The 144179-nt window shown below is 42.0% G+C and overlaps 1 protein-coding gene across 7 annotated transcripts; it reads left to right on the top strand.

The window, feature by feature from the left end:
* The first annotated feature begins 7324 nt into the window (after positions 1–7324).
* Positions 7325–92289, top strand: ANAPC1 (anaphase promoting complex subunit 1). Of its 7 annotated transcripts, none has more exons than XM_070734627.1 (48): positions 7325–7485; positions 8743–8979; positions 10089–10250; positions 11658–11709; positions 11875–11978; positions 12205–12287; positions 12794–12867; positions 13739–13884; positions 16466–16686; positions 19970–20176; positions 21522–21617; positions 22276–22366; positions 22468–22533; positions 23914–24051; positions 24848–24988; positions 26495–26555; positions 26806–26993; positions 29192–29266; positions 32049–32314; positions 33620–33711; positions 35344–35492; positions 36959–37037; positions 37163–37199; positions 38584–38654; positions 39078–39256; positions 40134–40360; positions 50146–50264; positions 51646–51917; positions 53610–53844; positions 55938–56029; positions 56236–56370; positions 58109–58191; positions 59025–59103; positions 63376–63450; positions 64797–64873; positions 67735–67825; positions 69987–70040; positions 78745–78938; positions 80903–80989; positions 82455–82572; positions 83956–84033; positions 84749–84816; positions 85843–85981; positions 87263–87349; positions 88364–88459; positions 88794–88992; positions 90874–91008; positions 91929–92289. In XM_070734627.1, the coding sequence occupies exons 2-48, from the start codon at positions 8767–8769 to the stop codon at positions 92042–92044; spliced, it is 5847 nt and encodes a 1948-aa protein (XP_070590728.1). In that variant the 5' UTR covers positions 7325–7485; positions 8743–8766; the 3' UTR covers positions 92045–92289. The 7 variants fall into 7 exon arrangements, 6 of the variants coding, with proteins under 6 accessions (XP_070590728.1, XP_070590727.1, XP_070590725.1 ...); XM_070734626.1 differs by having other exon boundaries at positions 7328–7485; positions 38581–38654; XR_011557521.1 differs by having other exon boundaries at positions 7402–7485; positions 13736–13884; positions 38581–38654; positions 88880–88992.
* Positions 92290–144179: the final 51890 nt, after the last annotated feature.

The following is a 144179-nucleotide window of genomic DNA, read 5'->3' on the forward strand; positions in this document are numbered from 1 at the left end:
CGTGAACTATTGGCAAAAATTTGACCAAGGTCACTGAACCGGTAGCGATGGCCGACTGGCCAAGTGCCCGGACCAGTCCCCCAGTCACCGTTCACTCATCCTGCCTGCCATGTTTACCATTGCTATGTTCTTTGTGTATGTGCATGCCATTTTCTTGCAAGTCCAATGGGATGCATACGCAAAGAACATGGCAATGGCACAGCAGCAGCTTTTTTCACAATCTCCGGTACTTTTTGGTGGGCTGCGGCCTGCAGCCAGCTGCCCCAGCCACAAAGCAGCTCTCAAAGAGGCAGCGGCTGGGAGGCGTGTTTGCCAGCCACTTTCCAACAATAGCGGCTGGCTGGGAGCTGCTGAAAACTCTGGTCAGTGTGTGTTTTGGACTCTGGACCAACCACAGTGGAAGGTAAGCAGCTCAGACAAAGAGGCAGTGGTGGGGGAGGAAATGGGCCGGGGCTAAAGGAGGGGAAATGTGGATGACTGGTGAAGGGGATGTGGGGGTAGATAGATGGAGATTCCAGAATTTTTCCTACCTTTTCCAGTGGGCATGGCTAGGTGGGGGTCATGTGACTGAGTATGAGTGATATCAAGTTGGCCATGTCCACTCAGTCACATGCCCCGCACCTAGTCACACCCACCAAACTGGCAGCAATTTTTTTTTTGAAACCCACCACTGGTATATAAACTGAAGTACAGCAGTACCTCTACCTACGAACGCCTCTGCTTAAGGATTTTTCTGGTTAAGAAGCAGGTGTTCAAGATTTTTTTGCCTCTACTTAAGAACCATTTTTTACTTAAGAACCCGAGCCCGGAAAAATTTCACAGGAAATTTGAGAGAGGCATGAAGGTCTGTCCAGTCTCCTGCCATTCCCCCTTTAATTCTGGCCATCTCGGGCTTTTCTGTGCTGCCAGAGGAGCCTTTCAGTGGTGCTTAAGGAGGCTTTAGCAGTCCAGAGCGAACAAAACATTTTCCTTTCTCTGGGTGTTTGGATAGTGAATAAACCTCTGGCAGCGTCCAGAGAAGAAACGCTCCCTTCGCTCTGGGCAGCGACTGTCCTCCTCCTCTTCTTCCTCCTCCTCCCACCCAAATCCCGAGCTTTTATTTCTTTCCTAATGGGTTTGCACGTATTATTTGCTTTTACATTGATTCCTATGGGAAAAATTGTTTCTACTTACAAACTTTTCTACTTAAGAACCTGGTCACGGAATGAATTAAGTTCTTAAGTAGAGGTACCACTGTAGTAGTGAAATGTTCTTGTGATCCATCTCTTTAAAGAATTTTGCATCTTTTGAAATTTTCAGAAGATCATTAAGTGCTTTCCAACAACAATACACGGTTTATGGTACATCATTTCTCTTTGAAGTTATTATGTAGCTGCATCTCTGAGAAAAAATGTATGCTTATGATTAACATGACTATTTGATATTGAGTGGTTTTATAATACTAATAGTTGGTAGTTATGTAGTTATGGAAGAACTGAGATCCACCCTCTGTTGGGGACATCTATTCTATTAAATATTCTGTAGCTTAATAAGCTGATTGATCATTCTTAGTATTATGTAGTGGGCTTCAGTAGGCAAGAACTGACCAGAATAGATACAACAGCATTTATTGACTAAAACTGTAATGGAGGAAAAGCAGGCAATGTTTGTATTTTATGCTCTTGGTCCATAAAAACCCGCCCAAATATGAATGTTCAAAGTTCCCCTCCAAAACAGTTGGAGTTAACAGTTAGGGTCATCTAAAGGTTAGTTTCACTTTAGCAGGGCTTAACACAACTATATATATTCAATACATAACACCTAGGATCAGACTGATATGAAAACTTTAATCTATTTGAAAAACAGCAGTACAAACAGCAAATAATTTTGTAACATTTAAAAAAGCCAACACATTTATTATAGCCCATTTACACACAGAGATTGTCCAAAAATAAGTGAAAAATTATCTCCAGTAGCAAATGTATGCACTCGAAGAGAAAAAAACAAATTAGATGGATGTGAAATACAAAAACAATAATAATAGTGCAATGGAGAAAGTAAAAATCTCTTTTGAGTAGCCACGCTTTACCTGAAAAAAATGTAAAGTTCCTTCCACTCATACATGATATCAAATTAATAGTTACTGTCTCATCATTCCTGTAAAGGGTGAAGTATATTCTGTTCTTGGTTAATGAACGAAAAACATCAGGGTGTGAACTTTTGAAACGATTCTTTGTATTTGTGCAAAGTGAATTTATTGGCACATTTAGTTCTGCTCCTCAACAATATAAAAAAGAAAAATGTTTTTAATCAGTTCATTTTTTATACATTATCTGCACAGTTATGCAATAGTTGGTGCTTTGGGACTGAATGAGACTGCTGCTGCACTGTAATAATTGATTTACTCCACAAGTTCTGAATGAGTTGTCTCAGTTGAAGGCGCAATTTGCAGGAAGCATTGCTTAGCATATTAATGTGCTGGATGATCTCCAGGGACTTGTCACTAAGAAGAGGTTTCTTCAACAGATGAGCCTTATTGAACGCTTGCATAACTGTGAAATTTTTATTCATTTGGCTGTAAACAACTTGATCTCATAATTATCTGGGATAATAAGAACTTCCTTTGGTGGGTTTGTTGAAATTTGTGAGGTTTGCTTGTTAGCCATTTCCTGGAACAGTAACTGAATATCAATTTAGTGAATGTGCTATTAAAAATAGAATAATACACTTAAAATAAAATAATATTAAAAATGAATATTATTATTAAAAATAGAATGATACACTTTTTAAATTTTTTTTACAAACTAATAATTAAACATTTAATACATAATTGAAGAACATATTTGATTTTATTACTTAAATGTAGGACTGGCAAAGCTAGAAAAGGACTAAAATGAGGAATCAATTTAGAGTTATTATGTGGGCACAAGTGAACTAAGTCTACTTCGCCCCCCCCACTTGATTGCCATCAACACTTATATAACTAATTAGATGGAACATGGTTTTTCACACCTGATATTAAATGTGTTTGATTTCTAAATTGTATAATTTACAGAATATTTTGAAATACTTAATGGGGAAATTTTACCCCACTGAAATTATTCTTGTCAGTATCTACCTTTGCCAGTCCTACATTTAAGTAATAAAACCAAATATGTTCTTCAATTACGTATTAAATTTTTAATTATTAGTTTGTAAAAATATTTTTTAAAGTGTATCATTCTATTTTTAATAATAATGTTATTAAATAATATTTAATAATATTAAACACAATATTAATATTAAATTGTAAATATTAGAACTAATATTATATATACAATATATATATATAATATATTAGTTTTAATATTTACAATATTGTTTTATGCTCTTTTTTTCCTAGTTTTGCTGTAACTGGTTTCCACAGAAGCCTGGAACATGAAAAAATGGGCAAACCAGAAGTGCGGAAAAATGGACTTCCAGTTTGCCTGTTTTGCTGTTGTTTGCATTCTGGAGGATTCAGGGAAGCTTCCTGAAGCCCCAGAGTGCAAAAAATAGCCTAACAGGAAAATCAGAAGTTCGGAAAATGCACTTCCGGTTTGCCAATTGTGCTGTTTTTTGCACTCTGGGGCTTCAGGAAGCTTCCTTGAACTCTCTGGAGTTCAGAAAATAGCACAACGGGCAAGCCGGAAGTCTGTTTTCTGAACTTCCAGTTTGTCTGTTAGATGGGGGTTTTTGCCCTCCGGGGCTTCTGGGAAGCTTCTCTGATGCCTCCGGAGGGTGAAATCAAAGTTGGGGGAAAGATCAAAGGCAACATGAGAAAGTATTATTTTACTGAAAGAGTAGTAGATCCTTGGAACAAACTTCCAGCAGACGTGGTTGGTAAATCCACAGTAACCGAATTTAAACATGCCTGGGATAAACATATATCCATTGTAAGATAAAATACAGGAAATAGTAAAAGGGCAGACTAGATGGACCATGGGGTCTTTTTCTGCCGTCAGTCTTCTATGTTTCTATGTTTCTATGAAATGGTCTTTGCCAAGGCCAAAAATCAGCTGGCCAGCTTGCGGATGTGCGCTGGAGCTGACATAGGGCAATATTTTGTATGCCTTCTGATATGGCTCTGCATGCCACCTATAGCACGCGTGCCATAGGTTTGCCATCACGGGTATAAACTTAGCATCTGCTGCTATCTCTTAAAATCAAAAACAAATTTTCCTGAAATCATGCTGCCAGTATGTGATTGTGGGAAAATATTCTTATAATATAGTATTCTCCTTGAAGAGAACAAAGTACAATATAATAAACTTGAACCAAAGACTGAGTATTTTCTCTATATAATTTACCGTATATCCTTAAGATTTATAATATGTAGCCGGGGTTGTGACTGAAGCCTGTATAATCATAATAATAAACCCAGATTTTTGAGGGAAATATTTTGTAAACCACTTAGAGAGGGCCGTAAAGCATTGTGAAGCAGTATATAAGTTTAAGTGCTATTGCTATAAAAAGAGCATGGAGAATCCATTTTTGTTGTTCAGTAGTCATATTCCAGGTACTAGGTATATAATTCAAGAAAATATTATCCTCTGAAAAGTTTAGCTTTTGCTGCTTATATATTCTCCCAAAATGTAGTCAGCATATGACACTGTAATAAGATGTTTTAAAGAAACATTGTCCTTATTATATCTCTACCATAACACCGAGTTATAGACTAATTAACACAGTATCTGTTTCAGGCACATTGGTAGAAATAACAATCAGGGTTTTTTTTGTGCTACATACAGAAGACCATGAAGGGCTCAAGTTGCCTAGAAGACCTCCAAGGTCCCTTAAAGCCCAATTATTCTATGTCTTATTTAAAATATCAGGAAGGATACCATCAAGTAAACTCTGTTATATCAAACAACTAACTTTTTTGAGTGTCAATCTGTTGATGAGTTGGATCCTTCTTTAAATAGATAGGAAAAAGATATTGGGATAATAGCAAATAATTTAATGAAGATGTTGACTTGAGTCATGGCAGTTTCGACAAAGGCAAATTTGGTCAATCAGTAGGAAAGGAATTGAGCTAAAATTACTAATATAATAATGCCCATTAAACAAATCTACTTATATCTGCAGTACTGCATATAGCACAGGTCTCCATATTTTAAAGAAAATACAGTATAACAGGAAAAAATATAAAAATATTAAAAATACAGTATATAAAAAAGGCAATTAAAATAATTAAGCTCAAATACTTCCATTTAAATAAGAAAAAAGGCAAGGTATGTAAAGCCATGCATAGGTTTTCTCCATCTTATGAACTAATGCATTTATTATTGCCTAAGCTTTAAGGGCTATATTCTATTTCATTGGACACATTCAGTTTTGTCCATATCTTCTCCAATAGTCAACATCTTCTTAAGTGAGATTAGATTACAGACAATGAGACCAAAGGGAAGCAAGCTAACTGGGAAGTAATCTCCCCCAGCACTTGTCCCATGGAATGATGTTTACCAGAGATTTATAAGACCTCTACTTGACTTTATTTAAGCCCCTGTAATATGATCCTTGCCCTAGTCTGATTGATATCAAGTAGGAGATAATTTCTTCTATTTTTGTTTTAATGTTGTATTCCATGCAGAATTGGAAATGGAGAGTGGGGGAGAAGTACAGACAGCAGTAATTAGCTTTATTAGCAGTTGCCATGTTGACTGGATATTAAAATTGGATTTTTAAAAAAATGATTAATTAAAATGGATCTCTGCTCATTTACCCAGCCAAAAATTCCATTAATATGGATTAGATATCATGTAATTTACTGAACAAAATGGTACTTTCCAGATAGTTAAACTGCATCTTTCATTCACTGCATGGGAGCTATAATCCAAGCAAATCTGGTGATGATAATGATGATGATATATTATCATACATATTAAGGTCTGAGTACCATTTCTTTTAGAAACAGAATATTGCAACAAACTACAGCATCCTTACTACTGCTTTGGTTTCAAAAAAATCCAAGTAACTGACGTGCCTCATTTCAGACCTAATTTTACAGCCTATTACATTTTGATAAGCACTCCCACCATATATTGTTTAAGATTACAAGATGGTCTAATTTATTTTAAAAACATTCAAACACAAAAGAACAAACAAAAGAACATTTTTTTTGCAAAAACAAACAAAGAAGCACCTTAGTGTAGATGTAGAACAATATAAGTGCTGACTAAATTCCCAAGCTTCGCTTTCTGGAAGTTGAAATTCACACAACTTCAAGATGCTAAGGATGAAAAACACGGCCTTAAGATCGTTCAGTTTATTCTGACTGAACGATCATTTATCACTGACATCATTATCACTGATGTTACCTAGTTTGGATTATTATTTATTTATTTATTTTTTATTTTGTCCAATACACAATGAGGGTTTTAGTGGGTACACACACACACACACACATATATACACATAGTAAAATACATGATGAAGGTTATAGAGGAGATACTCATAGTAAAATATATCTATGAAAGAATAGAAAAGAAGATATAGCAACAGAACATATCAATGAAAGAATAGAAGAAGAGATATAGGAATAGAAGAAAGGTATAGGAGATATAGGAGAGCAATAGGACAGGGGATGGTAGGCACTCTAGTTGACTTGTACTCGCCCCTTACTGACCTCTTAGGAATCTGGATAGGTCAACGATAGATAATCTAAGGGTAAAGTGTTGGGGGTTTGGGGATGACACTATGGAGTCCGGTAATGAGGGCAGGGAATTTCATGTCAACCTTGAGCTACAAATATTCTCTTTTATTTTTCTTTATTTTTTTATTTTGCATTTATTTATTTTTCAAAACGTGTACACAAACAAAAGCAAATAAGTATAGGTAAATCTGGACAATAGGACAGCATGCACAATGGTGTGCTTCTGCACATCCCTTACAGACCTCTTAGGAATGGGGTGAGGTCGACTGTAGACAGTCTAAGGTTAAAAGTTTTTGGGGTTTAGAATCAGTTTATTCTATTATCTCAGGCCAATATTTCAACAGTTTGCATGGATCAGCATTTACATATCAAATGACAGGCGGAACGCTGTCTCTGAGTTCACTGAGCGGAGATTGGACTGTGCTATAACCAACCACATCGGCCTTGCTCACAGCCAGCAAACAATTGCCATAGAAACACTGAGGGTGCAGCATCATCAGCCTTCTTATCACCATGGTAACGACTGAAAGACTCCGTTCCTTCGCTCGCTTCTCCGCACCCAGCGCCCTCTTCCCAATCAGACGAAACGGAGGAGAGGCGCTTGCTCGGCGTTCTCTTTCGCCAACCCGAGAAATTCATCAATTCCCCCCGTAGTCCCCGCCCCTCGTTCCTCGCGGAGGGTGATGGGAATTCTAAGATGGCCGCGCCCGCTTGAGAACCTGGAAGCTGGGGGGACTTGCTGCTACAACTGCAATCGCTATTTGAGGGGAGACACGGGGAGAAGCCGCTGCAGCTTAGGCCCGCAGCCGATCGCCCTTTCCTGTGTCACTCAGGTCCGTGAGTCCCTCTGCCTCCCATTTATCACACTTAGTTCCCGCCTTCTTTTAGCTTTCCAATCCATCAAGGGCTGGCTTGCACGTTGCGTGCCCAGGGACTTATTCCTCCGAGTGTGTCTAACTCTTTCATCATCGTCATCGTCATCATCATCATCTTTTCCCGAACGTTATCACTCTGCTAAACAAATAATTCCCTCAACACTGTCAAACTATTTACTAAGTCTGCGCTACTGTTACTATTAGTTTTCCCCCATCATTCCTATCACTCATTTCCTCCCACTTATGACTGTGTGCCTGTAACTTGTTGCTTGTATCCTTAAGATTTTTTTATTAATATTGATTGTTTCCTCATTGCTTATTTGACCCCTATGACAATCATTGTGTTGTATCTTATCATTCTTGACAAATGTATCTTTTTCCTTTATGTACACTGAGAGTATATGCATCAAAGACAAATTCCTTGTGTGTGCAATCACACTTGGCCAATAAAGAATAATATTCTATTCTATTCTATTCTGTAGTTATGACAAATGTGTGGTCTCAGAGTAATCACTGACATAGAAAGCAGTTTTAGTTATTTTCCTTCTTTTAGAGTTGGCATTTTCAGGCTTTCTTTTCAACATTTTCAAAGAATGTACCAAAGAGGGGGGAAAGTAAAGTGACAGTATTTTTTATTTGAAATTACAAATGAGTAATCCTAAGTAGAAACTATATCAACCACAGTTGTTGTATTGAAAGGGAGTGAGGAAGAATCTCACTCTTGCAAAAAGGTGCAACAATTTTGCATTATTCTATAATTGGTGCACATTCATTTGGCAGATCCTTCTGAGTGTGGTATATCATTTATGATTATAAGACAACTTTATATCTTATAATATCAATTGTTTTATTATATCTCTGAAGGATTGTCCCACACATATAATAAGGGATGTGTTATTGCAAATAATTTGTCGAATGAAAGGCCTATAGCATCTTTGGAATTCAGCAAGCCATTTCAAATGCTTGTGCTAAATCACTAGAGATAGCAATCTGCATCAATTATTAGGTAGAGTTTTTATAAGAATATTTTGGTTGATGATTTGCAGTGCAATGAAAGATGGTTAAGAGATTTTAATTTAGCTCCTTCTTTAGTTAAGAATTTATGATTTCCAGGAATATTGATATCAACAAGGCTAACAAAATCAGAATCGCACAGTATTGTGCATGCTTTGAAGGATTTTGTGTAATCTGGTTTCTGTTTTGGACTTGCTTTAGAAATAATGTTGATATTTGGAACTCATGTCGAACATCTATGAAGAGAGGTTAACAATGATTGCAGCAGGGGATTTGCAGGAGTTTGTCCCTTTTGGCCGTGACCACTGCAAACATCATCCTAATGCGCTGAACCTGCAACTACGGCAGCTGCAACCAGCCTCAGAACTGTGGTCATCAGATGGAGCAGCTGGTTTGGTGGGGTCACTTCAGGAAGTTACCATCCATGAGAAACACAAGGTAAAAATGCTTTTGAAAATGTTTGTTTGTTTGTTTGTTTGTTTGTATGCCGCAAAGTGGTACTTAGTATAGAATGAGAAAGTGATAAGGCAGTAAAGTGGATAGGGTAGGGGAAATATGTTAAACACGTTTCTGGATTTTTAAAAATAAATAGATAAACATTGAATTGACACAACATTTAAAAAGTGAATAAAAGCATTGAGCACACAAATAGGGCATACATTTGTAGAGCTTAGAACTTAATCAACAGATAAACAAAAGCATTAAAGATTGATTCTCTATTTTGATAATGTTTACTATTGCTTCTCTTTTGTTCTTCCTCTTCTTCCAAAGCAAAATTTAGAGCTAGGTCAGGACATTCATGTATAAATTAAAGAAGGCGGTTGTCCCTTTTTTTTAGGACTAGAATACTACACAGTATAACAATGTTAAAATATTATGTACAATAATGATTTTTTAAAGACTTCATTGAGACTGTTATGCAGTTTGGATAATAATGATTAAGACATCAAACTAGAAACCAGGAGACTGAGTTCTAGTCTTGTTTAGCATGAAAGCCAGTTGATAATTTTGGGCTAGTTACTTTCTCTCAGCCTAACCCACCTCAGCCTAACCCACCTTGTTGTGGTGAGTAAAACAGGAGGAGGAAGGATTATGTTCACTGCCTTGATTTGTTTATAAAAAAAATAATAAATGCAGGATTAAAATAAATCAAATAAATGTTTTGTATTTTGTCTATTCTGTTTTTGATCATAACAATAGTTCTGTTCTGAAAGAAATATTTCGTTCTGTTTCACCCATCAAATGTATTTTATCTATAAGCATACTGTATCAGTATCAAAAATTGCTGAGAAATTCAGGAAAACAGGATGATACTTAAAACATATATTGCTTTTATCACTGATGCTAGAAAATATCTAAAGTTTTGTGGTTAGCTTTTAAAAATAATTTTTGCATTGGCTTTTTTAGAAAGCTAAATCCACTAATCTTCAACAACCACCAGAATACATTATGCAGTGTATCATCAATTTTTCTCCAAAACCACACTTATGATTTAAATGGGCATTACTGCACAATAATGATGACATTTGTTTCCCCCCCCCTTTTAGGAAAGTTGGAAGTTAAGGAAGGGCATCAGTGAGGTGGGGGAAGAAGTAGAGTATGATGAAGAACTGTATATGGCTGGCAATATGGTCATTTGGAGCAGAGGAAGTAAAAACAAATCATCAGCAGTTTATAAAGCATTTACTGTTGACAGCTCTGTTCTGCAGGTACGAAAAGTGGTACAGTATAGAGTTTGTTTAGCTACATTGCCAAGGAAAATTAAGGTCATGATTGCCTTTTTGCTTTCTGTTCAGGAGTTACATTCAAGATTTGTTTCAATTTTGTTTTGAAAATAGTGACCAGAGAATGGAGAAAAAGCTAAATTAGCACAACTAAATGTTCATGTGATCTATAATTTCATTTCCTGATTTTTATATATACACTGTACTTCAACTTAAAAAACATCTGTGCAGAAGAATGTGGCATATGAGAACAAGGTTGCATGACTGGGGAAAAAAATGGAGGTTTTTTCCCAAGGGTGGGTTCCAGATTGCCCAAAACATTTTGGGCAATCTGGTCCAAAACAGGAGGAACCAAACTCTGATCCCCCCCCCCCCTCAGCAGATTGCACCCTGCTTAAAAAAATTCCCCTGAAATGGTTATTGTCCTACTAATAATGAAAGCATTCTTCTACTTGGAAAAAAAATATTGAGCTACAAATGATTTTCTGGAGGAAAATAGTGAAAAAGAAGAGGATTTATCATTTCCTCATAAAATCAAAGTCCTGACCTAATTTCAACGTTCCACATCTTTGCTTTAAAAAAAAAATCAGGCAAGACAGCCAACCTTCGTTTAACATCCACTTGTTCAACCATTCAAAGATAGGAGTTCTTACAATGAGTCCTCACAGATGTGGCTTTCACAGAATCCTTATGATCATGTGATTGCACTTCAGGTGCTTAGCCACTGGCTCGCAGTTATCATGTTTGAGATCACTGTTTGCAAACTTCACTGCTGGCTTCTAACAAGCAGAGTCAAAAGGGAAACTGGCAGGAGGCCTCCAATGGCAATTACATAATTCAGCATGCTGCAAACACACAGGAGTCACCTAACAATAGCAACTTGTAGGTCAGCGTGATCATGTAACATTGCACTTGCAACCAAGTTGCTTAGTGATTGCTTAATTTCCAGTCCCAATTACTATTGTTAAGTGAGGACTTCCTGTAACCTGCACATTTGGCCTTAATCTTCAGGACAGAACGTTGGCATTCCAAACTTAATCAGTGAAATCATAAGAAAAGCATGCAGCTTCAGAACAGCCCCTACTTTCCTTCATCTCTAGAGTAGGAGTGATGTAACTATGTTACTTGGAGGATTAACAATGTTTTGGTGGGGTGAGAGGTTTTTTCTTATTTGGGATTTTTTTCCCCATTTTTTTTTTGCCTTCTAATATCTCACTATTATGTATGTATGTTGCCATTTTAATGGAGCTATATTGAACCAGAATTTGAAAATAAAATTGATAATACCATAATTGTTTATACTTAGTTTTGAATATATAGGATTGTTTTCAGATCATAGAAGAAAACCAAGTATATTATTTATTTTGCTGATTTTTAAAAATTTTATTTTAGGCATTGTGGTGTGACTTCTCAATACCCCAGGAAAAATCTGAAAGAAATAAAGGTAAAAGTAATCTTTTAGACAATTTGATTTAAGATCTGGAATTGGAAAAGCATTGTCCACGTTGATATGAAGCTTCTCCGGAAATCAGTGCAGAAAATGCAGCCTTTTTGTGACAAAAATAGGTGAATGGAAGATAATTTGAATCTCACTTGTCTCCCAATTTAGATAGCTGTCAGTTAGTAGAAAAATGTATCTGCATATTACAGAGTTCTTGCATAAATATCCACAGTACTGAAGGAAAGGATTACACTGCTTCTTTACCCTTTCAGGTAAGCTATATCGAAGTATTATTTCACCTCTTTTCTGACCATAAAAGTGGCTGTAATAGAATCTGAATTTTTTAAAATGCTTTTTATAATTGAATATTGTTAAAGGCCAATTTTTCAGCAAAATTGAATTATGGATAAATCATTAAAACATGAAATTTCTGTTAGTTGGATTAAATTGGATATTTTCCCACTATAATGAAATATATTTTAATATAACTTTTTATAGGTAGCGAATGTCTGGCCCACAAAATATGGCTTGTTATTTGAACGTAGTAGTTCATCGCATGAAGTGTCTCTAAATCCAAACAGGTAAAGTAATATGATCATTACTTAGATCAGAGTTCCTGAACCTTTTTGGTTTTGCAGGCTAGTGGTGGTGGTGGTGGTGTGATTCTGCATACACTCATCTCCAATTGTGTGAACAGCATTAGTGTGTGACTAATTAATCACATCTTCCAAGATTGTTGTTACAGTGATAAATTGTGAAGACCCTCCCAAATAGGTTATATGCACTGCCAGAACAAAAGACAAATATAAAGACAAAATATCATAATTGCCATATTCCCAATTTTCAAGCTATTGTTCAGAATAATGGATGGGAATTATGCAAATATGCATGTGTGTGCATAGCATAATATTTCTTTCTACTTTAACATATACTTATTAGAATGTTTCTGATCAAATCACAGTTCATTGCTAATATGCAAATTGTCACATTGGAACTTATGATAATTTTGGATGTGGCCTTCAATTTGAAGTTGTTATCAGAACATTTGTGGCAGTATTTAGAATTTGTGTTCTTTTTTTTTTTTTAGAGAACCTTTGCCTACTATGTTCAGCATGCTCCACCCATTAGATGAAATAACACCAATGGTTTGTAAGTCTGGAGGTAAAGAGTCCTTTGGGAGTTGGGCGGAATATAAGTCCAAACAAATTAACAAACAAATAAAATAATGTAATGCACAAAAAGAAAGATAATTTTAGATCAGCTGTAATCAGAGACACTAAGCTTTGTCGATTACTCTGCATTTGATAGCTGAGATATTGGGATACCTACTTTACAAATACAAGTTCAGATATACATATTTGATATGTATATTCAAGATTCAATTTATCTTGAAATTAAACATCCTGAACAGTAAGCTTGAATTGTTTAGGTATCCCCAATCTGGTGCCTTTTAGATATTTTAGATAGCAAACTCCCATCAATCCAGTCACCATATTGTACCCAGTGGATTAGGATGATTAGAAATAGAGTGCAACACATCTGAAAGACATTAAATTGGACAAGGATTATCAAAAAATAGCTCAGCAGCTGGCTAACCTTGTTAGAAGCTAAGGAGGACTAGACTTGGTTAATACTTGGATAGGAGGCGTTTGGGAAATATTGGGCTGTAAACTAACCTGGAAAGTTGAAAAAATATTGAAAAAGACAGCGCCAGACCACTTCTGTATTTTTGCCAAAGGCATGTTCACGAAGTCACTCAGTCTAGCTAGACTTGGCGGAGGGTAATCTTCACTTTTTATTTAAAAAAATGTTGACATTTATCCCATTTTTTTCCATAGTGGAATTTAGTTACAAAAGAAAAAGGGACATAACAGACATATCAAGGAGAAAGGTCACAGGAGCATAAGTTGAAAGTGGATTTATTTTATTTATAACTGAAACTATTTAAAAATGTGGCAGAGGTATACAGATAATTGTTTTTAAAGCATGTCTTTTGACAAGTAATCGATTTGATCCTCTCTCCACTTAGCAGCCTTGTTTACCTCTCCCCGAATACAATATGTTGCTGATTATTCCATGAGAATTGTTTTCGTCAATGCTGAGCCCTCCATTCTCATGACGTACGATGCCTCTCAGTGCTTGCATTCCGTTTGGGCCCTTCGAAGAGTAAAACCAGAGGTAAAAATATTAAGGGTGAATTGAACATGGTATCATAGAAAACAAGGATGATAATTGATGGCTTGCCTATTCTGTGAATGGTGGTTGTTCTATGTAGCTTACACTGCACTGCAATTTATATTTTGGACAGAGGTCAACAATTCAGTGGCCTCCTAAATCTAAGGTTTTTAGATTATAACACCCATAATTAGTGACTATTGGCTGGATTAATGGAAATCAGAAAATCTGAAAGGCCACTTTAAAAAAAACATGTCTTGAAATGTTAAGTTATGTTGTACATACTCCTGGTAAGGTGGAGGATGATGAAGAAATTGAGGACTCTGATACAGATAGTGTTTATGAATTAGTGGTGGACCCGGGGTTACAGGTAATAGAACAGGTGGGAGGCCAGCCACAGGATGGGGCTACGAGTACAGGATCTAGTGAGGAAGAATCAGACGTTCGATGGGTAAATCCTAAATTCAGAAGGGTCCAAAAACGTAAAGAACAGGTGTTGGGAAGAAGATATTAAGGGGAGGAATGGGTTAAATACTGTAGTGATGTATTTGTTACATCAGGGGGTCAATAGGAAAGAAGGGTGGAGTTTCAACGTTACAAAAGAGAAATATGGATGGTTTTCCTTCCGCTCCCAAGTAAGCAAAAGTATTCTGTGCTGATTAACAGTCACTTCTGCTATTTTAGTATCATGCGGGGAGGACATAAATCTTGCTAACTGGAGAAGGTTAGAAGGAATGCGAGAAATGCAATTAAGAAAGATAAAGGGCTGAGAGAAATGTGCTAGCATGAAATGTATTTGGATACGCAAGGGAAGAGAATAAAAGACGGGCTACAAGATGGGTCCAAAGACGGGCTACAAGAATGGTGGAAGGTCTTAAGCATCAAAACGTATCAGGAAAGACTTAATGAACTCAATTTGCATAGTCTGAAGGACAGAAGGAAAAGGGGGGACATGATCGAACCATTTAAATATGTCAAAGGGTTAAATAAGGTTCAGGAGGGAAGTATTTTTAATAGGAAAGTGAACACAAGAACAAGGGGACACAATCTGAAGTTAATTGGGGGAAAGATCAAAAGCAACATGAGAAAATATAATTTTACTGAAAGAGTACCGTGTTTCCCCGATAGTAAGACCCCCCCGATTGTAAGACATATGGGGGCTTTCAGGGGGGTTGGCTAATATAAGCCATACCCCGAAAGTAAGACATATGTCTTACTTTCGAGGAAACACGGGGGTATTGCGGGGGGGGGGAGCCCGATGACCAGCGCCGTCCTTCGCCTCGCATTTCCGGGTTGGCGAGCCTGGATTGTTTTTCCTGCGAGCGAGAATTCTCCATCTTCCGCTGAAGGGGTTGTGGCGTTTCGGACCAGCGCCATCCTTCGCTTTGCCAAGCCGGGGAAGAGGCGGTGGCGGCGAGGCGAAGGACGGCGCTCCCCTCCGCTCGGCTCGCTTCAGACCAGCGCCGTCCTTCGCCTTGCCGCGGCGCCACCGCCTCTTCCCCGGCTTGGCAAAGCGAAGGACGGCGCTGGTCCCCGCTAAGCCTTCTGCGCCTGACTCGGCGAGGCGAGAGGGAAGAAGGAGAAGCGCAAGTGGATGCGGAGCGCCCGGGAGGCATTTATCTGCCCGGGAGGCATTTATCCGTCCTTCGCTTTGACGGCGCTGGTCTGCCCGCTCGGCTCGCTTCGGACCAGCGCCGTCAAAGCGAAGGACGGATAAATGCCTCCCGGGCGGATAAATGCCTCCCGGGCGGATAAATGCCTCCCGGGCGCTCTGCATCCACTTGCGCTTCTCCTTCTTCCCTCTCGCCTCGCCGAATCAGGCGCAGAAGGCTTAGCGGGGACCAGCGCCGTCCTTTGCTTTGCCAAGCCGGGGAAGAGGCGGTGGCGCCGCGGCAAGGCAAAGGACGGCGCTTCTCCTTCTTCCCTCTCGCCTCGCCCAGTCAGGCGCAGAAGGCTTAGCGGGGCTCCCCGGGCAAAGGCGATGCTCGCACCTGGCTCCGCGCCTTCCCGGCGCCCGTAGTTCCCTTCACTTCCTTTGCCTCACGTCTTCCCGCCCCCCCAATCGTCCGGCCCGTAAAGCGGTACGGGGCTGGGGGTGGGTGGACGCCTAACGCCGCCCGCCCAGAGGAGAAGAGGCCTCGCCCGGACCAAAGCCCGAAGACGAGCCGGCCCTGGTGCCCAGGACAATATAAGACATACCCCCAAAGTAAGACACAGTGGGGCTTTTGGGGGTAAAAAGATAGTAAGACACTGCCTTACTATCGGGGAAACACGGTAGTAGATGCTTGGAACAAACTTCCAGTAGACGTGGTTGGTAAATCCACAGTAACTGAATTTAAACATGCCTGGGATAAACATATATCCATCCTAAGATAAAAATACAGGAAATAGTATAAGGGAAGACTAGATGGATCATGAGGTCTTTTTCTGCCGTCAGTCTTCTATGTTTCTACAATGGAGTTCCTTTGTTTATGAAATGCTGCATTTAGTAAGAGTTATTTGTAATCGCTAAAGTTCTACCAGAAACCAGAACAAGTTATACATACGATTATTTGACTCACACAAACACATTTCTTATTTATAGGAGCAGAATGCAGTCTTGAAGGTCTCCGAGCAGGCATGGACCCCACAGCATGCAGCTGCCAGCAGTTCCTTCACTGCCCATCTTAAGAATCTATCTAAGGGTGACTCGCCTATGGCTTCTCCCTTCCAGAACTATTCCTCTATTTGTAGCCAAAGCAGGTCGGCATCATCGCCCAGCATCCATTCTCGTTCACCTTCCATTTCCAACATGGCAGCTTTGAGGTAGGGTACTTACTTTTCCCTCTCCTTGTACTTTCTCTTGTTTTAGGATTATGATTCTAGCAGGGATCAGGCATGCTGCTGAGATCTACATTATGACTATATTGTATTGTCATATTTATGACAATCTGTATAGTCTGGAGGACAGAAGTAAAAGTGGGAACATGATCAAAACATTTAAATATGTTAAAGGGTTAAATAAGGTTCAGGAGGGAAGTGTTTTTAATAGGAAAGTGAACACAAGAACAAGGGGACACAATCTGAAGTTAGTTGGGGGAAAGATCAAAAGCAACGTGAGAAAATATTATTTTACTGAAAGAGTGGTAGATCCTTGGAACAAACTTCCAGCAGATGTGGTTCGTAAATCCACAGTAACTGAATTTAAACATGCCTGGGATAAACATATATCAATTGTAAGATAAAATACAGGAAATAGTATAAGGGCAGACTAGATGGACCATGAGGTCTTTTTCTGCTGTCAGTCTTCTATGTTTCTATGTTTCTATTGTAAACAATGTAACTAAGTGAGATTTCAAATTTTTTAGGTTTTATGAGTTCCTGTTGTAGACCTAAGTGTACTGGAGTTCTTAATTTCCCCTTCTCAGTTTTTGAGTAACCCTTAATAATTTCAGTGTCACAGTTATAGGAGGGTCGCCCAGAAAGTAATGCACCACATTTTTTTTCTTCAACAATTATTTATTGAACACAATGAAACTTACACACAAGAAAGAATGATGTTTCTTCTACACTTCCTATTTTTCCACGTAATCTCCATCCTGTTATATGGCCTTCCTCCGGCGAGACCCAAAGGCGTGTATGCCTTGTTGGTACCACTCCTTGTCCTGGTCACCAAGCCATTTTTTCACTGTAATAGCATCACCCTCTGTGCCCAGCGGCTGGCTGTACTTCTGTCGATTGCAGATTCTCCATAAACTGTACACAAACCTTTCTGACTGTTCCCAATAGTTTCTTTCTCCGCAGTGAGAAATTCAATGATGACATGCTGCTTGTAACGTACATCACTTACGCACGCCATTTCAAAACACTGCTGCAGCTATGCTATCTGTCTGAAGAAACACAAAATTTACACACACACTACTGACAATTCAAATAATATATATCTAAAGTTTTGCATTCGTACCATTATTGTAGGCTGAGGGAAAAAATGGGGTGCATTTCTTTCTGGGCAACCCTTGTATATAGTATTTTATTTCATGAACAAAGGCAAATATGCATGTCCCAGGATAATGTTGTAGGATCAATCTGAATTGGTCACTTGGACCAGAGATTTAGTCCTGTCACATTCTGGTGAGAGAGAGAAGAGTGAGGATGGGCTCCAACATGAGTCCAAAAGCTTGGAAGACTAAACCTCTAGTTTCATCACCATCTAATCAGAGCTGAAGAAGTTTCTTGGATGAGAAGCAAAACGTCTTCAAAGAAAAAAACTGAAAGTTCAGTTGCCTTTTGAAAAAAAAGCACCTTTGGGACAACTTTGGTCCCATGACTGACTCACATTGGATCCCAGTATTTTATTTCATTTAATTTATTGGTATATATCAGTGATGGCGAACCTTTTAGACACCGATTGCCCAAACTGCGTGCATGGGCACACCCAAACTGAAAGGTTTGTGCATGCGTGTGAACACAAACATATGTCAACATGCATGTGTGCATATGCAAACATGCCCATGTGCACGCACAAACATGCACGTGGACACATGGGTGGACATGCACACATGCGCAGCAGAGACCAGCGGGGCATCCCGACACGGGTAGTGCAGCAAAAGGTAAGTTTTTTTCTTTTGTGAGCTTCTGTTTCGTCGTTTGCAGGGAAACAGAAGCTCAAAAAAGAAACGGCATAGAGATCTGACCTGGGGCCATGGTGCGTGTGCCAGCACAAAGGGTTCTGCGTGCCACCTTTGGCATCCCTATCATAGGTTCGCCATCACAGGAATATATGAATCCTTGTTCTGCAGTAGCAGCTAACATGAGATGTACTGGCTACCAATTTGATTGGCTTCAGAATTGGACTGGAGCAATTTAGTAAAGTCATGGGGATTTGGCAGTGTTCCTGCCTCTCCACTGGTTGAGAGACTAATTGGTTGGCCAGTGTGAGAACAGGCTACTAGATTAGAAACATAAAAGATTGACGGCAGAAAAAGACCTCATGGTCCATCTAGTCTGCCCTTATATTCTTTCCTGTATTTTATCTTAGGATGGATATATGTTTATCCCAGGCATGTTTAAATTCAGTTACTGTGGATTTACCAACCACATCTGCTGGATGTTTGTTCCAAGCATCTACTAATCTTTCAGTAAAATAATATTTTCTCATGTTACTTCTAATCTTTCCCCCAACTAACCTCAGATTGTGCCCCCTTGTTCTTGTGTTCACTTTCCTATTAAAAATACTTCTCTCCTGAACCTTATTTAACCCTTTAACATATTTAAATGTTTTGATCATGTCCCTCCTTTCCCCTTTATCCTCTAGACCAGTGTTTTTCAACCAGTGTGCCGCGAGACATGGTCAGGTGTGCCGCGAAGCTCAGAGAGAAAGAAAGCAAGAGAGAGAGAGAAAGAAAGAGAGAAAGAAAGAAAGAGAGAAAGAAAGCAAGACAGAGAGAAAAAGAAAGCGAGAGAAAAAGAAAGCAAGAGAGAAAGAAAGCAAGAGAGAGAAAAAGAAAGCAAGAGAGAGAGAAAACAAGAGAAAGCAAGAGAGAGAGAGAGAGAAGGAGGGAAGGAGAGAGAGAAAGACATAGAGGGAGGTAGGGAGGGAGAGAGAAAGCAAAAGAGAGAGGAAGGAAGGAAGAGAAAGAAATAGGGATGGAGAGAGAGAGAGAGAGAAAGAGGAAGGAAGGGAGAGAAAGAGGGAGGGAGAAAGAAATAGAGTGAAGGGGAGGAAGAGAGAGAGAGAATTTTTTTGTCCAAACATTTTTAGTGCCCCCCCCCAGCTCAATGTGCCCCAGGGTTTCCTAAATGTAAAAAATGTGCCATGGCTCAAAAAAGGTTGAAAATCACTGCTCTAGACTATACAGATTGAGTTCATTAGGTCTTTCCTGATAAGTTTTATGTTTAAAACCTTCCACCATTTTTGTAGCTCGTCTTTGAACTTAGGTGGGCCAGGGTTCCAATCCAGCTGGGCATTGTTTATGTTCTTACTATTTCTTTATTTGTAGTGCTTGAAATCCTAAAATGTAAGAATTTGGGCCTGTAGTGGGAAAGGAATTTAGTTGCTGTATATGTATTCTCATAGAAAAAATAAAACATATTTCTCTTGTCTTTTCAGCCGATCTCATTCTCCAGCCTTAGGGGTACATTCTTTCTCAGGGGTACAGAGATTCAACTTTTCCAGTCATGTTCAGTCACCTAAGAGGCACAGTGCCTACCATTCGCCAAACAGTGCTACTGAGTCATTTCTTGCCCCAGAAACTGAACTCATTGTTCCAGAGCTTTGCATAGAACATCTATGGACAGAAGCCTTCACTACCCTGAGGTTTGGAAAAAATCTATTCCATCTAAAATAAGTCTTTATTGAATCCTGACTTCCTCAAACCAAATGATTTAACTTTCAGAGTAGAAAACTTTATGTGGCCATATTTTTGCATGTAATTATAAGCCGGGCATTTGGAGGAACAACAACTTGAAATACTCTTGCAACCATGAATACATTAAACCACTATCTTTGTTTTCTTTGGCTAATGATATTTTCTTGTAAAAATCACAGCACAATATTGAATTGATATGAATGTACATTCGCATTGTGATTTAATCAGCCAGGATCATAAGTGTTTGGAAACTTCAGATCGTGCAGAATGCAGCTGTGAGAGCAATCATGGGCTTTCTCAAATATGCCCATGTCACACCAACACTCCGTAGTCTGCATTGGTTGCCGATCAGTTTCCGGTCACAATTCAAAGTGTTGGCTATGACCTATAAAGCCCTTCATGGCACCAGACCAGATTACCTCAGGGACCGCCTTCTGCTGCACGAATCCCAGCGACCAGTTAGGTCCCACAGAGTTGGTCTTCTCCGGGTCCCGTCAACCAAACAATGCCGTTTGGCGAGACCCAGGGGAAGAGCCTTCTCTGTGGCAGCCCCGGCCCTCTGGAACCAACTCCCCCCAGAGATTAGAATTGCCCCCTCCCTCCTTGCCTTTCGTAAGCTGCTTAAAACCCACCTCTGCCACCAGGCATGGGGGACTTAAGATACACTTTCCCCCTAGGCCTTTAAAATTTTATGCATGGTATGTCTGTATGTATGACTGGTTTTTATATAATGGGTTTTAACTGTTTTTAGTATTGGATTATACTGTTTTGTTACTGTTGTTAGCCGCCCCGAGTCTGCGGAGAGGGGTGGCATACAAATCCAATAAATAATAATAATAAAAAAATAATTATTGTGAAATAGACTACAGTTATTGCACTGAAAGAGTAAAGAGCATTAACAGTGTTTTTCCCTCATAGCTTAGAGAGTGTTATAAAGCACTATGAAGCAATATATAAATCTAAGTGCTATTGCTAATTTGTAATTATCTGGGTAAATCTGCTCAGAAGTTTCATTTTTGGAGCTAAAGTGAATACCATGTGCTCTACCATTCAGTTATGCTAAACTATGTTTAACAACTTATAACCTATGTTTAAATCATATTTCTAAGAACCTTTGATAGTCATTAACTAAATCAATAGTAAGGCTACCCATTCTGTCTGATTGAATTCTGATTTCCTTCTGAGTTTATATATAGAAATATATATTTAGTATTTAGAATAATAGGGCAAATACTTACGTTTCTTACTTGAAGAAGTCTATATTTATTATTATTTGCTTATAAATGTTAATAGGGAGAAGAAATGTCAAGCCTCCAAAGTATTTATTACAACTGATTTTTGTGGACAAAAGTTTTTGTGCTATTTAGTGGAATCCCAGCTCCAATTGCGGCAAGTGTGATTTGATATTTATTATTTTTATTTATTGTATACATTTCTAGATACAGCTTAGTTTTCCAATTGGATAATAAAATATTATTTGAATTTTTTCACATTTAATGTATTAACTGGCTCATGGTTGACTCATCTTTTTATCCTTCTAGTTTGGTAAAATGAGGACCCAGATTGTTGGGGGCAATAAATTAACTCTGTAAACTGCTTAGACAATGTTGTAAAGCACTATGAAGCAAAATATAAATCTAAGTGCTATTGCTAATTTGTAATTATTTGGGTGAATCTTGCTCAGAAGTTTCATTTTTGGAGCTAAAGTCAATACCACGTGCTCTACCATTCAGTTATGCCAAACTATACTTAACAATTAATGGCTTATAACCTATGTATAAATCACATTTCTGATGTTCTTAATCATTACCTAATAACAAACCATAACCTGCCAGTTCAACCATTTCCTCCAAATCAAAGGAAAGATTTTGTGGTTGTCAAGGTTAAAGGCACTCTATCTTAATCTAATGCTCTAGTCTAGGTCAAATATTAATGCATATTGTATTTCACTGATAGATTTTTATTTGGTTTCTAAAAGAATTTCTCGTATTATATTACAGTTATTTTTATGTAAGATTGTTCTGTTCCCTCCAACTCCCATTTTTAGGTGTGTAAAGTTTCAGCAGAGTAATGACAAATCACAGTTGATCTTTGGTGCCATTACCAACATCCAGGCAAAGGATGTAGCTCCAGTTGATGTAAGTATGAGTATGTGAATCACATGTAACTTGTATTAATTGACAGCATTTATCCACATAATTGCAGATTAATGTATTCTCTTTAATTGGTGGATTCACAGAACGTTGGTGCAATGCTGGTTCTGGAAGGCAATGGGAACTTAGTGCTGTATACCGGAGTGGTTCGAGTAAGTACAGTATTTCCCTTATTAACAGCTGATGTATGTTTTATCTATAGTTTCTTTTGTAACATTTCTCTCCTTTTTTCCCATCTTACGCAAGTCCTTTCTATTCTGTTTATGTGTCCTCTCTTTTCTTTAGTATTTCCCCTATGTGCAATAGCACCTCTGTTTTTCTTTCCATTTCCCTTTCATTGTATTGTGCTGATTTCTTCAGAGGTATTGCTATTATACTCAGTTGCCTCTATTTCAAAGGGATGTAGGATCAGGCATGTGATAGTCATGTTTGTTTCTTCCTCTTTCCTACTCCCACTTGTTTTTGAAAACAAGAATATAAAAAACGAAAGCCGCAATCAACAATACAAAAGGAAGCGCCTTTTAAATTTTTCCACTCTGGGAGAGCTTTTTTTCTCCTTTTATAGTAAAAATCATATCGCTCAGGAAAAATAATGCAAAAAGGGCAATTCCCAATAGAAAATGATCCAGGAGAAAGAAAGAAATTAAAATAAGGGAAATTCATTGAATCATAAGGGAAGGCAACATTTACCTGAAGGAACCAGATTGTATTTTATTTATTTATTTATTCAATTTTTATGCTGCCCTTCTTCTTAGATTCAGGGCGGTTTACAACATGTTAGCAATAGCACTTTTTAGCAGAGCCAGCATATTGCCCCCACAATCCGGGTCCTCATTTTACCCACCTTGGAAGGATGGAAGGCTGAGTCAACCTTGAGCCGGTGATGAGATTTGAACTGCTGACCTATAGATCTACAGTCAGCTTCAGTGGCCTGCAATACAGCACTCTACCTGCTGCGCCATCCCGGCTCTTTTCTATGTTGTACTTTAGAGAATATCTGTTTTTTTCAACTCAATGATGAAAAGAATAAACAAGTTTTATAAGATTTTGAAACATTATAAACATACACTCTTGCATAGGCTCAGTATGAGAGAAGACAGATTTGGGGCATTATTTATTTATTTTGGTATGTCTTGGGTGTGTAAACGTTTCCAGTTGTTTGAATAGGCACTAATAGGTTAAGTGGTAGTTAAGTTAAAATCTAAGGTGGCTGTGTATTGTCAGGATTCGTTCAGACTTGAACTAGAATATCTGCAGATAGAGATTGAAGAACACAGCTGGATTAAATACTTTTATTGTAGGCATTAGAAAAATCTTTTAAAAATACAAAATTATACTTTTATTCAGTTTATCACAATAGTTGTTAAGTATAGATTTTGCTTGAACATTCTAGATCAGTGTTCTTCAGATCTGACAAATTTAAGAGGTTGGACTGTTCTAAAATAATTGCTTAGGCTTAATGTCTTAAGCATAGTTTACTTTTAAAAACTGCCTATATTGAAACAACTGTCTGCTTTGTTTCCTATTAAAAGGTAGGGAAAGTATTTATACCTGGTTTACCAGTTCCATCAATGACAATGTCAAATCAAATGCCTCGTCCAAGCACTCCTCTGGATAGTATCAGCACTCCATCTAAGCCTTTGAATAAACTCCTTGGTCCCTTAGATGAGGTAAGGAATAATGGTATTTCTTTAGCTGGAAGGCTTGCATTGCATATTTTTCCACATCTCTGTATATTAATATTAAAGAAGCAATTCATAAATTTTGCATTACTGAGTGGTCTTTTTTCCCCTTAGGATAGCTTTGTACAGGCAGTTACTCAGACTTTTTTTGGAGATAGATGCCAAATCACCTCTTCCAATTTATCAGTACCCAGGATTGTAATTCATGTATACAATATTTTTTGTCAGACTTGGCAACTTTAAGATGTGTAGACTTCAAATACCAGAATTCCCTAGACAGACAGAGAAACACTAGTTTATACTCAGGTTGCACATAGTCTTCTAATACGAAGTCCAAAAATGGTAAATCTAGGCCTGATTACAGGTTAAGAAAACTACATGGAAGCTATCAGAAGCCAAACTCAATTACGGCTTTAGGAAATGTGTTGGTAGACTGCTGTTCCAATTGCTACTTGCCACTGAAGTTCAGCATGTTCACTGTAATAATAATAATAATAATAATAATAATAATAATAATAATAATAATAACAACAATAACAATAATAACAACAACAACAACAATAATAATAATTATTATTTATTAGATTTGTATGCCGCCCCTCTCCGAGAACTCAGGGCGGTTGTATGTTATGTATGTAGCTGTATGTTAGTCATGTTTGATTCAAATAGCAGTCAATGAGAGTTGCTAATTTAAGAGAGGGTTGAACAACATCATCTCAGTTTTTTTCCAGCTATAAATTTTGTAATAGTTTTTATAACTGAAAAATATTTTCTCCTTTTATAGCAAGGCGTGTTGTCTCCTGTTCCAGAGTTGAGGGATTCCTCCAAACTTCTAGACTCCTCTTATATTGATGATTGTACTTTTCAGCAACTTTCAACTTTTATTCATTCTGTAAGAGATCCTGTTCAGAACAGAGTGACTCTGGTAAATTTAACTCTTTAAATTGAATGATTTTCTCAAATATCACTTATATTTGAAGCTCTAAAAGATGATTTGAAGGATTTACCCAAACTTGTTGGTGGCTTGGGTATAAATATGAACCCAATGTTTCTGTGTAAACTGTCCTATATCTGGAGGAAATTGGACATGCTTGGAGAACTGGAAACTTATCTGAATAGAATTGTTGTCTAGCAGGTTTGAGCCTAAAACTGCTTTAGAAGTAGAATATAATGGACAATGTTGCTTGGTGGGGTCTAGGGGAAGAGCCTTCTCTGTGGGTGCCCTGGCCCTCTGGACTCAGCTCCCTCTGGAGATTCGCACTGCCCCCACCCTCCTTGCCTTCCGTAAGAGTCTTAAGACTCACCTATGTTGCCAGGCTTTGGGGCAATTAGGTCCCCCTGGTCAACGAAATGAGAAATATGTTGTATGATTGAACTGGCATGATTGTTTTTAAATATTGGATTTTTCGATTGTAATTTTAAATTTCATTAGATTTGCTGCTGTACTGTATTGTTTATTCATTCATTCATTCATTCATTCATTTGATTTTTATGCCGCCCTTCTCCTTAGACTCAGGGCGGCTTACAACATGTTAGCAATAGCACTTTTTAACAGAGCTAGGCTATTGCCCCCACAATCCGGGTCCTCATTTTACCCACCTCGGAAGGATGGAAGGCTGAGTCAACCTTGAGCTGGTGATGAGATTTGAACCGCTGACCTTCAGATCTACAGTCAGCTTCAGTGGCCTGCAGTACAGCACTCTACCTGCTGCGCCACACCGGCTCTCTATTTTTATATGCTGTGAGCCGCCCCGAGTCCTTGGAGGAAGGCGGCATACAAATATAATAAACAAACAAACAAACAAATAAATAATATAAACATGGCATATATCTACTATGATTTATTTATTTGTTTATTCAATTTTTATGCTGCCCTTCTCCTTAGACTCAGGGCAGCTTACAACATGTTAGCAATATCACTTTTTAACAGAGTCAGCATATTGCCCCCACAATCTGGATCTGATTATCTGAAATAAAAAGATCAGAACATTTTAAAGTATTGGTCCAGGGAAACCTGTCTTGTTTCCTTGTCATGCTAGTATTTAGGTACTTGGGCAAGTTTCTTTTACTGTATTCAAATTCATTTTACAACATGGTACAATGTAGTGAGTGATTTACTGCTATACGATTGATTGATTTTTAATCCCACCAATTACAAAACAATCCTACATTTAATATCTGTATCATTAAATTATTTTATAAAGAGATGCCTCCTTATGCTTAGTTTGCTTGGCATATTAACTGTCTTGAGCAATTAAAATGGATGATAACAATGAATCCTTTCTAACTAAAACTCACACATGGCTGCAGACAAAGCTTTCTATTTGTCTTTGGGATTCCTTAAATCTGCCATATCTTATATAATAATATATATTGCAGAGGGTGAATGTACTTCATGTGGTATAATGTAATCTATCTATCTATCTTCTAGGAATTTAATAATGGCTCAATGGTTAGAATCAGCATTCCTGAAATTGCAACTTCAGAATTAGGTATGATGTTAATTTCAAACTCTTTTTTTAATTAATAACTGTGGTGTAATTGAGCAATTTAAAAACCAGCCTTCATTAGAACGGCTGTAGAATCTGAGAACTTAACCATTCATAATAATACAATAATTGTATTGGCCTCAAATATGCCAAATGAAGCATAGAACAAGTTCTTTGGTTTACAAACCCTGGATTCTGGATTACCGACTTACTAACATTTTTTTGTGTGTTCTTTCTGGCTTACCTTGAATAGTCAGGACATGTTTACAAGGCGTTAAGTGTATCCTGCCCAAAGAGATTGCTATCCAAATACTTGTCAGATGGTATAATGCCTACAATGCACCTGGAGGGCCAAGCTACTATTCAGAGTGGACCTTATTTGTGACCTGTCTCTTGAACATGATGGGTTATAACACAGAGAGAGTGGCATGGACACGCAATGTAAGTAAACCCGCAATCTTATAAATGACAGCGGCTGCTTTGAAACTGTGAATTTACCTTTACTGTAGGGACTTAAAGGCCAAATTACCATTTATCTAGAATGCTTTAGTAGTGGAATCTTATCAATATTGAGCTGATTTCAAAGTTTCTTTCTAATTCTTCCATTCTGTGATTCTTGACTTCGAGTCACCTGCTAATATTGCTCAGAAAATTCGTTCTCCCAAAGTGCTTATTATTTTCAGATACCCTGAGTAAAATAGTATATGCCTTGTTAATATTAAAATTAGAGCCAAGGTGGCGCAGTAGGTAGAGTGCAGTACTGCAGGCCACTAAAGCTGACTGTAGATCTGCAGGTCAGCGGTTCAAATCTCATCATTGGCTCAAGGTTGACTCAGCCTTCCATCCTTCCGAGGTGGATAAAATGAGGACCCGGATTGTGGGGGCAATATGCTGGCTCTGTTAAAAAGTGCTATTGCTAACATGTTGTAAGCCGCCCCGAGTCTAAGGAGAAGGGTGGCATTAAAAAATATATAATAAATTAAAAAAATTGAATAAGTAAAAGAGACTATTGAAATAATGTTGCACTCTTTTTCTCTTTTCATCTTTTCCCCATGTTTTACTTTCTAGTCCTATATTTTGCAGAAATATTCTAGTGCTTTTTATTTGACTGAATACACAGTACAGTGATACCTCGTCTTACGAACCCCTCATCATAAGAACTTTTCGAGATACGAACTCGGGGTTTAAGATTTTTTTGCCTCTTCTTCCAAACTATTTTCATCTTACGAACCCGCCGCCGCCGTTGGGATGCCTCGCCTCCGGACTTCCTTTGCTAGCTGAAGCGCCTGTTTTCATGCTGGTGGGATTCCCCGGAGGCTTCCATCACTGGGAAACCCCACCTCCGGATTTTGCAATGCTGCAGGGAAATCTTAGCAGGGGAATCCCACCAGCATGATAACGGGCGCTTCGGCTGGCAACGGAAGTCCGGAGGTGGGGTTTCCCAGCGAAGGAAGCCTCAGCGAAATCACAGCATTTGTGATGCTGCGATTTCGCTGAGGCTTCCCTCGCTGGGAAATCCCACCTCTGGATGTCCATTGCCAGCGAAGCGCCCATTTTTGCGATGCTGGGATTCCCCTGCAGCATCGCAAAAATACAGAAGTCCGGAGGTGGGGGTTCCCATGGAGAGGAGCCTCAGGGGAATCCCACCAGCACGAAAACGGGGGCTTTGGCTGGCAAAAGGGGTGAATTTTGGCCTTGCACACATTAATCGCTTTTCCATTGATTCCTATGGGAAACATTGTTTCATCTTACGAACTATTCACCCTACAAACCTCGTCCTGGAACCAATTAAGTTCGTAAGACAAGGTATCACTGTACTATTAAAAGAAATCTTAGGTGCGTATGAATTTTTGTTAAAGGAACATTTGTTCATAATGAGTTTTTGTGCATGAATAAAAGTAATTGATATATAGAGTTACTATTCATTATTTTGAATTTAATGTAAGTGTAACATTGAAATATGAATTCTCTAGGTTTACAATTTACAAATATTTTTCTTGTGAGTGAAACATAGGGAGATATTTTTATAAACAACACCAGCAACATTCTACAACTTGATTTGGGCTTGCTGTTTTTGTCAGAAGTCAGATCTCTGCAATCTCCCAGTGACTATCCTTTAAATGCATTAGCATGTTAGTCTTAGTGGAAATTCTTCTCTGCCCTAACCATTCACACTAAATTTGTGTTACTATATCAAAAATTGATACATGAAAACAATCCATAAACTTTCCTTTTTATATGAATAATTGTATGTCCATTTTTGCTGCATACTTTGTGGTCTATGTTCTCTGAAGGCAATATTCTTTGGAGGCAATTCACCAACCAGTTAAGATAGTTACATCTGATTGCTTCTCCTTAGCCCATTGCGTCCAGTTTTTTAAAATTTCAAAGTTGGTGGAGAGTGTTTAATTTTCAAACAGTTGAAGCATCAGTAGATGTATTGAATCCTTACATCCATAATTTATGTACTAGGAGATAGAGTAATATATTCATTCCTTGAAATTACTTGTAGTAAAAAATATGTTAAAGGAATAATGGCAATTTGTATGTGGAACATTTGAATTTCAACACAAATGACTCTGAGTATTCCTGTGATATCCTGAATTTCTGTATGATTATTTCTTTTCTGTTCACTTCAGTTTGACTTTGAAGGATCTCTTTCGCCAGTCATTGCTCCCAAAAAAGCTCGGCCTTCAGAGACAGGATCAGATGAAGTAAGAGAAAGATTATTTAATTAATCATTCCAGACAGGTTAGATATGTCTGAATTCATATTATTCAAGGCTTTTTTTTAATGGATCATATACATATACAGCAGAAAGAGAGTTGGTTTTGTCTGAAGGTTATTATAATTTGTTGATTTATGATTTAATGAGCAGCAACTTTATAATCTTCAGAAAGGTTCCATCTTTTAACTGGAGAAAATTGACATCATTTGTGAATAGAGATGGGCAAAGCAATTATTTTTAGTTATATTGATCTTGAGATTAGTTTGGTTGAAGGTGCCAGGTTAGAAACACAGAGAATGAATTCTGGTCCTGCTTTTGCCATAAAGCCACCTGGATTACTAATGTAGTCACTCTGAGCACTAGGAAGAAGGTGATGACAAAACACTTCCAAAATTCTTGCTGAAAAACTGCACAGGCTGCCAGGCAATTGCCAGGAATCAGGACTGAGTTGAAGGCATACATATGCTTGTACAACACCCGCCCACCCCCAAACATATATACTTTATGGCTGTGATGGCAAACATATGGCAGGCATACCACAGGTAGCGCATGGAGCCATATTTGCTGGCACCCTACCCAGTGTTCCCTCTAATTTTTTTGGGGGGTGGGCGGAAAAGTATAGTGTCTGAGCGGCAGTCCCTTCGGGACTGGGCGGCACAGAAATAATAAACAAACAAACAAACAAACAAATAAAAAACCCACCCTGTTTTGCTTCAGAGAATTTCAAAATAAAATACTGTACTGTGTGTCTATAACAGTGAGCTCATAATAGGGCAACTCTATCAATATCAAAATGCCACTTAAATAGTTGAGCTAGTTTCAAACTAGATTTTGATTTTCTTTCTCTCTTCCTTACTCCCATTCTTTTTCTTTCTCTTTTCCTTGCTCTCTTTTTTCTATCTGTTTCTCTCTCTTCCTCTCTTCCTCTCTCTCTCCTTCCCTCTCACTCTTTCCCTCTCGGCTTCTGGGCAGGTTTGGAAAACTCTGAGTTGATGATGATTTTTAAGTGAGCAATTGCTCACTGCTCAGCTTAGAGGGAACTATGACCCTAGCTTGATTCCAGCACGCACGTTTGCACTGGTCATCTGATTTTCAGTTCAGGTGAAGGCTCTGGGAGGGCGTTTTCAGCTTTTGGAGGGCAGGTCGGGCGGTAGGAAAAGCAAGGATGCTTGGCTGCATAGCTAGAGGTATAACAAGCAGGAAGAGGGATATTGTGATTCCGCTATATAGAGCGCTGGTGAGACCACATTTGGAATACTGTGTTCAGTTCTGGAGACCTCACCTACAAAAAGATATTGACAAAATTGAACGGGTCCAAAGACGGGCTGCGAGAATGGTGGAAGGTCTTAAGCATAAAACGTATCAGGAAAGACTTAATGAACTCAATCTGTATAGTCTGGAGGACAGAAGGAAAAGAGGGACATGATCGAAACATATAAATATGTTAAAGGGTTAAATAAGGTTCAGGAGGGAAGTGTTTTTAATAGGAAAGTGAACACAAGAACAAGGGGACACAATCTGAAGTTAGTTGGGGGAAAGATCAAAAGCAACGTGAGAAAATATTATTTCACTGAAAGAGTAGTAGATCCTTGGAACAAACTTCCAGCAGACGTGTTTGGTAAATCCACAGTAACTGAATTTAAACATGCCTGGGATAAACATAGATCCATTGTAAGATAAAATATAGGAAATAGTATAAGGGCAGACTTGATGGACCATGAGGTCTTTTTCTGCCGTCAGTCTTCTATGTTTCTATGTTTCTATATTATTCAAATTTATTTATATATTATCTTGCCTTATTGAAACCAATAAAAACATTAAAACAGTATATAATTACATTAAATTAGTTTAAAATTAACAAGATGGGCTGCAAGGGAGCAAGATGCACATGGGGGCAGGTGGGATTTTAATTTAGTCTGTTAACCACTTCTGGAATGATCCCAAGCCAGTTGTTGGCAGAGCCAGATCTTTGGATGTTTTTGGAAGGTCAAAAGGATGGCTGTAGATATTTTTTTTGGGGGGGGGGCATGTTTTAAAGGGCAGGAGCCTTGGCACAAAAGTGACAAGATCAAATGTTAAAATATTCAAATAATAAATATTTCGGTTTCCGGTCACAATTCAAAGTGTTGGTAATGACCTTTAAAGCCCTACATGGCATTGGGCCAGAATACATCCGGAACCGCCTTCTACCGCACAAATCTCAGCGGCCGATAAGGTCCCACAGAGTTGGCCTTCTCCAGGTCCCATCGACCAAACAATGTCGTTTGGCGAGCCCCAGGGGAAGAGCCTTCTCTGTGGTGGCCCCGGCCCTCTGGAATCAACTCCCCCCAGAGATTAGAACGGCCCCCACCCTCCTTGCCTTTCGCAAATTACTCAAGACCCACCTTTGTCGCCATGCATGGGAGAGTTAGGATATTCCTTCCCCTAGGCTATTGCAAGTTACGTTTGTGTGTATGTTTGGTTTTTTATAATAAGGGTTTTTAGTTGTTTTATTAAATTGGATTGTTACATGTTGTTTTTTTTATCATTGTTGTTAGCCGCCCTCAGTCTGCGGAGAGGGGCGGCATACAAATCCAATAAATAATAATATTAACTAAATATATTTAAGTTGCCTCAATTTTTTTGGATTCAAGCATATGATATTAATATGCACATTTTAAATATTACCTTTGTCATTTACTGACCTCAGTTGTTATTGTGTCAAAATGCTAAAAAACCTAACAATCCAGTATGAAGCACACAATTACTGGTTGTTTTTGTTTTACCAGGACTGGGAATATTTACTAAATTCAGACTACCATAAAAATATTGAGTCTCACCCTTTGGCTAAAGCTCTGCGGCTGGATCCATTGGAACCCAAATTCCCTAAGGATAATCCTTCACACAACCACTGCTTGGATTCCACCACTCTTCTCTTCTCCCATATCCCAGCAATTTTCTGTGTGCTGCATTTAATCTACGAGGAACTCAAGCTGAACTGCTTGATGAGTGAAGGAATTCGTTCTCTTGTTGTTCTTCTGGTACAACTGGCAAGGTGCGAACGTCTTGAAAGAAATTTAGTCTAGTTGTGTTCTTTGGTAGCAATTAAGTCAACTTTGAACCAAACTTGTAATACTGTATTTTTCGGTGTATAAGATGCACTACCCCACCCAAGTGTCTGGAAATGACTATGTATCTTATAGAGTGAATGTTGCTGAATCCCTGCCCACTCTCCAACCCCCACCCTTTATCTTCTGCCTCCCAGCAATCTGCCTCCTTACAGCAAACAGCTTAGTCAGCTTCAACACAGCCTGATTTAGCATGAGCAGCAGATTGGTAGTTGGAACCGCCTCCCGGAATACCCCCTATCAGATGTTCCAGACTGCAGGGATCGCTGCTGTTGCCACCCTTCGCCACCACCACCTAACACTGCCTCTGCGTGCCCGATATTTGGTCTCCTTGTGCCCTATTTTCCACTGATTCCAGTCGGGGAAAGGTGGCGGCTGTGATGCCCGCTGCCTGGAACAGGATGTGTAGAGGCAGAAAATGGGGTGCCTGGAAGTTGAAAATGGGGCACGTGGAGGCCAAAAATGGGGCTTGCAGAAATGGCGGTGATTGGTGATGATGGCAGTGATCCCTCAGCCTGGAAGGCCAATCCAACTGCCAGTCAGCTGTTTGTGCTAAATCAGGCTGTGCTGAAGCTGACCAGACTGTTTGCTGCAAGTAGGTAAACTGCTGGGAGACAGAGGTAGATTCCCCCCCCCCTTGTTTTCCTCCCCAAAAGCTGGATGCGTCTTATAATCTGGAGCGCCTTATGGTCTGAGAAATATGACAACTTACTCAGAATTTTATCTGCTACATTTCAGTCAGCAGAGTGAATACAAGAGTATCAAAGAGAAAGGAGATAAGGCTTCTTTTCCCGAGTTCATTTTTGTTTGCCTCTTCATTGTTGAGAACCTCAACCAAGGTCTTTGCCAAATGCTTCCTCCAGTGAGACGATTTCCCTCCACAAAAGAAAAAGCCATGTCAGCAATGTCTGATGCCTTCATTATAGTCTCTCTGGCATCAAGAGAATATTTTTTGTTTAGCCCCAAATAAAGAAAAAAACAGTTTAGAACAACAGAACATTGTTTTGTAGTTTTTTGCTGCTGCATATTGCTTTTATTACTGTTGTAATCACTACTTTTGTTTTGATCTACATAATGCTGACATTTTTATTATAGACCACAGTTTATATGTTACACGTTTTTAACGAATAGGCCCCCTAACAAGGGATGATAATTTAAAAATATAATAAATAAATACGTGTCTTATATTTTTTTGTATTTATCATTCCACTTTGATATTATTATCCTTTTAGGGATTTAAAACTGGAAGCGTATCTTGATTATTATTACAGAGACTATCCCATGCTTGTCAAGGATTCTAAGCAAACTTTCATATTTGATCCCAGTAAGTATCAAAAAAATAATTAAGATTTCTTGACATAAAATAGTGAGTATTATTAATAATTTTAGTAAAAGTATTTGAGCTCCCTATGTTTATCACAGAAACATTAAAATAATAAATTCTCTGCTGATATGAGCTTTCTTCCTGACTTTTGTGGGAAATCTTGTAACATTGATTTAGTTAACTGTGAAGTTGAACCAGAAATATATGATGTTTTATGGTTATTATAAATAATTCTTATATTTCTTCTAAGCTCATACATGCACAGAAAGTTTTTCTTCTGCTTAAAAACAGCTGCTGCTGCTGCTCGAGGTTTATTACATATACCTGATTTTTTAGAAATAAAGAGAATCTTAGAGGAGGTTTTTTGGGGGTTGCCTCATGAGTAAATGTGGGAGAAAGCTCAGTATATTTAACATCTGTCAGTAAAATAAGCCATCTTACCACAGATGATATGAATATTGTTCTAATTTAAGAATGTACCCATACTGTGTATGATAGGTGACACCCAAGAAAAACAAACAGATTGCAATGATGATAATAATAATAATAATAATAATAATAATAATAATAATAACAACAACAACAGCAACAGCAACAACAACAACAACAACAATAATAATTTAATAACAACAACAACAATTTAATAATAATAATAATAATAATAATAATAATAATAACAACAACAACAACAACAGCAAGCAAAACTACTGTGGAACTTCCGACTTCAGACTGACCAAATTCTGAAGCATAACACACCAGACATTGTGATTGTAGAGAAAAAGAAAGTATGGATCATCGACATCGCAATCCCAGGAGACAGCAGAATTGAGGAGAAGCAGCTAGAGAAATTAGTGAAATACGAAGATCTAAAAATCAAGCTGCAACGACTCTGGCATAAGCCCGTGAAGGTGGTCCCAGTGGTACTTGGCACGCTGGGCGCAATACCAAAGGATCTCAGCGGACATTTGAAAACCATTGGAATTGACAAAATCTCCATCTGTCAATTGCAAAAGGCCGCTTTACTGGGATCGGCAAACATAATTCGCCGCTACATCACGCAGTCCTAGGTGCTTGGGAAGTGTCCGACTGGTGATGAAATACGAAATCCAGCATAGTGATCTCGTTACTACTCGTCAGTGCTGTGTTGTACTGACACCATCATCATCATCATCATCATCATCATCATAATAATAATAATAATAATAATAATAATAATAATAATAGCAGCAGCAGCAGCAGCAGCAGGGGAAATAAGTACACCTGCCATCAAGGAAATTAGCATTGTTTATGTTCAGAAATAATGACTTTTTTCATTCAAGAAAGACTTGAGTATCACCAATGTCAATTGATAGCAGTGCTTTTCAAAGTTTCAAAGCATCTTTAAATTGTGTGACTTCAACTTCCAGAATAGAGTCTGGAACATTTCAACTCCCACAATGGCTGGGGAATTCTGGGACTTGAAGTCCTGACATCTTAAATTTGTCTGCTTTGAAAAATGCTGGGTTTATATAAAGAAAGTCTAATGCCCAGAAAAAGTAGGTATCATTCTCTATTTTTACAGGCAGTTAGGCAGCTTTCATACAATCTTTAAAATGGTATGCATATGAATGACTCTTGTTCTGTATGATTAAGCCCAAACAGGATTTATGCATCATCCTCCCTTTTTTTCGGCTGAGCCACCAAGCATCTTTCAGTGGGTGTCTTCTTACTTGAAGGGAGAAAGTATGCCGCCCTATCCTTACTTGCCTGGAATCTGTGAAAGGAGCAAGCTGGTAGTGTTGGTATGTATTAAATTAACAATCTAGATTTGATTCATTGAATATGAATTCAAATGCTTAAGAAATGAAGAAAACGTTTTTAGCTGTAAGCCACCTAGAAATTTCTGGATATGAGAAAAAGACAGATTGAAGGGAGGGAGGAAGACTAGCTGAATTCACAGATAATTGATTTGTTAGGAATGAATTACTCAACAATCCGTTGCTGTTATGCTGTAGTTCTGCTTCAAATAATGGAGAAAATATATTTGTGTAAACTACTCAGGTATGTCTGACTACAGCTACTCAACATGTGGTTCCTTAACAAAAAAACAAAAAATGTTGTAATTATATTTATTTGAAATAAGATTTTGAACCTTATATCAGGTGTGTTGAAGGCAAAATTCTGGAAGTACAGTAATACCTCGTCTTACGAACCTAATTGGTTCCGGAAGGAGGTTCGTAAGGCGAAAAGTTCATAGCACGAAACAATGTTTCCCATAGGAAACAATGTAAAAGCGATTAATGCATGCAAGGGGGGAAAAAATCTCAAAATGGCGCTCCGCTGGGCACCGCCGCCCGGCTATCACCTTTTAAAACAGCCGGGGGGCTTCTCGTCATTCTCCCAAGCCCGAACTTTTGACGAACTTTTCGGGTTCGGGAGGCCGCCGAGAAACCCAAACCCGAAAAGTTTGGCAAAGGTTTGGGTTCGGGTTTGGGAGAACGCCGAGAAGCCCCCTGGCTGTTTCAAAAGGTGTGCCAACGGAGTGCCATTTTGCGATCTGCGGTGGGTTTCATAAGTCGAAAAAAGTTTGTAAGAAGAGGCAAAAAATTTCCGAACCCCGGGTTCGTATCTCGAAATGTTCGTATCACGGGGGGTTCGTATCACGAGGTACCACTGTATAATTTGGGTATTTGCATGGATATCCTTCAGGGGTGGGTTCCACTTACCTTTACCACTGGTTCACATCGCAATGTTTTGCGCATGAGAGATCGCTCTGCTCATGCACACACATGCATCCTCTTGTGTAATTCATTTATTTTACATACAGATTTCAAATAATATTCTTGGTAATATCAGTGAAAAGATCTGAAAGTACATAATTAGACTCTGTCTTGGCAATTTTAAGACTTGTGGACTTCAACTCCCAGAATTCTCCAGCCAGCTATGCTGGTTGGAGAATACTGGGAGTTAAAGTCCACAAGTCTTAAAGTTGCCAAGTTTGAGAACCCCTGGTCTAACGCCTTAAACAATTACTGCTTATAAATAATATTGGTTTTAATAGGTTAACAGTCTGAATCTAAAGAATGCTGCTTCGTACCTTCATGTAAATTTGCCACTGAACCTGGCTTATTTGGCCTTGAATATGGAAACACATCCTCATATATATTCTCCAGTAAAGATCTCCAGATTATCATCTTTTCCTGCTAAGATGAATTTCCTGACTCTTATATAAGCAGACTCTAATGCAGCATTACTTTCTCCCAACCAGAGCGTTGTCCTGTATATACTTGGTGATGAAAGTGCTGTTTCAAATGAAGCCTCCAACTATTTGACCAGGATAACATCAGGTAATACAATTTTAGAGCTATGCAGATTCAGAAATGGATGTTTTTGCCTATTGCTTGTTGCAATGCCCCTGCTTTAAAAATACAGGAATGCTCACATTTCCATTGCTTCTCCTTTTCTCTTTTAGGACAGCGAAAGCAACAGATGGAACAGGAAGAATCTAGGTATGTTATTTGGTGGAGGAGAGAGCTTTGCCATTTGGAAACTGTTCTCAGGTGTGAGCTCTCATAAATTATTATTATTATTATTATTATTATTATTATTATTATTATTATTATTTATTAGATTTGTATGCCGCCCCTCTCCAAAGACTCGGAGCGGCTCACAACAACAAAACAGTACAAATCCAATGATTAAAACAATTTAAAAACCCTTAATATAAAAAACAATCATACATCTCATACAAACCATACATAAAACGGAAACGTCGCAGGGGAATCAATTTTTCCATGCCTGACGACAGAGGTGGGTTTTAAGGAGTTTGCAAAAGGCAAGGAGGGTGGGGGCAATCCTAATCTCCGGGGGGAGTTGATTCCAGAGGGTTGGGGCCGCCACATTGTTTCATCGACAGGACCCGGAGAAAGCCGACTCTGTGGGACTAACCGGTCTCTGGGATTTGTGCGGAGAAGGCGGTCCTGGAAAATAACATTAGAATGTCACTCTAAGGATATTTAAGGGGCTCTCTTGTGTTTTTGTACCCTCTCCAGTTTTCTTCCTTCGCCATTTGAGTATACTGTACTTCTTTTCCCTGCAAGGTTGCAAAATGAAGGAGTTAGCGTGAACAGAGACTGAGACTCATGTATACTGTTAGGAAAGAGGGATCTTACCCATGTTCTTCTAGCAATAGCATTTAGACTTTACAGTATTTTACAGCCCTCTCAGAGTCAGCATAGAGGGGAAATAATGTCTGAAGGATCCTATCCAACACTAGGTGTCCAGGCACTTCAGCAAGTGGTGCAATGGATTTTCTATTAGTAGTCCACGGGATTTAAAATTATGAATGTAGTGATCCCTGAGGTCCCAAAGGTTGGGGAGCCCTGCTCTAGATTGGCTTGCAGGACTCCATTCCTGGGGGAGGGGGGGATGTTCCCTCTTTTTTAGACAATATTTAATTAAAAGTATTGGGACTCAAGGTTTCTGGAAAGTGTGTATTTTGAATGGTTGCAGTTACATCCCTTCTTATCAGCTAACTATTACATAACACTAGCAAGGCTAGAAGAAATTTGGCTTTTGTTCTGTTCAGCAGCCCAGATTTCATAGTTGTAAATGTCTATGGAAATTCATAGTTGTAAATGCTTGGAAATTTTTGTAAACATTTTCTCTTCAAGCATCCTGACTTGCCTTTCTCTTATTTCCCATTTGTAAATTTCTGGGTACTTTGTTTATTCCAGAAATGTTGTTTTCTGACTCCCATAATACCTTGCAATCATACAGTAGAAATAGGGAAGTGAGGCCTTTTGAAGGGGCAACATGTTGGGAGAGGATGCATCAGATATATCCTTGGGTGTCAAAAGGATCAGTATATTCTATTTATTTCCTTGTTAGCAGATGCAGTGTGAAGAACAGTCCATCTACTTCCAGTCTTGCAGAAAAACTAGTTGTCTGGATGGCAAATGTAGGTAAGGAGATCTTCTATTTTTTGTTTATTTTGTTTTTTCAGAGGGTAAGGAATGTGTACATCAAATCAAAGACATTTGAATATGTTTGGCATGCAGTGTTAGACTTCCTAAATATATTGGAAGACTGGAAATTTCATTTTTTAAGTGGCTAATACTGTATATGAAATTAGAAATAGGCAGTAAATTTAGTGAACCAGCAGCAATTTGAATGCTGGACTGCTGCTTGTAAAATATCCTATCATTGTCATAGGCCAAAACAGATTTTATGGTTTAGTTACTGCAATTTGGTACAGATGGTCTTTGCAGTTCTGTTCTTTGGAAAATTTTCTCTCTTTGTTCCTGGGGCTTTGAATGGGCTCATAGAATATTCTGTAAATCTGGACTTCTGGAATGTGAACTGATTCTCATTCTCTCTCGAAAAAGGTTTCACTTTAAGAGACCTGGAGTCCTTGCCTTTTGGAGTTGCTCTTCCTATTAGAGATGCAGTCTATCACTGTCGACAGCAGCCTGCCTCTGATTGGCCAGAATCAGTCTGTCTTCTGATCGGTCGTCAAGATCTTTCCAAACAGGCTCGTGAGGGAAACCTTCCAAAAAGCAAAGCAGTAAGTAATTGAATTTCAAAACAAAACAAAACTGAGAAAATCATTTTCAAGTATTGCTTTCTATAATTTGATGTAGTTAGATATAGGTTAGTGGGTTTTTGGTCATTTAAATAAAGGTTGCATTTTCCTGCAAAAAAGATCAAACAAATATTTGAATGTACATCCTTGTGATCAAAGATTGAGTCAAAATGCACCTCTGTAGAGAGTAAGATGACCTTGACAGAGAAATTCAGGAGCTATTGCCTAGGCAAAAAGGGCTGTAAGTTGAGAACAACCAGATAATATTAGGAAGCAACAGACAGATGTCTCCCTAATTCACTAAACAATGAGGAGGTACATCACGATCAGATTTGCAAGTTTCTGTTATAATAGCTCATCTCAGTAAAAGTAGATGTGAGATTTATTTATTTATTCATTCATTCATTCATTCATTCATTCATTCATTCATTCATTCATTCTCTTTCTTTCTTACTTACTTACTTACTTACTTACTTACTTACTTACTTACTTACTTACTTACTTACTTACTTACTTACTTACTTACTTACTCAATTTTTATGCTGCCCTTCTCCTTAGACTCAGGGCGGCTTTCAACATGTTAGCAATAGCACTTTTTAACAGAGCTAGGCTATTGCCCCCACAATCCGGGTCCTCATTTTACCCACCTCGGAAGGATGGAAGGCTGAGTCAACCTTGAGCCGATGATGAGATTTGAACTGCTGACCTACAGATCTACAGTCAGCTTCAGTGGCCTGCAGTACAGCACTCTACCTGCTGCACCACCCCGGCTCATGTAGAATTGCTCAAGCTTTCTTGTAGAATTGATTTCTTGGTCAGGTCCCTCTAGTGGGGATGACACTATCTTCCTTTTCCACAGTCTGACCCTCAAATGTTGTCATCTGATATGCCTGCCACTGTGGAGTCAGAGGAGGAAGATGATGGAATGAATGATATGAACCAGGAAGTGATGTCACTGATATGGAGCGAAGACCTGAGAGTGCAGGAGATGCGCAGGCTTCTACAAAGTGCCCATCCAGTTCGTGTCAATGTAGTTCAGATGCCAGAAGTCAGTGACCATGAATATATTGAAGAAAAAGAAAACCGGTATATATATATATATTTTTTGCCTCTTAAATTTTCTATGCTTTATACAAACTACAAAGAATTTAATTCATTCCATGACCAGGTTCTTAAGTAGAAAAGTTTGTAAGAAGAAACAAATTTTCCCATAGGAATCAATGTAAAAGCAAATAATGTGTGCAATTGGGGAAACCACAGGGAGGGTGGGGGCCCTGTTTCCTCCCAGGAGATTCCTAGAGAAGTCCCACTGAGGCTTCTCCCACCTTTTCGGCCCTGTTTCCTCCCAGGAGATTCCTAGAGAAGTCCCACTGAGGCTTCTCCCACCTTTTCGGCCCTGTTTCCTCCCAGGAGATTCCTAGAGAGGCCCCACAGAGGCTTCTCCTGCCTTTTCCAGCCCTGTTTCCTCCCAGGAGATTCCTAGAGAGGCCCCACAGAGGCTTTTCCTCGCCTTTTCTGGCCCCGTTTCCTCCCAGGAGATTCCTACAGAGGCCCCACAGAGGCTCCTCCCCACCTTTTCTGGTCCTGTTTCTTCCCAGGAGATTCCTAGAGAGGCCCCACAGAGGCTTTTCCTCGCCTTTTCTGGCCCCGTTTCCTCCCAGGAGATTCCTATAGAGGCCCGACGGAGGCTTCTCCCGCCTTTTCTGGCCCTGTTTCCTCCCAGGAGATTCCTAGAGAGGCCCCACAGATGCTTTTCCTTGCCTTTTCTGGCCCCGTTTTCTCCCAGGAGATTCCTAGAGAGGCCCCACAGAGGCTTCTCCCCACCTTTTCTGGTTACAGTTTCGGAGGCTCAGGTTTGTAACTGGAAAATGGTTCTTGAGAAGAGGCAAAACAATCTTGAACACCCGGTTCTTATCTAGAAAAGTTTGTAAGTAGAGGCGTTTGTAGATAGAGGTACCACTGTACTTCGTTGCATTACAGAACATAATTGTGTACTGGAAAGTACTGGTTCTTACACTGTGCATAGGATAAATCTTTATTCCAAGGAGATTTGGTCTACTAGATCAAACTGCCGGAGTTTTTCTGAGCAAAGAAACACAGTCACAACACCTCTTAAGGTCTGAAGATAAAGAGTAGACTGAAATGACGTTAGCAGTGTTCACACAGCACAATGAATCCCAAATTAACCTATTTAGACATAGCATGTTGTGCGAATCTTGAACAATGTAACAGAGTATAATATAAACATCATGCTAAATATAGTAGATTAAAACTCTGCTAGCTTTGTTGTCATTTGATGTTTTAAAAATATTTGACAAAGTAAAAAAAAACCTCTTAAAAATTGGTTTTTAAAAATGGGATTTTGAAATAAGCCTCTCTTCATAATTAATTAATGGCAATCACTACTAAAAGCAGCCGTTGGTATCAATGAATAGAATCTGGAATACTGTATTTTCAAATATGTAGAGGTAACCAACAAAAATGCCACTGAGTTTTTAGCAAATATATGGAGAGTTATTCAAGGCCTTCATGTAAAAGTTAAACATGAAATGAGTATTTTCAGCCTATATGTTTATTTTTCCATGAATCTTAGTAGTGATTCTCTTCAGTTACAATTTGAATTGAATGAATAACCTGATTTTGGTTATGCTTGATGGAGTCAGAACATCTGGTGGGCATCCAATTCACAGTGTACACAGACCATGCTCCATTTGCAGGAGAGATGAGAAAGGAGGTGATTCACTCAGCTGTCCTTGTGGGACAGTTAAAACTTGAGGGGAAATGGTTACAGAGAAGCAATCTAAGCATTATTTAAAGATTTTGAATGATAGCTGTTACAGGAAGCTTACAGAATTGTATTGAGCTGCTAAGATAGCATGAGAAGCCACTGTCTGCTATGAGGAAAGAGCACTGATCTTGCAGAAAAGACCCATGGAATGGACACCTTTTGTTAGAGCCAGACTTTTGTGTAGTATTAGAGGACAATTTATGTCAATCTTCATCTTACTCAGGGAGAAATTTGCCTTTAGTTTACTTGTTACAATTTGTGCAGTAGACTTTAGCCTTGCACATTTATTTGTCACTCGATTGCAACACTGATTGCTGAATTTCATTTTATTATTTATTTTATTTTATTTTTTCAGTCACTCATATTATGTTGAATTCTTGGTGGCTCTTTTTTATTAGGATGTTTTCACTGCGAAGTGCTCGTATAACCTTAAGCACCATTTTTGAGGAAATTAAATCATTCTGTAAGGAAAATCTCTGAGCACGAAAATGGCTATTTGCAAAATGTTGAGACTAGAATATATATGACGGTCTTGGTATATTCGGGTTTCTTCCTGTGTAGGATTTAGAAATTTATTGCGACCTTTCGACGAGGTCCCACCAGTGTTCTCCACTGCAGCTGGAAGGAGAGTCCAGCATGGGTTATTAACCAATCCCATTGGTAGAGACTGAGTGAAAAATTTACATAAATTATTAGGCACCGCCCCCACACTGCTCCCATGAGCCCAGTTTTAAAAACTCAGTCACAGTGTAGAGACGTACTGAGTTTTGCTCTAGGAGCAATGAGTAAATAAAATCTGTCTTTTACATGTTTAATGTTTTTTCTTTTGTCTCCTTACAGGAAACGAAGACAAGGAGGACAGATGGGGTTGCTACCCTCCGCGGGCAGCAATCCCCAACGCTCTCCTCAGGGGTCGCTTCCCTCCGAGGGAACTTCCCCGAAAAGGAGCACCCAGCCTGGGGTCCCTGGCCTCCGTGGCCAGACCAGGGCTGTGAGCCAAAGGTGGGGGGGTCCGCCCCCCCCACTGGGAGGCTCAGGAGCGCTCGAGGAAAGACTCCGGGAGGACGGAGCAGCGCTCATCAGCTGTTCGGCGGCCGAGGAGACCGCCGCCGCGGCGAGCCGCCGCTAGAGACGCCGAAGCGTCTGACGGGCTGGGAAGCCCCCCCCCCGCCGTTGCCGATGCACAGAGGCAGCCGAAAAGCCGAGGACGCGGCTGCGGCTCGGCGGGGACGCGGCGAAGAGCGGCCAGATGCCCGGGGCGGCCATGTGAAGCCGCGAGCGGCATGGGCAGCGCCATATTGGGGCCGCTTGGAGCGCGATTCCCCTATTGGCGCCAACCGGATGGACTTCCGGCAGCTGTTTGGCGCGAAGAGGCCAGGGACCTCAAGGCGCAGGCGCAGAGCCTCTGAGAGGCGAGACGCCATTTTTAAAGCAGCATTTGGTGACGAAGCTATTTATTCTGGCTACCGAGGAGTCTTTGGATCACAAAGGAGCTAAATTGACCATGGAGGACCAGCCTAGCGGCGAGAAGACTACATCCCCGGCCAGGCCTAAGGACAAGCCTAAGGGGAAGGCTAAAGATAAGTCCAAGTCCTCCCATTCCCCTGCTTCAGCCTCTTCTCTCAAGGAGGCTGAAAAACGCATCAAGGCCCTTGAGCAAAAGTTGGAAGCGGCCTTGCATAGCTCCCCAGCAGCGGTCCCTCTGACTCAGAGGCAGGCCTTCACACCAGACCCAATGACTCCCTTGTCACCACTTGGCCTATCTGGGGCTAGACAGGAAGACTGGTCCCCAGACCAACCATTTACTACTATGCCACCTGTACCCCCTTCTCCAGCCCCTTCATGGACCAGGCCTGGGTCATCAGGACATCCCAGGAGAGATCCACAGGGGCCATCAGCCACGTTCACGCCCACAGCGGCAGGGCTGAGGACACAGGCGGGCACTTGGCAAGACATACCACCAGATTTGCAGGATTTAATTGCAAATGTATACACGCAGGGCATAGCGACTGGAGCCCACCAGTATGCCCCAGTACCAACACAAGCACCAAGAAATGTGTGGTCAGCACCGCCCCCCTCGGGCTTGGGGTCCCTTTCAGAAGAACCACTATTGGGGGAGGACAGTGAGAAAGAATATGACTTTTCTGAGGATGAGGCCCCCCCAGAGCAACCAACCCCTGCAGGCTTGTTTAAGCCAAATCTGTTTCGAACACTGCTATTTAAGGCCAAGCAGGTAATGAACTTACCTGGGGCGGCCAAAGCAGCTGAAGAGGCAGGCAAGACCTCAGCTACTCTCCTCAGGGAGCCCCAACCCGAGTCGGACCATTTCCCAGCTTCGCATATCTTCGTGGAAGGGGTCAAGAAGCCTTGGCAGTACCCGGCAGCGGCCCAGGGACCGTCCAATTTAGAACGCAAATTTTATACCTTCGATGAGGAGGTTGAAAAATTGCTCGAGTACCCCCCAATCGATGAACCGGTTGTAACCTTGGTTTCCAGCGCCCTGGTTCCCTCGGAGACAGGAGAAAACCTGAAACCAGAGGAGAGGAAGGCGGAGACACTGCTGCGGAAGATCCACCAGATGGCTAGCTGGGGATTCAGGGCAGCAGCAGCGGCATCCTTCCTGAATAGGGCATCCCTGCTGTGGCTCCAGGAGATGCAATCTCGATTGGGCCCGGACGAGGGCAGACTTCGCCAGGATCTGAGTAAGTTGCAGGCGGCAGCTGAATTCTCCGCGGACGCCACCTTGCACGCAGCCAAGTTTTCCAGCAGGGGGATGGCCACGGCCCTGTCGGCCCGTCGCCTGCTGTGGTTGAGGAACTGGCCAGCGGACCTGAAGTCCAAGTGGCGGTTGGCATCGGCACCATTCCAGGGTGCGACACTCTTTGGCGATATCTTGAACAAGGTCCTCGTGGAGGACAAAGACAAGAGGAAAGTTCTTCCCAGGTCGGGCAGAAGGCAGGATCGGAGGTCCACCCCTTATGCGAGGCGGCAACAGCCGCGATGGGATAACTCTGCCAACACGACACAGCAGCAAAGACCCTTCAACCAGGGTCAATTCACGCAGCACACCTACAGAAGCGACCGGGGGTCGTTTCAGGACCGGCCCAGGGGATACCAACAATCCCGGCGGCCCTTTCGGGGGGGCAACCACCGAGGTTTCCGCCGATCCAAATGACTTGCCCAGCCAGCTGCCGATCGGGGGGAAACTACAGCACTTCAGTACCTCCTGGCGCAGCACGTCCTCCGATCAGTGGGTCACCGCCACAGTGTCGGGAGGTCTACGGCTGGAGTTCGTTGGGCGACCCCCCAACCGAGTTATACACTGTCCAACGCTCCGAGATCCTCGGAAGAGACTACAACTGCAAGAGGAAATTTCACATTTGCTGGAGATCCAGGCCATAGAACCGGTACCGCCCCAGGAGAGGGGCAGAGGCTTCTATTCAAGGATCTTCATCGTGCCCAAGACCTCAGGAGGCTGCAGGTTAATCCTCAACCTCAAACAACTAAACATTTACATCAAATACCGGAGATTTCATATGCACTCCCTACAGACCATCCTAGCCTCAATCAGGTCGCGCGACCTTCTGACGTCTATCGACTTGAAAGAGGCGTACCTTCATGTACCCATACACCCGGAGCACCGGAAATACCTGCGCTTCTGCTCCGAGGGAGTGCACTTCCAGTACAGAGCTATGCCATTTGGCCTTTCCTCCGCCCCACGAACCTTTACCAAGCTTCTGGATGCTCTGACGGCCCACCTGCGAGGGCACGCCATAAGGTTGATGGCATACCTGGACGACATCATTATATTGTCCAGGTCCCAAGTGCAGGCGAGGCGGGATCTGGTTCAGACCATACAAACACTGGAAGACCATGGCTTCACCATAAACATGGACAAGAGCCAACTGACACCCAGAACCAGGCTACAACATCTGGGGGCCATTATAGACACCCAAACCAATACGGTGTCACTCTCCCCAGAGAGGCTAGAGAACATCCAGCGTCTCATCGCCAGCCTCAGCCAACACAGAAGGGTGCCTCTATCGTTACTTTCAAAGGTTCTGGGAACCCTGGTGTCGGCCATCGGAATCGTTCCGTGGGCCAGACACCATATCCGGACCTTGCAGTGGTTCTTACTGCCAGCTCAGAGGACAAAGGTCAGCCACTCCCATCGGCAGGTCAACTTACCTCGGGAGGTCAAGGAGTCCCTAAAATGGTGGAAGTCCCAGGCAATTCGCAAGGGATCACCATTCCTCATGCAGGACAAGGTCATCCTTACCACAGACGCAAGTCTTTATGGTTGGGGAGCGCACATAGGACATCACATGGCGCAGGGCATCTGGACACCTACAGACTTAAGCCCCATAAACATCAACTTCCTCGAGCTCAGGGCAGTCCACTTAGCCCTTCGGACCTTCCTACCGTTCGTTCTGAACAGGCATGTCTTGATTTTAACAGACAACGTGGCGACCAGAGCCCACCTGAACCACCAAGGGGGTACGAGGTCGCAACGCCTTATGGAGGAGTCCAACGAGCTGTTCAACTGGGCCGAGGCACATCTAGCCTCTCTGTCTGCGGAACACATCGCTGGGGATATCAACACGCAGGCGGACTGGCTCAGCAGGACCACCTTGGATCCATCAGAATGGAGGTTGGATCCAGGAATCTTCCAACAGATGTCTCACAGGTTCGGGGAACCCTCGGTGGACCTGTTCGCTACTCGGCAGAACGCTCAGACACCGAGGTTTTACTCGCGCTTTCCGGAACCGGGAGCGGAAGGGGTCAACGCCTTACTGACACCTTGGCCGACCGGCCTGCTTTACGCATTCCCTCCAGTGAACCTGATTCCAAGGGTGGTGGAGAAGATTCTGAGGGAGCGGGCGGAGGTGCTGATGATAGCACCGCATTGGCCACGTCGTCCGTGGTTCGCCGACTTGACTGCTATGTCCAGGTCACCACCATGGAGGATTCCGGATCACGTCATCTCCCTCAGCCAGGGGTCCCTGCAACATCCGGATCCCCAATGGCTACAACTAACCGTATGGCACTTGAGCGGCACAGACTGAGACATCTAGAGTTGTCGGAGAAGGTCATTGACACAATACAGGCCGCAAGGCGCCCTTCAACCTCTCGGATTTACCAAGCGTCGTGGGCGGCCTTCTGCAGGTTCTGCGACAGAGCAGGCAGGAATCCCAGAGATGCTTCCGTAATTACGGTATTGGAATTCCTCCAGTCAGGGATAGATCGGGGATTAGCCCCCAACACCCTGAGGAGACAGGTAGCGGCACTTGCTACCATGGTCCAGACATCAGAAGCTCGATCTCTAGCCTACCATCCACTAGTTAGAGACTTCATTCGGGGTGCTACAAACAGACACGCACCTCCGGTTAGGAGGTTTCCATCTTGGGACCTCACACTAGTGCTACAAGCGCTCACGAAACCACCTTTTGAGCCATTAAGGACGGTTTCCCTACGGATCCTTTCCATAAAAACGGCCTTTCTAGTGGCAATCACGTCGGCACGCAGGGTCTCTGAGCTTTCAGCCCTTTCTGTGAGGCCGGATTTGTGTATATTCCATCCCGACAGGGTGGTACTCCGTCTGGATCCCACCTTTATTCCAAAGGTGAATACACAGTTTCATAGAAAGCAGGAGTTGATCCTGCCGGACTTTTGCACACATGGAAATCACCCTTCCGAACTACGTTGGCATAAGGTGGATGTCAGAAGAGCCTTAAAAATATATATTAGGCGAACTGAACCGTTCAGGAAATCAGAGAAACTGTTTGTCTCTTTCTCTCAACATCACATGGGACTTGGAATCTCAGCCAAATCCATTAGTCGTTGGCTAAAAGATTGCATCACGGAGGCCTATAGAGCGGGTGGACACACCGTTCCAGCAGGACTAACGGCCCACTCGACCAGGAGCGCAGCTGCATCGGCAGCCTGGTCCACGCAGGCTTCTATCGATGACATCTGTAGAGCAGCTACCTGGGCAGCACCATCTACGTTTATTAAACATTATAAGTTGGATTCGTTTGCTTCAGCGGAGGCTGCATTCGGCAGGCGTGTTCTACAGAGAGTTTGTGCATCTCCAACGTCCCTTTCAAGACCTTCTCCCTCCCATGGACCTTAAAACTTTGGCATATCCCATGCTGGACTCTCCTTCCAGCTGCAGTGGAGAAGACCCGTTGTACCTACCTGAACGGTCTTCTCGATGCACTGGAAGGAGAGTCCAAACCCACCCGGCATGTTGAGTTCAAGGGTCGCCGGAGATGGGAGTTATAGTTATGTTTTGGCAATAAAATTTGGTTATCCTCTTACATAGTTTTTTCGTTTTTAAAACTGGGCTCATGGGAGCAGTGTGGGGGCGGTGCCTAATAATTTATGTAAATTTTTCACTCAGTCTCTACCAATGGGATTGGTTAATAACCCATGCTGGACTCTCCTTCCAGTGCATCGAGAAGACCGTTCAGGTAGGTACAACGGGTCTTCCCTCTAATTTTTTGGGGGGGTGGGCGGAAAAGTATAGTGTCTGAGTGGCAGTCCCTTCGGGACTGGGCGGCACAAAAATAATAAACAAACAAACAAACAAATAAAAAACCCACCCTATTTTGCCTCAGAGAATTTCAAAATAAAATACTGTACTGTGTGTCTATAACAGTGAGCTCATAATAGGGCAACTCTATCAATATCAAAATGCCACTTAAATAGTTGAGCTAGTTTCAAACTAGATTTTGATTTTCTTTCTCTCTTCCTTACTCCCATTCTTTTTCTTTTTCTTTTCCTCCCTCTCTTTTTTCTATCTGTTTCTCTCTCTTCCTCTCTTCCTCTCTCTCTCCTTCCCTCTCACTCTTTCCCTCTCGGCTTCTGGGCAGGTTTGGAAAACTCTGAGTTGATGATGATTTTTAAGTGAGCGATTGCTCACTGCTCAGCTTAGAGGGAACTATGGGTCCCACTCGTCATCTTCAAGCTGGTGCTTCTGTCCTTGTTCTAGGGCGAACACAGCGAGACCAGAGCTGCCTTCCTTCCACATCCAGCCACCAGTATTTATAGAAGGAAGGCAGCTCAGGTTTCGCTGTGTTCGCCCTAGAACAAGGACAGAAGCACCAGCCTGAAGAGGACGAGTGGGACCTCGGCCCCTTTCAATAAATCTGACACATGAAACTCTGAGAATGTAACTCACAGAGTTCCACAAAGAGGCTTACGTGAGCATCTGTGAGAAGTATCTTAGCTATGCATATTCATGCATCAGCAACACTTAGATTTGAAGTCTTTCTCTTAAGTGACTGATGCAATTGTAAAGCAATCTATTATAGCATGCTTCTTATTGTTTTACAGTTGCACTATACTCTCTTTTTATTCATTCATCTTTATTGAATTTAATTTAAGAAATATATATGCTGCTCCTCCCAAAGCCGCTCACAATAAATAGTCATTTTATAATGGAAGAACTTTGGTCCATATATATGTGTAACATATTTATTGAGAGTCAGTTTGGTGTAAACGATTAAGGTACCTGGATGAAAACTGTGATTAGCCACAATCCTGCATGAAGCCATCTGAGTGACTTTGGGCCAGTTACTCTCTCACACCCAAGGAGGCAAAACCACTTCTGAAATTCCCTTGCCAAGAAAACTGCAGGGACTCATCAAAGATGTTTATTTATTTTTATTTATTCAATTTTTTTATGCCGCTCTTCTCCTTAGACTCAGGGTGGCTTACAACATGTTAGCAATAGCACTTTTTTAACAGAGCCAGCCTATTGCCCCCACAAATTGGGGTCCTCATTTTACCCACCTTGGAAGGATGGAAGGCTGAGTCAACCTTGAGCTGGTGATGAGATTTGAACCACTAACCTGCAGATTTAGCAGTCAGCTTTAGTGGCCTGCAGTACTGCACTCTACCCACTGTGCCACCTCGTCTCTTTATAAGTTGCTAGGAGTTGCTATAAGTTGCTAGGAGTCAACACTAACTTGAGAGCACAACTCTCCCCCCCCCCCCGCTGTCCCATATTTATTAATATCAGCAGTTGGCCTTCTGTTTGTTTAAAATATTGTTGCTTACACCCTCTTTTCTGTTACAGGCTTTTGCAGTTGTGTCAAAGAACTATGGCTCTCCCTTTGGGAAGGGGGATGTTTACTTTGTTTTCTTATCACCCAGTTCCAACGGAGCCATTGCCTATTCCCAAACTGAACCTGACAGGTATATTCTGTTGAGTGATGCATGCCTTGATGTGTATTTCAGTGATGACATGAAATTACTTATGCTAAAATTATGTTTTATCAACAGTATTTTATCATCCTAGCTGGGGAATGATGATAATTGTAGTGTGATCCCTAAAATTGGCATTTTCCTATTAAAGGACACTCCAAATTCCAGCCAAAATAGCTTTACCTATTTCGCCGTGCCAATCTGCCTCCGCCTCCAGCCCTGTATTTAGTGCAGCCGTTGGCTATCGCAAATTTGTCCATCCCAAGTCTTCAATGTTTTGTGGAAAGGGGTATTTAGGAACCAGGATCTTTAGATGTTAAACTGATGAATGCACTGTGAGGGAGAGAACCAGCCAAGACAGCTATTGCAGCCACCACATCAATTGCTACAATTTTGTTTATGCATTCATTTATTTTTGGGACCCGAGAGGTGTTACAGAATTGGGAAGAATCATATTGTGTAGAATTGGGAGGTTCTCCCGTGTATATTATGCTGTCTCTTCCTGAACTGTTGACTGTATGACTGTAACTTGTTGCTTATATCCTAAGATTTTTATTAATTTTGCTTCTTCATTGCTTATTTGACCCCTATGACAATCATTAAGTGTTGTACCACATGATTCTTGACAAATGTATATTTTATTTTATGTATGCTGAGAGCATATGCACCAAGACAAATTCCTTGTGTGTCCAATCACACTTGGCCAATAAAATTCTATTCTATTCTAAAAAAACTGTGCTTGTGTAGGATAGGGGGCAAAACTCTGTATCCAAACCTGTTCTGCTGTTCAGAGTTAATCTAACATTCCTTCATTCTCCTATCTTGCACTTGTCCTTTTTTCAAACAGTCCCAAATAATTTCCCTTTGTATTAAATAATCTTTGGATTATTTTCTTTGCTTTGGAGTGCATTTTTTGAAGCACCAAAGCGCCTTGTGTTCAACAGAATTTCTCAAAGAATTTCTAAAGCACTTTGTCAGCGCTTTGGAAGCTGTATTGCAGTGGTTCTCAACCTTTTTAATGTTGCAACCCCTTAATACAGTTCCTCATGTTGTGGTGACTCCCAACCATAAGTCTAGTGCCAATTCTCCCAATAGAGCTTTGAGCTGATTGGCAGGAAAGTCAAAGGGACACCCCCACTGTAAATGCCTGATTGGTTGGATTGTAAGAATATGTTCCAAGGCACCAGAAATTTGTCTTTTCCCATGGTCTTAGGCGACCCCTGTGGAATGGTCATTTGACTCCCAAAGGGGTCCCGACCCCCAGGTTGAAAACCTCTGCTGTATTGCATTAAAAAAAAAAACAGAATGAGAAAACTTGTCTGTATTGTTGTTTTACACTTCATTTTTAATTTTAAAAAATCCTCCTATGTAGGCCGGGCTCCCCCTAGAAATACCACAGTGGATCTCAACAGTGGGAACATTGATGTGCCTCCTAATATGGCTTGCTGGGCAAACTTTCACAATGGTGTGGCTGCTGGGTTGAAGATCGCCCCGGCTTCCCAAATAGACTCTGCGTGGATTGTCTACAACAAGCCCAAAAACGCTGAACTTGCCAATGAATATGCGGGCTTTCTCATGGCTCTTGGTTTGAATGGCCATCTCACAAAGCTTGCAACTCTCAATATCCATGACTACTTAACAAAGGTGAGGCCATAATTCAAAAGTTAGAGGTAGATAATGTTTTCTTTGGGCCAATGTTTATGTTCTCTTCTTTATATTGGGAGAGATAGGATTATCACACTGAAAGCCGCTTCACAAACTGAACAGGCCCACTGATTTAACTGAGTAGTGAATTTCCTAACCATTTAATTCATTGTAGTGACTGGCATGGCATGGATGTTACATTAGTCATACAATTTTAATTATATTATTAGTTGTAATGCAGAATCTGTTCTGTAGATAGCTGTCTTGTATTGACGGTAACATATTGATAGTTCATGATGCAAGTTTTACAAATACAGTAGTACCTCGTGATACGAACCCTTCGTCATATGAACTTTTCGAGATACGAACCTGGGGTTTGGAAAATTTTTGCCTTTTCTTAACGAACTTTTTTCGCCTTATGAGCCCGCCGCCCATATGCTGAACCCAGAAGTGCGGCAGAAGTTCGGCAAAAGTTCGGGTTCGGCGTTCGGGTTCGGGAGGCTGCTGAGAAGTGCCGCCAATCGGCTGTCACCTTTGCAGAAGAGCTGCGGAGCTGTCGGCCGGTTGGGAGGCTCAAACGGAGGTGGGGAATCCCAATAGGGAATTCCATGGGCGGAGCTTTGATGTCACGGAGACGTCCTTCCTGGCCGGCGGAGAAGCACCCCGGTGTTTCGGAAGGTGACAGCCGGGCGGCGGTGCTTCTTGGCGGCCTCCCTAACCCGAACCTGAACTTTTGCCGAACTTCCGGGTTTGGCATTTGGGAGAACGCTGAGAAGCGCCCGGCTGTTTCAAAAGGTGACAGCGGGGTGCCGTTTTTGCATTTTTTTTTTTTTTGCTTGCATGCATTAATTGATTTTACATTGTTTCCTATGGGAAACATTGTTTCTTCTTACAAATGTTTTGCTTTACAAACCTCCTTCTGGAACCAATTAAGTTTGTAAGACTGTATACTGAATATTAACGTGTTTTATGAATTTTTACAGAATTTTCTGTGCTGCAATTTTGATAGCAATTTTTACACTTAGGGCAATGTCTTCATAAGCTACTATTAATATATAATTAATATATTAATATAAATTGTAGTGCAATTTAAAAACCATGTCACTAACCCATAAAATAAGGTCTTGGTTGTTCCCAATGGTGGCTTGTAATAGTACTTCTCTTTAGGCAAGATATGGTATCTGATTTCTTTGAATCTCCTCCTTTCCACTGTTATCTTTCCCCATCAGAAATCTTTCCAGCAAAAAATAACTGTAATTGTTTCAGTGGAAAGGTGGAGATTATTTCACCGTATATGAACATGTTTCCCATGAGCCAGAAAGCTCTCATTGCTCCAAAGGATATATAAATTTTTAAAAGTTAATAACAATAATCTTGCAATGAGTTTTAATTTTAAGCGTAGTATGCACAGTATGTGTGCTTTTGTAGTATAGATAAACCTCATTTAGCAACCACAATTGGGACGGGGAAGTTGGTTGCTAAATGAGTGAAACCATGACTATGCTTTTGATCTTATTTCAGCCTTGTGCTATTGACATGCAAAAGCTATAAACACAAATGGTTTTTATTTTTACTTCACCAATGTAACTGCGAATGATCAGTAAACAAGGCAGATAGTAAATGAGGAGTGCCTGTATTGCCTTGGATTCATTCATGCTTCTGATCAAGATGGTTTTTTCTCCCTAATGGCAGGGCCATGAGATGATGAGCATTGGGCTGTTGCTAGGCGTTTCTGCTGCCAAGTTGGGCACAATGGATATGTCTATCACCCGGCTACTAAGTATCCATATACCGGCTCTTTTGCCTCCGACTTCCACCGAGCTGGATGTTCCTCATAATGTGCAAGTGGCGGCTGTGATAGGAATAGGCTTGGTGTACCAAGGGACGGCTCATAGGCACACTGCTGAAGTTCTGTTGTCAGAAATAGGTAAGGAGGAAGCTGGTTGGGATTAGGTCTGTATTCTACACAAGGCAACTATGGTCTGAATGATTTACATACTGTTGTCTTGCAAAGCAAAGGTGACCAATTACGCTAAGACGAGGGAAACTCTTAAAGCAGCTGAGATGAATGCTTACCTTAAATATCAACCAATCAAATATATGTAGCTGTCCATCTCATGAGAAGTAACTCTGAATGATGTGCAACGATGTAATAAAACATACATAAAGACAAGCTTTAAAAGTACAAAAATTCAACATTAAAAATAGAAGTTAATTAAAAGTGTGCAAACCCTAGGCAGTGAAAGAATGAATATACACTGCTCAAAAAAATAAAGGGAACACTTAAAAAACAGAATATAACTTCAAGTAAATCAAACTTATGTGAAATCAAACTGTCCACTTAGGAAGCAACACTGATTGACAGTCAATGCAAATGGAATAGTTGTACAAATGAAGTATTCAATGAGAATATTTCATTCATTCAGATCTAGGGTGTGTTATTTGAGTGCTCCCTTTATTTTTTTGAGCAGTATATTATCCACCTCCATAATGGATAATAATAAATAATAATAATAATAATAATGGAGCCAAGCGTATCTCAGGTTCCCTAAGATATTACGTCCTACCCCCCAAAATTAGCCCTAATTAAGACCCTACCCGTCCCGGGGTGCAATGGGTAGGGTGAGGTAAAAATTAAGTTAGGGTGGGGATGGACGTGGAGTTGCCCTACTTACCAAGCTTCACACATCCCAACACATGCCTCGTCTTCTGCGGTCGCTTCTTCTGGGGCTGCTTGCCATAGCTCACATGCATTGCCCCCGGCCTCCGTTTTGCTGTCAGAGCTTTCTGGAAAGCCCTCTGCAGCCAATAACAGAGCTCTTTTATCGGCTGCGGAGGGCTTTCTGGAAGTTTCTGATGGTGAAATGGATGCTGGGGATTATGCGCACATCAAACCGGACCTTGTTTCTTGGTTGCAGAGGGCTTTCTGGAAGGCCTGGTGATAAAATGGAAGCCAGGGTGTGTGTGCTGCACAGGTCAATCTGAAGCTTTATTTCTCAGCTGCAGAGGGATTTCTAGAAGGCAAAATGACAAAATGGAGATCAGGGATTAGGCGTGCAAGCGACGGCAAGCGGCCACAGATGTGAGCCAGCAGTTGGCTGCTGGGTGGGGCTGTTGGTACCACCATGGCAAGGTGAGGTTGGATAGTTCTGGTTATCTTAAAAAATGAGTTGAAATGTGAAAAAATGGTCTGAACATCTGAGGACCATCAGGTGTGTCTAAACTTTTTAGTAGTAAAAAATAGTTTAGATATGTTGTGGTTGGCTTCAGGCCAGCTCCTGTGGTTGCTGATTTTGACGCAGAGGAGTGAGAGTTTGCAGAAGACCAGTCTGGCTGGAGGACGAATCAGACAGTGAGCCAGAATTAGAGGCAGGGAGGGAAATGGGCAGGAAGGGACTGGATAGACAGAGAGGGGAATGGAGTCAGTCAGATCTCCAGCCAGAGGTTCATCTGAATCAGAAGGGGAAGAGTTAATGAACAATCCTATTCTGAATGTTTGGGTGCGGAGAATGCTGGGAAGACTACGCAAACACAGCTACGCAAATGCAGAAACAAATTATAGGTCACAGGTGATAAGACTTAATGACGCTGCTGGAACCTTGAAAAAGGGGAGGATTGGAGTGATTTGTGTGGGAGTCTATCGTTCAGCGTTGAAGAACATTTGATTAATTGTGGTTTGGTGTTTGCTGTGGATTTCTTGACATTTTGCCATTCAATTTGTGAGTTATTTCTGACAGACGTAAGCCTAAAAGGCTCCTGCACTGACTGGAGTAATTAACTCTGACCTATTGAACTCTTAAACTAACAATTGCTCTGAAATTCTATGGTTTGCAGTTTTCTGAATATAAAGAACAATCCTTGTTTGATTTTTACAAGTTTGCGTGTGTGTGTTTGATTAATTACTTTGTTCCTGAGTGGCTTGAGGCCAGGCAGAACAAGATATATTGAATAAAAATGGTATGTTACCTTGCTCATTTTAAAAGTTGATTAATAGTTGAATTTATGTATATACTTATTTAGGGCGTCCCCCAGGCCCTGAAATGGAATATTGCACCGATCGAGAGTCCTATTCACTGGCTGCTGGCTTAGCTTTGGGCATGGTTTGTCTTGGGGTAAGTGTGATCCCCCCCCCCCCCCCCAAATTTTTGTGTCATGTCAAATTATTTGCTGTGTTTTACTTCACAACCTGCAACTGTCAATTGGCTGAACAAGTTGCATGTTTCAGTTTCCCTTCAAAAACAAGACTTGAATTGAATCATATTTTCTCTTGAGTACAGAATGTAAATGAAATGCTTAGCATTGATGGTTTCTTCTTCAGCACGGCAGCAATTTGATAGGCATGTCAGACCTGAATGTGCCGGAGCAGCTCTATCAATATATGGTTGGTGGCCACCGGCGTTTTCAAGCTGGAATGCACCGTGAAAAACACAAATCTCCAAGTTATCAAATTAAGGTAATGTTTTATTTTTCCAACATTGTGCAGAAAATCAATCTATTTACCTAAGTCAGTGATGGTGAACCTATGGCATGAGTGCCACTGGCAACACGAGGAGCAATATCTGCTGGCACGCAAGCCATTACCGTATATCAGCTCAGATGTGCATGTGCGTGCCGGCCAGGTGATTTTTGGCTCGCCCAGAGACTCTGGAGGGCATTTTCGGCTTCCGGAGAGTCTCCAGTGGGATGCCCTCATCACCAAGAGGCTCAACTACTGTAACGCTCTCTACATGGGGCTACCTTTGAAAAGTGTTCGGAAACTTCAGATTATGCAGAATGCAGCTGCGAGAGCAATCATGGGCTTCCCTAAATATGCCCATGTCACACCAACACTCTGCATTGGTTGCCGATCAGTTTCCGGTCACAATTCAAAGTGTTGGTTATGACCTATAAAGCCCTTCATGGCACCGGACCAGATTATCTCAGGGACCGCCTTCTGCCGCACGAATCCCAGCGGCCAGTTAAGTCCCACAGAGTGGGTCTTCTCCGGGTCCAGTCAACTAAACAATGCCACTTGGCGGGACCCAGGGGAAGAGCCTTCTCTGTGGCGGCCCCGGCCCTCTGGAACCAACTCCCCCCAGAGATTAGAATTGCCCCCACCCTCCTTGCCTTTCGTAAGCTACTTAAAACCCACCTCTGCCGCCAGGCATGGGGGAATTAAGACTTCTCCCCCTAGGCCATTACAACTGTATACATGGTATGTTTGTATGTATATTTGGTTTTTATATATTAAGGGGTTTTAATTTGCTTTTAGTATTGGATTTTATTGTATATTGTTCATGATTGTTGTTAGCCGCCCCGAGTTTTTGGAGAAGGGCGGCATATAAATCCAATAAAACTTGAAACTTGAATTTTTGCCTCTGGAGACTGGGGAGGGCAAAAAATGGGCCTACTAGACCCACCAGAGTTTGGGGAATGGGCTGTTTTAGGCCTTCAGAGGGCCCCCAGGGAGCAGGGGAGGCTATTTTCGCTGTCTCCAGGCATTGAATTATGGATGTGGGCACTCGTGCATGAACACACATTTTTGGCACCCTAGGAAAAAAATCACCTGGCACCAGCACTACAGAGATGCAGTATGGGCAACAGATTTTTGTGTGTGTGTGTGCATTTCTGCTATTTGCCCCATTCACCTTTTTCTTAGTTAGAACCCTTATTTATTTGCCCCTGTCACACAAACAGCTTCATAGGATCATCCACATTACCACTTGTAAAGCTCATGTGTTCTATTTAATATGGAACTTTCTCAAGTATCTTCCTTGCTTTTTAAGCCTTGGTTGATTCTATCTGTAATTGACTGTGAGGATAATCTCAAAGAATGGGAAAGGCTTGCAACCCCAGCAACCGCCAGATAAGAGAAATATGAGGCAAAGCAAGAATAAAGTTTGAAAAAGTGTTTCTCCTTCCCTAATTCTCTTTAGGATAAAAGCCGAGTGCCTTTTACAATTGCAAGATTCTATTACTGTAATCCTATAAACTTGTTGCACGTTTAATTTTCAATGCAGTATTTCATCGCATACCATTTTTTTTCAAACACCTTCCTAATTAAAATGTATAGTTTTGATTTGAGAACTGCTTCGTAGACTTCATGGAGAAGTATAAAATATGGTTCCCATATTGAATTAGGAAGTGTAAATTAGCTCATAGCAAGTATCCATCACTATAGGATTTAAACTGTATGTATGTTTTACTAACAGGAAGGAGATACTATAAATGTGGATGTAACTTGCCCAGGTGCAACTTTGGCATTAGCCATGATCTATCTCAAGACCAACAACAGGTATGAGGCTAGGAGATATGGTTAGATACAATGTCTGGCACACTTAAGATCAGGGGATTGTCTCGCGTTTAGACTACAGCAAGCTATAATAGTACAAACTTTTGTACCTTAGGAAAAAAATAGTCATGTTACTCTTCCCAAGCAATCTATTTGTCCCTACCCTAGTTACCTTTAAATATGAATGGTTAACTGCATTGGTTAGATTCAGTTTCACAGCTGTGCTTCAGAGCATACTATTGCTCAAGCACCTTCTGGAACTTTTTAAAGCAGCAATCTTTTTGGGGGTTGTGTGGCAGCTGCAGATCAGGGGTCTCCAACCTTGGCCACATTAAGACTGGTGGACTTCAACTACCAGAATTCCTCAGCCAGCTTTAAAGTGATGAAGATTGGAGGCCCCGCTGTAGATGATGAAAGAGTGAAGTGCAGAATTTCCTTAAAACATTGCTTCATAGAGCATTTCCACTGTTTGTTATATACTGGTATCAAAATAACATTTTAAACTACTTACATTTTTGTTAAAGTAGTAATTTAAACTAGGTATGTTTAAGGGTAGTTCCACCTTCAGAATCTTCAGATATGTTGGAGACTTTAGCATTCAATACATATAAGAAAAATATGGAATTTGGACTGAACAAGAAGCGATGATCCCTTTGTATTTTTTTGAATGTGTAAGGACTATAATAGCTGGGCAGTGGATCTGGGAGGTTAAAAGAAAAATACATAGTATAGCAATAGCAAATTCAGCCATTTAAGATGTGTTCAAGCATTTTCCGATGCTTTATTAGGCAAGCTATTTTAATTTATAATTCTGCTTTTATCTTATATTTTGTTAGATCGATTGCTGATTGGCTTTGTGCTCCAGACACAATGTATTTGTTGGACTTTGTAAAACCAGAATTCCTTTTACTGAGGGTATGTTTGCCTTTATTCTATTGGAAAGGATGCAGCTCAAAATAAAATGATAGTGTGCACTGTTATATTAAATCTGTTTAAGTATACAGTGATCCCTCGAGTTTCACGATCTCGATCTTCGCGAAACGCTATATCGCGATTTTTCCACCCGATGACGTCACTCTCTTCCTTCCTTTCTCATCTTTCTTTCTCTCTCTCTTTCTCTATCTTGCTTCTTCCTCTCTCACACTCTCTTCCTCCCTCTCTCATCTCTTTCTTTCCTTCTCTCTCTTTCTCTATCTCTCCCCCTCTTGCTGGCGGGCGGCGGGCGAGCGGGGGCATCAGCGAGGAGCCGGGGTTTCCCCTTTGCGTGGGCGGCTGGGAAACCCCGATCTTCATCTGCTCGCTGCTGCTGCGCCGAGCAGATCAGCTGCTGGGCGGCCGAAGGAACCTTCCCTGGGTCTTCCCCCTCTTGCTGGCGGGCGGGCGAGCGGCGGGCATCAGCGAGGAGCCGGGGTTTCCCCTTTCCGTGGGCGGCCGGGAAGACCCAGGGAAGGTTCCTTCGGCCGCCCAGCAGCTGATCTGCTTGGTAGCGCAGCAGCAGCGAGGAGCCGAATCGGGGTTTCCCCGCACGCAAAGGGGAAACCCCGATTCGGCTCCTCGCTGCTGCTGCGCTACCGAGCAGATCAGCTGCTGGGCGGCCGAAGGAACCTTCCCTGGGTCTTCCCGGCCGCCCACGGAAAGGGGAAACCCCGGCTCCTCGCTGATGCCCGCCGCTCGCCCGCCCGCCAGCAAGAGGGGGAAGACCCAGGGAAGGATCCTTCGGCCGCCCAGCAGCTGATCTGCTCGGTAGCGCAGCAGCAGCGAGGAGCCGAATCGTGTTTCCCCTTTGCGTGGGCGGCGGGGAACGCAAACTCCACCATCTACGCATGCGCGGCCATAGAAAAAAAGGGCGCGCATGCGCAGATGGTGTTTTTACTTCCGCAACCCTACATCGCGAAAAATCGATTATCGCGAGGGGTCTTGGAACGGAACCGATAATAGAGGGATCACTGTACTACAGATTATCTTTGCCAGGTAGTTCAATCACTCATTCCAATGTTCCACTTTGCACTTTTTATTGATTGTGCACTGAGCTAGCTTTTAAAAGCACAAAGAGATCCATCCTGCCACAGTTCAGCTCGTTTTGCATTTTGCATGCAAGACTTACTATGGCTTACCGAGATAATAGGCAGCAAAGCACCACATGTCTGCGATATTTATATTCATATTCCATGTGATTCAGTAGAGTTTGTAACATTTAAGAAATCATCCTTTTAAATTTTTCAGCAGCATACATTTAAATCAGATAGGATTGCACGGCTTAGTTGAATCTAATAAAGCCGTTGCCTAAAAAATAAAGCATCGGGTATATTGTATTCCAAAATGCAAAATGTATTTCTGGGACCTAATCTGCTTGGCAAAATCATGATGGATTCATCTGTGTTATTACAAACAGCATTAGACTGGGACTGGCACATTCTATTCCCATTGTTCTTTCTGGGAGGTTTATGCTCATATTTAAGATATATTTAAATTAAACTTAAGAAGGGTTCATTGCTGGTTTTAAAATTTTATGCTAGCAATGACAGAAATGTATTTTAAAACATTTTTAACCATAAACATAAGCAATCTTCCCCACAATGATGTTGGCAATTTTATCTTAGTTATGTGCTTTCAAATATTTCTAGATAATTCATGACAGTTTGATATTACCAGACAGTGAGAAAAGAAGTATAGAAATTGGTTTATTCTTCTAAAGCAGAGGTCCCCAACCTTTTTTGCACCAGGGACCGGCTTTAAGCTAGACCAGTTTTCCATGGCCCGGTGGGGGGGGGGGAGCTAGCTGTCAGCGGCGCCGTAAAAGGGGCGATCAAGAGAGGAATGGGTGAATGAATGGACGGAGGGTGGGAAGGAAGGAAGGAAAGAGGGAAGGGACAGGAACAGAAGAAGGGTGCAAAGGAAGCAAGGAAAGGTGTGAAAGGGGAGAGTAAGAGAGGAAGGAGTGAAAGAAGGGAATGAGGGAGGAAAGAAGGGAGGAAGGAAAAGGAAAGCAAGAAATGGAGGGAGGAAAGGAAGGAAGGAAAGAAAGAAGGGGGGAAGGGACAGGAACAGAGGAAGGAAGCAAGGAAACTTATGAAAGGGGAGAGTAAGGGAAGAAGGGAGGAAGGAGAAAGAAAAGAAGAAATAGAGGAAGGGAAGGTAAAAGAGAGAAAGAAAAAGAGCAAGAAAGAAAGCAAGAAAGAGAAAGAAAGAAAGAAAGAAAGAAAGGCAACTTCAAAGAAAGGCTCACTGATCATCTCTCACTCTCTCTCTCTTTCTATCCCTCTTTCTTTCTTTCTCTTCCTTTCTCTCTCTCCTCTTCCTTTATCTCCTCTCTCTCTCTCTCCCTCTCTCTTTCTCTCCCCCCTCTCTCCCCTTTCCCTCTCTCTCTCTCTCTCTCCCTCTCTTGCTATCTCTCCCCCCTTTCCCTCTCTCTTTCTCTCTCTCCCTCTCTTTCTCTCCCTCTCCCCTCCCCCTCTCTCTTTCTCCCTCTCCCTCTCTTTCTCTCTCTCTCCCCCTCTTTCTCTCTCTTCTTCTCACTTTCTCTCTCTTGTTTTCTTTCTGTCTCTTTTGCTTTCTCTCTCACTCTTTCTTGTTTTCTTTCTCACGCTCTTTCTCTCTCTTGTTCTCTCTCTTGCTATCTCTTTCTCCCCCCCTTTCTCTCACTCTCTCTTTCTCACTTTCTCTCTATCTTGCTGTCTGTTGCTATGACTCACTCTTGTTCTCCGTTCTTCTCAGCGGTGACGCGCGCACGCCCTGCCCGCCTCACCTTTGCGAGAGCACTTTCGCCCCAGGCTCTCAGCAAGGGGGTTTGCAGGAGAGGTGGGGCCGGCGAAGGTGATATTCAATGTCGGGGGCGCACAGGCGGTTGCACGCGCTCCCTATCTCCCTGCTAGCCCACTCGGAATATTCAAAATAAGAAAAGCCTTCGCCGGCAAAGGTTTTTCTTATTTTGAATACTCCGAGTGGGCTAGCAGGGAGATAGGGAGCGCGTGCAACCGCCCGTGCGCCCCCGACATTGAAGACCTCCGCTGAGAAAAGCCTTTGCCGGCATTTCCTCTCGGCGTCAAGGAGGCGCAGCGGCGGGCGGAGAGAGGGAAGGGGGGGCAGCGGCGTCCCTCCTGGCCTTGGCGGGCCGCCCGACCCTCCCCACCTCCTTCAAACGCGGCGGGCGGCGGGGGGAGAGCGAGGAGCCGGTTCCGGCGGGCGCGGGGCTTGGCTGGCTGGCGGGGGGAGCGCCGCTGGTGGTGCGGAAAGGCCGAGGGGGCCCTGGCGCCGCGGACCGGCTGAAAACCCCCAATGGCCCGGTGCCGGTCCTTGGACCGGCGGTTGGGGACCTCTGTTCTAAAGGATTAAATTTAGAGAGACGTATCTTGTATCATTTTTGTCTAAAAAAAAACCCTAGTTATGATTTGGTGGAAATAGAATAACATTTGCTAATGAACAATGATCAATCCATAAAATTCAGAAGAAATCTAGCAACATCTTTTCAAACTAGTGTATGAAATGTCATAAGCTTTTTTGAACTGAGATATATTTCATAAAAATCTATGCCTTTCAATTAAATATTTGAGCCTGTAAAGATGTTACCAGATGACTCCTAATTTGGGCCTACTGTAGATTAAAATGACTCTCCTATAATTTAGAAAATGAAGCACTAAAATAGTGTATATTAAAAGTGGTCACAATTATACAGGAGTATTTTTTGTTTATAAATATAAAATAGGCATTCCCTTGCTGTTCAATGAATTGATTCTATTTTGATTTATTCAACTACATTGACCACCAGGAGACAGATATCATGTGACCGGTTTTGTTCTGCTTGGTTTTAGTTTCCAGTAAAGAGTTGAAGTCCAAAAAATAACATGTGGCTTCTTATGTCTTATAAGTCACAAATAGGACAAAAACTGGTCATGTAATGCCTGTCTCCTGGTGATCAATGTAATGAAGACAGCAAATAGGATATACATTGTGAAAAATTAGAAATATTTCTCCCTGTTTCAAGGGGTATGTATATGTGAATCTGAAAAGAACGTAACACTTTGTACATGTAACATCTGTATTTGTTCTGAGAGTTCAAAGATAAGTGGATTGTATATATCATTCTAATGTATTTAATTTTTTTCTGATTTCTTAAATCACTGCAGTTTCTGATTTTATTATCATAAGTTAATTTTTAACCCTCTTGACTGTTATTTTTCTTGCTTGAAGACACTTGCTCGATGCTTGATCTTGTGGGATGATATAATGCCCAATTCAAAGTGGATTGATAGCAATGTGCCACAAGTAAGTTGCTGCTTTTCAATATGCTTTTTAACCAGTGATATTTGGATTTTCTGTTTTACAAGAATGCTTTGTTCATTAGTGTCCTTGGAGTGTGATTATCTGCTTCTGAACCTCAACTTATTACAGATGAATTTGTTTATTTAGCATGTGGCATTACAAATGAATAGGAAGGTAGGAATACTCCATGGCATTTAGTTAGTTTGTGTGAAAAGATATTTGGCTTCTTTATCATATACTAAAGTGCATTTTAGAGCAGCCCAGGTGGCTGTGCCTTGCAGAACATTTAGAGTAATAGTGTGGTGAAATGATTAAAATGTGTGATGGGCATTTGGGAGACCCAGCTTCAAGTTAACCAGGGAAGGTCACTTTAATAGCAATTGCATTTAGACTTATATACTGCTTCACAGTGCTTTATACCCGTAAGTGGATTACACAGTCAGTCTATTGCCCCCAACAATCTGGGTCCTCATTTTATCCACCTCGGAAGGATGGCAGGCTCAGTCAACCTTGACCCTGGTGAGATTCGATCTGCCAAATTGCTGTCAGCTGATGACCAGCAGAAGTAGCCTGCAGTACTGCACTCTAACCACTATGCCACTACAGCTCTTAAGTCAATCTCTCCTGGCCAAATCTACCCAAGGTTTTTATGAATAAAATGAGAGGATGGAGAGTTTTATATGTTGCCTTGGGGTACTGAACAAATGACTGGATATAAAGCTAGCAAGTGGACAAACCTATTTGGGCAATCATTGTACAATTTCCATTAATCTCCGAAGAAAGACCAGAATTTCTTTCAGCATAGACTGAAAGTCACATTTCTTATATGGAGTCAGTTAGGCAGGATTGTACCCTACTGTGATTGGGGCTATATAATGTAGATTTGCAAGATGCTGAGAATCTCACTTTGATAAACAGATCATAAATGGAAGAAAATGTGAGTGAAGTCCAACTTCTGGGAATCTGAAAACCCTGCCCATCTCTCCCCCCCGCCCTTAATAATTTAGTTGAAAATAACAAGTTCCCCACTAGGTTGCTTGCATTATCCAGAACCTTTTCTAAATGGAACTCCAGGTGGCAGCAATGAGAGAATGATTTTTAGGTTCAGAGAACATTTCTTGCAGAAGATGTTCTGTGGTAGGACAAGAAAAAGTGAATATGTGAAAATTGCTTCCACCCTTGCCCTTGACAGTCTGGTAACTCTCCAGTATATTGCATTGCATTATGTACCATCTCCGCCTGCATAGAAGGCTGGTTGATTGTGTACTTTTTAATAAAAGATTAATTTAAGACTGTGGATGCTTTTTAAAATTGAGAATCACCATTTGCAGTTACTACTTTCCATGTAGATTGTTAGAGAGAACAGTGTCTCCCTCCATGCAACTGAGGTGCCGTCATCGGAAGATCTTAATTTGGAGACCTTGGCGTAAGTAATTGTACTTATTCTTGCAGAATTCTTTAAGCAGGTGAAATAAAGGACAACTCTCAGGCTTATAGTATTAAGATCTATATGCCACTTCATAGTGCATCACAGCACTCTCTAAGCAGTTTACAGAGTCAGTCTAATTTCCCCAAAATCTGCGTCCTAATTTTACTGACCTTAGAAGGATGGAAGGCTGAGTCAACCTTGAGCTGGGTAAGAATGAACTGCCAGCAGTGAGCAGAGTCAGCCTGCCATACTGCATTCTAACCATTGCACAGCTCTATACACATTCATTTCTACGTAAAAATGGCTAAAAAGTGACTGTGAATGCCAGAAACTTGAAAATACAGGTCCTGTGTTTGAAATCAGACTAGTGATTAAATGGAGGGCAGCACTTATTATACTGCAAATACAATTTATTTATTTATTTATTTATTTATTGGATTTGTATGCCACCCCTCTCCGGAGACTCAGGGTGGCTAACAGCAACAATAAAGCAGTGTACAATAGTAGTCTGATGTTAGAAACAATTAAAAACCCATTAATATAAAAAACCATACATACATACCATGCATAGAATTGTAAAGGCCTAGGGGGAAGAGGATCTCAATTCTCCCATGCCAGACGGCAGAGTTGGGTTTTAAGCAGCTTACGAAAGGCAAGGAGGGTGGGGGCAATTCTAATCTTTGGGGGGAGTTGGTTCCAGAGGGCCGGGGCCGCCACAGAGAAGGCTCTTCCCCTGGGTCCCGCCAAGTGACATTCTTTAGTTGACGGGACTCGGAGAAGATCCACTCTGTGGGACCTAACTGGTCGCTGGGATTCGTGCAGTAGAAGGCAGTCCCTGAGATAATCTGGTCCGGTGCCATGAAGGGCTTTATAGGTCATAACCAACACTTTGAATTGTGACCGGAAACTGATCGGCAACCAATGCAGACTGCGGAGTGTTGGTGTAACATGGGCATATTTGGGAAAGCCCATGATTGCTCTCGCAGCTGCATTCTGCATGATCTGAAGTTTCCGAACATTTTTCAAAGGTAGCCCCATGTAGAGAGCGTTACAGTAGTCGAGTTTCGAGGTGATGAGGGCATGAGTGACTGAGCAGTGACTCCCGGTCCAAGTAGGGTCGCAACTGGTGCACAAGGCGAACCTGGGCAAACACCCCCCTCGCCACAGCTGAAAGATGTTTCTCTAATGTGAGGAAGTAACCTTGAAGATCATTATATACAGGTATTTCTTGAATTTCTGGAAGAGAATAATACATGGAATTAGTATTTTCACCCTACCTTTTGTCTTCCCATCCATTGATGTTACTATATAAACTACCAGTGCATATCCCAAAGAATTCTCTGGTTGTGGCAACATAGAGACTCTGGGCCTTTTTTTTGCTTGGGTGCCAAAAGGGTGCGCCCACATGTGTGTGCATGCCCATAATGCAATGCCCTCCCCTCGCCATGTGTGCGCAACCCCTCCACATTGCCTCTCTCCCCATGCACACAAGTCTCAATGAAGCCTCCCGACTTCCAATAGGCCCATTGGGCTGTTTTTCATCCTCCCCAGGCTTCAGGAAAGCCTCTGGAGTCTGTGGATGGTGAAAAATGGGTCAAGTGGGGCTACTGGAAGTTCAGAAAGGAACTGCTGGTAGGCCCATTGGGTACGTTTTTTGCCATCCACAAGCTCCAGAGGCTTTCCTGAAGCCTGGGGAGAATGAAAATGGCCTCCCTCCGCCCTCCGGAAGGCCAAAAATCAACTGGCCAGCATGCACATGTGTAATGGAGTTGACATAGGGTAATGCCTCGATAAGGCCTCAGATAAGGCTCTGCGTGCCACCATCACTGCTCTAGGATGATTCCTCTTGACTCCACCCTCAGGCTTTGCCACTCCTTCTCCTATATTGTAGTCATTGTTTTTCAAATATTAAACTATGATACTTTTCAAATGTTATTGCTGAGTAGAGAAAAGTGCTGATTTCTAGTGTCATCTCATAATACAGCTGGGAGGATCTCCCAGTTCAAATAGGTGGTTTGTGCAGTATATTTGGTAGTTTAGTTGAGGGCTTACGTGAATCCCAAAATGGCTTGTTTCACATTTTTCATTGGATGAAACAAACCTTTTCGTAAGAAATCTAGTAGATTGCATGTCATTTAATAGATTGCATACCACTTAATTTGAAGATGAGAGTAGATTGGTACTTTGGGACCTGATGGGATTTTTAAAATCCAAACCTCTTAAAACAGAGGTGGCTGCTGTCAATTCATCAATATTTCAATGAATCTGTTTGCACGTGTCTTTTAAAACAGGTCAGATTCATGTCTTTGGAAACAGCAGTTTGTGTATGACTCAGCTACTTTCTGAGAAAACAGAACTGTAGCAAGTAGTTAATGAGAAGGAGGTATAGAGAAAGTGAACACATCTCTTAATTGATTCTTTAAACTACTAGGAAATAATTTTCCCACCTCTTTCTTTAGGGCCTGTTTCTAAATTTGCATTAGAGGAAATTAATGTAGTTGGAATGAACTCTATGAAAAGGAACGAGGTGACTCTCAATATTTCATTTCCTTGTTTTCTTCCTGGACCAGTCTTCATTCCATTTTTTCCTTTGGAAGACTAGGATCAACTATATAAAAAGGTCATTATGGAAGGTCTTACCTGAGTTACTAGTCACTGTATCTTGTACAAGCAAAGCTATTTCAAGGCAATTCCTCAGAGACTCAATTCATTTCTTTCGTATTCTCCTCCAGGATTTAAGTGAATGCTGTTTGCCATTGCTGCTTCCCCACTTTTTTTAATAATTGAGGAAATGCAGTGCACTATGATTAATCCTTCACACTATTTCAAAAACTTTTATATTAACTGTTTCTTTCTAGGCAGGCTCACGTCTATATCATTGCTGGTTCCTGTTTGTCCCTGGGTTTTCGATTTGCTGGTTCAGAAAATCTAGCTGCATTTAACTGTTTGGTAAGTAGATTGGCGGCTAATTAGTATTTGATGTGATCTATGCAGCTGGGACATTTTGCAAGTCCAGAGAGCATTGACGCGTCAGACTTCATGAATACAAGGATACCTGGGGAAATCCAATGTCAGCATGCACAAATGTTGATAGTAGAACAAGGCAGCTCTCCTTTAGCTCATGGCTGAATTAATGGTGGAGGTCTGGGATAAATGCTCACTGATTCTTTTAGCTTACTTGAAACAATATTTTAAAAAGTCACAGCAAATAAATCTAAACTCTTTCCAAGAAAAGTTTGAAGGTTTTCTTAAGGAAATATATCTAGTATTAATTTGCTTGATTTTTCAGCAACTTTTGAGCTCTGAGTTTTGCTAGTTAACTTAGATAAGAAAAATATCTGTTTTTTCTTAATATGTAGTGCTGTTCCATAGCAGAGGTCTTCAAACTTGGCAACTTTAAGACTTGTGGACTTCTCAAGCATAGCTGGCTGGAGAATTCTGGGAGCTGAAGTCCACAAGTTTTAAAGTTGCCAAATTTGAAGACCTCTGTTCTATAATAATACAATTGCCTTCTTTTAAACCTTTCTCTCTGACTCTCCACAGAGTCTTTCCGCAAGGCTTACTTTTCCCCAAATTCTTGTTGCTGTCTAGGGATAGTAAAAATTCCTCCAGAACATCTGGATAACACTGAGTTGGGGAAGATGAAATCAGTCATCTCCTCTCTCCCAAACATTTTATTAACTTAAATACAAAATTCAAAAGTAAATGAATGAGCAATGAGGAGGGAAGGGAAGTGGGGAAGAGAAGTGAGGAAAGGTAGGAAAAAGAAAAAGCATTGATTTCCGACACACGGTAAAATAAGGCATCAAATCACATCTTTTCCTTTTTCCATAATAATATGAGCCAGTCATTTCTATAAAGATCTATCAATCTAATCTATAAAACCTGAAGTCAAAGTTATGTTCTTTTCCACATCAAGCGTGAAACACAGAAGCGGTTTCCTGGTGGAAACAAATTCACTTATATTCTTTTTTTTCAGTGTTCCCTTGACTTTCGTGGGTCCGACATTTGCGAAAGTCTATACCACGGTTTTTCAAAAAAATATTATTAAAAAAATACTCCGTGGTTTTTTTGCACACCAAGGGTTTTCCAGGGCCGCCCGATGTACTATACTGTGCGTTTTAACTCTCCTCCTCCCACTCCAGCCATCCTGCTTCTTTAAATAAAAGCTCCGCTTCCGCCCCAGCCTCCCGATCCCTCCTCTTTAATTCTCGGAATGTTGGTACGCTCAACTTGAAGCCTTACTGCTGCCCGCCACAGCAAGCGCAGCAAACCCCCCAGCTTGCCGCCCCATTGCCCCTGTGGGTTCTGGGAGTAAGTACAATCAGGAATGGAGAAGGGAGGGGGAGGAAGGAAGGGAGCATCTCTACTTCGGGGGAATTTGACTTTTGCGGGCGGTCTTGGAATGTATCCCCTGCCAAAGTCAAGGGAACACTGTAGTCAGTTTTGCCATTTCGGCCAACTCCATCAATTTTTGCAGCCCTTCTTCCGTGGCAGGTATCAAAGGGTTTTTCCATTTTTGCACATAAAATAGTCTTGCTGTTGTCAATATGCATAATAATAAAGTTCAATTTTTTTTCTCCAGATCTTTTTACATTACCCCCAAAAGGAAAAACTTTGGTTTCATTTCTCTCTCCGTTTTCAGGATTTGGGGTATTAATGATACTCCAAAATATTTTTTTTATTACATGTCCATCATAGATGATAAAAAGTCCCTTCTTTATTCTTACACTTCAACATACCTTTATACATCTTAGAAAGCTTATCTGATATTAAGAACCAGCAATACATCATCAAATTACCATATATTTCAGACTATAAGACGTTCTTGAATATTAGACTCACCATGATTTCTAAGAGGTAAACAAGAAAAAAAAAGTTTTTCCCCTCTCTGGACCCCAGGAGCATTCTGCAGGCCTCCTAAATCTTCTGTGCATCCCATTTTTGCAAAAAAACCGGACAGTTTCCTTATGACGGAAATTTCCTTATGAGTAGCATTGTAGCAGAAGGTCTAGTTTGCGTGATTGGAATCTCTGCGTTCTCTTTCCATTCGATGCTTGTTTTTTTCATTGCCACTATATATTTCTTCATCTTGAATTTCTTTTTCTAGTTTGCATTTGCAAAAGACTTCATGAAGTGTTTATCGTCAGCTACAGCTTCCATTGTAAGTTTCTTTACATTCATTACGGTGTTAGTAAAAGTGAAGTTTTATACTAGTTTTGCTTGTTAAATCAGTTGCGGTTTATTAGATCATCAAACTAGCTCACTGAAAATTCTGTGCTGCCTTATTTTTCAATGTCCATGCACACATATCTAAAATAATAGTAATAATAAACTCCACCAGTTGCTTCAGTTATATGAATGTAACAGACCACATTTTTGGAAGTATAAGATGCACCTAGATTTTGGGGAAGAAAACCAGAAAAAAATATCTGCCTCTGCCTCCCAGCAAACAGCACAGATGATATGCACTGTTTGCTGTGTATTTCTGTGCATGTGTGCCTGACCCATAGAAATAGTAAAGAATTGTAACCACACTAACAACTCCCAATTATTTAAATAGATCTACTCCAAGAGGGTGAAAACCTGGGTGCATCTTACACACCGAATGTAGTCCCACACAGCCACTCCCGCCGTTTGATTTCTGCCTCCCAGTAATTTGTCTCACCCATGATCGGAGCTCCGGGCTGCACTTTTGGCCTGCAAGTTGTGGCCAGGAGGAGGAGGAGGTGTAGCAACCACTGTGTAAGGCAAGAGTGGTGGGCGGTAGAGTTGGGAGCCAGGCTGAGTGGGGCAAGCCAGCTTGCGGTCCCCAAGAGGCGCAGGCCGCACAGGTTTGGCTGAACCCACTCGTACCCAGACCAGAGCATTGGTCCAAGGGTGGCAGATCAGCAGCAGCTATAGCTGACTGCCCGTAGCACGAGGCTGGCAGGAGGAGGAGGAGCCGCCACTGCCTCTGCAAAGGCAGGGCACTCATGCTGGGAAAGGTTGATCCAAAATGGGGTGTGGGGGTGTATGCGCAGCGGACGTGTGCATGCTCGGTGTGGGATTCATGCACGGTATGGGTGCATACATATGTGAGTGTGTAAGTGTGCGCATGCACAGGGGGTGCACATTGTATTATGGGTGCTAGCACATGGGAGTGGTAGTGTGCGCATGTATGCCCTTTTGGCACACAGCAACAAAAAGGTTTGCCATCACTGCCATACCATATTGCTTCCTGCCTGCAGCCTGAATCAGCTGATGGTCTGTTGTTTGTGCTAATCAAGCTGTGCGCTGTTTTCTACAAGGAGGCAAATTACTGGGAGGCAGAAACCAAAGGGTAGGAGTGGCTGCACAGGATTACATTCCGTGTATAAGACGCACCCAAGTTTTCACCCTCTTTTAGGTGGGGAAAAGTGTGTTTTATACTCTAAAGCATACGGTATTCTTTCTGGAAAGTATCAGATTTTTTTTTAAGTAGATAAGGTGTAAGCCATATACTTAAAAAAGAAAGAATTTTATGTCTTAGCATTATTAATAACATTGTCCCTCCATTTTAGTAGGAACCTTTGGAGGTCCTATCAAATTATTAGGAAAGCCTCATTATGCAGGATAATCATAATAAATAAATATTGAGGTCTATTAGACATGTAGTGGAACCATATGCTATATAAAGTAACTCTGGAGTGGGGCGGGGGGGGGAGAAGAGGCAGGATAAATAAAAATAATGCATTTAGGATGGGTGCATTATTATTAGCAACTAGAATGATTAAAGGCCTGGAGACTAAAACATGAAGAACGGTTACAGGAACTGGATATAGTTAACCTAGGGCAGTGTTTCCCAACCTTGGCAACTTGAAAATATCTGGACTTCAACTCCCAAAATTCCCCAGCCAGCATTCACTGGCTGGGGAATTCTGGGAGTTGAAGTCCAAATATCTTCAAGTTGCCAAGGTTGGGAAACACTGGCCTAGGGACAAGAAGGACTAGGTGTGACATAGCAGTATTCCAGTATTTGAGGGGCTGCCACAAAGAAGAGGGGGTCAACTTATTTTCCAAAGCACCAGAAGGCAGGGCAGGAAACAATAGATGGAAACTAATCAAAGGGAGATATAACCTGGAATTAAGGAGAAATTTTCTAACAGTGATGACAATTAACCAGTGGAACAGCTACCCTTCAGAAGTTGTGGGTTCTTCATCACTGGAGGTTTTTAAGAAGAGACTGGACAGCATTTGAGATTTTTCAGGCTAGTAGGAATTCATACTCCTCTCAAAAAGTAATATCCACTCTCTTTTTCCCAAGGCTTTTTAATTTTAGCAACTTTATTTACAATAAATAACTACTAATATTGCTAGTCTTAAATAATTGGCAACACAAATCGCTTGATCATTACTGTTCTGTCTGGGTTCCCCCAGACCTCAACACCAACTGGAAAAAACAGCCAGACACTCTGGTAAAAGCCAAAAGTAGTTTCTAACTGGAAAAAATAAGCACAGAGGAAAACCTGTTCTTCCCAACAGACAGGATATAATACGGTACAGCAGGGTCCTGATGTCCAGACAATACAGCAAGCTTCTTGCTGGCACCCCCCCCCAAGGTTTCAATAGTCAAAGGCACAAACCAGGATTCCAAGACGCCAAAGTTCACAGTCAGGTCCCACGACTCTCAAAGATAAAACTCCACAAGCCAGGAAGGGTGGGTCTGCCTTTTAGCCTTTCCCAAGAGCACCACACCCAAACCCAGCTGCTGCCACTTTAATGCTGAAAGTATTTAGCCAATTGACTCCGTCTCTGAGTAGCTCTTCGTTGTCGCAGATCAATTATGGCTTGTGCACTTTCCTCTAAGGAATCCAGGCTGCTTGCTGGGGAGAGCTCCCCCTGGTGGGACTCTGGCTGTCCTCCCTCTTCTTCAGCCTGGGATTCCTCCTCGTCTGTCTGCACCTCCTGTTCCTCAGCCTCTCCCTCTGAGCTGGAAACCGACAGAAGGTCAGCCGTTCCCGGAGGGGCCTCAGACGGAACCACAACACCATCCCCCCGCGGAAGGCCCCTCCCCACCTGCCAGCGGAGAGGACGCGGTCTCTGAGGGAACTGGGCGTGAAAATCCCGAATAAGGTCGGGAGCGTCCAACAACGCCGCTTCCACCCAGGAGCAATCATCAGGGTCCCCCTCCACCCATTGCACCTTGTACTGGAAGCAACCGTCCACCCAACGGGAATCCACAATGTCATGTACCATAGCTTCAGGGAGGTGGTCACGAACACACGGGGCAGGAAACACGGGAACATTGGGACGGAGCGGACAATCGGGAGGAACAGGGACTAACAGTGAACGGTGAAACACAGGGTGAACCCGCAAGTTGGCCGGCAGGGTGAGCCGATAGGCTACCGGATTGATCACCCGCTCAACGGGAAAAGGACCCAGGAACCGGGGATCTAATTTGTGTCGGGGTAATTCAGAGGCTACGTATTTCGTGGACAGCCACACCTGATCCCCCACCACCAAGGGGGGCACATCCCGTCTGGAGCGATCAGCCACCCTCTTGTAGTCCTCCTTGGCTTTATTCAGGTACCTCTTCACCATTTCGTGGACCGCCTGCAGCTCCGAGAGAAAGTCCTCAGCAGCAGGCACCGGGGAATCTAGGAGGGTCAAGGGAAAGAAGCGAGGGTGGAAACCATAATTTGCGAAAAAGGGCGTGAGCCGGGTCGATGAGTGGCGGGAGTTGTTAAAAGCGAACTCCGCTACAGGGAGGAACCGGGACCAATCAGTCTGGCGATCCGCCACGACACACCTCAGGTATTGCTCCAGTATCCCTATAACTTTTTCTGTGCCTCCATCGGTCTGGGGGTGCTGCGTCGATGCGAGGCACACGGACACATTCAGGGCCGACATCAATTCCCGCTAAAACCGGGCTGTGAATTGTGTTCCCCTATCAGAGACCACTCGATCCGGGAGCCCATGTAACCTAAACACGTGGCTGATAAACATTTGAGCCGTGAGTTGGGCAGTGGGCACCCTAGTGCAAGGTACAAAATGGACCATCTTGGTGAGCATGTCCATCACCACCATGACTACCGTGAAGCGAGCAGAGGAAGGCAAATGAGTTACAAAGTCAATGGACACGGCACCCCAGGGTCTCTCAGGCGTGGGCAAAGGTTGCAGTAATCCCGGTGGGGCTCCAGTCACCCCCTTGGCCGTACGACACCGGACACAGGTGGCCACATAGGAACGCACATCATCTTGGATGCGTGGCCACCAGAATGTCCGAGAGACCAGCTCCAATGTTTTGAACAGGCCAAAATGCCCCGCCACTGGACAGTCATGACACTGGGTCATAATCAACCCTCTCACTGGCCCGGCGGGAACATACAGCTGCCCCCGGTACCGAAGCAGACCGTCTTGAAACGTCCAGGGGGAATTGGGTGTTAACTCCCGCACTCTCTGCGCTACAAACCCATCCTCCCGCTGCGCCTCCCGTAAACGGCGACGCAAGTCCACTGGGTCCTGAGTGGCAGCCAAAGCTGCAGGGGGTAAAACTGTCTGCAGAGGAGCTGGCTCCTTCGGGTGCGTGTACTCGGGCTTGCGCGACAAGGCATCTGCTCGAGGGTTCTGGGCACTGGGAGTGTACCTGATGCGGAAATTGAACCGCGCGAAAAAGAAGGACCAGCGGATCTGTCTCTGGTTTAACTTCCGAGCCGTCTGCAAATACTCGAGGTTCCGGTGATCCGTCCGTACCTCGATTTGATGACGGGCCCCCTCCAGGTAATGCCGCCAATGCTCAAAGGCAGCCTTCACTGCTAAGAGTTCCTTCTCCCAAATAGTATAATTCCTTTCCGAGGGAGACAATTTCCGGGAGAAGTAGGCACACGGAAACAACATGTCACCGGGACGATGGGCTTGGAGGAGCACTGCACCAACCGCTACATCTGAAGCGTCTGTTTCTAACACAAACGGCCGAGCGGGATCAGGATGGCGCAGAAGCGGTTCCGCCATGAACGCCGCTTTCAGGGCATCAAAAGCCCGCTGTTCCGCCTCCCCCCAACCAAACGGGACTTGTTTTTGTAACAACCGAGTCAAGGGCGTGGTTAACGTGGCATACCCCGGAACAAAAGCCCGATAGTAGTTCGCAAACCCCAAAAGACGTTGTACGTCTTTCACCCGTCGTGGAGGTTGCCAAGACTGAAGTGCGGCCACTTTGCCCGGGTCCATGGAAATGCCACCTGGAGACAAAATGTGCCCAAGGAATTCGACGGTAGTCTGGAAGAATTGGCACTTCTCCAGCTTGGCATACAAATGCTGCTCCCGCAACCGGAGCAGGACCCGGCGCAAATGGTTCAAATGCAAGGCATGGTTCGGGGAATACACTAAAATGTCATCAAGGTAAATCACCACAAAATGGTCCAACATGTCCCGGAACACGTCGTTCATCAGATGTTGAAACACGGCCGGGGCGTTGGTGAGGCCAAATGGCATCACTGTATATTCAAAGTGGCCGTAACGCGTGCCAAACGCTGTCTTCCATTCATCCCCGGCCCGCATCCGGACCAAATTGTACGCACTGCGCAAATCGATTTTGGTGAATACCGTTGCCGTCCGCAACCGGTCCATGAGTTCAGGGATCAAGGGCAAGGGGTACCTATTCCGCACCGTGATGGCGTTAAGGCGGCGATAGTCACAGCAGAGGCGAAGATCGCCCGTTTTTTTTTTCACGAACAAAACAGGGGCAGACAAAGGGGACTTGGATGGCCGAATAAATCCCTTGGCCAAATTCTTCTCCACAAACTCCTTGAGGGCCACAAGCTCCGGCTCGGACATGGAGTACAAACGACCAGCCGGGAGCTTGGCGTCAGGGAGCAGGTCGATGGCACAGTCATACGTCCGATGCGGTGGTAGCCGATCCGCCTCCTTCTCGTTGAACACATCGGCGAATTCCTCGAGGCAACGGGGTAATTGGATCGCGGGAACTACTGGGCCGTGGGCTGCGCACACATGTCGGTGATGGTCCACGCACTGCAAACTGGAGAATGTGACCAGGTTCTGGGACCACACCACATGCGGGTCATGTGCACGCAGCCATGACAACCCCAACACGAGGGGAAAATGAAGCCCCTTGGTAACATAAAACTGTAAGGCCTCCTCATGAGTTCCGATGCACATCCGCACCGGCAGGGTCTGGAAACGGATGGGACCAGCCAGCAAAACCCGCCCATCGATAGTCTCCACAGTTAATGGCGGGGTAACAGGACAAAGGGGCAAGGAATGACGTTGGGCAAAGGCTTCGTCCAAGAAGTTCGTCGTCGCCCCCGAATCCACGAGGGCCAACGCGGGATAAGTCCGAGTCCGTTGCGCGATATGCAGAGTCACCGCAAGCGTCAGGTGTCGAAACGGTCCGAATTCGGGAGTCGTGGAGTCAGAAGAAAGTGGGATCCCCGCCCGACCTAGTATTGCCACCAAGCCGGGCCCCCCTCGTTTCCCGATCGTTCCGGCGACGGAGGACATCCAGACGAAGGCCCCGCCATCGGAGAGTTCAGGGCAGGGACGGGGACACAAGGGGTTGTCTCCTGTAACTGCACAGGGGACGCCATGGGAAGCACGGGAGAACTGTAGGGTACGGGAACGACGGCAGCCACCGTGCTCCGCCTCTTGTGGGGACAAACGACAGCAAAATGTCCCGGGCCCCCGCAATAGAAGCACAACCCAGCTGCCCGCCGACGCCCTCGTTCCTCCGGGGTCTGTCGGGGTCGGGCGTAACTCACGTCCATCGGCTCCCCGGCAGCAACACGATCCATCAGGCGTGGAGGCAGCGCTGGTGAAAAACGTCGGGGCGCAGGGACCGGAGCCGGGGTGCTTACGGTCGACAACCCCCGCCGCGGAACAGGTGTCGGCGGGACGCCTGACGCACGGGGGTTGGACCGTCCCGCTCGACGGACTTCCCTGGCCAACAGCCTGGCCTCTATTGCCAAGCAATGCCGCTCCAAAGCGTCCAACGTGCCGGGCATCACCTCATGCACCAGTTCGTCCAACATCGTGTCTGATAGTCCATCCTGAAAGGCCTCGATCAGGGCAGCCTCATTCCACTGGACTTGCCCGGCCAGAGACCGAAAGTCAGCCATATAATCCGCCAGGGGGCGCGAACCCTGGCGTAATTGCTTCAGCGCCCGCGTGGCCGTCTGCTCCTGCACCGGGTCCGCAAATTGGTGACGCAGCAGGTCACAGAAAGCGTTGTAGTTCTGGAGTAGGGGGTCATCCCGGGCCAGGTAAGGTGCCACCCACGACGCTGCAGGGCCAGCCAACAAACTACACAGAAACGCCACCTTGTGGTCATCCCCTGGGAAGTGCATCATCTGAGCGTTGATAAAAAGCTGCACCTGGCTCTGGAATGCAGAAAACAGCCGCCGGTCCCCCCAGAACTTTTCCGGCATCGCCACAAAACATTTCCTTCTGGGCAAAGGTGCTGGAGGAGGTACCACAGGTGCCGCCTGGGGTGGGGCCGCCTGGGACAAAACCTCCACTTGGCGTTGTAATAACAGGACTGTCTGGGTCAACTGAGCAATGTCCCCTCGCAACTCTGCAAAGACAGCCTGCATGTCAGCTGCAGAAACATCCATGGTGGCAGGCAAAAACAGGAAGCCAACAAGCAAAAGATGTCCAACAAGGAACCAGCAGCAGAGAGCAAGAAAAAAAACAACCAAACCACCCCTCCAAAATGAGCACCAGGTGTCTGGTGGTTGGTGGAGTTTTATACTGTTCTGTCTGGGTTCCCCCAGACCTCAACACCAACTGGAAAAAACAGCCAGACACTCTGGTAAAAGCCAAAAGTAGTTTATAACTGGAAAAAATAAGCACAGAGGAAAACCTGTTCTTCCCAACAGACAGGATATAATACGGTACAGCAGGGTCCTGATGTCCAGACAATACAGCAAGCTTCTTGCTGGCACCCCCCCCCCCAAGGTTTCAATAGTCAAAGGCACAAACCAGGATTCCAAGACGCCAAAGTTCACAGTCAGGTCCCACGACTCTCAAAGATAAAACTCCACAAGCCAGGAAGGGTGGGTCTGCCTTTTAGCCTTTCCCAAGAGCACCACACCCAAACCCAGCTGCTGCCACTTTAATGCTGAAAGTATTTAGCCAATTGACTCCGTCTCTGAGTAGCTCTTCGTTGTCGCAGATCAATTATGGCTTGTGCACTTTCCTCTAAGGAATCCAGGCTGCTTGCTGGGGAGAGCTCCCCCTGGTGGGACTCTGGCTGTCCTCCCTCTTCTTCAGCCTGGGATTCCTCCTCGTCTGTCTGCACCTCCTGTTCCTCAGCCTCTCCCTCTGAACTGGAAACCGACAGAAGGTCAGCCGTTCCCGGAGGGGCCTCAGACGGAACCACAACAATTACTAGGGACAATTTCTCCTTTAGCTGCTCTGTTTAGATTGCGATGGACATTTTTTGTTGGCTGGGAGCTGGTGTTTTTATTATTATCTGTCAGGGGATGTAATTATATGGCTGTAATAAAGTAACATTACTGGGGGATGGAGGCAGATTTTCAGCTTATTTCTTTCAGTGTTTAGATAATGGGGAAGAAGTTTAACATTTAATACAAAGCTAGATTTGTGCCTAGAAAATAAAAAAATCTGATGGTTAAAATCATTATTTTCCTACTGAATAATGATGGAGTGATCCTGGGTACCAGGTTTTAGTGCCTATGTACAGGATGTGGGTTGCTTATAATCGGTATAAATGATTTTTTTTCAAAGTAAGTGGTGCGGAAGTTGGTGTGCTTTATATAGTCTGTCATTTGCTAAAATTAGTTTCTCTAAAGATTGCAATCTTGCCAGCTTAGAAGCATGTTTAGAATGTGCAAAAGTAGGTATAAAAAAACAATCTCTTCCATATTTCCTAGGCTGGACACTATAACCTAGAGACTTGTCTGAGTGTGGTGTTGCTTTCTCTTGCAATGGTGATGGCAGGATCTGGGAACCTGAAGGTTCTTCAACTCTGTCGTTTTCTACACAAGAAGACCGGTGGAGAAATGAACTATGGATTCCATATGGCACACCATATGGCTCTGGGACTCCTCTTTCTGGGAGGAGGAAGGTAATCTGTGATTTGAAAAAGAATCTTCTGCTCCTTAATCTTTTATATTTCCATGCATATAAACATCCAGAACAAAACCCCTGAAGAATCTAAAATCCCTTTGCAATTAACCTTGGTATACAGATAGGCTGCAAAGAAGGATATAGATCTTTGTGTCCACTGTATTGCTTTGTTATATGAAGGTAGGATAATCATAGCATTGCGAGAACACCAGTCTTTAGATTGGTGTTTTGTTCAAGAAGGAACAAAAATATGGAAACATTGAAAGGGATCTTATAAGACCATTTTCAGTAATGGCACTTTCTCCAGTGGTCTTTCACTGCTTTTTCACTTAATAAGACTATGTATACATTTTATCTGATATTTATGTGTTCTACTTTCTCACCTTTATGGTGTAATTCTTGGTAATTTTTAAAAACCACATCCCCTTGTATTGGTTTTATTGTTTATCATCATGCTGCATAATCCAAAGTACAGATACAAGAATTTTTTACATTAATATTATGTAAAAAATAAATAAAAGTAGAATAAAGAGCAGGATTGAGTAACATTACAGTGACCCAGAAGCTTTGGTTTGATGATCTAAGTCTTTCCTTGTGTCTTGCTGTAGTAATTTCAAATTCTTTCAAAAGCTAATTTCCTACAAGAAAAATAAACTATGCAGAATATGTTTCTGTAAATATGTTTAATTAAAGAATAGAATGGAATGGAATTCTTTATTGGACAAGTGTGATTGGACACACAAGGATTTTGTCTTTGGTGCATATGCTCAGTGTATATAAAAAGACAAGATACATTAGTCAAGAATCATGATAATGATAGTCATAGGATACAAAGAAGCGATCAAGTCATAATAGGAAACAATATCAATATAAATTGTAAGCAAATAAGTTACAGTCATGCAGTCATAAGTGGGAGGAGATGAGTGATAGGAACAATGAGAAGACTAATAGCAATAGTAATGCAGCCTTAGTGAATAATTTGTCAGTGTTGATGTAATTATTTGTTTAGCAGAATTATGGCGTTTGGGGGAAAAACTGTTATTGTGTCTGGTTGTTTTGGTGTACGGTGCTCTATAGTATTTTTTTGAGGGTGAGGAGTTGAAACAATTTATGTCCAGGATGCGAGGCACTATAAATATTTTCACAGCCCTCTTTTTGACTCGTGCGGTATACAGGTCCTCAATGGAAGGCAGGTTGGTAGTAATTGGTGGGTTATTTTTTTTTGCAGCTCTAATTATCCTCTGAAATCTGTCTTGTTGGGTTGCAGAACCAAACCAGACAGTTATAGAGGTGCAGATGACAGACTCAATAATTCTTCTGTAAAACTGTGTTAGCAGCTCCTTGGCCAGTTTAAGCTTCCTGAATTGGCACAGAAAGAATATTCTTTGTTGTGCTTTTTTGATGACGTTTTTGATGTTAAGTGACCAATTTAGGACTTGAGATATGATAGAACATAGAAATTTGAAGGTCTCTACTGTAGATATTGTGTTGTCTAGTGTTGTAAGAAGTTATAGTACCACCATTTCTATGGTTTTTAGTGTATTCAGTTCCAGATTGTTTCGTTTGCACCATGAGGCTAGTTGTGAGTCAGTCATGAAGAAAAACATATTTGGTTAATAAAAGTTGACAATGACTTGATGGCATCTAATAAATTTTAAAAAGAAAGCCAATCAGGATTGAGCTATTCTTCCATCTGTCCATGTAAAGAAAGCATATTTTGCAAATTTTGAATGAAATCCCTGTCATCTCCATTTAAAAGCTGTTGGCTAATAGGGCTAACAAAACCTTTTTCTATGATGCCTATTAAGTTAATTTGGCAAGATGTCCGAGTAGTCTTGTAGTCCTTTGTAGCCTTTCATTGGCGTAGAACTGATATTATGGTCATTATAAGTTGGGATCATATTTTGGCTTGACAAGGAAATGCCTTGTACTGACTCATGGGAAAATATTGTTTCTTTGCAGATATTCACTTAGCACTTCAAATTCATCAATTGCTGCTCTTCTTTGTGCACTCTACCCTCATTTTCCGGTTCACAGTACTGATAACAGGTAAAGGGAACTATTTTGGAAGTACATTTAAAATCTAATGCTAGAAATAATTTGGCCTGATACATTTGGCAAACTGGGTTTCAACCTGTAATGTCTAGGGCATACAAATTTAATAAAAATAAAGCAATCTTGAAATTTTTATGTAGTAATTGCAGAGATCTAGAGAAAGCCTAACATTTTGATCTCTCTGCTAGGTCTTCAATTATTTAAATGTATTGGCTGCCCAATTCCATATTTACTTAATATTGTTTAATAAATGGAATAATTTTCACTAGGTGTAAAGAAGACTTGGGGCAGATTGTGGAAGGAAGAGGAAATATGAAAAAGCTGTAAAACATCATGGAATTAGAAACATTTTATTTTTTCCATATGTACCATGCAAAGAGAGACAGAATCTAATCTGATAACATTAAAGTTCTACTATCGGAATAATCACATTGAACTTCTGTGTGCCAAACTGGCCAATGATATTCACCAACTCTAAAATTCAATTAATTCTGTGGCTGGGTATTTACAGCCTCTGCAGCCTATAAATACTAATAAACTAAAACTACAAGCTTTATAGGTTTATAACAATGAATCTTTCTAAGTAAATGAATGAATGAAGCATATATTTTATTTCAGTTAAATGAAACTGAAGGTCTAATATCTATCAGTCTCCATACTAGCACAATTGTCCTCTGGCTAAGGAACAAATGTGTTATTGTCCCCACCCCCTATCTCCCAGTCTATCTCGTAGGAAAAAGAAATGTTACAACTCAGAAATCTTTGTGGTGTGCATTTTTGCCTTCACCCATATAATTCTACCAATTCTAATTTCAGATGTTTTAATTCGAAATTTATCTTTGATAACTTCTCAAGGCTCTCCAGAGCATACTTCTTTTCTCAATAACTATGGAATTTGGATCACTTTGAAAAAAAGTGTTTCACAGACCACATCTCTCCAAAAAGTAGGATGGAAAGGATATTTACTGTATTTTTCAGAGTAGAAGATGCCCCGGAGTATAAGATGCACATTAGTTTTTGGAGAAGAAAATAGGGAGAAAATAATCTGCTTACTACGTAATTCATCTGGCTAGTCTTTAGTCTAGTTAGCTTGAACATATTAGTTTGCTGGTTTTGAGTGCATGTGCTTGCTTTTTATTCCCTGGTTGGGGATAAAAAACAATTTTTAAAACACTTCACTTCTCCCTTCATAGAGAGAAACAATGAAAAAAGCAGGCAAAGGAAAGATCACTTAGTTAGCAAAGCACAAAAGATCATGTTAGCACCTTGTTAGGGCTGAAAAAAACCTTAGTAAAAGCTACATTCTGAGTATAAGACGCACCCAACTTTTCAGTCTCTTGGGGGAAGAAAAGGATGCGCCTTATACTATCAAAAATACGATAAATGGATTTTTGTCTATTCATGAAGGATGAATGGATACAGAAAGAAACACAGCTTAGATTATTTCTCCTCTGCACAGGTATCATCTTCAAGCCTTGAGGCATCTCTATGTCCTGGCAGCTGAACCCAGACTCCTTGTTCCTGTGGATGTAGATACAGATATTCCTTGCTATGCATTGCTGGAGGTTACCTACAAGGCATGTACATTTTGTCACACATAGAAAAAAAAAAGGTGTTATTGTCTGAAATGCAGGAGATAACTCTTCCACAGTTGTTGACCTCTGGTTAGGGCAGATGAAATTACTGCATAGCGCTGCCTGACTTGGAGAAAGCCATGCTATCTAGCTATTCTTTGAAAGAATGTCAGGGTTGGTAACTCAACAATTAGTATTTTGAGTGAGGAAATCAAAACGTTTTCAAAATGAAAAAGGATGTTTCAATAAATAATCCAAGGCATGTAATATCTTTGTAAAACATTACAAAGTTATTACGCATCTTGTTAATATAATGTAAAACATTAGACTATCAAAATTGTTATGTAGCTGGTACAATTTAAACCACTATTCATCACTAAAAGTTAATCCCAGGGATCACCCTGCCTCTTGGAACATTTGGTGGGTTCCAATTGTATTAGCTTAAAGCAGACTGCTTCATCTTTTTACGCTGGGAATAAACTTTGATATAATTTTCAGATCTCAGGGAACTCCTGCATTAAGAATATCTCCAATTCACAGTACGTTTATGTGATCATTAAGTCGTGGATGTAATCATCCAATAATAATTGTCAAAGTGCAAAGTTTTAAAAATGGGGATGTTTTTTCCTATCAAAATCTCTCATAGAACTACTTCTGACCTCTTGTGGAGCTCCAGGGTCCTGCAGATCCTGTTAAGAAAGGTTGGCTTAAAGAAACAGCCCTACATAATTTGGCACACCCTTAAGATAAACACATGAAATGAAGGATACGATTCTGAAGAACAGAGGATATCTGCAGGATCAGCGCATTACTGTATTTTGTAGTAGGGCGGCTCACAACAACATAAACAGTGTACAAATCCAATTTTTAAAAATACAATTTAAAACCCTTATAATAAAATAATCACACAATCCAATCAAACCATACACCAACCTTGACAATTGGTGTGTGTGTTAATTTCCCCATGCCTAGCTGCAGGGATGAGTTTTTAATGACTTATGAAAGACGAGGAGGGTGGGACAGTCCTAATCTCTGGGGGGGGGGGATTGGTTCCAGAGGGCCGGGGCCACCACAGAGAAGGCTCTTTGTAGTAGGGAGGATTAAAACACTGTCCCTGGAAGTTTATATGGCAGAAATATCCCATGATAGGAAATCTTTAAAAAGTAGATTTTTCCATGTACTGTAATCCGTCTGCTTTCTTGAAACCAGATTGCTTCATCCCATGCGATTTAGCAAATATCTTTCATGCCTGTAATGAGAAAAGTGGTATTTTGAATTTAAGATGGGCGCTCTACAGGTTCCATCTAAGGCAGCTTATGTAGTTTGTGAATGTTTCCTGCTTCTACATTTCATAACTCTTGCATAAAACGGTTTTGTATTTCAAAGGGAACTCAGTGGTATGAAGAAACAACTGAGGAACTTATGGCACCCACCCTTCTCCCTGAACTTCATTTACTGAAGCAGGTAATAATAATAATAATAATAATAATAATAATAATAATAATAATAATAATAATAATTTATTCGATTTGTATACCGCCCCTCTACGAAGACTCGGGGCGGCTCACAACAACATAAACAGTGTACAAATCCAATTTTTAAAAATACAATTTAAAACCCTTATAATAAAATAATCACACAATCCAATCAAACCATGCACCAACCTTGACAATTGGGGTGTGTGTTAATTTCCCCATGCCTGGCAGCAGAGATGAGTTTTTAATGATTTATGAAAGGTGAAGGAGGGTGGGGCAGTCCTAATTTCTGGGGGGAGTTGATTCCAGAGGGCTGGGGCCACCACAGAGAAGGCTCTTCCCCTGGGTCCCGCCAGACGACATTGTTTAGTCAACGGGACCTGGAGAAGGCCAACTCTGTGGGACCTAATTGGCCGCTGGGATTCGTGCAGCAGAAGGCGGTCTGGGGGGTATTCTGGTAGGTAGACAAGACAATTCTGTTTTGCAAAGTGACTGACATGTAGCTCTTAAGCTGCCACACTTGCAGATAGCATTTCTGAGAATGCATGTTTAAGAAGATGATACTTTCTTCAAGGGCAATACATCATTTGCCAGGAGGAGGGATTCTTTAGAAAGTATGGGGACTTCCTATGAAATGAGGAACTTGAAGGGTTTTTTTTTGTAATCTTATCAATATCTACAATTTCAATTTGTTATGCTTCCAGATCAGAGTCAAAGGTCCCCGATATTGGGAATTGCTGATTGATTTAAGCAAAGGGGTGCATCAATTAAAGTAAGTGTTATGGTGAACATTCTGAATAATTTATTTATTTATTAGATTTCTAGGCTGCCCTATTCCTCGGACTCAGGGTGGCTCACAACAAAATAATACATAACATGTAGAAACCTAACATTTAAAAACATACTAAAACCCTAATTTCTTTAAAAAAAACCAATCACTCAATTCAGGCAATCAAACTTGAATTCATTCATCGGCTGGGGCTAGATGTTAGTTTTAGCAGCTCCAAGCCTGTCGCCAAAGATGGCTCTTTAGACTCTTGCATAAGGCAGGGATGATGGGGGCAGTGTGAATCTCTGGAGGGAATTAGTTCCAAAGGGCCGGAGCCACCACAGAGAAAGCTCTTCCCCTAGGCTCCATCAGGTGACATTGTCTGGCTGACGGGACCTGGAGAAGATCCATTCTGAGATCTAATCAGCTGTTGGGATACATGAGGCAGCTGCACACTGTCTTGCAATTTTATTGGCTTTGGAGAAATGTTGGAACCCAAATATAAACAGCTGTTTGTCTATGGAGATTCTCAGTCATCCAGTTCAACCATCTAGTTCAGTTGCCTCTTGAAAAAGCACTTTTGAGACAAACAGCTGTTTGCTTTTTAAGTGTGCTACAGATAGTATTCAACATCGTCATTCTCTCAATGACTTATTATTGGTCCTTAAAGTTACTGCTGTTGTGGCACCATCACAGTCACATGATCAGAGTTCAGGCACTTAGTAATGTGTGTGAGTTTAGGACCATAGGGGTACTTTAATTCTCTCCAGCCACTATTTCCTCCTTTCTATGCCGTTAGCCTTCCATGTCCCGTGTCTGCCCCCTGTTGTCCTAGCCGATTTTTACTATGTACTTAGTATATTGAAGTATTTAGCATTATATTGAAGTATACTTAGTATACAGAAATATTTGTGCTGTACCATCCATTCTTAAATTACACCAGCAACCATTCAGAGCGTATCTTCTTGCACTGTTTGTACAAAAATAATAAAATAGTTTAATTCAGTATTTCCCTCTTTCTCCCACCAGATCAATTCTTTCAAAGGACGGTGTTCTCTATGTAAAACTGAGAGCTGGGCAGCTTTCCTACAAAGAAGACCCCAAGGGCTGGCGAAGCTTACTAGCACAGACTGTAATGCACAGAAAAACAGATGCCTATGCAGTAAAGGTAGCTCTTTCCCCCCTTTGAAATTACCATGCTATGAGCTACCATCTAATCTACCAGCAATGATGCTAGATAACACATTTTCCATTTTGAAATATATATATATATTTAATTAAAATATGTTCATTAGAAAACTGAATTGGGTAATGGAAAATGAATTCAGAGATAATGGTAGAAAGAAAGGCAGGTGCCAGAAGATTAATAGTCCCTGCAAAGTACAGGGATGCCTCGTTTTATTAAGCTTCACTTTATTGGTCTTTGCAGATATTGGTATTTGCAGACTTCTTTTACAAGACCCTGTAAGCCTGCTGAAGGCTTAGATAATTATTAGCATTTTTAGTAATTAAGGTATGTGCATTTCTTTAGACATAATGCTATTGCACACCTAACAGACCACAATACTTTTACATGCACTGGGAAACCTGAAAATTGTGTAACTTGCTTTATTGTAGTATACTGGAACCAAATCTGCAATATCTCAGAGGAATGGCCTGGCATCCAAACAGAAATTTCTGCATCATATCCCTTTTTTATTATGTAACCTTATTTTTTATATTTCTCTAGAATCAGTTTAAACTAATAACTGTTTTGACTAATGTACAGTCACAGCAAGAATTAGAGTGCCTGGTTTTGGTTAGGCAGGCATAGGCTACCATGGTTAGGGCCCCCTTTTGACACGGCGCCAGGCCATCTTAATCAAGCTGATGTTTTGGGGTTGCCCGCCTGCCCATATAGGGTTTAATAATCAGCGCCTTGAATTGCACCTGCATAACAGAAATGGAATGCTGGATGGGGTGGGGGAGACAGATCTATCTCTGATAGTGAAACATTGGAACTGCCACCCAAAAAAACCCCTAAGCCCACTTCTTGAAAAGTTAGACTCTAAGCAGTGTCTCGTGATTTCATGTGACAGGAAGAATCATTTTGAATATACCATGTCCAACATAGTACTATTTAGAGCTTTATATGTAATAACTACTATTCTGAATTGGGCTTGGAAGTTTATAGATTATTAATGCAATGGCTTAAGAAAAAATGCTAGGTTGACAAAGTGCATCTGCAGTGAGATCAGTGTATTCTATACTGACTGCACCACCACACAGAGTGTACTCCATTGGTTTAAACAGGTGGAGATGAAGGTATGAGTATTTTTCAAGATGTTCTTCTTACCAAGAAACCGATGGTGCAGGGTGGTGGTGTGTAAGATGTAATTTCTCATAAAGAATAAGAGTTTGCAACCAAAAAAGGGAAATCTTCTAATTTCAGGTATCATTTTATTTTTAGCCAGAAGCTATTTCTGCTTTCACATCTGATCCAGCGCTGCTTTCATTTGCTGACTATTTTTGCAAGCCAGCTGCAACTATGGGGCAAGTACGTTGTCAGGTGTAAACCTAGCTGGGAAAATGGGGGAAGGTGTGTAAGGGAATTGATTATATTGGTCAAAAATTCTGAAGGATTTCCCAGGTATATTGAACCACAATTCCCATAACTGGCAGCCAGCTGAACCACTGCTGTGTAAACACAGAAAAGTTCCATTTATTATCAGAGCCATGTCTGGATTCTTGAACAGTGGAATTCACTTCCCTAATTATTTAGGTTAAAGTTCATTTCCACAACCCCGCACCCACAAATGCATCACATGTACCAATCCGGGGAAGGGCATGCTGGCTTCTTCCTTGTTCAGTCTATCTAGGGCCCTGCACAAAGAATGTGCCATGGTGCCAATCTCTCTCTCTCTCACTCCTCCAATATCACTATCGCTGTTACTGTCACGTGGCCTGACACCTGGTTAAAGACATAATTGCGAACACTTATGTTGCCATCACCGAAGCTCTGAAAATGCCAAGGGAATTGGTTTCTCCTAAAATACACTGCTCAAAAAAAATAAAGGGAACACTTTAAAAACAGAATATAACTTCTGTGAAATCAAACTGTCCACTTAGGAAGCAGCACTGATTGACAGTCAATTTCACATGCTGTTGTGCAAATGGAATAGTTGTGTAAATGAAATATTCAATATTTCATTCATTCAGATCTAGGATGTGTTATTTGAGTGTTCCCTTTATTTTCTTGAGCAGTATATTTCCCAACTATGATGAAATAGTTAATATCTATACACACACTGCATTTTAAATTAATGAATAAAGGATTCATTATTTTGCATTTAATTTTAGCTTTCTGGTATTGGGATCCAAGAAGAATATGTGATTCAAGTCTATAGATGGAAAAAAATTGAACTGAATGCTGCATTCTAATCTAGATAGTGTAGAACAGAAAATACTTTTCTGTTGTGCAGAAACTTGGAATTGGACAAATTAGAAGAAAAGCACAAATGTTTAACAAAGTAGATGGCATGCTTTGTAAAATATATTTTTCTTGCTTCAGAAACAGGAAGTTTTTGACCTCTTTTCATCCATTCTGTATGAGTGTGTTACTCAGGAGAATCCAGAGATGTTGCCAACTTACATAGCAATTGATCAGGTATTTTTTCCTCTAATCAACATGTGTTCTTATTCATTCATACATACACACACCTTCTAGTTTAAAGAAAACAAACATTAAGTACATTTGCAATCTACATTTATTTTGAACTCTTGAATTATGCTTTAAAAAACGACTTTTAATTATTCTCAGTCACATTTTATTTTTATGCCTTCTACAATTCAACAAGTTTCCATTATTATCTGTAACAAATACATATCTGAGAAAAATCACATTCAGTGAAACACTATCATCTTGTGATAATTATCTTACACGTAACTCTTTTGCCCCTAATGTATTAATTTAATTCCATCTTCATTTCCTTTCGTGCTAGGCTGTGAGAAGATTAGAAAAAAAGGAAATGTCTGAAACATTTGATTTGTGGCAGATAAAATTGGTTCTAGAGTTTTTTAATTCCAGAAGTCATCAGGAAAGAATAAGGAAAAATCCACGTGCAGGACTTTTCATGAATTCAGAATTTTTACCTGTGATGAAGTGTTCTATAGATAATACCTTGGATCAGTGGCTGCAAGGTAAAACTTTCCTTATTTAAGGCTACGCTAAGTTCTTTAAATTGAAAATGGTTTCTATCCTAGAAATCTGACTTTAATCCTAGAAATGAAGAAAAGTAACATGGTGATTAGAAACCCAGTTCTCTGTTGGTGCATAGTGAGGATGGAGGCATAGGCATACAAGGGAAGTGTCAGTATGTACAAGGCAGTTTATTTATTATTATTTATTTATTTATTATTTAGATTTGTATGCCGCCCCTCTCCGCAGACTCGGGGCGGCTCACAGCAGGATACAACAATTCATGACAAATCTAAATATAATTTAAAATATTTTTTAAAAAACCCATATTTCTAAACAAACATACACACAAACATACCATGCATAAATTGTACATGCCCGGGGGAGGTGATTCAGTTCCCCCATGCCTGACGACAAAGGTGGGTTTTAAGGAGTTTACGAAAGGCAGGGAGAGTAGGGGCAGTTCTAATCTCTGGGGGGAGTTGATTCCAGAGAGTTGGGGCCACCACAGAGAAGGCTCTTCCCCTGGGGCCCGCCAACCGACATTGTTTAGTTGACGGGACCCGGAGAAGGCCCACTCTGTGGGACCTAATCGGTCGCTGGGATTCGTGCGGCAGAAGGCGGTCTCGGAGATATTCTGGTCCAGTGCCATGAAGGGCTTTAAAGGTCATAACCAACACTTTGAATTGTAACCGGAAATTGATCGGCAACCAATGCAGACTGCGGAGTGTTGGTGAAACATGGGCATACCTAGGTAAGCCCATGACTGCTCTCGCAGCTGCATTCTGCACGATCTGAAGTTTCTGAACACTTTTCAAAGGTAGCCCCATGTAGAGAGCATTACAGTACTCGAACCTCGAGGTGATGAGGGCATGAGTGACTGTGAGCAATGAGTCCCGGTGCAGATAGGGCCGCAACTGGTGCACCAGGCGAACCTGGGCAAAGGCCCCCCTCGCCACAGCTGAAAGATGGTTCTCTAATGTGAGCTGTGGATCGAGGAGGACGCCCAAGTTGCACACCCTCTCCGAGGGGGTCAATAATTCCCCCCCCAGGGTGATGGACGGACAGATGGAATTGTCCTTGGGAGGCAAAACCCACAGCCACTCCGTTTTATCTGGGTTGAGTTTGAGTCTGTTGACACCCATCCAGGCCCCAACAGCCTCCATACACCGGCACATCACTTCCACTGCTTCATTGACTGGACATGGGGTGGAGATGTAAAGCTGGGTATCATCAGCATACTGATGATACCTCACCCCATGCCCTTGGATGATCTCACCCAGCGGTTTCATGTAGATATTGAATAGCAGGGGGGAGAGGACCGATCCCTGAGGCTCCCCACAAGGGAGAGACCTCGGAGTCGACCTCTGACCCCCCACTAACACTGACTGCGACCGACCGGAGAGGTAGGAGTAGAACCACTGGAGAAGAGTGCCTCCCACCCCCAACCCCTCCAGCCAGTGCAGAAGGATACCATGGTCGATGGTATCGAAAGCCGCTGAGAGGTCAAGAAGCACCAGGACAGAATATAAACCCCTGTCCCTGGCCCGCCAGAGATCATCCATCAACGCGACCAAAGCAGTTTCCGTGCTGTAACCGATCCTGAAACCCGACTGCTGGGTTGAGATTAGCTGAAGGAAAAAACACACTTTGGAAAAAATTAAGAGGTGCTTCTCTATTAATGATGTGGAATCCATAATGAATACATTTTCATTGGTAATTGAGAGAAGAAAGAGGAAATGGGTAACGTGATAGTGAAAGGTATAAAATGTCACAGAGGAAGAGAGCTGGTTTGGTAGAATTTTGAACAGAACTCTACTTTCCAAGATTTGGTGCAGATCCCATTCATATCCCCTAAAATATCTCCCTTGTGTTTATTTCAGCTGGTGCTGATATTTGTTTACATTCCTATTTAAGTGGACAACCTATTGATGAAACTCAATTAAGTATGTTGGCGTGTTTTCTTGTATATCATTCAGTCCCAATTCCAGGACAGCTGTTAGCTGGAGGTTTGGAAGGTAAATTTACCATTTTGGTCCTTGTAAAAATATTTCAACACAAAGGAAACTCACATTTTATATTTGGAACATATTCCAAATCTACTGATTTGTATTGATTTAGACTATGACTCCTTTTAGCTGAATGGTTGTCTCAGCTTTCAGAGCAAATGCCTTAGCATTTCTGGTAAATATCAGGAACTGAAGCACTTATTAGGAAAAGCCAATAAAATTTAGTTCATTGAGTTGCAATACATCATTAAATCACTATTGTAGAATTTCATTGCATTCTGAAGCATACGTCACCTCTTGCAAGAGAGAGAATGAATTTATGATAGAGTAGATAAAGACTAGACCATTTAATATTGTTGGATGAATAAAACCCAATAGGCTAGAGAAGGCATAAAGCCTCGTTTTTAAAGCATGGTGATTTGTACACTAAATGTATTAAGTCATAGTAAGATCTATGAACCCTGTCAAAACGTGCCTATTGAGTGTCTTGTGTTTTAAATAATAGAAAAATCAAAACTGTTGTACATCACCAAAGAGCTAGACAGGTAGTCCCCAACTTATGACCACAACCGAGTCTAAATTTTTGATTGCTAAGCGAGACAGCGGTGAAGTGAGTTTTGCATCATTTTATGACCTTTTCTGCACAGTCGTTAAAGTAACCCAGTTGTTAAGTGAAGCTGGCTTAGTCAGTGACTTTGTCAGAAAGTTGCAAAAAGGACACTGCAACCCTGATAAATATGAGACAGTTGCCATGTGTCTGAATTTGAAAAATATGAAAAACAGTCATCACTTTTTTCCAGTGCCGTTATAACTTTGGTCACTAAACTATTGTAAGTTGGGGACTACCTGTTTTTGTTTCTAATACATAGCCTTTTTGCATGTTATCTGCTTACAGCTGGAAACTTGTTTTCTCTCAAAATATTTTCTAGGTTGTACACGTTTTTCAGAGCTTCTCTTGAAATTCAAACTACTGAAGATGCCAGTTCGGGCCCTGCTGAGGCTTGCACCTCTTTTGCTGGGAAATCCAGAGGCCATGACTTTGTGAAAGGAATTTACACAAGACTGACTTAGCTGAGTCACCAAACACAGTTCCAATGTGGTACTTGACCTGGAATGAAAGATACATAGCAAAGATACAGCTTTGCTTTCAAGTTCACAAATTTTTCCATTCCCCTTTTATGTTTTCAGAGCGATCAAGAGAGGTTTATATATTGTTGGATGGCTGACATGCCAGTACAAATGAATACATCTACTTTTGTAAATAAAATTTGTTTGCCAAAAAAAAAAAAAGGTCTCGATGATACAGTTGAAAAATAGACCATCTGGATGTAAAATATTAGATCCATGCAGTGCAGCTTTTTTGCCCAATGGCATTTAATCATGCCTAATTTTAAAAAAACGTAACAAATAAAAGGGATGGTTAATAGTTTTGAATTATGGGAACTGGTAGGGAAGATAAGTAAATACCACCCTAGAATGGATACATTGCATGCAAACATACCATATTTTTCAGAGTATAAGATGCACCTTAGTTTTTGGGGAGGAAAATAGGGAAAAGAATCTGCTTACCAGGTATTCATCTGGCTAGTGTCCTTAATCTGATCAGCTTCAGCACATTATTTTCTCCCCTGGTTAAGGGCTTAAAAAACCCTTTATTCTGAGAGAGTAACAATGAAAAAGCTTGCAAGCCAGTAAGAGCTGGGAACATTGTTAGCACCTGGTTAGGGTTGGAGCAAGTAAAGCAAGGAAAAGAAACCCCACTACCAAGACAGGGTTTGGAAAACATTCCTCACAATGAAAGAGCTTGGGAATATTAATAGTACCTGGTTAGGACTGGAAAGAAACATCTGGAGTAAGTAAAACAATGAAAAAACAACCCTACAAAGACAGGGTTTGTAAAACATTCTTTGCAGAGAGTAACAAAGAAAGAGCTTGCAAGCTGTAAAAGTTGGGAAAATTGTTAGCACCTGGTTAGGAATAGAAAGAAATTTCTTTGGAGCAAGTTAGAGCAGAGAGAAACAATGAAAGAGCCTGCAAGGTAAGAGCTGGGAAGATTGTTAGCAGTTAGTTAGGGCTGGGGGGGGGGCTACATTCAGAGTATAAGATACACCCTAATTATCAGCCTCTTTTAGGGAGGAAAAGGTGCATCTTATAATCTGAAAAATATGGTATGCTGTCTTTGGGTGGTTATTAATAGAGATCTGTGGCCATGATCAGAGCTAATGTACAGTATGTGGTTGTTGAGTTAATGACCATGCAAAACTGAGCTAGATCTATCCAGCTGTATGGATTCCAGCTTCCAGCATCTTTAGGAATATCCATGTTGGTTGGGGAAATCCAGGATCTTAATTTGCAATGGGAACAGCTGGTCTATTAATATTGTCCATTTTTAATTGGTACAAGTTCTCAAGATGCATTCTTGAACAGCTGTTAAATATGGCAACTGGAAGGTTTCAGAAACCAGATTGAAGACTTCATGTCTATATTTTGCAATGGCCTTTGCCACATGTACTAATGGGATATGAAACCACAAATTGCTTTTAAAGCAATAATTAAACCTAGAGGTATGGGCAGTCTTTGAACTTTTTTTAAGACCTCCAGAAAATAGGCGTTGATTGCTTACCTGAACGCCTCTTCTCGTACGGTGAGTGGGTACAGCAGTCACATGGGTTGCTCCTGTCCAATCCGTTGGAACTGAGCCTAGTATTAAAAAAGACTGCTGGATCCGCCCCTTCCCCAGAATTCGCGAATCCGTAGACTAGGCTCAGTAGTGAAGCTCTTTAATGTTCAACTCTCATGTGTTATAAGAAATTAGAATAGAAGGTAAAGAAGACCACACAAAGGGAGGGAAGTGACTGCTGTACCCACTCACCGTACGAGAAGAGGCGTTCAGGTAAGCAATCAACGCCTATTCTCCGTACTGAAGGAGTGGGTCCAGCAGTCACATGGGACATACCCAAGAGATAGGTCCCTAGGGTGGGAGTACATTGCTATCGTGAGAGATAACGGATTGGAGTACTCTTCTTCCGAAGGCAGCGTCTGCTGATGCGTACGAATCAATCTTGTAGTGTTTTATAAAGGAATTTGGCGAGGCCCAAGTGGCTGCTTTGCAGACTTCTTCCAACGGAGCCTGAGTCGCCCAAGCGGCAGATGTGGCAGCACTTCTGGTGGAATGCGCTGTAATATTCCTTGGAATGGAGAGGGAAGCTGTCTCGTAGGCCTTTGAGATGGCCCCTCTGATCCAACGACCTATTACTGTGGAAGACACTCTGGATCCCAAGGATCTGGGATGGTAGGCTATGAAGAGTGCTTCAGATCTCCGGATGGATCTTGTGCGTTGGATATAAATCTTTAGCGCTCTAGTGAGATCTAGAGTGTGCCATCTAATCGCCAGGGGATGCTCTCGTTGGAGACAGAAAGAAGGTAAAACGATATCCTGAGATCTGTGGAACATGGAACTGACCTTGGGTAGAAAGGTGGGGTCCAGCCGCAGAACCACCTTATCCTGATGAAACTGACAGAGGTCCTGTCTGATAGAAAGGGCTGCCAACTCAGATATGCGTCGGGCGGAAGTAATCGCCACCAGGAATGCTACCTTGAAGGATAGGTACCTGAGGGACGCAGAGTTCAGGGGTTCGTAAGGTGCTTGAGTAAGAGAGTGGAGAACCCGTGGCAAGTCCCAGGTTGGATATCTGTGGATTTTAGAAGGCCTGAGATTGGCCACTCCTCTTAGAAATTCTTGGATTTCTGGAAGGGAGCGTAGGGGCTGCCTGCGAGGCCCCGCCAAGACGGAAGAGATAGCGGCCAGATGGCGGCGGATGGTGCTGGTAGAGAGACCTTGGTGAAAACCTTTCATAAGGAAGGCGATTATCCTGTGTATGGGAAGACACAGGGGGGATAAGCCCTCCTGCGAGCACCACTGATGAAATTTGGACCAAGTATGGTCGTAGATCCGATTGGTAGACCCCCTTCTAGACTTCAGAATGATTTCCACTGTGTCTGGGTCATACCCTCGCAGGTCTAAGTCCCTCCGGATAACAGCCAGGCGGTGAGGTGGAACCACTCTGGATCCGGATGGAAGGAGGCCCCCTGCCGCAACATATCCTCCGAAGCGGGGAGTCGCCAGGGGTCCTGGACGGACAGTTGTTGAAGGTCCGCGAACCAGGGCCTGCGAGGCCAGTGAGGGGCAATCAGGATTACACATGCTTTCTCCAGGAGGATTTTGTTGATCACGTCTGGCAGAATTGGAATTGGAGGGAAGGCATACAGTAGGCCTGGAGGCCAAGGACTCCTGAGGGCATTGACTGCCTCCGCTCCCGGAGACGGGAACCTGGAGATGAAGCGGGGAAGCTGGGTATTGTCTCTGGTCGCGAATAGATCCAACACTGGATGGCCGAACCTGAGGCAGATTTGGTGGAACAGTGACTGATGGAGATTCCACTCGCCTGGATCTATGGTGGCTCGTGAGAGCCAGTCCGCTTGGACGTTGAGGCTCCCCGAGATGTGATCGGCTAGAAGCGATTGGAGATTTTTCTCTGCCCAAAGACCCAACTTCAGGGCCTCCCTCATGAGGGCCTTGGATCTTGTGCCTCCCTGTCTGCAAATATGGCTTTTGGTGGCTATATTGTCGGTGAGAATCAGCACATGTTGGTTGGATATGTGAGGTTGGAATTGCTTTAGAGCTAGAGACACGGCTCTTAATTCTAGCCAATTGATGGGCTTGGAAGCCTCCTCCGGTGACCATGTGCCCTGAGCTAAAAGACCTTGGGCGTGGGCTCCCCAGCCCGAGAGGCTGGCATCTGTGGTGACTACAAACTGGTCGGGACACCGGAAGGGGGATCCCTTGTCTAGGGCTGGAGAAGTCCACCACTTGAGGGATCTGCGAACCGTCGGTGGGATGGTGATGCGTCGGTTCGAGTTGCTGTGGCCTGATCTCTGAAATGGTAATAGTAGCCATTGAAGTTCCCTGGCGTGAAGGCGGGCCCAGGGAAACAATACCAATACATGACACCATCTTACCCAAAAGGGAGGATAGGGTGACAATGGAGGCCGATTGCTGGGGCAGGATGCGAGCAATGAGATCCAAAATGCTGCGTTTTCTCTCATTGGAGAGAAAAACCTGGGATATTTCGGAATTAATGATAGTCCCCAGATGCAGAATGGAAGTGGATGGATCAAGATGACTCTTGTTAAGGTTTATGGAAAAACCATGGTTCTGTAGAACCGACATGGTAGAGGAGAGGTCTGCAGCTACACCAGCTCTGGAATTACCATGAATTAAAATGTCATCTAAATAACATAAAATATGAATGGGAGAGGCCCGGATATGAGCCGCCAAGGATCCCAAGAGTTTAGTGAAAACCCTGGGAGCTGAGGAGAGCCCAAAAGGCATAGCCCTATACTGAAAATGCCTGCCTTGAAAGGCAAAGCGCAGAAATCTCCTATGGACCTTGGCAATGGGGATATGGAGGTAGGCCTCAGTGAGATCTAGAGACACCATAAAGTCTCCTCGATGAAGAGCTGATAAAATGGAAGATAGGGAGTGCATTTTGAATTTTCTATATTTAATGAAGCGGTTTAATTTCTTTAGGTCCAAGATGGCTCTCCAGCCTCCAGAAGTCTTAGGGACCATGAAGAGGATGGAATAGAAGCCTAAACCTCTCTGGAGAGAGGGGACCGGTTGAATAGCTCTAATAGTCAACAAATGAGAAATAGCCTCCTCCATTCGCAAACGAGATGGAGAGGAACTGGGAGAGGGACAAGAAATAAAACGGTTAGGGGGAGAAGAAATAAACTCTAACCTTAGGCCCCTTTCCACTGTGTCAATGACCCAGGGGTCCTTACAAGAGCGGTGCCAGGCGGAAGAGAACCAGGCTAGGCGACCGCCTATAGGCAGGTGAGAAAACTTACCATCTGGTTCTTTTGGAAGTTCTGGTAGTAGAGGATCCTCTCTGATAGCGGGACCCTCTGCCCCTGGTGGTTCTAGCTTGGGATCGAAAGCGAGGGGAATACTGACCTGGGCTCTTGTGAAATGCGAAGCTTTGATCCTGCTGACGCCCGGTGCGCCGAAAGGACTGCGGTTTCGGGGCCTTCTTGGTGGTAGGTCCCAAGACCTTTTTCTTGTCTGCGTTTTCCGTAAGGAGAGGGTCCAGAAGATCTCCGAAGAGGAGGTTACGTTTCAGTGGACCCATAGCTAACTGCCATTTCTGTCTTACCCCCGCCTGCCAAGGGCGGAGCCATAGAAGCCTTCTGGCCGTTGTGGAGACTGCTACTGATCTGGCTGCAAATCTGGAAGATTGGAGAGTAGCATCTGCTATATATTGGGCAGCTGCGAAAATTTTGTTGAAATCCTGTTGGCCCCGTAAGTCATCTGGAGGCAGGTGTAGTTGGAGCTGACGAAGCCATAAGAGCATAGCTCTGGAAAAGAAGGATGCCGCTGCAGCACTCTTAATGGCCCATGAGTCTGCAAGGAGACTTCTTTTGAGCATTTGTTCAAGTCGTTTGTCCTCTGGCCGGAGGACCTCCTCTGCCTCGCCAGGCATGGCAGCCGTTGAGTGGAGCGTCTTCACTGGTTCATCTGGCCTGGGACATGTTAGGAGTTCCTCATAGGAGGGGGAGAGCTTGTAGAGCTTCTTGTCCTTGGGAGTGGGAGTGAAGCCTATGGTTGGGTGGTCCCACTGTTTAAGCAAGGCATCCTTAAACAACTTGGGCATAGGAATTACCTCATTGTCTTCCTGTTCCTCCATGAAGTAAGGAAGATTTTCCTCTGGGGGGTCTGTGGAAGGAGTAGCTTGCTTCTCTTGCCCGGCTAGCCCCGTGGATACTCTAGCTTTTAGCAGGAGAGATTTGAAAAGCTGCGAAGGGAAAATAGCAGCTGGGGCTGGAATCTTAATCTGAGATTCCTCATCCTCCGACAGACGCTGAAAGGGGTCATCATCCTCTTCTGCATCCACGTCCTCATCCTCTTCCTGAGAGGAGTCAGAGACCTCCATGGCTGGGGCTCTGTAGGAAGGAGAAGAACTCACGGGACGGGAGGAGCGAGGGGGAGGATGAGACAGAGGAGGTACATTTAAAGATGAGAGTCTAGCATCAATAGTGTTAGTCAGAATAGTCAAGATAGACTGAAACTCCGGTGGCAAGGAAGAAATATCAGCCGGAAAAGCCTGAGGATCCCTGAGGCCCTGAACAGGTTCTGGCTGGGGGAAATCCTCGGTAATATCTGGCTCCTCTGGACCTAAACCCCATAGGTTAGGTTGGGGTGGATTTAGGTTTGGCTCATCCAGGGATAGCACAGGTACCCCAGAGGGAGGCAGGTTAGAGGCCTCCGGGGGGGTAGGGTTGATATGCACTTGGGCCTGCACCTTAAAACGTTTGGCTGATTTATCATGTATTTTTTGTAGGGCTAGGTCCCTTCTCTTCTCAGCCCTAGTGGGCTTGGCTAAAGACTGAGAGCCTGAGGAAGAGGAGGAAGAGGCCTGGGGAAGCTCAGAAGGATTACCAGTAGGCCTAACCTCTTTGGAACCTTTGGTAGTGCCTCTCTTGGGAAGGGAAGCCATAGTCTGAGCAATTACAGAAGACAAGGCTTGAGCCAAAAAATAGGGGAGAGAAGAATTATTTTGTGGAATTCCCAAGAGGATAGGTGACCCTGCTCCTAGGCCCAGGAGCAGCTGCGCCTTAAGAGGCAATCCTGGGCGATACCAAGAGTTCTTGTCCTTAAGTGCAGCGTGGCAGGCCTCACTAACTTAACTTTAAGAAAAACCAAGGCACACTGGTTGGAGGCCACTTCCGTGGAGAATAGGCCCGAGAGAACTCAAAGCGACGACTCCAGGGTCAGGCGGCGGGCTGTAGGCACTAATGGCCGACCCCTTAGGGCAGAACCGAAAGTGCAACTTACTGGGCGTCAGAGCCTTGGCGCCAAAATAACTGCTCCGTTATTTGCAATAGGAGCGACTAAGCCCGGGAGACAAAACAAGTCCCACACCGCGGGAGGTAAATAGCCCTTAATTAGTTGAAAAAAAATAAAGCTTGCTCACGGCAGGACCTCCAAGGCCGGAATTAACAAACCGGCCGCGGCTACAGCACGAAGGGAAAAAACCGCAAATGGCTGAGCCGCTAACTTCTCCCCCAACTCAAAGCCCTGTAGGGCTGAGAAAAAAACTGCCGGCAAGCTGAGTAATGGAAAAATCTTACTTGCTATTGAAGAGAGATCGAAGGGAAGGTGTTTTATCGAGAGGAACGAGCATTCACACACATCCGAGGATGCGAACTGAGCGAATTCTGGGGAAGGGGCGGATCCAGCAGTCTTTTTTAATACTAGGCTCAGTTCCAACGGATTGGACAGGAGCAACCCATGTGACTGCTGGACCCACTCCTTCAGTACGGAGAAGCAACCACAATTGCACAACATCAGCTAAATTGAAGCAGGAACTACAATGTTTTCCCGAAAATAAAAGCCTGTCTTATATTTTTTTCAACCCTGAAATAAGTGCTTGGCCTTATTTTAGGGGAGGTCTTATTATTTTGGGTAGAGCAATCTGGAGGTTCTCTTGCTGTCTTACTTGATTTCCAGCTCCGTATCCCTAACCTTAACCAAAGGAAATAGTATTCTGGGGAGAGGGCTTATTTTTGGGAAAACACGGTATATAAAACCTGAATTGTGCTGCATAACTCTACATTCCAATACTTCATGCCCTGTATTGCCACGGCAGCCAACACATAACATTGATTGATGTATATGGATAGTCTACAACTTGTGGCCACAATTGGGGCCAGAATTTCTGTTGCTAAGCAAGATGGTTGTTAAGTGAATATCATCCCATGTTAGAACTCTTTTTACCAAGGTTGTTAAGTGATATCATTAAGTGAATCAGGCATCCTCCTCTTTAAGCCAGTTGGGAAAATCACAAATGGCGATTACATGACTTGGGACTCTGCAACTGTCATAAATACAGGCCAGTTGCTAAGTGACTGAATTTAAATCATGCAATAGCTGTGAGGAATGTAGGTATCGGTTGTAAGTCACATTTTTCAGTGTCACTGTAATTTCAAATGCTTGTTAAATACAGTGGAACCTCTACCTAAGAACGCCTCTACTTACGAACTTTTCTAGATAAGAACTGGGTGTTGAAGATTTTTTTGCCTCTTCTCAAGAACCATTTTCCACTTACAAACCGGAGTCTCCGAAACTGTAACCAGAAAAGGCGGGGAGAAGCCTCTGTGGGGCCTCTCTAGGAATCTCTTGGGAGGAAACAGGGCCTCCACCCTCCTTGTGGTTTCCCCAATTGCACACATTATTTGCTTTTACATTGATCCCTATGGGAAAAATTGCTGCTTCTTACAAACTTTTCCACTTAAGAACCTGGTCATGGAATGAATTAAGTTCGTAAGTAAAGGTACCACTGTAGTTGTATGTTGTGGACCACCTATAAAAAGCCAACCTTATGGTGGTCACTCTTGCATGTAATTCCAAAGAGTCAAAAACCTTTGTTAGTGCAGAAATAAACACAAAATCGCTTTTCCCAAATGACCGGAGTTGCAAAAATAGCCCTTGACTTGCAGCCATTTATTTAGTGATAGTTACAATAGCTCTGAAATGTAACATTTTTAACACTTCTACCACTGCAGCATCCTCATGATCACAGGATCAAAATTTGGATGCTTGGCAACTGGCATGTATTTGATGGTTGCAGTATCTCGGGGGCATGTGCAGTACTGGGTTGCTAGCAAGTACGGGCCACACGGCGTACCGGTAGTGAAAATAGAGCTGTGTATGCAGCTTTGTGTCACTGGTGCGTGCCGCTTACCCCAGGAAGATTTTGTTTCTGTGCATTTTCAGGAAGAAAATCTTGCGAGAGGACATGTGCATGCGTGAGATTTTGGCAATTTTTTGCTTCTACATATGTGCAGAAGCAAAAAATTGCTGAAATCTCTCGCACTCATGCGTCCTCAAAAGATTTTGCTTTCTGCACACGTGCAAAGCAAAATCTTGCTGGGGCACATACATGTGCACACCGGTAACATGGAAGCTGCACGTGCAACATACCGGTAGCAGTAAGTAGCAACCCCTGCCTGGTCATGTGAACACATTTTGTGACTTTATTTGCACCTTATTGGACTTTAATTACTCTAAATGAATAAATAGCACTAACGTTAACTGAAATTAATAGAAGCTCTTATTGCATGCCTAAAGAATGAGTTTGGTGAACATTTCTAATTTTTTTACAAGCGAAATAGTACACAAATCGATAGCACATTATACACATTTATTTATTCAGGCCTCATTCATTTACTTAATCATAGTTTCCAAATAAATCAGTGTTTCTTACATTTCTAGATTTATGTATTAGTTACTAGACCTGATTTCAGTCAACCAACAATCATAAAGACTCATTAAATGATTCAGATCAACTTACCCCACAAGTTTGTGGGAAAATTGAGAAATAGAATATTAAGATCCCAGCCTTGAGCTACTTTTTTTAAAAAATGACCTGTAAATCTAGCAAATAAACTACGGTAATAATAATTTTCCAGGTTTAAACAAGATAATGTTAAAACATAATTTACAAATCACTTACTAGTGATTTGCTAGTAAGTCACTAGTTGCTAGTTTCAGAATGCATTAAGCTACAAGCCATATTGAGGCTTTGCATGCTATTTTAATTCAGCTAATGAGTCTGTGATATTTACCTACGGAAGCATGTATAACATTCATCCCACCCATTCCAATATTATGCTTTATACATCAAAAGTTTGTAACCAACCTCAATATCAATATTTGTGAAAACTGGGAAAATGGGGAAGGAAACCTGTAAAATACCCACAAAGGGGTTTGTACGCATAGTCTTAAAATACATGAAACTAATTTCTTTCATTTTTAGAGAGATAGTAATAAAAAAAAGATAGCACCAATCTGCTATCATAGTTAAGATGGTGATCTAAGTTTTAAGCCTTCCTTTTAGGCATGAAAGACAGCTGCGTTACTAGTCCAGTCACTTTTTGCCCAACTCCACAAGGTTGTTATGGGGAAAACAGCAGCAAGAATATTGTGCTGATTTGAGTTGACCAAATAAATTCATTCAAAGGTAGGATTAAAAATAATAGCCAACCAACAATGATAATAAAGGGGCTAAATCTGACTGCACAAGACCAAGCTGGAAGAACAAATGCATGCAAAACCAGAGTTAAGAAAACAGCAACAGGATAGCTGCTGCTGCAAAAAAGATCCCACACAGTGACAACAAACAAATGTCACCACACAATTATGTTGCACAGATGCATCTGTAGGAAATAATCACTTGCCTACAAACAAGAATTGGTAGGGCCACAAAACAGACGAAAAAGAATAGAAAATGGAGAGGTTAAAGCAGTGTTTCCCATCCTTGGCAACTTGAGGATATCTGGACTTCAACTCCCAGAATTCCCCAGCCAGCATTCGCTGGCTGGGGAATTCTGGGAATTGAAGTCCAAATATCTTCGAGTTGCCAAGGTTGGGAAACACTGGGTTAAAGCGCTCTGAGATTTTACAATTCAAACAGACAAAAACATCTGCCACACAACACTCAAGACTTCAACTACAGAGTTAACAGAGTTAAAAATCCGGTTAATGGAAGCAGAAGAGAAGAGAAAGAACAGGAGAAAACCACAAAATGCAAACACCTGCAAGCAGAAGTAGAACGACTGGTGTAAAAAAAGCAAAAGTAGTAACACTAATAGTAACACGAACACCACAGGCATTGAAAAATCACTTGCAACCACTCAATTGCAAAAGGCAGCTTTCTTGCAACCGCTTTCTTCCTACCACCATAGCTTCGATATTATCCTCGGAGAAGGGCGGCATACAAGTCTAATAAATAACAACAACAACAACAACAACAACATTTGCCTATTTCGGGTCTTTGGAGGGAAAAGCCTCGCCGTATGAACGAACAATCCCAAATCCGGTGTAAACATCTGGCTAACTGAGCGTAATAAGCATGAAATAAATTCGTGTTCATACTATATAAAAATACGCACCTACGGTTCCCTAAAAGCAGCCACTTCCAACTCTCCCCAAGCAACCTTCGTTCCCGCGTGAAATCTGCTCGTGTGTAAAAAGTGCTCGGGACCGGCGTGCAAATGGCTTTTTTCTTTTGCAAAAGAGAAACGCTTCCGAAAATAAACGGCGGGGAAACCGCAATCTCTGACTCCGCTTTAAATTCGCTTTCAAGCAAACGGGACCGGCGCAAAGAGCTGCGCGCAGCCCCCAGAGAAAAAGCTTCCTGTTCACCAAATGCAGAAGCGGCTGTCGTCAGATTTGAAAGCAGCCGGTAAGGCGGCCCGGACCAATGATTGGGGCGGGGAAGGCTGACTTTCATTTCTGGCGCCCGTTACAAACGCGGCGGCTGCGCTTTCTCCTCACACGTGGAAGGAGGCGCCCCTTGGGCTGCTCTCCCTCGGCCGCTTTTGGTTTTCCGAGCTACGCCGAAGGTGAACCGGGAGACGGCTAAAACGTGCGGAGGACCCGGGGGGATCAGGCTCCCTTAGTCTCCATTCGGTAAGACGGGGTTCCTTTACTTTAAAATCATGAGGTGGTTTGACTGCATTAATGCGATTTTAAATTGTGTTTTTATACTATTTTGTTGTAAGCCGCCCACAGTCCTTCGGGAGTGAGTGGCATACTAACTGACTAACTAACTAACTAACTAACTAACTAACTAACTAACTAACTAACTAACTAACTAACTAACTAACTAACTAACTAACTAACCTAGCTACCTATTTTGGGGTCTGTCTCTTTAGTCATGAGTTTTGCTCTGGTCTGCCCACTGATGCTATTATTGCGGGGAGATGATGATGATGATGATGATGATATAATAATAATAATAATAATAATAATAATAATAATAATAATAATAATAATAATAATATACGGAGAGGGGCAGCATAAAAATCTAATTAATAATAATAATAATAATAATAACAACAACAACAACAGAGTTGGAAGGGACCTTGGAGGTCTTCTAGTCCAACCCCCTGCTTAGGCAGGAAACCCTACACTACTTCAGACAGATGGTTATCCAACATCTGCTTAAAAACTTCCAGTGTTGGAGCATTCACAACTTCTGGAAGCAAGCTGTTCCACTGATTAATTGTTCTAAGTGTCAGGAAATTTCTCCTTAGTTCTAAGTTACTTCTCTCCTTGTTTAGTTTCCATCCATTGCTTCTTGTTCTACCCTCAGGTGCTTTGGAGAATAGGTTGACTCCTTCTTTGTGGCAACTCCTGTGATATTGGAATACTACTATCATGTCCCGCCTGGTCCTTCTTTTCATTAAACTAGCCATGCCCATGCAACTGTTCTTCATATGTTTTAGCCTCCACTCTCCTAATCATTTTTGTTGCGCTTCTCTGTACTTTTTCTAGAGTCTCAGTAAAATATTGAACATGGGCATTCGTAATACACTAATGTAAATATCGACTGAGAGTTTGTAGAAAGTGCAGTTGCTTCCTTGAAAAACCACCTTTGGTCCAACTGGAAGTTGGATGCAGAGTGGAAGCATCCTCAGCCTTAACCCCCAGACTGCAAATACTGTACTTGTTTGCAATTGTAAAAAGTTTGGAAGATCAGACTGTGGTGATGCCCATTTTTATGACCTAGCTAAGAATGAAAGATGCCAGTACATTAACTCTGGGTTAATAACTTTATGGGAGGTTGTAATTTTGGGATGCCTCTAGTTATATAGAGAAATAATGTTCTTAATCATACTACAGTTGTGTTTTTCATTGTAGTGGGGTTGGTATTAATCACTAGTTTGTGGGATTATGAAATGAAATTCTTAACTTGTTTGGCAGGTGAGAGAAAGTGGAAAGATCCTATTGGGAGAAAGCTGAACTTTCTACCCTGAATTGATTTGGCCCTGGAGAATTCAACTCCACAAAGCAGAGTGGAATTTACTTTTCAGAGAAGCTATTGGTAAAGGCTCAATAACAAGTGTCAAACTTTTTCAGTGATCTGATTTCAGAAAAATCCAAGAATGAACAAATGAAATCTTAGAGTTTTCATTGTGTTTACCGAATCCGATTTTGAAATTTTCACTATTTAATAGCAACAATCTGTCCCTGCCTTAAAATGCATTAGAAAAATTAAATTGAATCAAAATGAAGAATTTAAAATAAAGATGTGCTGGGGGAGGGGAGATGTTAAGTAGGTTTGTGGAAGAGTTGTTCAGTTTATTTGCTCAAAATAAATTATGTGCTCAGAATTGATAGGGTTTTTTTTCACCAGTTCCAATTCACAGAAGTAGTAAAAAAAACCAAGGGTAAATTCCTCAAACTACCCTTGAATGAATCTGAAGGAGAACCACACCTTCATTTTCAAAGAAGAATAAGATTTAAATTTTCTTAGATTCTAGATAATCCCCTTACTACTAGCAGTAGAGCAAATCACAGTATTGTTGCTTTTAAGCCTAGTCAAATTCAAATGGAGCTTCAGAACAAGAAAGGAAATTATCCTTTGCAAATTAGGAAATCAATCCATCTTAAATCGAATGCATGATATCTATGTGTGTATATATATATATATACACTCAGGACTCAGCTGGGAAGCGGCGCTGGGGTTTCCCCGCCGCCCACGCAAACTCCTCGCTGCTGCCGTGCCCGCCGCTTGTCCGCCCGCCGCTTGTCCGCCGCCTGCCTGCCCGCGCGCCCGCCCTTCGCCCGCCCACGCCGTTCGCTCGCGCCGCTTCCCAGCTGAGTCCTGAAGCGAACTTCCGCGTTTGGCTTCAGGACTCAGCTGGGAAGCGGCGCTGGGGTTTCCCCGCCGCCCACGCAAACTCCTTGCTGATGCCCGCCGCTCGCCCTCCCGCCAGCAAGAGGGGGAAGACCCAGGGAAGCCGCCCAGCAGCTAATCTGCCCGGCGCCATCTACGCATGCGTGGCCATAGAAAAAAGGGCGCGCATGCGCAGATGGTGTTTTTACTTCCGGGTTGAAAAATCGCGATATAGCGTTTCGCAATGATCGAGATCGCGAAACTCGGGGGACCACTGTAGTAGTGCAGTTTTTAAATGATGCTGACATAACCATACCTTAATTTATGACCCCCCCCCCCGTGGTTAAGTGAATCACTGGTTGTTATGCGAGACATCATGTGACTACAACTTGCAACCTCCTCCTGGCTTCCCCATTGATGTTGCTTGTTGGAAGTCAACTGGAAAAGTCACAACAAAAGTGATCATGTGACTAAGCTGCTGCAATTGTCTTTAAGTATGAACTGGTTACCAAGCATCCGGATTGTCGATCACATGACTGCAGGGGTGCTGCGGAAGTCATAAATCTGAGGACTGGTCATAAGTCAGTTCTCCCAGCGCCGTTGTATGAATGGTCGCCAGGTTACAAAAGTTTGTAAGGCGAGGACTACTTGTGTCATAGATTTCCACTTTCTGTTCCAAAGAGAAATTAGTATTTTAGTTGTAGGTACAGAAAAGAGCAACCAAAATGATCAGGGGACTAGAAACCAAGACTCACGAAGAGAGACTGCGGAAACTGGGCATGGATAGCCTAGAGAAAAGGAGGGCCAGAGCGGGCATGATAGCAGTCTACAGGTATACGAGGGGTTGCCACAGAGAGAAGGGATCACTTTATTCTCCAGGGCACCGGAGGGCCGGACGAGGAACAACAGCTGGAAGCTGACCAAGGAGAGATTCAACCTGAAAACAAGGAAGAACTTCCTGACAGTCAGAATGGAACAACCTACCAGCGGACGTTGTGAACTCCAATGCTCTGGACATTTTTAAGAGGAAATTGGACTGCCATTTGGCTGGGATGCTATAGGGTTCCTGCTTAGGCAGGGGGTTGGACTTGATGACCCACATGGTCCCTTCCAACTCTAACAATAAATAGATAGATAGATAGATAGATAGATAGATAGATAGATAGATAGATAGACAAACAAACAAACAAACTTTAGTTGTATAAATGTAGCACAGGTGGTTAATTTAACAGGTTAAGCATTTATGTGAAGACAGCCAACAAATTGTGTCTTAGACTTAGACAAAGGCATGTTATCTTACTATGTTAGCTAGACATAAAACTTCTTCAGGGAATCCCCAGTAATTCTTATACTACTCTGTGCCATCACTCATGCTTAGCGTCTGAAAGGAAGATGCTGAGCATGATGTGGGGCAAGAGAATTGTGCCTCAGCTTTAGGGCTAGTTCCATTTGTATGCAAATATCAGTATTTTTGGTGAGATATAATAGTAGTAGTTTGCTTGATCTTTTCCATGATTAGTTGGTGCCACTGTTTGATTTACCATCTTACACATTTACATACAATATTGTGGGGTGATTTTTTTTCTTTTATCAGTTAATTAAAGTCAGTTGATGCTGACTTACAGTCCCAATAGGGTAGTTGCAGCCATTCTGAACGATGTAATATTATGGACTAAAAATAGTATTCATCTTTGTTTTCTTCTTGGAACGAAGAGTTGAAACTGGAAACCAAAATTACTGCATCCCTACGCATCATTTCTTCATGCTGCTCCACAGGTTGTGAAACCTGAGCAAGTAGGCTAAGGCATATGAGACACAATATTGAACGAGGCAATCTTGACATAATCTCCCTCCTTCATCATATCATGAGTTATCTGCAATTTATGTCAGAATTAGAAACCGAGAACATGAGTGTACTTGTTGGCCTGTAAATATGCTTTGAAACCTATGCCAGTTTCTAGCCAGGAGGGTTGGGAATAATGGGAGTTGTAATCTAAGATTTAAAGGAACTAATTTAGATTCTAAAAATATCTGTGCTGATGGGGAGGTTGCTGAAGATTTGACCTTCTGGTGACCTCCAGGCCTACATCTGTGACTCGAGAGAGGCAATGATTACATCTTCCAAAGCTCACCTAATCAAAGAAGGGAATTGGTGTCCTTATAAGGTAAAAGTAAAATTTGAACACTCCCCTATTTAGCTCAAAACCTCTATTTCCTCTATCTTACCTTCCTCTTTTCAGTCTGTGCTTAAATTAGGACTCTTAGATCTAGGTGGCAGAAATTCAGTAGTCACCAGATGGCAGCAAGCAAAGTTCTTTTTTTATCTCTTCACTGTCCTCTAGTGGTCATCCAGAGTTTTACAGCTCAAGGCCTTATTTGCAGGCAGGAACGCTATCTTTGGGGCCAATCAAGGTGTAGAAAAAGTACTATGTTCACAATTGACAATTTCATCATGTATTTATTTCTCTTCTAACCCAACTTACTGCTACAGTCCTTTGAGAAGCTTTTGCTGGTGTAAGTCTCTTTTCTTAGTGATGGAAAGTTTTGCCTGAATCCATTAAGCAACTTTACCAGGATTTTTTTCTCCCCAGTTTTCTGGTATAATACATTCCCTCTTCCAAATCCTAGTTGTTTTTGCATATATGGGGTTATAGTTTAATATTGTTAGCTTTTCTAATGGTGCAGTCTGAATTAGATATAGAAGAGAAGAGATAAAAGTTAGATTAAGAAGGAATCTGTGTCAACCAAGGCCATTAGCTAAGGATCACAAAAATAATTGATCTGTATTATCAAGGTGAGAAATTTGATGATAAATGTAAGGGTTTTTTTAATGTCTAATTTTCCAGAGATGATGGACAACCCTCAGCTTTTATGCAGTTCCTCAAAGTACAACTGGACAGGTAAGGTCAATATTTACCCCAGTTTGCTTCTCCCCCCTTTATGTTAATTGAAGGGAATTTAAGGAGCAAAATTAATGCCATAAGCTTTCAAGAGTGAAAATTCCATCTCTTAAATAAAAAAAATCCTAATACTTTTAAAAGTGTTTTTTGACTATACTGTATTTTAAGTCAGAGTTCCCCAACGTTTCCAGCTTTGCGGTCTGATGGGGGGAAAGGGGGATGGTTTTGTGCGAGCAGCTGCCAAGCGTGTGTACTCACGGCTTCATTTGTGCGAGAAGATTGTGCACATGCCTGTTGCTCACCTAAATGAAGTGCACGCATGCACTTGTGGAATTGAGAATGTGCGTGTGCTTCCTTGCTGGCCGTTTCCATGTCCCGGTTGTAAACCTCTCACGGCCCACAGATTGCGGACCCTCATTTTAAAAATCAAAAGGAGCCTGTATAAATTTTGCAGTCTAAAATCTCACAATCACCAAGAATGCATTTTTATTTTTCTGGCTATGCCTGGGATAATCAGGACACAACAACCAGACTCTCTCTGGCTCTTGTCTGGCAAATCAGAGTGTGAACCCAGCTGAAAACCTGTTGCCCACACCTGTATATAGAGTTATGCTGAATATGTTTGGGGCAAAGAACCCCAATTATACCTACCAACTGATGGGGACCAAGCTTTCTGAGACAACCCAAGAAAGGGATCTTGGAGTTTTGGTGGACAGCTCAATGAAGATGTCAACCCAGTGCGCAGCAGCAGTAAAAAAAGCAAATTCCATGCTTGCCATGATTAGGAAGGGAATCGAAAATAAGTCGGTAAGTGTTGTTTTGCCTCTACAAATCGATGGCGAGACCACACTTGGAGGTACAGTTCTGGTCACTGCACCTCAAGAAGGATATAATGGAACTGGAAAAGATGCAAAAAAAGGGCAACAAGTATGATCATAGAAATGGAGCACCTCCCTTATGAAACCAGGTTGCAATGCCTTGGTCTCTTCAGCCTTGAAAGACACAGTTTAAGGAGTGACTTGATCGAAGTGTATAAAATCATGCATGGGATAGAAAAGGTGGATAAAGAAAAAATATTTTCTTTATCACACAATACTAGGACAAGGGGGCACTCCCTAAAGCTCATAGGTAAGAAAGCGAGGACAAATAAAGGGAAATATTTCTTCACCCAGAGAGTCGTTGGTTTATGGAATTCACTTCCAGAAGAGGTCATGATAGCTGTCAGCCTTGATAGCTTCAAGGCAGGATTAGACAGATTGATGGATGCCAAATGTATTGGTGGTTATTGAAATGGATGTCCATGTGCCGCCTCTATGTTGGTTGAGGCAGGCAGGATTCCCTTGGGTCCCATTTGTTGGGGGTCAAAGGAAAGGGAGGGTTTTGCCTTCTCTTTCTGCTCAAGATCCCCATGTACAATTGGTGGGCCACTGTGTGACACAGAATGCTGGACTCAATGGGCTTTGGCTTGATTCAGCATGGCTCTTCTTATGTTCTCATGTTGCTAGTTTTATAAACAGAAAATAATTTCTAAATAAAATATGGTGACATTTTAGAGGGCAATTTTATACAGAGGTATGGCTATGATACACACACACACACACACAATTTTAGTTTTTCTTTAACATAAGTGCTTAATGAAGAGTGTACTGTATTGTCTGGATCAATTTACTTTATACACCATACTAATAACTATTCAGGTATACATGGTAATGCTCTTTCAACTTCTAACATTTATGTCTACATAGTAATTGCAGTATATTATAGCAGTATACATACCATGTTTCCCTGAAAATAAGACCCTGTCTTTTTTTTTTTTTTTAATCATAAAATAAGTGCTTGACCTTATTGCAGTGTACTCAAAAGCCTATCAGGGGATGTCTTATTTTTGGGGAAACAGGGTAGTAATATTTCCTTCATTTTTAATTTCTGCCTCTCAAAAGGGCAAGAGATGGGTAGATACAGAATACTTTTTAATATAGGATTTGCTTTATTAAGAGCTATGATATTTTTTTATTGTGCCAAAGTTGCAAAACACTCCTATAACCATTTTTTCTTGTGGAATCTCCCAGATGTATTTTGCTTTCACCTGTGCCACCAGCTGTACTTGCTCATCCCAAAAACAAACAGAATCTGACCTACGCAAGCTGTTTATTTCAACAGTGCAAAGCCCACCAGGCTTTAAGCATCAACATGCTTAATATCAATATCAGGCTTTGCTTGTTAATTAAAATACATCTTCATTAATTTAGATTGCTTATTCAAAGAATCCAAATCAGAGCTGGTTCTTATATCTCCCAGTTTTTACCAGAAGCACCAGACTTATATTCCTCCATGTTTTCTTTCTTCAGCTCATCACTAAAGATGATAAGGCTAACAATAATTGAATGAATTAAATAGTGGGTTACTGTGCAATATATTTTGGAGGAAGAATCACCGTCACCCCCATTTTAAAAATTCTTGTGCCAGTATCTTCTCTTTAGCTATGAGAGCAAATCAATGTTGGGTGGGCTGGAGCAGAATTCTTAATCATATTATCCAGGACAAACAATAAACAGAAGAATCAGCAATTATGAGACTCTTCATTGTAACCAGCTCCTTCATCCCTCAACAAAAGTCTGCGGAGAGGGGCGGCATACAAATCAAATCAAATCAATCAATCAATCCTACAGGATATACAGTGGTACCTCTATTTACGAATTTCATTTGTTCCATGACAAGGTTCTTAAGTAGAAAAGTTTGCAAGAAGAAGCAATTTGTCCCTTAGGAATCAATGTAAAAGCAAATAATGTGTGCGATTGGGGAAACCACAGGGAGGGTGGAGACCCTGTTTCCTCCCAGGAGATTCCTAGAGAGGCCCCACAGAGGCTTCTCCCTGCCTTTTCCGGTTACAGTTTTGGAGGCTCGGGTTTGTAAGTGGAAAATGGTTCTTGAGAAGAGGCAAAAAAAATCTTGAACACCCGGTTCTTATCTAGAAAAGTTCGTAAGTAGAGGCGTTTGTAGCTAGAAGTACCACTGTACTTTATTTCTTCGTGATGTATCAAGAAGCATGCAACGTACGCCTGAACTGTGTGTTTGTGCGGGAAGTTTCTCTATACATACTGTATGTTAGGGAGGAAATGGATTTTCCTTTTTAATTATTTTATTTATTATTTTATTTTATTTTATTCGATTTTTATGTCGGCCTTCTCCTTAGACTGAGGGCGGCTTTCAACATGTTAGCAATAGCACTTTTTAACAGAGCCAGCATATTGCCCCCACAATCCGGGTCCTCATTTTACCCACCTCGGAAGGATGGAAGGCTGAGTCAACCTTGAGCGGGTGATGAGATTTGAACCGCTGACCTTCAGATCTACAGTCAGCTTCAGTGGCCTGCAGTACAGCACTCTACCTGCTGCGCCACCCCAGCTCTTATGGCAATCTTCTAGAAGCAACCTTCCTTATGGCAACCTTCTACCTTCCATATGTGTGGGATCCTATAATACTCAGTCTCTGGGACATAATATTGGGTGAGCCTTCTTTAGGATGTCACTTGATCCTATCTTATTTTGTTTTTGCACTTGAATTTACCTTTGGGGGGAATTTTGCATATGTTTTGAATGAACAACAGGTTGCCTTTCACCAGGTAAATAAAGTTTAGAATGAGAAAATCTTTCCTAAATTACTTTATAGTCCCCTGAAATTCTTTCAGGTCCTGAAATTCCCTGAGCTTTTGCCTGAGAGACAAAAATCCACTTAATTTTAATATTTATTTATTTATTTATTGGATTTGTATGCTGCCCCTCTCCGTGGACTCAGGGTGGCTAACAACAGTGACAAAAAACAGAATGTAAAAATCCAATACTACAACAGCTAAAAACCCTTGTTATAAAACCAATCATCATACATACAAACATACCATGCATAAATTGTAGAAGCCTAGGGGGAAAGATTATCTTAATTCCCCCATGCCTAACGGCAGAGGTGGGTTTTGAGGAGCTTACGAAAGGCAAGGAGGGTGGGGGCTATTCTGATCTCTGGGGGGAGTTCCAGAGGGTCAGGGCCGCCACAGAGAAGGCTATTCCCCTGGGCCCCGCCAACCGACATTGTTTAATTGACGGGATCTGGAGAAGGCCCACTCTGTGGGACCTAACTGGTCGCTGGGATTCGTGCGGCAGAAGGCGGTCCCTGAGATAATCTGGCCCGGTGCCATGAAGGGCTTTATAGGTCATAACCAACACTTTGAATTGTGACCGGAAACTGATCGGCAATCAATGCAGACTGCGGAGTGTTGGTGTGACATGGGCATACCTAGGGAAGCCCATGATAGCTCTCGCAGCTGCATTCTGCACGATCTGAAGTTTCCGAACACTTTTCAAAGGTAGCCCCATGTAGAGAGCGTTACAGTAGTCGAGCCTCGAGGTGATGAGGGCATGAGTGACTGTTATGGAGTGCTCATAGTAGAGCAGCAAAATCTCATCAAGTAAAGCCAATTTGTTAAGTCATTTGCACAATTTCCTGAACTAAGAATTTCTGTGCTGTATTTACTGTACAGAACAGAACTCTATTTAACAGTAATAAGCCAGGATTCTGGTTTGATCCCCATTTTATGCAGGCAGATAAAACTAATCAGATTGTGCTGCCTTTCATAAAGTTTTGGCATTTTGTCCTTGAACAAATCAGGATCAGAAGCTTGTAGCAAGAGTTTAGAAACCATTAATCCTAATGTGATTAATATGGAAAAAATTGTAAGATACAAGGATATTTTGAATGATAAAAGGGAACTTAAAGGGAACTTAAACAAGAACTGATTAATCAAGGGATCAATTTAGCATGGTGGCCATACGTGCAAATACAAGCAAGATATGAGAAAGACACAAGCAATGTACAGTTTCTATAAAGAACCAACCAAATTAGATACTACCAGGACAGATGAAAAATTAATTTAAAAAATTTATAGCTACTTACTGAGTTAAAATGGAAGAAGAGCTAGTGAAAGAAACAATGATAAGATGGGCTAAAAACTTTGGTTATCCAATAGAACTAGATAAATGGCAGAAATTGTGGGATAGAAACTAAATTAACAATGTCAACGGCCTATAAGGAAAATCTATACAAAAAGTTTTATAAATCAGCTAAATGTTGAAAGTGTAATTCAGATACCAGGTTTATATTACCATATGGTATGGACATGCCCAAAGGCAAACAAATATTGGACTAAAATACATACAGTAATACCTCATGATACGAACTTAATTGGTGCAAGGAGGAGGTTCGTAAGACGAAAGGTTCGTAAGACGAAAAATTGTTTCCCATAGGAAACAATGTAAAGTCAATTAATCCGTGCAACCAAAACCCCCCCCGCAAAAAAACGGCTTTCGGCGACTGCTGGGAAGCCGTGCGGCTGTTTTAAAAGGTGACAGCCGGCCTGGGGGGCTTCCCAGCACCCCCCCGAACCGGGGTTCGGGGGGTTGCTGGGAAGCCCCCCAGGCCTGCTGCGACCTTTTAAAACAGCCATGCGGCTTCCCAGCTGTCTCCTGAAACCGAACGCCAAAGCCAAACTTCCGCGTTCGACTTCGGGAGACAGCTGGGAAGCCGCACGGCTGTTTTAAAGGGTGACAGCCAGGCTGGGGGGCTTCCCAGCAACCTCCCGAACCGAACCCGGGGTTCAGAAAAATTTTGCCTCTTCTTACGAACTTTTTTCGAGTTACGAACCGGCGTTCGGGAGGCTTCTGGGAAGCCCCGCCGCCCGGCTGTCACCTTTTAAAACAGCCGCGTGGGTTCCCAGCAGTCTCCGAATGCCGGTTCGTAACTCGAAAAAAGTTCGTAAGAAGAGGCAAAATTTTTCTGAACCCCGGGTTCGTATCACGAGTTGTTCGTAAGACGAGGGGTTCGTATCTTGAGGTACCACTGTACTTGCTTAGAAAAAAATGATAAAACAACACATAGATTGGAAACCAGAAATATTTCTGCTGGGCATAGTATCAGAACTAAAGGGAACACATTTCTAATTTTAGATGTAGTAACAGCAGCAAGAAAGTGTTCGCACAATGGAAAAATGAAGAAGTCTTGACAGATGAAAGTGTAATTAAAAAATTATTAGAATGTGCTGAGATAGCTAGATTGACACTTAAGATAAAAGAAAATGAAGAAACAACGCTTTTTAACTTGGGATATATTTTATTATTACAAAAACAGAAATTATTAATTTAAAAATAATTTAAAGAGATTTATATTATTTCATTATATTTTGTAAGCCGACCCGAGTCCTCGGAAACGGATGGCATACAAGTCCAATAAATAAATAAATAAACTAATTGTTTTATTATCTTATGATTAATATTGATATATTTATTAAGATGAGTCCTCAGAGAGGGGCAGCATACAAATCTAATAAATTATTATTATTATTATTATTATTATTATTATTATTATTATTATTATTATTATTATTGCTAGACTTTTACTCAAATTTAATTATACCCAGACAACATGCTGTTCAGATAGACATGGAATTTTTTATGTTTTTAAAGAAAAAATGTACCAATAAAACATATATAGCCTGAAAATGTTGCTTCTTTTCGCACTCTGTTAATAAACAAGGATAAGTCAGGAATCCCATTTTATTATTGTTGAACACAGCTGTTTAAAAATAATATTTTGGAATATCTCATGGTTATTGACTATGAAATTCAAGACAAAGAGAAGAGTTGTATAATTTTAATTTTAATCCTTGCTGAAAAAAATAATTCACCATAGGCATATATTCTTTAATCATGAAAATACCAAACAAAAATGAAACCTTGGTATATAAATGATTGCATTGCATTAATTATAGTGATTATTTTTGACAGTTAAACAGCAGTTAATATATCACGTTAATCTCATGCTCATTCCTAATTTGGTCATTTGTAAACTAGGGTGTGGGTTTAATGCTTTGCTACGTATTAGTAAACAGGGCATTTTAGAGTAATTTAAAAAACATGAAGATGAGTCATTATACTGTATTTGGTAGCCATTCATTAATTTTTATTATCTACTTGAGAGATCTAGTTCTGTCATGAACAATAACTTTTATCATATGTACTTATGTTGGCTAAAGTGATTATATTTTTATAACCAAAACTTTGTGTGTAGGCGAATGTAAGATGTTATTTTAAAAATTATAATCTGCTTGTAGATTCAGATGTTTCTAGTACTTTCAAAATATGAGAAAGCTTTTTTTAATAAAAGTTTTTTAATTTTTTTATATTTGCACATCTCATGTCGTGAATGGTTTATTTTCTGGGTTGCATACATATCAATACAAATAATCATAACAATATTATCCTTAATAATGACAATTAATTTTCCTTTCTAATTTTAACACATAATGTCTGTTATCATCTTTCACTTCTATTCTCATAATTCTACCACACTTCCTATCATTTTAAAGTCCATTTTTACTCTCCCCTCCTCATATTTTATTTATTTTAACCCCTTTACCCCCCTTCTCCTACCATTCTAATAATCAAAGACATGATCTTTCCTTTTTTCATTATTCAAGTTTTCCATATATCAATCATGACCTATATAGAATAGAATAGAATTTTTATTGGCCAAGTGTGATTGGACACACAAGGAATTTGTCTTGGTGCATATGCTCTCAGCGTACATAAAATAAAATATACATTTCTCAAGAATCATATGGAACAACACTTAATGATTGTCATAGGGGTCAAATAAGCAATGAAGAAGCAATATTAGTAAAAATCTTAGGATATAAGCAACAAGTTACAGTCATACAGTCAATATGGGAGGAAATGGGTGAAAGGAATGATGAGAAAAACTAGTAGAATAGAAGTGCAGATTTAGTAGAAAGTCTGACAGTGTTGAGGGAATTATTTGTTTAGTAGAGTGATGGCATTCGGGAAAAAAACTGTTCTTGTGTCTAGTTGTCTTGGTGTGCAGTGCTCTGTACTCTCTGTTTTGAGGGTAGGAGTTGAAACAATTTGTCATTATTGCTCACAATTTTTATGTACAGGTGAAATTTGAAAAATTAGAATATTGTGCAAAAGTTCATTTATTTCCGTAATGCAACTTAAAAGATGAAACATAATATATGAGAGAGAATCATAACATGCAAGGCAAGATAGTGCAAGCCATGATTTGTCATAATTGTGATGATTGTGGCGTATAGCTCATGAAAACCCCAAATCCACCATCTCAGAAAATTAGAATATTACATGCAATCAATAAAACAAAGATGATACAATATCGGACCTCTGAAAAGCATAACCATGCATATGTGCTCAGTATTGGTTTGGGCCCCTTTTGCATCAATTACTGCTTCAATGCGGTGTGGCATGGACGCCATCAGCCTGTGGCACTCCTGAGGTGTTATGGAAGACCAGGATGCTTCAATAGCGGCCTTCAGCTCTTCTAAATTGTTTGGTCTCATGTCTCATCTTTCTCTTGTCAATGCCCTATAGATTCTCTAGTCTAGGGGGTTCAGATTAGACGAGTTTACTGGCTAATCAAGCACAGTAATCCTATGGTCATTGAACCAGTTTATGGTGCTTTTGGCAATGTAGGCAGGTGTCAAGTCCTACTGGAAAATTGAAGTCAATGCATTCCCATAAATCAACACAGACTATGGAAACTTCACACTGGACTTTAAGCATCTTGCAGTCAGTGTTCCCTCTAATTTTTGGGGGGGGGGGGGGTGGGCGGAAAAGTATAGTGTCTGAGCGGCAGTCCCTTTGGGACTGGGCGGCACAGAAATAATAAATAAATAAACAAACAAACAAACAAAAAACCCACCCTGTTTTGCCTCAGAGAATTTCAAAATAAAATACTGTACTGTGTGTCTATAACAGTGAGCTCATAATAGGGCAACTCTATCAATATCAAAATGCCACTTAAATAGTTGAGCTAGTTTCAAACTAGATTTTGATTTTCTTTCTCTCTTCCTTACTCCCATTCTTTTTCTTTCTCTTTTCCTTCCTCTCTTTTTTCTATATGTTTCTCTCTCTTCCTCTCTTCCTCTCTCTCTCCTTCCCTCTCACTCTTTCCCTCTCGGCTTCTGGGCAGGTTTGGAAAACTCTGAGTTGATGATGATTTTTAAGTGAGCGATTGCTCACTGCTCAGCTTAGAGGGAACTATGCTTGCAGTGTGTGCCTCTCCATTCTTCCTCCGTACTCTGGGTCCTTGGTTTCCAATTGAGAGTTTCCACAGTCTGTGTTGATTTGGGGAGCCATGTCATCTGCTGGTTTTGGTCCACTGTGGTTCATTAAGTCCAAGGTCAACACAGCAATCTACTGGGAGATTTTGGAGCACTTCACGCTTTCTTCCGTCCCAAGTTTTTGGGGATGCGGACTTCAATTTTCCAGCAGGACTTGGCACCTGCCAAGAGCACCAAAATCTATTCAATGACTGTGGGATTATTATGCTTGATTGACCAGCAAACTCACCTGATCTGAACCCCCTAGAGAATCTATGGGGCATTGCCAAGAGAAAGATGAGAGACATGAGACCAAACAATGCGGAAGAGCTGAAGGCCGCTATTGAAACATCCTGGTCTTCCTTAACACCTTAGCAATGCCACAGGCTGATAGCATCCATGCCACATCGCATTGAAGCAGTAATTGCTGCAAAAGGGGCCCAAACCAAGTCCTGAGTACATATGCGTGCTTATACGTTCAGAGGTCCAATATTGTTCTATGTACGACCCTTGTTTTATTGATCACATGTAATATTCTAATTTTCTGAGATTGTGGATTTGGTGTTTTCATGAGTTGTATGCCATAATCAACACTATTATGATAAATCATGGCTTGAACTATCTTGCCTTGCATGTAATGAGTCTCTCTCATGTATTATATTTCATGTCTTAAGGTGCATTACTGAAATAAATGAACCTTTGCATGATATTCTAATTTTTTGAATTCTACCTGTTTGTGATATTCTCTCCAATTCTGCAATTCTTGTACTTTTATTAATACAAACTCATTTGTCCACTTATACAATTCTAATACCAGTAATAATAAATTCCTTTACTACCTTCTTAACCAATGTTCAAAAGTAATTTTTACCTTTTGTGAGAAAATTTTTGTTACACCATTTTAATGTTCTAGTTCAGTGTTTTTCAAACTTGGAAACTTTAATATAATCAAATGTGGGAAAAAAATCTATTGTAGTCTCAGGAATGTTAGTGACTTTTTCCAAGGGGGGGGGGGGAAGGATTATGTTTTCATTGGTTACTTGCTGTTAGTATACTCTGGTTGTTTTAAGAGGAGCAGCCTATTATATGTTTTCATAGTGTTGTTTTATACAAGTAGTCCCCTGACTTAAGATCACAACTGAGCCCAAATTTTCTGTTATTGAGACATTTGTTGAGTTTTGCCTCATTTTACGACTTTGCTTGCCACATTTATTATTTTATTATTTATTAGATTTGTATGCGTGAATCCCTGCAGGCGTTAAATTTATTTATTTATTTTGACTTCTATGCCGCCCAATCCCACTGGGACTCAGGGCGGCTTACAACAACAATAGTAAAATACAATGTGAAAAGTCTAATATAAATAGTAAGAGTAATAAAAATTAATTGTTAACTAATTGTTTATTAATTCTTATACTAAAAATTAATAAACAATTAATAAACTCTAACAAATAATCCAATTTGGCACCCATACATATCAATCACTCAGTTTGGCCATGGCAGAATGTATCACTCTCAGCCCCCAGCCCTGCCAGCAAAGTCAGGTCTTCACGGACTTTCGGAAGGCCAGTAGGGTGGGAGAACTACAGACCTGGGGGGGGGTTGGTTCCATAGAGCCGGGGCAACCACAGAGAAGCCCTCCCCCGCAGTCCCATCAACCTGCATTGCTTAGTTGACGGGACCCGGAGAAGGCCAACCCTGTGAGATCTTATTGGTCTCTGGGAGGTATGCGGCAGGAGGCAGTCCCGTAAAAAGGTGATCATGTGACCCCGGGATACTGCAACCATCATAAATATGAGTCAGTTGCCAAGCATCCGAATTTTGATCACATTACAGTGGGAATGCTGAACTGGTTGTAAGTGTGAAAAATAATCATAAAACACTTTCTCGGTGCTGTGGTAACTTTGAATGGACGCTAAACGAACTGTTGTAAGTCTATGACTACTATTACCGGAAACCATATTTCACCCTTTCAGATTTTTTTGTTTGATTGTGAAGTTAGTTTCATTTTTTCTCTTGCCACCTAACTCTGCAATATTTTTCAATTTCTTCAGCACTTGGTGCCATCTAGTGGAGGCAGCTAAGATTACTGTATTGTTTTAATATGAGGGGGAAATACTGTATGGCTAAAGTGGCTGAAAAGTGTATCTTTTTAATAGAATCTGTTGTATTAATGAACATCATCATCAACCCACATCAGTCCACTAGGCTGCAGGATGAAGACCTCTTCATGGAAGTTTATGGACTGTAATTTACTTCATGGAAATTTATGGACTGTAATTTGTTGGTAGAGAAATGTTTTTTTCAATTTCCTGGGCTAAGTCCGAGTCAGAGTGATCGGCCAAAGTCCAGCTGGCATACTATACACAGGGCAATTTTTAAAAGTGTCTCTTCTAAGTTCTACTAGATAAAACTCTTAAGAACCACTGCTGAAGTGCATACTTCATTTTGCTTTCTTTTTTTAGTAAAATTATTTACTTATTTACTCATTTATTTATTTATTTATTAAATTAGAGTTGAAAGGGACCTTGCAGGTCATCTAAATTTAACTAAATTTAAACATGCCTGGGATAAACATATATCCATTGTAAGATAAAATACAGGAAATAGTATAAGAGCAGACTAGATGGACCATGAGGTCTTTTTCTGCCATCAGTCTTCTATGTTTCTATCAAGTCCAACCCCCTGCTTAAGCAGGAAATCCTACAGCATAATATATGTTGTCCTTCTCCAGGTCCTGTCAACTAAACAATGCCGTTTGGCGGGACCCAGGGGAAGAACCTTCTCTGTGGCGGCCCCGACACTCTGGAACCAGCTCCTCCCAGAGATTAGAACTGCCCCCATCCTCCTCGCCTTTCGTAAACTCCTTAAAACCCACCTTTGCCATCAGGCATGGGGGAATTGAAACATCTCTCCCGGGCCTATACAGTTATGTATGGTATGCTTGTATGTATGTTTGCTTTTAATAATGGAGTTTTTAGTGTTTCTTTTAAATTATTACCGTAGATTTGTTATATATTGTTCATTATTGTTGTGAGCCGCCCCGAGTCTACGGAGAGGGGCGGCATACAAATCTAATAAATAAATAAATAAATAAATAAATAAATAAATAAATAAATAAATAAATAAATAAATAAATAAATAAATAAATAAATATGTGTGGATGTTATTGCAGACTTTTGTACTGTTTCAAAAGCCCTTTTAGTAAAGGTAATAAGGGTGACAGAAAGGTTCTCTCCAAATTACAATTTATCTCTCCCTAAAACTGCTTCCCCCTTCCCCTTTTAAATGACCCTCTAATCCCTTTATTCAGGCCAGAGTTGGGGCAACTGAGTGGAACTGCCCTTCTGCTGATGCCTACAAAGAGTTCGTAGCAGATATTTCCTCTTTGCGCCCTAATAGAGAAACATATGTCGGCTACCTAGGATTGAACATTCAACCTTCTGAGTGGGGGATAAGCATCTTCACCTCTAGGCCACTCCCTAAAACTATGTTACCATTACTAAAATCCATGCCCTAGTTTACGAGCTCAGCTATTAAGAATATGAACCCCATGTTTAAAGATAAGAGCATTTTAACGGGCTGGCACGATGGGAAAGCTTTTTCTTGGTGTAGTGGCAGGTAAAGTCTTTTTCTTTTTTTCTGAACTTTCAATGATGACCAGACTATCTCAGGGGCCGCCTTCTGCTGCACGAATCCCAGCGACCAGTTAGGTCCCACAGAGTGGGTCTTCTCCGGGTCCCGTCAACTAAACAATGTCGCTTGGCGGGACCCAGGGGAAGAGCCTTCTCTGTGGCGGCCCCGGCCCTCTGGAACCAACTCCCCCCAGAGATTAGAATTGCTCCCACCCTCCTTGCCTTTCGTAAGCTTCTTAAAACCCACCTCTGCCGCCAGGCATGGGGGAATTGAGATACTCTTTCCCCCTAGGCCTTTACAATTTTATGCATGGTATGTCTGTATGTATGTTGGTTTTACAATAGGGGTTTTTTAACTGTTTATATTGGATTGTCATATGCTGTTTACTACTGTTGTTAGCCGCCCCGAGTCTACGGAGAGGGGCGGCATACAAATCCAATAAAATCAAAATCAAATCAAATCAAATCAAGCTTTATTGTTTTTCAAAGAACTTCTAAAAGCAGTGTTTTGCTTTCTCTACTTTCCAAGTTAAAATACTGCTTTTAAATTATTTATTTTATTTTATTTATTTTAAGTTTCTTAGGGAATTGAAAAGTATGATACCGAAGTACAGATGCATGTCTTCGGAGAGGGTTAGGGTTAGGGTTACAAATCTAATTAATAATAATAATAATAATAATAATAATAATAATAATAATAATGTGTACACAAATGGTAGAGAAATTTTATTTGGAATGACTCAGCATCAAGTTCCTTAGTATTGCAAGTTTTAACTCAAAGGCTCAAACTTCCCTTTACTGTTTTATGTGAAAGAGGAAGAGATTGGCAGACTCCTGCCGGCCGCAGATTCCCATTATGTTGAAATTTGGGGAACTGTGTATTGTTTTAACTTATTAAACAAATCAGAATTGGACCACATGTTTTATGATTCTAACTTAACCAACCAACCACATTTTTTTTGTTTAGAAGTATAATATAAAGCAGAAGTTTAACATCAGAATCAGACACAAGTTGGCTGGTATCCAAAGGAAGGAAAAGAGGGATGCAGAAGTTTTTAGATTCACCAGCATTCGTATACTGAATGGGATATGATGGTTTCCCAGGGTTTCCAAGCCAGACCACTAAGTATCCCATTTGGAAAATACTTCTAATTTCTGGTATTCTTCCTACTCACATTACACTGTAATCCAAGAGTCATAACTGTCAGGCATTTTCTCCCATTATTTATTTATTTATTTATTTATTTATTACTTAGATTTGTATGCCGCCCCTCTCCGAAGACTCGGGGCAGCTCACAACACGTGGAAACAAATCATAAATAATCTGACAATTTAAAATATTTAAAGATTTAAGAAAGACCCCATATGCTAACAGACATACACACAAGTATCTGTCTTAACAGCCCCTAAAATAAACATGCATGATCATCCAAATAGCTCATAATAAAAAAATCAATAGAACATAATAGTTTGAATGTCTCCTCTGACTTTTTTATTATAAGATACCTGCGGAAACTCTTATAGAGATGGCATTTTAGAAGCCGTGTATAAATAAAATGAAGTAAAACACAAATATTTATTTATTTTTTTAATTTATATACAAATACATAGGAAGCAAAATAGACATGTAGTAATATATATAAGGGTAAAAGTGAACTTAGAGGAGAGGATATATGAAAGAAAGAGAATATATATGATAAGTGAGAGAAAGGAAAGACAATTGGACAGGGGACGAAAGGCACACCAGTGCACTTATGTATGCCCCTTACTGGCGCCCCTTACTGGCCTCTTAGGAACCTGGAGAGGTCAATTGTGGAGAGTCTAAGGGAGAAATGAACACAAGAACAAGGGGACACAATCTGAAGTCAGTTGGGGGAAAGATCAAAGGCAACATGAGAAAATATTATTTTACTGAAAGAGTAGTAGATCCTTGGAACAAACTTCCAGCAGACGTGGTTGGTAAATCCACAGTAACTGAATTTAAACATGCCTGGGATAAACATATATCCATTGTAAGATAAAATACAGGAAATAGTATAAGGGCAGACTAGATGGACCATGAGGTCTTTTTCTGCTGTCAGTCTTCTATGTTTCTATGAAATGTTGGGGGTTAGGGGTTGACACAATTGAGTCCGGTAATGAGTTCCACGCTTCGATACCTCGATTGTTGAAATCATATTCTTTACAGTCAAGTTTGGAGCGGTTCGTATTAAGTTTGAATCTGTTGCGTGCTCTTGTGTTGTTGCGGTGAATTAAGACATAATAGACACTCTGTGACATAAATGACTTTTCTGATCATATTAAAAGCAGTTGTTCTCTTCACTAATGATGTAAAACGTATTTCATGGCCTAGAGCAGTGTTTCCCAACCTTGGCAACTTGAAGATATTTGGACTTCAACTCCCAGAATTCTCCAGCCAGCGAACGCTGGCTGGGGAATTCTGGGAGTTGAAGTCCAAATATCTTCAAGTTGCCAAGGTTGGGAAACACTGGCCTAGAGTTGTCTCTTTGCAAGGTGACAATTAGAGTAATAAAGCAGTTGCATTTTTAAGCAGTAGATGGCAATAGCAATACACTACTCTTGGAATGGATGATTGTATTCTGGTTGTTTTTTCTTTTAAAATGTTTTCCTTGAACAAGGAAGGTTGATATTTTTAAGACCAAAACAGAATCACATTCTCTCTCTCCTCTCAACATGCGCATACACACACACACACACACACACACACACACACAGAGAAAACCATATCACATGATATGTCTGTAAACAGAGAGGCCAAAGAGCAGCTGCAACTTCTGATCAGAACCACAGAACACTTACCAAAAGGTCTTCTGAGGACAATTTTTTTTAAAAAAAAAATCAACATAGTAAAAACTCTCCTCTGGAGCTCTAATTTTAAGAGCCTTTGCAGTCAAACCTCCATGAGTCATGTAAACAGAAGTGGTGCAATTGCTGAATAATCCTGATAGGGCCTTTCTGTAAATATTTAATCTCAGTCAGACTTCCACAGAGCCAATGGGTGTTGGGTATTAAGGCAACAACAGTCTTAAGAGAAAGACAGAAGAACAAGGAAAGAAGTATTTCTGTTGTGATTACCTTGCCGTTTTTATTTCTAATATGTTAAAATTACTTTTGACCTTGAAAGAGTTTTCATGGGTTTGACTTTTTTGTTACAAGGCACCCCAAGAAACTCTTATAGACATGACACTTTAGAAGCCTTGTATAAATAAAATGAAGTAAAACACACATAGGACTGAATTAAGACATAATAATAATAATAATAATAATAATAATAATAATAATAATAATAACAACAACAACAACAACAACAATAATAATAATTTGAGGAGAAGCAGCTAGAGAAATTAGTGAAATACGAAGATCTAAAAATCGAGCTGCAACGACTCTGGCATAAGCCCGTGAAAATGGTCCCAGTGGTGCTTGGCATGCTGGGTGCAGTGCAAAAGGATCTCAGCAGACATTTGAAAACCATTGGAATTGACAAAATCTCCATCTGTCAATTGCAAAAGGCCGCTTTACTGGGATCGGCAAACATAATTCGCCGCTACATCACACAGTCCTAGGTGCTTGGGAAGTGTCCGACTGGTGATGAAATACGAAATCCAGCATAGTGATCTCGTTTGCTGTGTTGTGCTGACATAATAATAATAATAATAATAATAATAATAATAATAATAATAATAATAATAATAATAATTTATTAGATTTGTTTGCAGCCCTCTCCGTAGGCACTTTGTATCATTAATGACCTTTGCGATCATATTAAAAGCAGTTGTTCTCTTCACTAATGATGTAAAACTATTCGACACCACTGACAATGCTGCAACCCTTCAAAAAAACCTTAGCTATGTGTCAGAATGGTCAAACAAGTGGCAACTACACATCTCCGCCAATGTTCAGTCTTACACATTGGCAACAAACAAACAAACCCCAGAACATAAAATACAAGCTGGATGGTCATCACCTTGTAGAAGATCCTTACTCTTTTAAGGACCTTGGAGTACTCGTCTCTAATGATTTAAGTGCCAGAGCCCATTGTAACAAAATTGTCAAAAAGGCATTAAGAGTGGTTAACCTAATCTTGTGTAGTTTTTTCTCTGGTAATATTGTACTTTTATAAAACATTTGCTAGACTAATTCTTGAATACAGCTCATCTGTCTGGAACCCACACAACGTATCGGACATTAATACAATTGAGATATTTCATGAGAGGACTCCTCCACTCCTCTGTTTGCAACAGAATACCTTATGCTAGTGATGGCGAACTTTTTTCCCTCCGGTGCCAAAAGAGCGTGCGTGTGTGCATGCATGCTATCATGCATGTGAGCGTGCCCACATCCATAATTCAATGCCGGAGGAGGACAAAAACATCTTCCCCCACCCCCAGGAAGCCCTCTGAAAGCTGGAAACAGCCAGTTTCCCAATTTTGGGTGGGCCCAGTAGGCTCGTGTTTTGTCCTTTCAAAGGCTTCCCTGGAGCAGGGAAAGGGTAAAAATGCCCTCCCACACCCCCCGGAAGTTCTCTGGAAGCCAAAAAAACACTCCCAGAGCCTCTGTGGAAGCCAAAAATCAGCTGGCTGGCACACACATGCACATTGGAGCTGAGCTAGGGCATTGGCTTGTGGGCCAGCAGATACAGGTCTGTGTACTGCCTGTGGCACCCATGCCATCACTGCCTTATGCTACCAGATTTGAAATTTTGAGCTTAGACTATTTAAAACTGTGCTGCCTTCTATCTGAACTAAGTGTAGCACTTACAATTATCTGCTATAATGTCCTACCTACCAATGACTACTTCAGCTTCAACCAGAATAATACAGGAGCAAACAAACTTAACATAAACCACTCCAAACTCATTTGCAGAAAATACGACTTCAGCAACAGAGTGGTCAATGTCTGAAATGCACCACCAGTGTCTGTGATTTCCTCCCCAAACCTCCAAAACTTTAACCTTAGACTGTGTACCGTTGACTTCACCCTATTTCTAAGAGAGGCGTCCATAAGTGCATTAACACGCCTAACGTCCCTGTCCTAATGTCCTCATGTATTCGGAACCATGTCATGTATTCATAACCATGTTTATACATTTTATGTATTCACAAAATACACAGAATACATTTTATGTATTCACATTATGTATTTGTTTGTTTGTTTGTTTTTTTGTTTTGTTTTCTATGCCACCCTTCTTTTTAGACTCAGGGTGGCTCACGACAAAGATGAATAAAAATACGTAAGAAATCTACATTAAAATACACTCTAAAAACCCAAATATTTAAAATTAATCAACTACAGTGTTCCCTTGACTTTCGCGGGGGATGCGTTCCTAGACCGTCCGCGAAAGTCAAATTTCCGCGAAGTAGAGATGCGGAAGTAATTACACTATTTTTGGCTATGAACAGTCTCGCAGGATATCCCCTAACACTTTAAACCTTTAAATTACAATTTCCCATTCCCTTAACAACCTTTAGATTATTACTCACCATTATTACTGTACTCACCATTGAAGAAGATGCTTAATGATCCTGATATTTATTAACATAATTATTTATTAACAATAATTTGGTGATGACGTATGACATCATGGGCGGGAAAAACCGTGGTATAGAAAAAAAACCTGCAAAGTATTTTTTAATTATTATTTTTTTAAATCGAATGTTGGACCCGCCAAAGTCAAGGTAACACTGTACATTCATCCCATCATGCACCATACATTCAGTCATTGGCCGGGGCTAGATATTAAGTCTTAATGCCCCAAATCTGTCTGTTAAGATTATGTTTATACTTTTTCTGTAATGTTACTTTATACTTTTTTGTGTAATATTATATATGCTTGATAAAATAAATAAATAAATAAAAATTTAAATGCAGCTTTAAATATCTGTATTTCACATTACATTATATGAATCTTCACCCACAAATAAATTGGGGCACAAAGAGAGCTTTGAGAAAAGATGAAGTGACCTGTTGGAAGAGGTGATTTGGCATCTACAGTGGTACCTCTATCTAAGAACGCCTCTACTTAAGAACTTTTCTAGATAAGAACCGGGTGTTCAAGATCTTTTTGCCTCTTCTTAAGAACCATTTTCTATTTAAGATCCCGAGCCCAGAAAAAATTATCAGGAAATTTGAGAGTGGCAAGAAGGCCCTGCCAGTTTCCTACCATTCCCCATGGGTTTCTCCCTCTGGCGCAGTAGATGGGAGGCAGCCTTGCGCCAGGTGTATGGGAGGCACATGCTCCTCCTCGCGGCCTCCGAGTCCCTCTTTTTTTTTAAAGCCTTAAAGTTTTGTAATTTTTTAAATTCCCCTCACCTCACCTTCTTCCTTCGGCAACGACTGTCCTCCTCCTCTTCTTCTTCCTCCTCCTCCTCCCACCCAAATTCCGAGCTTTGTTTTCTTTCTTAATGGGCTTGCATGCATTATTTGCTTTTACATTGATTCCTATGGGAAAAATTGCTTCTACTTACAAACTTTTCTACTTAAGAACCTGGTCACGGAACGAATGAAGTGCTTAAGTAGAGGTACCACTGTAATAGGATTACAGTAGTCCCTCGCTATACCGCGCTTCACCTACTGCGGCTTCACTTCATTGCGGGTTTCTGAGGAAGCCGATCGGCAGATTTAAACAGCCCGCTGAACTCGATCGGCAGGTTTAAAAAAAAAAAATCTAAAATTGTAAATACTGTATTTAAATACTGTATCTAAAATAAATACTGTGTGGGAAGGGTTTATAAACACTTAAAACAATGAAAACGTACCAAACAATTACAATATAAATACTTAAATAAGTACTATCAGTCGATAAATTCCCCATCGCGGATTTCACCTATCGCAGCCAGGTCTGGAATGTAACACCAGCGATAGGTGAGGGACTACTGTACAACATCCAATTATGTTTAAGTGTATGACAATATCTCTGAACACAAATGAAACTAAATATTTGGTCTCATTCTAATTATGTGTGAGGCAGGAAGAAATTCTTATTACTTTGGTAACCCGCTTATTCTAGTAAGAGTCCAATTAAACTGATTAATTTATGTCGGCATGAATGCTACCATAAATACATTTAGTCACTTTTGAAGTCCTTAACAAAAGACTGAAAGATCAATAAGTTTGCTTGATATTGTAAATTACATATGCTTATTTAATCAATACTATCTTGCAGATTACATAATTTTCATTACACCTAATAGTAGATTCTGTTTTATGAAATAGCTGTCCTATCTCAAAGAAAAAAGAGTCTTCGGAGAGGGGAGGCATACAAATCTAATAAATAATAAGAAATAATAAGAAAAACAAGAAGTCCTACTTTTGCACACTAGAACAGTTTCATGGCATCTTGAAGAATTTCATGGATCTCCGTAAACTTTAGCAAGCTCGCTGGGCAAGGCATGCACCCAAAGATGGAAATACCAGATGAGTCCAATTTCCAAAGGCAGACTAAATCAGCTTGTTGCTGTTGTAATATAAGTAAGACTGATATCATCCTTTCTTGAAAATCAAGCAGTTCTCCATTTCTGTCTCTGTTCATATAACAAACCTAGACCTGTCTGCTGCAAGGCCAATCAAATCTCCTGGCATTGAATTCTGGAAGCACGTGATCGAAGTTATTAGGTCAGAAGATGTCATTTGAGGAATGTAGATCTTCCTTTATTTTCTCTATGACAGAAAGGCCCTTGTATTTGTACAGCACATCATTATATCAGTTCTTTCCATTGTTCAGCTTACATATTTGCTTGGTCACTGTATTCAAGCTGTGTCTGGCAGATGGGATTAATATTATGTGATCTTCACAATGAGTTGGATACAGGAGAGTTTTGCTTTCACTCTTTCAGCCATTCTGCCCATCATTCAGTCTTATTTTTAGACACAGTGGAGTAATTGACTCGGTTTTGGTGTCCTCAGAATATGGCTAAATGGGATTAATTTTACATTGTGCAAAATTAAACTAAATCTAATTCAATGACAATCAACTGCACTAATTGATACCTGGCAATCCACCGATCACCTATTTTCCAGTTAAGGATGTTGTAAGATTTGGGGTAGTTTGTATCAATCCATTCCATGTCATGGTTGATAAGGAAATGTCTATAATTCAGAAATCGATTATAGAAATCCAATTCATTGAAATTGTTCAGTTTTACATGTAAACCTATGCTTGTCTCATAAGAAGTAAACCCAGGTAAATGTTTTATAAATATGCAGCCTAGGTTATCATAAAAAGTTTAGTTCCTGGGAAGCCAGTTACCTATAGAGAAGCATTATCAGATCTTATATAGTAGCCACAGAGCAGATGTCCATAACTGCCAATGTATTAGTAATTCCTAAGCAGTGTCTAAATCTTGTGCTGAATTTATTTATTTAAGATTTAATAAATAAAATGTATTTATTGTCTTGGAAGATCAAATGACAAATACATTAGCATCTGTGAAGGGGGAATAAATAAAAGGGAAGATATCTTCGGAGAGGGGCGCCATACAAATCTAATAAATAACAACAACAACAACAACTAGGGGAATTGCAGACTGCGGAGTGTTGGTGTAACATGGGCATATCTGGGGAAGCCCATGACTTACTAATGGGACTGGGGAGGAATTCTGGAAAATGCAGATGTTTACATCATTTTGATGCAATGGCTAGAAACCAGGAGACTGAGACCTCTCTTAAGCATAAAAAACTATCTAGAGCTAGTTATCTTCCTCAGCCCAACCTACATACTAGGGGGGTTGCAGGGAAAATAGCAGGTGGGAGCTTTCCGGGATGTAGCCTATCTTGAAATGACCCCCAAAGGCAAGATAAAAATAAATAAAGCAAGAAAGTTTTGGGTTGGCCTAATAACAATACTGCGTTAATTAGGGAAGAATACTTAGTTTAGGTACCTTTTCCAATATTTTAAATTTGGTTGGGTTTTTATCCATTTTGGTGGCAGTTTTGGGAATGATGTCTAAAATGTTCCCAGTCCTGCTTAATTCCCGGCAGTGTCAAGCTACTAGCTTCTTGCAATATTGCTTCTTATTCCTTGATGGTCTCAGTGCATGCAGGTCACTATGCCTTCCAAGTCAGGGATTAATCTCCACCAGCCATGAATGAGTAGAGAAACATGACCTCTATAAAAACAAAGGCTCCCCACTCTCCCATTTCATCCCTTTCGCCTCTCCTTAACAATGAGAACTGTTGGTTTCTATGTTTAGTTACTCTCCCTCTATTCTCTCTCTCTCTCTCTCTTTCTCCCCCCCCCACAGCCCTGTTATAACCATGCAGAGCCCCTTATCTGCCAACAGCAGTCAAAAGGCTGAATAAGACGGAGCTTTATCTAGAGAGTGAGGCCTTATCTCCAGTGTGTCTGGGAGCTGGCAGTCTCCTGTGTTTACAGTCAGAGGAAATAATTTTCTCAAAAGAAAGCAGGGATTCTGCTGCAGATCTTGGTCCTTCTTGGCAACTTGGCAGCAGAGCTTTAAGTAGAGATGTCAGTGGGCTTTTGACACCCTGTTCAAGTTTCATGAAAGACAAGTTACTTGAGTGCAGTAGAGTTGCCTTCTTTCTCTTGTTCTGTATTTCTGTAAATATACATACATTCACATTCACCAGTAATATGTAGTTACACAGTATGGACATACAGTGTTCCCTGGATTTCCGCTGGAGATGCGTTCTGAGACCGCCTGCGAAAGTCGAATTTCCGCGAAGTAGAGATGCGGAAGTAAAAACAACATTCTCCACTGCATCTGGAAGGAGAGTCCAACATGGGTATTTCTCCAATCTTATTGGTAGAGACTGAGTTAAAAATTTACATATTAATTGAGCACCGCCCCCTCTGCTCTCCCCATGAGCCAGTTTTAAAAACTCAGTCTAAGAGTAGAGACATACTGAGTTTGTTCTAAGGAACTTTAATTAGACTTAAAATAGAATAAAATAGAAAATAAATGTATAACCTGTTTAATCTGTTTCTTTGTTTTTCAGATTGAAGAAACGAAGTGGAACAGACGGCCGGGGTCTCTGCCCTCCGCGGGCAGCATCACCAACGATCCTCCTCAGGGGTTTTGTATTCCCCCCGAGGGAACACCCCGCAGAGGAGCAGCCAGCCTGGGGTCCCTGACCTCCGAGGTCATACCAGGGCTGCGAGCCGAAGGTGGAGGGGCCTGCCCCTCCACTGGGAGGCTCGGAGGCAATCCGGCTCGGCCGGCAGGGAAGCGCCTCACAGCTGATCAGCGCGGCGGCCGCTGCAGTTGCCGCCGGAACCGCTGCCGAGATCCGCGGCCGTCAGAGCGTCTGGGGAAACAGCTGTCCCTCTCTCGGAGCCGCGGAGGTGAGGAGAGAGAAAGGTCCAAAGCCCCAGAGGCCGGAGGACCCTGGGGACTAGCCCGGATGCCGGGAAGCGCGGGCGCCGCCATATTGGGTGAGCCGATTGGGCGTCGCGTCATTAGGCGCGAAAAAGCCCCCCCCCCAGATGGCAAAAGAGCGCGAAGGGGCCAGACAGCCCAGTGCGCAGGCGCGGGCCCAGCAGGGACACAGACGCCATTTTTACATGACGCAGTGAGGCTACAGCTACCGGAGGACAAACTAAGAGGTTTTGGAGGCTAATTCGGTATTGTGAGTACTATGGAAGACCGTCAGGGCAGCGATAAGCCTGAGTCAACAGACGCCACTCTACATGCGGCCAAGTTTTCTACCAGGAGCATGGCCGCCACGCTGTCTTCTCGCCGTCTCCTGTGGCTACGGAACTGGCAGGCGGACCTTAAATCAAAATGGCGGCTGGCATCCGGTCCTTTCCAAGGCTCAACCCTGTTCAGAGACCTGTTGGAGAAAGTCCTCGTGGAGGACAAGGACAAGAGGAAGGTCCTCCCCAGGTCCAACCGACGACAGGACCGTAGATCCACGCCATACTCGAGGCGTCAATCCTTTCGTTGGGATGCATCTGCCAACTCCGGCCAGAACCAGCGCTCCTTTACTCAGGGCCAATACAATCCACAGCCCTACAGGAGCGACCGCAGTTCCTTTCAGGACAGGCCAAGGGAATACCAACAGTCCAGAAGGCCATTCCGTGGCAGCAACCAACGAGGGTTCAAACGTAACACGAAGTGACTCGGCCACCTCACAGCCCTTAGGAGGCAGACTCCAGGGATTCAGCTCCACCTGGCAAGCGACCTCCTCCGACAAATGGGCTATGGCCACCGTAACACACGGGCTCAAGTTGGAGTTCGTTAAGTCACCTCCCAGTCGCTTCTTACACTATCCAAGAATAAAAGACTCTCAGAAAAAGTTGCAGTTGCGCAAGGAGATCACGCACCTGTTAGACATACAAGCCATAGAACAGGTCCCCCGGCAGGAGGAAGGCCAGGGGTTTTATTTAATGATATTCATCGTTCCCAAGGCCTCCGGGGGCTGCAGGTTGATACTAAACCTGAAACAACTGAACCCCTTCATAAGATACCGGAGGTTCAGGATGCACTCCTTGCACACTATTCTGGCTTCCGTACGAGCACAGGACCTTTTAACATCCATAGATCTCAAAGAAGCATACCTGCACGTTCACATACATCCAGAACATCGCAGGTTTCTCCGCTTCTGCTCAGAAGGGAGGCATTACCAATACAGGGCAATGCCATTCGGCCTTTCATCGGCCCCACGCACCTTTACCAAACTCCTGGACGTGCTGACAGCCAACTTACGGGCATGATCCATCAGATTGATGGCCTACCTGGACGACATCATCATATTGTCCAGGTCCCAGGCAGCGGCAAGGAGAGACCTCACCGAGACCATCCACACACTGCAACGCCACGGCTTCACCATCAATGTGGAAAAGAGCCAGCTCACGCCCACCACCAGTTTACTACACCTTGGTGCGGTTATAGACACTCAGGCGGGCACGGTAGCACTGTCGGCAGAACGACAGACCAACATGCGACGCTTGGTGTCCAGCATCCACTGGGGACCAGTTCCCTTATCTCTACTGTCAAAGATACTAGGCACCATGGTGTCAGCGATTGGCATCGTTCCTTGGGCCAGATATCACATCAGGATATTACAATGGTTCCTGCTTCCGGCTCAGAGAACCAAGGTGAGCCACTCCCACAGGCTAGTACACTTACCACAGCAGGTCAAGGACTTCTTAAGATGGTGGACATCTACCGCAATAGCCATCAGATCTCCATTCCTAATGCAGAACCAGGTCATCCTGACCACAGACGCCAGTCTTACAGGATGGGGTGCCCACATCGGGACCCAGATGGCTCAAGGCCTGTGGAGGGCGGAGGATCTATCGCCCGTCAACATAAACTTCTTAGAACTAAGAGCAGTATTCCTAGCTCTACAGACATTTACACCTTTGGTCCAGGGAAGGCACGTGCTGGTGCTCACGGACAATGTCGCGACCAGGGCCCACTTGAACCACCAAGGGGGCACACGGTCACAACGACTCATGAAGGAGACGGACAATCTCTTCAACTGGGCCGAAAGTCATCTGCAGTCCCTGTCAGCGGAACACATTGCGGGAGTCAGCAATACGCAGGCGGATTGGCTAAGCCGGTCTACCCTAGATCCGTCAGAATGGAGACTAGAGCCGAGCATCTTCCAGCAGATGGTCGCCAGATTTGGGTCCCCATCAATAGACCTTTTTGCAAACTCCCGGAACGCTCAGCTGCCGAGGTTCTACACACGGTTTCCAGAGCCCGGAGCGGAGAGGGTCAATGCCCTGTTGACACCCTGACCACCGGGCTTACTTTATGCATTCCCACCAACGAACCTGGTTCAGCGAGTGGTGGACAAGATCCTGCGGGAAAAAGCGAAGGTGCTGCTGGTAGCTCCTCATTGGCCCCGTCGCCCGTGGTTCTCCGATCTGGTGGCGCTGTCGGTGTCACCCCCATGGAGGATCCCGGACCGGATGATATCACTGAGCCAGGGGAGCCTACAACATCCAGACCCCCAGTGGCTTCAACTAACCGTCTGGCACTTGAGCGGCTCAGACTACGACAATTGAAACTACCTGACAAGGTCATTGATACTATGCAGGCCGCAAGGCGCCCTTCAACGTCTCGCATTTACCAAACGACATGGGCAGCCTTTTGCGGGTTTTGCGATAAACAACAAGTAAACCCTAGGATGGCGTCGGTGATCACTGTTCTCGAATTTTTGCAAGCGGGACTTGAGCGTGGGTTAGCACCTAATACACTAAGACGACATGTGGCGGCCCTTTCCACCATGATACAAGTGGAGGACGTAAGGTCTTTGGCTTACCACCCTTGGGTGAAGGACTTTCTGCGGGGAGCGTCGAACCAGCATGCTCCGCCGGTTCGGAGATTTCCATCGTGGGATCTCGCACTAGTACTCAGGGCCTTGTCTAAGCCACCGTTTGAACCTTTGAGATCCATATCACTACGATTATTGTCTATTAAAACAGCCTTCCTAGTCGCGATCACGTCGGCACGAAGGGTGTCGGAACTGTCCGCCTTGTCGGTAAGGCCGGACCTTTGCATCTTCCACCCAGACAGGGTGGTGCTGAGACTAGACCCTTCATTTATACCGAAGGTAAATTCAGACTTTCACAGGAAACAGGAACTGATTCTTCCTGATTTTTGCACCCACGGTACCCATCCATCAGAGTTAAGATGGCACAAGATAGACGTACGCCGTGCGGTCAAGATTTATGTGAGGCGAACGGAATCCTTTCGGCGAACGGAGAGACTGTTCGTTGCGTTCTCACAGGGGAAGAAGGGACTTGGAATTTCATCTACCTCGATTAGCCGTTGGATCAGAGACTGTATCGCGGAGGCATACAGGGCTCGAGAACAACCCGTACCAGCAGGAGTGACAGCTCACTCTACAAGGAGTGCGGCCACTTCAGCAGCCTGGGTCACACAGGCGTCCATAGATGACATCTGCAGGGCTGCAACGTGGGCAGCTCCTTCAACCTTCATACGGCATTACAAGTTGGACTCCTTCGCTGCTGCAGAAGCGGCCTTTGGGAGACGTGTTTTACAACGAGTTTGTGTTCCTCCAACGTCCCTGACAAGACCTTCTCCCTCCCATGGGCCGTAAATCTCTGGTATATCCCATGTTGGACTCTCCTTCCAGATGCAGTGGAGAAGAACCGTTGTACCTACCTGAACGGTCTTCTCAATGCACTGGAAGGAGAGTCCAAACCCACCCGGTATGCTTATGGGTGCAGGGACGCCGGAGTGGGCAGTTAGTCAGTTGTTAATTGTTATAATAAAAATTGGTTATCCTCTTTATATGGTTTTTCGTTTTTAAAACTGGCTCATGGGGAGAGCAGAGGGGGCGGTGCTCAATTAATATGTAAATTTTTAACTCAGTCTCTACCAATAATATTGGAGAAATACCCATGTTGGACTCTCCTTCCAGTGCATTGAGAAGACCGTTCAGGTAGGTACAACGGTTCTTTTTGGCTATGAACAGTATCACAAGCCATCCCTTAACACTTTAAACCCCTAAATTACCATTTCCCATTCCCTTAACAACCACTTACTCACCATTATTACTGGTATTCACTATTGAATAAGACACTTAGTGATCCTGATATTTATAAACATAATTATTTATTAACAATAATAATTATTTTTTTGTTATTTATTTGCAAAAAATATTAGTTTGGCGATGACGGGCAGGAAAAACCATGGTATAGAAAAAAAACCTGCGAAATATTTTTTAATTAATATTTTTTGAAAAACCGTGGTATAGGGCATTCGCGAAGTTCGAACCCGCGAAAATCGAGGGAACACTGTACTTTCCTTGCAAACTGCATGCATGGGGGAAGGGAGGAAGGGAGAGAGAGAAAGAGACGATTGCAGCAGATGAAGTCACCAGTGTGACCAGTATGTTTCCAGATTTTAACGTTTCTCCATATTAGATAATATATTATTTATTTATTTATTTATTCGATTTTTATGCCTCCCTTCTCCTTAGACTCAGGGCAGCTTACAACAAGATGAGCTACATTTCAGTTAGAGGTTAATTCAAAGATTGGAAGGCATTGCTGATAGCCATTCACTATAATGTTATGTGGGAGTGATTTTAGGCGATGGGTGAAGAGATGCCTAGGAAAGAGGTAAGAGGGAGCATCATAGCCTGCAGTTGGATAGTAGACGGATAAGAGGCTCAGAATGGAATCTCCTTAATTTCTTGAAGTAGATGGTGGGAGAATCATACTTTCAAACTTTTAGTCTGACAATGGATGATTGATGTTGAAATTCAGAAAGTGGGGTGTGTTGGTGGACTTGTGATAAACAGAAAGGAAGTCACTGTTTGGCCATATGTTGAGGATGCTGCACTTTAGCAATATATTCCTGCAGATGATCTCCAACATCCCTTCCTGCTTGTATTGCAGGCTAATTCTGCCCACTGCTAGCCGTTCAATTCTCAACGGCTCAAGTTTGATTCAGCCTTCCATACTTTTGAGGTTAGTAAAATGAGGGCCCAGATTGTTGGGGGCAATATATTGACTCTGTAAACAACTTAGAGAGAATCTGTAAAGTATCGTGAAGCAGTGTACAGGTCTAAGTGCTATTGCTATTATAATATTCATAACATCTAGAATCATATGTGTATACTTCACCATTACATCCCACACTCTTATGTTAATTCTCATCTACTTTATATGTATACCAGTCCATTCACAACCAAGTTTTGTTAAAAATTACATATCATTAAGTAGGGAGTTGTAGCTTAAGGCACTGTAATCTATTTCAGTACAGTTATTCCTCCCCCATTCCTCATTATAACTTGCATCTGGAGATGGAACATCCCAATTTGCAGCATGGTTACATCAATCCCACACATGGAAAATGTACCCATAAAATGCCAAGTTGAAGAATAGACTGTGTTGGGGCCAACATCAGTAATCTTCTGGAACATATCCCATCTGACAGTAGCACAACTAAGGCAGCTTAGCCAAATGTTTTCATGTAATTTCTTGAAATTCTTCCAAAAAACCCATCACAACAAAAAAGCAATATATTAGCTGATTCATGAAGGCTTTGAAATGCTACCAGTAAAAAGGACAAGATAGAAATACTAAAAAACCCTGTTTTGATAGTTGTTTCCAACCTCCAAAGTATATGCATGCATGCATGCATGTATGTATATATGTATGTATGTATGTATGTATGTATGTAGATTGTTCTGAGTTCGGGTTTTGCCCCGTGTAATATTTTGAGTGTCTATGCGACGTTTCGGTGAAATCACATTCACCATCATCAGGCTGAAGTTTTAGTGCTGTTGTAAATATGGAATATTTACAACATATTTACAACAGCACGAAGCTTAAAACTTCAGCCTGATGACGGTGAATGTGATTTCACCGAAACGTCGCATAGACACTCAAAATATTACACGGGGCAAAACCCGAACTCAGAACAATCTACATACATATACCCGTGAAAATCTACGAAAACATATATATATATATATATATATATATATCTGCAAAGAAATAATTGAAAGTAATATTCAAGTATGAGATTGATAGAAATGGGATTAGAGTATACTTTGAAAGAGGTTAAATTTCCTGGGCTAGATGAATTATGTTCTAGGACATTAAAAGAACTAACTAATGATTTTGCTGAACTTTTAGGTATTATTTGAGTAATTCTGCAAGACTACTAAATCATAAAAGGATAGTATATATTGTTCCAGTCATTCTTTGTTTATTTTTTATTTGAATAAAGATGTGCAAGAAAATTTTAAATAGCAGTTGATTGCAAACCAAATTGAAGTCAGTCTTGTTGCAAAGAAGACAAGTACTATTTGGAAAGATACATGCTCGGCATTTCAAAACAAGATACCATAGAAAGGCCTTCATAAGGATTAGAGAAGAAATGAAAGTATATGATATCATCAAGGGAGTAAAAGAATTGAAATGGAAATGGGTTGGTTACATAACAAGAAAATCTGGTGGCAGATGGACCCAGGAAGTCATAGAATGGATCCACTTGATAAAAAGCGTCATCGAAAGAGATCTAAAACAAGATGGATCGATGGCATCAGCATGCCTAATTGACTAAAGAAAGCTCAGGACCGTATTGGTTGGAAACATGTGAAAGAGGCCTTCATCCTGCAAAGGATAAACAATGACTAAAATGATGATGTAGTTGCTCATTTCACCGCACGTGACTCTAAAAAAACAAGTTAAGTGAAAAATATTAAAATTACGGTGGATGGATTAGACCAATGATAGCGAACCTTTTTTTCCTTGGGTGCCGAAAGAGCATGTGCGCATTCTATCGCACATGCGTGAGTGCCCACAGCCATAATTCAATGTCTGGAGAGGGCGAAAAAAAATTTCCCCCACCCCCGGAGGCCCTCCGGAGCAGTGTTTCCCAACCTTGGCAACTTGAAGATATCTGGACTTCAACTCCCAGAATTCCCCAGCCAGCATTCGCTCTGGAGGACTGGAAACGGCCTGTTTCCCAACTTCTGGTGGACCCAATTGTTCTGCCGGATTCTGCCGAAAATTCATGGGTACAAATTTCAGACACACACACATTTGAAAGTTCAAAACAATGTCCTTTATCACAAAATTCAAAAGAAACAAAGCACCCTTTTTCTATTGCAAAGAGCCCTCTTCCCCAAAACAACCTTGTAGGCTGTGCAAGTCCCTTAATCAGTCCTTAAGTACTTAGCTAGTAGCTGTGAAGAAACGTCACAGCCCTCCTTCTTCCAAGGAAGTGAAACACACACACACTTTACTCTGCTTTGGTGTCAAAGGTGTGAAAAATCCACAAAGTTCAGAAACAGCGAGGCACGATCCTAAAGAGCTGCAATCAGATAATCTTCCACAACGGCCAAGCCAGCATGCTGTTATTTGTATCAGAAGCTCTAATTACTGGAGCCCCACCGAAACACAGGTGTCCTCTCTTATCTCCTGTAATATTTCCTCAATTGGTCTCTTCGATGCATAAGTCTGCGCCTGCGTGGATCTAACACTTTGTCATCCGAATCGACCAAAGATAATGGTGATTGGCTTCCTGGGCTGTGTGCCAAGCTCCCCTCTTCCAAGTCATCCCCACCTTCTTCTTCGTCCGAGGAAACTGCACTCCCTGACTCTGCCGGCAACAAAACAGGCCTAGGACATGTTGATGTTTCCCCTGCCTCCACCTCCACATTCCCTGGGGCAGGAGCTGGGCCAGAGCCACCCACAACACCAGTAGGTTCATGTTTTGCCCACCCCAGTTTCCAAAGGCTTCTCTGGAGCCGGGGCAGGGTAAAAACACCTTCCCCCATCCCCCGAACCCAAAAACGTCCTCCCAGAGCCTCTGTGCAAGCCGAAAATCAGCTGGCCAGCACATAAATGCACATTAGAGCTGAGCTAGAGCAACGGCTCGCTTGCCAGCAGATATGGTTCCGCGTGCCACCTATGGCACCCGTGCCATAGGTTCGCCATCACTAGATTAGACTATCAAAAGGAAAAGAAGGCAATTATTCAAGCAAAATGTAATATATGTTGTCTTCAGTGGATTTTTGTATGCTAAATCTGCTTCACATCATTACAGATTTTCTGAGAAAATTCTGGATTGGCTGGGCCAGGTTGGGTTTTGGCTCCTCCTAGGCAGACAGAAGTTGAAGATGGCTTCCTATCTTAATGGGATTCCACTAAATAACCCACTATATGTCTTGTGCTTCCAGGGCTTGATTACTTCTGAATCTGAGCTTTCTTTCCAACTTGTATTCTGGATCCCACTCTTGCTTTTTGGATATTATTTACTCCAGACTGTTGCTTAATTTATAGTCCTTATACTTATACCTGCCTTCCTGGTGTTTTATTATATTAATTTTTTGGACTTGCAGATACTGTTGTTTGGTTAAACTTTTTTAACTTGCTTGCTGGACCTCTAGGGCAGTGTTTCCCAACCTTGGCCACTTGAAGATATTTGGACTTCAACTCCCAGAATTCCCCAGCCAGCAAATGCTGGCTGGGGAATTCTGGGAGTTGAAGTCCAAATATCTTCAAGTGGCCAAGGTTGGGAAACACTGCTCTAGGGTGTCCAGTATATCTTTGGCTCACTAGAGATATATTAAACCTTGGTTGTTTTCAAGTTTAAATCTTCACTGATTGGATCACTTTTGAGCCCCTCTCTGTATTATAGTTATCTGAGCCCAATCTATGATCTTAAAGGCTTGTTTGAATGTTGAATGAATCAAAAAGAATCAGAGACCCTGAATCCACCTAGTTGTGAGTTCTCTAGATTAATTATTGTTAAATCTGAACTTGTAAGTACAGACAGTCATGTTTCTTTTGAGGAAGTATAATTGTCTACCATTGTATAGTTGTGGAGGGAGCAGGGAGTGAGAAGGAAATCAACTTAGTCATTTGGACGCTCTTCAACCAGAAATGCATGTTTCATACAGCTAGGAAACATGAAAGGAAAAAGATCTAGATTAGTCACAAGGTCACATTAAAGTTCACATAATGCCCAAGGCATGGGCAAACGGGAAATCCTTGGGATTCAGCAGTCCACAAACGTCTGCCATATTCTTGAGACAATTTCCTGAACGCTGTCGTTCCACAAAGGGAAAAAAAACATTTTTGTTTCTTCTACAGATGTATGTCCATATGATCATTATACCTAAAACACTTGCTATTCTAAATATTTTTTATTGTCTAATGCATTATTGGAAATGAATATAGTGCTGGTCAATGGATGCTGCCCTCTTTTTTGGAGTATTTATTTTATTTTATTTATTTTATTATTTTATTTATTTTATTTATTTTATTTTTATTTTTATTATTTTATTTTTTATTTTATTTATTTTATTTTATTTTATTTTATTTATTTTATTACTTTATTTATTTTATTTATTTTATTTTATTTATTTTATTACTTTATTTATTTTATTTTATTTTATTTTATTTATTTTATTTTATTGGAATTTTTTTGGGGGGGTGTTTCCAGTTTTTTTTCCCTTCTGCACATGCACAGGAAACAGAGTTCCCAGCACTGCGAATGCACCACCAACTTGTTTTTGCTTTTTTGGTTTGTTTTTGCTTTTATGCTTGTGCAGAAGCTGAGTTTTTGTTAGCGGAGCAACGTTGCCTGACTGCTCCCTTCCTAAGCAATCTTGGAAGTTTTCAAGCTCATCTGGAGGGATTTTTTTTTAAAAGAAAACCCCCCAAAAGCCACAAGATCCAGAGCTGATAGTCTCCTGTAGGATGCGCATCTTGTTGCCCGCCACGCCCCATCTCCTGCCCCACCTGCCACCTCCAAATTGCACCCCTCTACGAGTGTCTCTCAGCTGTTGTGTGCAGGGAAAAACCTTAAACAGTAAAGAAAAACTTGTCAGTGTGAGGCAATTAACAACTTCTTAAGTTTAAGTTTAAGTTTAATCAGATTTGTATGCCGCCCCTCTCCACAGACTCGGGGCGGCTCACAGCAACAGCAATACAAGACAAATCCAATATTAAATTAATTTTAAGAACACCACAAGTTAAAAACCAATAATACACACTAGCATACCATACACAAATTTTATAAGCCTAGGGGGAAGGAACATGTCAATTCCCCCATGCCTGACGACAGAGGTGGGTTTTAAGGAGCTTACGAAAGGCTAGGAGGGTGGGGGCAACTCTGATATCTGGGGGGAGTTGATTCCAAAGGGTCGGGGCCGCCACAGAGAAGGCTCTTCCCCTGGGTCCCGCCAAACGACATTGTTTAGTTGACGGGACCCGGAGAAGGCCAACTCTGTGGGACCTAACTGGTCACTGGGATTCGTGCGGCAGAAGGCGGTCCCGGAGATATTCTGGTCCGGTGCCATGAAGGGCTTTATAGGTCATGACCAACACTTTGAATTGTGACCGGAAACTGATCGGCAACCAATGCAGACTGCGGAGTGTTGGTGTGACATGGGCAAATTTAGGAAAGCCCATGATAGCTCTCGCAGCTGCATTCTGCACGATCTGAAGTTTCCGAACACTTTTCAAAGGTAGCCCCATGTAGAGAGCGTTACAGTAGTCGAGCCTTGAGGTGATGAGGGCATGAGTGACTGTGAGCAGTGACTCCCGGTCCAAATAGGGCCGCAACTGGTGCACCAGACGAACCTGGGCAAACGCCCCCCTCGCCACAGCTGAAAGATGTTTCTCTAATGTGAGCTGTGGATCGAGGAGGACGCCCAAGTTGCGGACCCTCTCTGAGGGGGTTAGTGACTCCCCCCCCAGGGTGATGGATGGACAGATGGAATTGTCCTTGGGAGGCAAAACCCACAGCCACTCCGTCTTATCCGGGTTGAGTTTGAGTCTGTTGACACCCATCCAGACCCCAACAGCCTCCAAGCACCGGCACATCACTTCCACTGCTTCGCCGACTGGACAAGGGGTGGAGGTGTAAAGCAGGGTATCATCTGCATACTGATGATACCTCACCCCATGCCCTTGGATGATCTCACCCAGCGGTTTCATGTAGATATTAAATAGTAGGGGGGAGAGGACCGACCCCTGAGGCACCCCACAAGGGAGTAACCTAGAGGTCGACCTCTGACCCCCCACTAACACCGACTGCGACCGGCCAGAGAGGTAGGAAGAGAACCACTGAAGGACAGTGCCTCCCACTCCCAACCCCTCCAGCCGGTGCAGAAGGATACCATGGTCGATGGTATTGAAAGCCGCTGAGAGGTCAAGAAGCACCAGGACAGAGGATAAACCCCTGTCCCGGGCCCGCCAGAGATCATCCATCAGCGCGACCAAAGCAGTTTCCGTGCTGTAGCCGGGCCTGAATCCTGACTGCTGAGGACCTAGATAATCGGCTTCTTCCAAGGACCGCTGGAGCTGGAGCGCCACCACCTTCTCAACAACCTTCCCCATAAAGGGAAGGTTGGAGACTGGTCGATAGTTGTTGAGAATGGCTGGGTCCAGGGAAGGCTTCTTGAGGAGGGGGCGCACAAGTGCCTCCTTGTAGGGATCCGGGAAGGACCCCCTCCCCAAAGAAGCGTTGACAATCTCCTGGACCCAGCTCCGTGTCACCTCCCTGCTGGCTGAAACCAGCCAGGAGGGACACGGATCCAGTAAACAGGTGGCGGAACTCACAGCTCCAATGGCCTTGTCCACTTCATCAGGTGTCACCAGATCAAACTCTTCCCAGACAGGTGGACAAGTACGTGCCCCAGTCATCTCAACTGACTCGTTGTCAGTCGACTCTGTATTCCAATTGGAGTCGAGGTCCGCTCGGATCCGAGCGATTTTATCAGCGAAAAAGTGTTAAAATCCTCGGCGCTACTCTGCAAGGGCTCCCCAACTCCCCCCTGATTAAGAAGGGAGCGGGTCACCCTAAACAGAGCGGCCGGGCGGGATTCCGCTGATGCAATCAAGGCGGAATGATACGCGCATCTTGCCGCCTTGAGCGCCACTTTGTAAGTCTTAACATGTGCTCTTACAAGTGTTCGATCGCATTCGGACTTACTCTTCCTCCATCGTTTCTCTAGACGTCTCTTCTGGCGTTTCAACTCCCGGAGCTCCTCGTTGAACCATGGAGCTCTACGGGGTCTAGTGCCTCGGAGAGGTCGCAACGGCGCAATTCGGTCAAGAGCCTCCGCTGCAGCCTTGTTCCAGGCCTCAGCCAGAGACTCTGCCGAACTGTGTACGAGTGTATCTGGAATAACCCCAATCGCCTTCTGAAAGCCCTCTGGATCCATCAGGGGTCTGGGGCGGAACAGCTTAATCGGTTCCGCCTCCCTGCGGGGAAGGATTGGAGCCAGGAAGTCAAGC

The sequence above is a fragment of the Erythrolamprus reginae genome, chromosome 1, assembly GCF_031021105.1.
Source record: "Erythrolamprus reginae isolate rEryReg1 chromosome 1, rEryReg1.hap1, whole genome shotgun sequence".
Taxonomy (NCBI): domain Eukaryota; kingdom Metazoa; phylum Chordata; class Lepidosauria; order Squamata; family Dipsadidae; genus Erythrolamprus; species Erythrolamprus reginae.

Excerpts from the sequence above, each read along its gene's own strand:
- ANAPC1 (XM_070734624.1), top strand. The coding sequence starts at position 8,767 with ATGTCGAACATCTATGAAGAGAGGTTAACAATGATTGCAGCAGGGGAT. Across the intron at positions 16,687-19,969 it reads TCCAACATGGCAGCTTTGAG|CCGATCTCATTCTCCAGCCT; the intron begins GTAGGGTACTTA and ends TTGTCTTTTCAG. Across the intron at positions 51,918-53,609 it reads TCCATGACTACTTAACAAAG|GGCCATGAGATGATGAGCAT; the intron begins GTGAGGCCATAA and ends CCCTAATGGCAG.